The sequence below is a fragment of the Rhea pennata genome, chromosome 2 (genome assembly GCF_028389875.1).
Source record: "Rhea pennata isolate bPtePen1 chromosome 2, bPtePen1.pri, whole genome shotgun sequence".
Lineage (NCBI taxonomy): Eukaryota > Metazoa > Chordata > Aves > Rheiformes > Rheidae > Rhea > Rhea pennata.
This window is the reverse complement of record NC_084664.1, coordinates 122,908,497-123,029,050: the sequence shown is the minus strand read 5'-3', so window position 1 is coordinate 123,029,050 and position 120,554 is coordinate 122,908,497. Positions and strand designations below refer to the sequence as shown.

At 37.9% G+C, this 120,554-nt stretch overlaps 4 protein-coding genes across 5 annotated transcripts; 2 read left to right on the top strand and 2 right to left on the bottom strand.

Annotated features, from left to right (window-relative positions):
- Positions 1-16,066: 16,066 nt before the first annotated feature.
- Positions 16,067-49,192, bottom strand: UBE2W (ubiquitin conjugating enzyme E2 W). The gene is made up of 6 exons (XM_062570283.1): positions 49,109-49,192; positions 29,013-29,104; positions 25,712-25,814; positions 22,864-23,019; positions 21,579-21,654; positions 16,067-17,205 (listed from the first exon to the last, which is right to left on the bottom strand). Exons 1-6 carry the CDS (start codon positions 49,121-49,123, stop codon positions 17,192-17,194), a joined length of 456 nt encoding a protein of 151 aa, XP_062426267.1. The 5' UTR covers positions 49,124-49,192; the 3' UTR covers positions 16,067-17,191.
- A 7,736-nt stretch (positions 49,193-56,928) lies between these two features.
- Positions 56,929-73,189, bottom strand: ELOC (elongin C). 2 transcript variants are annotated; one of them, XM_062570271.1, is made up of 5 exons: positions 73,092-73,165; positions 72,546-72,608; positions 64,064-64,122; positions 61,706-61,849; positions 56,929-59,571 (listed from the first exon to the last, which is right to left on the bottom strand). In XM_062570271.1, the coding sequence occupies exons 3-5, from the start codon at positions 64,065-64,067 to the stop codon at positions 59,381-59,383; spliced, it is 339 nt and encodes a 112-aa protein (XP_062426255.1). In that variant the 5' UTR covers positions 64,068-64,122; positions 72,546-72,608; positions 73,092-73,165; the 3' UTR covers positions 56,929-59,380. The 2 variants fall into 2 exon arrangements, with proteins under 2 accessions (XP_062426255.1, XP_062426254.1); XM_062570270.1 differs by lacking the exon at positions 72,546-72,608 and having other exon boundaries at positions 73,092-73,189.
- A 1,146-nt stretch (positions 73,190-74,335) lies between these two features.
- Positions 74,336-77,188, top strand: TMEM70 (transmembrane protein 70). Its single transcript, XM_062568533.1, has 3 exons — positions 74,336-74,494; positions 75,013-75,124; positions 76,502-77,188. Exons 1-3 carry the CDS (start codon positions 74,336-74,338, stop codon positions 76,948-76,950), a joined length of 720 nt encoding a protein of 239 aa, XP_062424517.1. The 3' UTR covers positions 76,951-77,188.
- A 5,129-nt stretch (positions 77,189-82,317) lies between these two features.
- LY96 (lymphocyte antigen 96) lies at positions 82,318-94,843 on the top strand. Its single transcript, XM_062568180.1, has 6 exons — positions 82,318-82,333; positions 88,078-88,176; positions 89,976-90,065; positions 90,365-90,493; positions 91,708-91,760; positions 94,742-94,843. The coding sequence occupies exons 2-6, from the start codon at positions 88,083-88,085 to the stop codon at positions 94,841-94,843; spliced, it is 468 nt and encodes a 155-aa protein (XP_062424164.1). The 5' UTR covers positions 82,318-82,333; positions 88,078-88,082.
- Positions 94,844-120,554: the final 25,711 nt, after the last annotated feature.

Sequence of the window (120,554 nt, the reverse complement as noted above, 5' to 3'; positions counted from 1 at the left end):
CGCATCATACAAACAAACGTTACGCTGAAAAGCAAAAGTTAGAAGAACTTAGTGGGCAGTAGAGACTGTCTTGAACTTGTTGCATCTTACTGTTGCAGAAACCAGAACGTAGATATTAAATCCACAAGCAAGAATTAACATTCATAACCAAAGTGTCCTAAAGAATTTGGCTTTAGAGCAGTAAAGGAAATGAAAACATTCTAATTTTTTTTAGAGTTTTCACAATTAGTATTTTAGGAAGAATTGAAAAATGCTTTATAGATGTGGGACAAGAAACAGATGAAAAATAATGATTTGCTAGACCTAAAAAACATTATTAGATGGGCTTTGTCTTTTTAAAGCTATATTAAAAAGAAAACCTTGGCATAGTTAACACCTTCAGCAGCTCTCTAGTAAAAATGCTGTTTATCATGGATAGTGATTGAAGGCCTAAAATGTCTGAGAAATTGCCTCTAGCAAATCTAATAACAGAAGCTTAAGACAGACTATCTGATGTTAAGCTTGAAAAGGCAATCCATTTTTATATGTTATACATTTCACTGGTTTTAGTAAGTTTTACTTACTGGTTAATGCACCTGGGCTTTGTATTTAGTCAAAGCACCATGGAATCAAAGCACCATGAAAACATTTAAACAGTTTACATAAAAAGTATTTCTATTTTAGAGGTTTTGAAAGGGATTTACAAGGGTTGGATCCAAACCTTCTACTCCACCTCAATTTTACTATCTTTTTGAAAGACTCGAGTAAAGAAAGTTACTGCCTTCCTCAAAAAAAAAAAATTGAGCCAAGGCTATTGAGACGAGTGATTGCTGAGAAGTAAACATTTTGTTCCATGCAGAATTAGATAATTTGTTTGGTCAAATCATGTTTCTACAAGCTACATAAGGTGAAGAAGCAGCTAACTGCTCTGGTTGTTGGGCATTCCCCTGCAGCCACAGGAAGGGAGGTGATAACCAGGAGTACCATCTGCCTGGTCCAGTTCCGGAGGCTCAGGCTGGTCATTGGGGACCTCTTCACTCGGTGAGTGGCAGAGCGGCATGACAGGCCACAAAGGGAGGCTGTGGAGTCGCCCTCCATAGAGGCAGTCAAGACTTGGCTAGATAAATTCATGGCCAACTTGATCTGCTTTTGGACAGCTTTGTTTCGGGTGGGAAATTGGACTAGATGACCTCTAAAGTTCGCTTCTGACCAATATTGCTATGATTCTACAGTAACAAAACATTTACCTTGTCACCATCTTGCAAGTCTTTGCATATGTCACCTGCAGTAGGCAGATCTAGACAGAAGAAATAAAATGCAAAGCACTTTAGTAATGTAAGATCTGGCTATATACAGAATTGAGAGATTAAAGGCTAAATGATTTCTAGGAGAAAAAAATCTTCCTTTAAATTGGGAATAAATTAAATTGGGGAGCAGTAATTTCTGCACTAATTAAACCCTTTATACTTCAAAGCAAAAGCAGTAACCTTGAGGATAGTTGTCTGCATCATTTTAATACACAATTGTATTTTAATGATAGCTATGAGAGTTAGAACATTAGGTGTAGCAAATGTAATTTAAGACCAACATAGATATTTATTCAAGATCAGAATTAATTCAGAAATCATATATCCTTCAATATCCATTTATGCTATTCCATGAGAATGTTTTAAAGTGATAATTTTAAAACAAAGTGGTGGATTGCTATGACAGCTGAGAACAAGAAAGAACAAAACATAGCCCGTCAGGCTTTCCACATGCTGATGGTATCGTCACCTGGAATCTGATAGCACATACTCCCAGCTGTATTTTGGTAATAAACTTGTGTATATTAGAGGAAATAAATAATATGTCAACTACATGTAATTTCAGCTAGTAACAGGATTTTATTATGGATAGTTAAGTGATACGAAGGTTTTGTTCATACTAATAGAACTCCAATATGACATGTATAACTTGTTTGAATATACTTTGGGACATCAGCAGTACTAAGATGTGGTTGTACTTGTTTTTTTCAACTGGGGTAGCCTGACATCCTTCCCTTCTTATTCCTCCTTTGTTTAGTTTTGCTAAATCTGAGATTCCTGACCCTTTATTTCATCTAAAAACTGAGCTCAGAAGTACATCATATATAGAACAATTCCCTCTGTATTCTTCCGTTCTCTATCATGGCTAATAATGCAAATACTTTTCATAAGCCTCCTACAAGTTTTTATGTAGGTTAAGTTTCTTATGCTCTGGCTATAAAAATGTTTACTTATGGGCTGGATAGTAGCTTGATGTGCAACCTTATATTATAGCGTGGAGTAAAAATACATTCAGGGAATGTCAGCATCAGATTACAAGGAAAGTTTTCCCAAATTTCTATAATAGTCGGATAAAATTCCAACAAGTCTCTAAAAATCTGCAGTCTGTGCTCTTATATGAATATTTAAGATTTTCATAATTCTTAGTGCTGCTACTGCACAGCTAACTGCTTAGTTTAAAAATATATCTCTAAGATTACTTGAAATATTTTAACAGTTCAGAAAACTCAAATCTTAATTATATATCCTGTGTCAAAAATGGTATATATAGCTGAAAGAAAACTGGGAATACAAAAAGGTCTATGAATAATCAAGAGTCAATTTTATCCAGAAACTTACGATATAACTAGAGTTCTGTATTTAATATTATTCAGTGAAAAAAAAAGCAGAGGATCAAATATTTTATAACCATTATAAATTCCATGATTGTGTTTTGCTGTTTAATAAATTTCTGCTACATGTTTGGAGCTTTACATAGATGAACAACTAAGTCAAGTTACTAGCCATTGTTAGACATTCTTTAGATTTACTGTGTCTTCATTAAAGGTGTTCCCTCCCCCTACCCCTTACTGTTGAGATTTGAGATAAAGGTTAGTTAGTATATCCAATAAGGACAGCTTAATATAAACCAAAAAATGCCTTGGGAAGGGGCGGCGGGGAATGCTTGTTTTGTATATAAGCATCTGCTCCACTACATTACAGTGCAATGGGTACAGAGTTTTAGTAGATGATTTATTTTCAAACAGCATACTGAATTAATCACCCCTATTAATTGGAGAAAGACAAGCACACTAACAGAGTGCCTAATACCTATATAGATATAAGAGACAAGTATTCCATTTGTTCTATATATATGAGTGCAGGATACTTGAAAACACTTGGCCGTGTCATTACTAACCTCAGATTCAGGAAAAAAAAAATGGCACCTTCAAACTGTCTTCCAAAAGTCAAAGTATTTTACTTTTAACTGATAAAATTTATTAGAATTGAAAATGACTTTTAAAAAGCCCTCATGAAATGAGTTCCCACCTTTCAGTACGCTGGTACAACAAGCTGAAAAAGTGTACTCACTGATGTATGTAGCAACAAAGAGGAGAAGAGCAGCACCACAGAAACAGGAACCTATTTTTAATCAGTACATTAGAAACAGAAAAATCGGTTGGAAAGCACCTCTGAAAATCATCTGGTCAACCACCTTCTCTGCCCCCTCAAAGTAGGACCAACCTCAAAGTTGGGTCGGATGTGGGTTGCTGAGGGCCTTGTCCACGTGAGTTTTGAGCATCTCCAAAGACAGAGATTTTGCTACCTCTCCACGCCACCTGGTTCTGGGGTTTGATAAAAGTTTTTAGCCATGTTTTTAAAATGTATAGTAATAAATCTAGATTTTAATATTAAATTTGAAGCAATAATTAAACTAATACAATATGTTCATAATATAGCAATGGGAACTTATGTGCATTATTTACATTAGTCATAGTGGCTCAACTGACAATACTCTGAATCTTCTAATAGCTTAATACTAGTGAACGGGTCAGTTAAAATTTGTTAACAGTATTCTTCCTTCAACTAAGTACTACTGGAAAAGCAAAAGCCAGGAGCTTGGGACTGTATTTGGTTAAAGCTGAAATTATTAATCAACCTAAGTCTAATCAAGCTCCTGTTTTCCCCAGTTATAGGAGCAGTAGTGTAACTACGAAAACACATTTTTCATGACAATGCGTATTATATAAATAGCTAAAACAATTTATCATCCCATGCAATGTGTAAATAAGAAGCATTAACAAAACACAACTATATATCTTACAAGTAAATACTAGACCGTTTTCTCAGTTAATAGAAACCATTTATTCTTTATACTTCAGTAGAGAATAGTGCTAAACTTCAATAATTCATAAAATACATTTTTCATGATTATCTAAAATGCAAATTCCCTAAACCAGATGAATCACACAATCACTTTAAGAATCAAAACAGTGAAATGAATTAGAATTTGCATTTATTAGCATATATTCAACTTTCCCTTGTTTTTCCATCACTTAAAATTAATAGTGTTACTGAGCATGTTGTGCAAGTTCTAGGTCATCTCCTTTGGCTATCATCGCTATTCTAGAACACAACACAAAAGCAAATTCAACTAAAATGTTATGTTGATTTTGTGATCACAGTTTATATCTAGCTCCCTTATCATCAGAGTGTCAAATCCAGTTCTTCACTTATTGGCCCAAATTCAGATTGTTTGCAGGTTCAAATGTATATCCCTGTAATTATTTGCTCACATTGCTTTCGTATGTGTGTTGGAAACAATAAGGCCTTTTCTAAATAAAAGCTTTACTGTTTTAATTATGTTTGTGTAAATTAAAAACTATAGCGACAAATTATAATATATAGTATATAGTAGAGGTTGTACTTAAACATTCAAAAAACTTCACGTGGTTTGTTATCCTAGTTTATGCATACAAAACTGCATGAAAGTTAGACCTAAAATGTCTCCTTTCAGGGTACATTTAAAATTTATTTTGGGTTATAGAGATATGACTGGTCATATCTTTGCATCAGCTATTTCTGTCATCACAGATTTTCCAAATTTATTTTCTTCCTTAGGAACTAAAGAACTTTTATGTACATCATCCTGCCTTTTTACAACTAAGGAAAGTGTTATAATGGGTATTTATAGCTATATAGTAATTATGCATACTAACTCTATAAACTCATGTGTGTATATACAATTATTTAGTACACACACAAGTTCACCATTTAAATTGAATGCAGGGAACCTCTCTCATTTCCTATGTATTTTCCAGACTTAGGAAAAACTAGGTTTGAATTTTTCCTGTAAAATGAAAATTATAAAATTGGGGAAGGGGGGAGGAAGGTAACTGAGGTCAATGAGTGTTTGAAATCTCATGACTACAGGCAATGAAAACAAATTAACTACAGTTTGATGAAGCAGCAAGAATAATACCAAACCCACAAAGCTTAAGACCATGGCACATCAGTTTTCCATTACAGGCACACCGTCCAAATGTAGAAATGGTCCACTTCTGAACTCTTGGGTTTTGTTACTTCATGAACGATACACTAGCTGTCCTCAGGAGATAAATATGGGAAAGCCAAAGGTAACTACAGATCAAAGCAGCAATAGATTCTGTGAGATTAAATTCCTATTTACAAGGCTATTTTTTTTTGTGGGTGGGGAGGTGGGGGGGGAGAGTTTTTCTATTATTGATAGCATTGTGTCTATATAAAGAGGCTTTCAAACAAGTCCAGACATAATAGCATTCTCAATGGCAGAGTGGTGTAAGAGCATCACGTCCTTCTTGAAGAGCTTTGGATTCCAGTTCCGGTGTCTTTTACTGGAGACGCAGCCTGTAGCAGCCAACTGCAAATGCAAATGAAGTTACACCAGGAGCAGCATTGCTCTGTCTGTACACCAGCAACAATACTGAGTAGTACATTTACTAGCATAGTTGTGTTCATAGAAGATTGTACCTAGTCATACCTGTTGATACCGTTACCAGAAGTAGACAGTAACACAGACTAGGTCTTAGAGTAAATAGGAACTGGGCCTTTTGAATCATGAAGTAAGTTAAGGTCATGTGTGACAAATTCATGCCTAAACATATACTTGTATGACATAAGTTTAAAAATGACCAATATAGTTAAGCAGATGTAACAGGATAAAACTCGTACAGACAAAATAAAATTGGTAGAAAGGTGCTTTCCATACTGCATAGGTTGTTTATTTTTCCACCCAGCTCTGAAAGGTACACTACTACAGAAGTGCTGCACTACTAACCTTGTATTTCATACCACACCAAGGTAGTCAAAGCACACAAAATTTAACCATCCTAAAATATTATTTATTGCAGGACAATGAAGAACTCTACAACAAGTTGAAAGTGACTTGTTTTTGCAAGTGATACTAGACCACTGGAAGTGGAAGAATCATTTAAGACAATACAGTAAGATAAAATTATATTGTGAACTAAGCCTATTATTAAATTAGTAATTTTTAGAATGATTATTCTCCTGGAACAAGGAATATCTTAGTCATAAATGAAGTCATACAGAGGAGAAATTCTGTGTACACAGCAGTATTATGCAGACTCTGCACACAGGAAAAGTTTCTTTTTCTGGAGAAAAATTGTTTCACAAGCTAATAGTATTATAAACATGAACCAGTAACAAAAGAAGTGGTGCATCATAGTTGATATAAAAAATATTAATGCAATGTTATCAACTATACATGCTTATAAAGGTAATGATCATGATTGAAAACACCAAAAGCAAGGACTGCTGGCAGGATTGTAACTCAAATTCTGAATAGATGTTCTGTTTTCAGAGGATTACTGAAGCTTTCCATTTTTCATTAATAAATGAAAATGTTCTGTCAGTGTATGCGAACTCCACTCTGTTTGTCCAATATTTTAAATGATAGCTATCTCTTGGAGCAAGTAAATACATGCTGCTTTTAGCAATGACAGCAACATACAGCTTCAAAATACGACAGATATTGCTACCTGAGTAAACAGTAGCTATTGCATAAGTTAGAAATCTAGAATTTAGGCATTTACACCTAAGTCAAATAGAATTTTATTTAATGACTCAACTTCACCTACAAAATAGCCATTTCAAGATGAGCTTGAATATATTTTGAAAGATATTTTTGTTAGATGAAGTTGGTTAAAGCTGTTTGGCTTCAGAGGATTTCAAAGAGGCTTTCAAATCTGTCCCAATTAAGTCTCTAATCCTTAGTAAAGGCTTTTAAGAGCTAATAAAATTATAAATTACATATCCATGAACTCCACATCAAGTTTGTTGGTAGTAATGAAGCACAAATATTGTAATCCCTGTCATCTGACAAAATAGCTGGAATGAATTCTATTGCTGCATGAATGGCTAATTGACAGTATGTTTTGCAGCAGTTCAAACTTTAAAATTAGATTTTTAAAATGAATAGTTGAGGCAACATTTGGCCTTTAATAATTCTTATTCTGCATCACCAAAATATCAGTTTGCAACTATGTGCCAGCTATGTCAGGGGAAGGGAACTGTGGGGGATCTAGGATAGTTTTGAGAAATTGACACAAATGCATTAATTTTCTATTAAAATGTTGCTGTGTATTACTTAACTGTGCAAGACTGGAGGATTTCTTCCACTAAATAATTTGCTTACCAAAAGCATAGTTTTGTGGTGATGGAGCTAGAAATAAATAATAAGGTCCTTGATATGTATGGAGAAGTTAAATGTATCACATATGCTGAGATGGATATATATTAAAGTCAACATGGATTAATACATGGCCTAAGCAAGATTTATCAAGTATCTTTAGTATGTACCTACACATAAAACTGTTATGCAGATCAAAAACAAAAAATAAGTTCTATGTCGAAATGAAGCAGAGTTCTGGTGAAAACCACACAGCAAGATGTCTTTCCACACGCCAAATTCAGCGATAACACTTCAGAGAGATTAGTAAATAAAAATTATGTAGATGCTTTATATTGTGACAAACTACTAACAGTGATAGTGCCCTTTACTCAAAATCAAGCGAGGCATATAATGGCTTTCTAGGCATTTCCAGGCAGCTATCTCACAGCAAAGATTATACAAATACCTCAGAAATTTTTTTTAATTTAACTTTGATTTACTCCAAAGAGAACCCTAGGACATTAAATAGATGGTGCTCCAGACTGGACTGCTAATACTGGATAAAGAGTTCAGATGCATTTACATTTAAGTGTCTTTTAGAAAGAAGAAATCATTCAGGAAGACCTGCATGTGACAGAAACTATCATAAGGAAATTTACCTTCCAGATAAAATGACAACACATTATGAGAAGTTCACATTAACATCTCAATGGTCTTTAAAATGTTCACTTGCAAAGAGCATGTAGTTGCACAGAAATTAGATTAAAAAATTACAAGCTAGCTGATTGGGAAAGTATAAGAGTAGATGACACATCTAAACAGATGTAAGAAGTATTCAGAAAAATATTTGTGCAGTTTTTAATGAAAAAAAGGGGTCTATCTGCACCTACCTGCGCCAAATCACAAGCTGTTCGATGTAACATTCCCTAGACAGCATCTGGGAGACCAGGAAGACATGAATAATGTCCAGGTCCAATTTAGTCTATTCCTATAGGCCAAAGAAAGGAAGGAAGGAAATAACAGAACTTCTAGAACTACAAACAACATAGAGTGCCTAGACCTAGGCATTTTCATCTACAAGAATTCAGAATCTCTTTTCTGCCACAGAATGGATCAATGTGGAGAAATTACTGCAAAGACAAAAAGAAACCTATTATCTCAGAGTAGGTTTTCCATGTTCCAAGTTGCAAAGTTTGATTGGACCAGGGGGTTTTCTTAGTATAAAATATCCTGATCTACTCTGATGATAGCTGCATACAGGACTTGGCCAGAAGTAAAATCTCTCGCCTTCAGTTGCATCTTGTGATCACAGTTGTCTTGCATTTGCCTTCTTCCACTTCTGGAGAACTTCATGACATAAGAATTACAGCTTGGTGCAATTTTTATTATTATTTTTTAACACCACTGATTATAGAATCTTCATAAATCTCAAATAAATTAACTTTGCAGACTCTTTCATATCCCCTCTCATTCTCCAATTCTCACTTCCTGTCTTAAGTATAACTTGTCTCCGTTTGGCATCCCTATTCCTAGTCAGTCAACACAATTTGGAGGAGTGTTTGGAAGACTATTCTCAATACAAGACTGTCTGGACTATTACTTGTCTAAGAAGGCCAAAAAGTCATCTGTTACCACATCATAATGTCTAAATCAGGAATTATTGCTTGGGGGACATGGTAATGCACAGATAAATAAGAGATTAAAAGAAGTTATAGCTCAAAAAAGCTAACAGTGTGATATAAAGCACATTAATGCAAGGTGATGCTCTCCATTTATTTTTTTTCCCTTTAAACTTGAAACATGTTGCAAGTCAAGAGTAATTCAGACTACATATACTCTAAAACATCTGGAGATTGGATAATTTAGTCTTTGTGTCTTGTTTACCTAGTGACATGCTTCCTATACTGCTACTTTCTTACTACTACTAATTGCACTGTCTTCAATAAATTGCCTATATCCAATAGAGAAAAGTGTGTTCTATATTGTGAATGTGAAATATAGCCACCCACCAATGTTTTCTGAAGACATATGAGCAGTTTGGAGAATAAGAGAGATGCTGCTGCATCTGTGCAACAAATATGAGAGTCTGCAGCCAGAGCTGCTCACCCTTCTCTGCCAGTCAGAATGATGTCTGTAACACACTTTTTATTAACCCAGTAAAAATAATAAATTCTGAGTTCAAAACCATCAGATTTTCACATAAAACTAATCCCATTCATCTTTTGAATAATACCTTCAGAGGAAGGAGTGAAACAACGTGGTTTCGTCTTGGAAACCTCCTACCAAAGTGCAAAAGAGCATCCTGTTCTTCAAAATCTAAAATAAACCTGAGAGAGCTGTATCTAAGACTTGTATCTCAAGTCTCTTCTGTATTAGATGACAACTGTACCACATTTGGCTTTATATGTAACCTCAAGAACATTTGATTTGTATCATAATGAATTCCTGTTGGCAAATAACTGCTGTTCTTGAGCAGCTTCACTGAATCTGTAAACCAACACTCCATTAATTCTGGCAATCTTGGTCTGGTAAATACTTAATATAGAACTCCTGAACTTTCCAGCTTATTAAATGCTACAGTTTCTCCCTTCAAATACAGTACTTCCAACTAAATTTCCATTGAGAAAGGGACAGATCCTGTATCCTATCTATTATCAAAGACTATAGTCTTTGAAAGAATTTACTTCTCATTTATAGGTGTTGTAAGAGTCTGCAATTCCTTACCACCTAACTACACCAAAGAAAGTGTAAAAGCAGAATGGGATTTTAGCAGGAGTTTTCTGCTCCAAGTATCTCAGCTGCAATCCTGGTACATGCAAATTTTCTAACAGAGAAAAAAAAATCAGATGTTTGACAATTTTCTTTAAGAAACAAAGGCAGATAATTCTTTGGCTGTTTGTTTGTTTGGGGAGGAACTAGTTGCTTCATAATGTCCCTTAGCTAATGGTCCTCTGTACTTTTCTTCATCATCAATCACCAAATATTACAAAGTACTTATGGAAAATGATACACGAAATAAAGTATGAAACAACGACCCCTGTCAGCCTTGACAGACGTAGCACCCATAGTAAGAACAATTTCTTTCTTAAGCATAGTGTCAGAATTTGGACAGAGTTTGTCTCTGCATAAAATGGTCCAACTGTACCATAAGGATTCAACATACCAAGATATTACAAAAGGAACACCTGACAGGACTCACGCAGACAACCTCAAGAAAGACAGAAGATAGCAGATTCACTGAATTTTCTCCATCGTTGAACAGGGAATACTCAAAAATGCAGAATTCATTATTTGGATTTACCAGCGTTCTGAGGCTTAAACAAATCTGATGAGCTGCTAACAACGCCTCTTAGCATTTGGCACCTCAGCCTTATTGACGGATAATTCTAGCTAATCCAGTGAGCTAGAACTCTGAATTAGTGGATTCCAGAACAACATACAGAAACATCAAGAAACATCTGGCGAGTGCGCCACACTCAGCTTCAGAGGAAATTGCTTGCACCATTGGCGCAGAATCCCAACTGCAGTGTTGGCCAACTATGATCTCTAGTCCACAGAACTGTGCACCAAATTCCACTGGAATTACAGGAGTTTTCATACAAGAAGAACTAAACTACCGTGCTCAGAGCAACAGCTGCAGACCTGTCTTATGTCCTTTCACACTGCAATTTATTTGGCAGAATCACAAAAACAGCTTCAGAACTTGGTTCTGATGCCCTGACAGCACCTGAAAATGACAACGATGCACTTCCTTTCTAAAAGCCATATCTGAAATAAAAGCAAAAGTACAAATTATGAATCAAGAGATGAGACACCTACAAGCCCAAACATGAGCCCTCCTCAATGCTTGAATTCATCCATGTCAGTAGACTACTAAAGAAATTTTTAAAACAACACACTAATATATCTACAACACCTGTATATACAAATTATGCTAGCAGCCTTGCTATTTAGAAAACAAAATAGAAAACAGAAAAACAAAAATAAGAAATCTTGGGCATAAAAGACTAAGGCACCTGAGTGAAGAGATAACAGGTGACAAATCACTTTGGAACATCAGTGTGAAAAACAAAGAATGGATGGAAAAGGAATCCCCTGCCAAAACTGACATAGGCAGTCCAGACCCCCAGCTTTTAGGGTTCTCATAGATCATAACTCAGGTTGTGTGTTTCTGTGTTAAACAAGTTTTCTACTACTTTATATCATACAGAAAAGTCTAAAAATATGAATTAGGTTTCAGTTATCCCATCCCAGTCCTCAGCTGCACAATTCTCCTGATTTCCTCTAGCTCTGGATCACACAGCAAATTGATTGAACTTGCTAATTCAGAAAAAAAAGTTTTAATGTTTTTCTTGTGAATTCAGTTTCCTAGTGGTTTTTAACAAGCTGAATCATCTCGGTGCAGATGCCAACAGCAAAACTAGATGCAAGGTAGGAATGTGAATCATGAGGCTGGAAAGAAAGGAGGAGTCGTCCAATTTCCTCCTTTTCTTAGTGGCAACCTAAGACAAGACTCTGAATGGCAAGAACCCTGCTCCATTTATTTCTATGGATGTTATTGCCACGCTCTGGAGAACCGTATTAACGCCATCCAGATGATATTTTAGCCCTGGGAAGAGAGAAGGCCCAGAATGTTCATATAAACAGATTTAACACTGGCCCAGAAAGAGCTCCACAGTACTCCCAGCAGCATAGGTTCCTAGCTGCTGAAAACAGGACAGTTTCTTTAAGGTCTTATCACCAAAATTTTAAATACCAGAAGCAGGCCGAGCATAAGGAAGCAGCAATAGTCAGTGTTATAAGATTTCATATTGTTATAGGCATCTTTGTTAATAAGGCTAACATGATGATTTCCAGCACTTCACTGGATTCCTGCTCCAGAAAAGTGGAGTCTCTTATAAGCAGCTCTTCCACTAGCCAAAAGAAAAATGACACTGAAAAACGGCAATACTGTACTTGTGGATAATATGTATGTAAACTGAAGGGGTTTAAACACAGTTTAATCTACTATTGCTGCCCTCAAAAGGTAACATATACCTTAAGAGCTACAGAATTCCTCTAAGCTTTATGCTAAAAAGACTGTGGACTGAGACTTATACAAACATGATCTCTACTCCAGTAGTATCTTACATTCTACAATCCATCAGTTTTGCATTTATGATTTTTATGAAGGAATTATCTGAATGAAATCCATACGGGTTTCTAAGGAAGCCACTTTTGTGACAGTGATTATTTCTGAACTACAAAATTACTAAATCTGTTCTTGCTTTGTAACTTAAAAAACCTCTCACCTTTCATAGCTACAGAGGGGCTTTCTGAATTTTAATCAACGGCTAAGAAAAACCTCAAACACTAGCAAATGCCACTTTTAAAAGTATTTAAAATCTGGAGGGAAAACATGGCAAGTGAACAAAAATTTCCAGCATTGCTATTAGCATTAAAATTAAATAATAGCAATGGCTAAATATTTAGGAGTTTGTACTTCTGAATTAAACTTTAATTAGTAAAAGAAGGCTCACAATACTTTCACTCTTTCCATTTTGCTTAGGTTGAAGTGTTTGTAGAAGTCCGGAAAACAGTAGGCCAACAATTATCTGCATACAAACCAAGTCTGGTCTCTCTTCCCACCCTTCTATGTAGCTGCAGCTGGAGATGGAATATCACCAAGTCAGCCTAACTTCCATTATGCATCACAGCATTCTCAAAAGTCCCGAGACGACTGCTTTTTGAAAGCAAATCCAAGCTGGATAGACTGGTCTGGATTAAATACCTATTTTTTAAAAAAAGTTTGTTAACCTGATTTGTTAGAATGAGCAGGATTTATAGAGCTTTACTGTAAACGTGCAGCACAACATTACACTGAATTACTTTACTGCAGGAGACAAACTATACAAGCTTCCCCCCAAAGCTAGGTATTATGTAGCTGCACTATAATAAAGCTTTCAATACCAACAGGACGTGGTTTAAGAAACATGAGTTCCACAGGTTTTTTTGCTCTGTTTTTTAAACTTCAGTCATTTTAATAAACATTTACATACAACAAAAATCAGCAAAATCAGGACTGAGAGGTCTTATTGTTAATTATATCTACCTTTTTCCTGACAGCCATTTGTCTAATCTGTTCTTCAAAAATTACAGGCATAGGAATTTTATTCTCGTCTCAAATTTATAATCTTAGATATAAATTATGTTTTGCCAGACTTTCAAATGAAGTAATAACTAAAACTCAAACACCCAGAAAAAATGATCCATGAATTTAAAAACATGTTTTCACAAAAATATTTTTTTAGGTATCAAGAATGTGCCTTATTTTTTCTGAAACATAAATCATCATTTTCTGAAGAAAAATGTGCAAGACTGAAAGGAATTACTGATATGAGGCAGTAGAAATCTCATTTAACAATCCTGACATACGCTTACAAAGAATCTCTATTCCACCACTGTGAGCAAACAGAAAAGCCTGCATATAAAACTCCCATTCAGCATTTAAAGCACTTATCGTGATTCTTTGCCATTTGACGAGGAATTTATTCAAGCATCTATGAGATGAAAAGTAGTCTTACAGTGCTACTTGATGATTCAGTGGATCTTGTTGATGCTATAAGTTTAGTGATTTTTTATGGAACTATTTGCTTCAGCTGTTACAACAGATATCCTCTGGAGAAGAAAAGAGGAAACACCTCAGTATTGTGCAAATTCTTCCCTTGATATCCATCACATCATTTTGGAATTACTGATAGCTTTGTCTCAGAGTAGCTGAATGTAAAGAACAATGCTTCTGCACTCCACCATGAAAAGGTCCACACGTATTTCCATTCAAGGGTAATAATCTATTTTAAAACAAGAATTTATTGTGTATAGTATAAAGACACTAAACACAAAACAGTGCTTAACAACATGAGCATTGACACAAAAGAAAAGCAAGGATCATTTCAAGCCAATTTTGTAACCACTTCACATAAGAAACTTGAAGTGATGAAAGTTTCATACACAGGGTCACTCTAAGGGAAGGATGGCACCACCTTCATCTAATTTATTTATTTATTTAGGGACATCATAGTATTGTCAGAATAGTAGCATTATTTTGAGGTCTTGAGTGGTATATAGGTTTTGTCTTGACCCTCTACATAGGTGAACTTATCCGCAGAACTGCAAAAGAATCATGAAGTCATTCTGAGGACATTTCTGTTGTAAACTAAAGACCAGATGTACATTCTCTTCTAACCTACCTTGCATTTTTTGGATTTAAGTATATTATGGATGGGGGCAAACAGCAGCATAAATTCAGTTACTTAACTTCACTATAGGCCATATAAAGCTGTAAGTCAATAGAAGGTAGAATGCTTACCACTACATCACCTATCTTTGACAAGATACATACAGTATGTCATAAAACTTCTCTGAAACCACGTAGCGTAGTATGGCAATCCACCATATGAAAAGATACACGAATCTGAAAATGTAATGCAACTATCTCTTCAGAGACATCACCTTGTGTCACAATAGTGTCTCTTTACTATGGACTGTTTAATAAAACCTTTTATGTGAACCAACCGTGTGAAAATATATAAGATTTTCAAAGATGCGTTAATCCATTCAATCAATAACACAGAGCAGTTAACATGAATATACAGATTAAGTATTCAGATAGATTACTGCTCTTTCATATTAAACATTTGAAAAAATAGTTGATTTGATTAACTTATAATAATAAAATTTTACTAAACAAAAGTTAGAAGCACAACTATTTCCTTTGCTTAAAATGATTATTTTTGGCTCTTAAAATAAACCAACTTTTGTGTTTTAAAGGCTCATTGTGAAAGTATATATACACATCAAATTTATATCCACAGCTAGATTGTTACCATTGAGTTTTAAAGGCCAAGAAATTTTTCAATATAGTAGAAAAAAAGATAGCAGTTCCTGAAGTATATAGTAGCCTCACTTCACTGGTAATATCCATAATTCAGTTGCTGTACAAAACACTTCTCTGAAGCAAATCCATTTGAATTTTATCCACCCTGAGTTAAACATCTATACTTTAAAATATGTTTTAAACATTAATAGAGAAGTATGTACAAGACTACAAAATTTGTCAGTTACTATACAGCAGTAAAAAATTCTTCAATATTTTCAGCCAATTTTTTTTTTTTTTTTGTTATTGTAGTTATTCATTCTGGGTTGACTTTTTTTCTTTAATCAAGTAGTTACTTGATTTAAACATTCACGTTTTGACCACTTGATTTTGAGTGCAACAATAAGGCAACAGTTAATGAAAAAAAAAAAGAAAAAAAAAAAGCAATGTTATAGAAATTTTGCATATGCATAAAGGTATTAAGTTTATAAAAGTGCTTTCTAAAAAGACAACCTAATTGCAGTATCAAAATATTACAGAATGGTGAGAACAACTATCCATTATTTCAATAATTGTTGTTCCATAGAAAAATGGAAATCAGATTTTACGGGAGTTTTTTTTTTGTTGTTTTTTTTCTTTTTCTTTTTTTTTCCTTTTTGGTGAAGCCTGAAGAAAATTGGTATGGCTGCCAGGGACAAGCAAGTTAATAAAATATACTTTAGTCTAAACTTAAATAAAAAGGTCCACACTTTTTTGTCAAAACATTAAGCCTCTGTCAAAAATGTATTTTTTTTATATAGTACAGGATTAAAAGACAAGATGATGCTTACAAGGTAAAGAAATAATTTACATGAAAATATCTTCTGACAAAGCTTTTCAATCAAAATATTGTTTTGTAACATTCAAACATGACATACAACAACAAAAGAAACAGTGAATGCAAACAAAAAATGTTATATGGATTGCTTTCAAACACATAAATAAATGAAATATTGATGTAGGCAATAGGGCTCATGCTGATGGCTAGCAGGAAATAACAGTGTGCAATCTATTTGGAAAAAAAGCTCTAAAGTACAAATTACAAGCCCAATTGTGGACTGCAGCAAGTTCAGTTATATCACTGCCATCCTCTCTTATCTCCAAAATAAATTCTTGATTAAATCACTCATACCCTAAATTACTCATACCTTTGCTTCAGAGATATGAATAACTATATACAAAAAAGTAGTTTTATTTCACCATAGGGATAACATTGTACCTCTCTGCCACTGTCACTTGAAAACCTTCAATGTCAAAACAATTTGACAGCAGATAAACAATTTAATACATATGCAATGATCTTATTACAGTCCTTCAGCTAAGCATGTTTACTCATGCTGCTAGTTTTGTGATCACAGTGCATAGAATCCAAATATAAAAGAATGGGGTGGCTTTTAAGGTAATGGTGGATCCCTTGCTTATAATCCAAATATATCGGAAACTTTCCTAAGCTCTGTCATGCAATCTTTTTGTGGCAGGAGCAAAAATTTTCCCTGGTACAATGTCCATTGCCGGCAATGGATGCACCAAAACCGTCAAGGAGCTCAGTGTTATTGCACAATATATGAAGACCTGGAATTCTTCCAAAAGCTTAAAATAAAAATAATGGAATTATTCTGACATTTCTGGACACCTGCATTAATACTGTATGACTAATAAAAGCATGTCAGTTGCATGGACTGAACCAGCGATCAACATGCGCCCAGAATGCACACTAGTAAAAATGCAGTCAAAGGAAGTAGTCTTCATTGCCTATAGGTCACTTCCAGTCAAAGGTTAAAGTTCAAAGACTGAATGATCAAAGTGCTCATTTTTCTCAGTAGGACTATCTTCTGCTACGAGGATCACAAAATGGTGGCATCAACATGTGTCATCTTTAAAATAAAAAAAAGTATTTATGGAAAACATATAAACATTCTAAGCCCAAACTACTAAGGCGCTAAACAGTTTCTAGCATAGAGATTAGCATGCAGTGGAAACATACCAACTGAATAATGTTGGGGTTTTGTTCAATAACGACTCAGGAAAAAAAACAAACAAAACTTTCAAAATTTATATAAACGCACACCCCTAACATATCATTATTAGCAATTTTTCCATTAAAAGGACAATACTTTCACACTGCTTTTTAGAAAACCATTCTTTAGGAAAATGAAATCCCAAATATGCTTAACATTTTGTCCCATGAAGTAATGCATGTGCACATCAGTTTAAAGATTTTTCAAATTAATACATCCTTTTATAAGGGATATACAGCAATCGAAGATTTTGCAAAGTGGGCTTCTCACGTTTCCATTCTCAGCCCTTTATATACACTATGCACTTCAAGAATAAACACAAACTGCAGCTGACATTGTATTATGTAATATCTTGCTCTGGTAATCCTAAAATCTTAAATGTAAAAATAGTTTACATTCACTAAATTTTAGATACTATGACTGGATAGAACACATTATAGAAAAGACATTCTATGTCATTTTTTTGCATTATGCTTGATACTAAAGATATAAAAATATATAAGATATAAAAATATTAAAGAAATACATTTGTGAAAGCTTTCCCTTTTAAAGTTTCTTTTCCAAACATCAACCTACAGTGCAATTGTATCTGATAACAGCTTGTAAAGGGAAGAAAAATCCTCCAAACTTGCAGTGCAACTTTATTGCTTCAGTATAGTACAACTGTCCTTCAGTAAAAGTTAAGCTTGTTAACACAAAGCAAATTCACTGTCTATTTTTAATGCACTTACTTGTGACCTTGCACACCAGAGATGTAGCCTCATCAACAGATGGATTTCAAGTATATATTAAGAAGCAGAGAACAGTTCTACATTTTCACTGGAAACCATTACGTCCTCTGCACCATTACATGAAAAAGAGAGCTCATGAGGGGCTGAGGGGAAAAGCGAACTAGTGCCTCCTTCTTTCACAGAAATTATCACTTGACAGCACCACAAAGAACAAGCAACAATCTTATGGAACAAAGCTTCAGCCTGGATGCCCCCTTCAAGGGGAAAAATCCTCCTGCATCTTTGACAGGACTGACTCTGAGATTGGCAGTGTGAAATTTAATGTACAGTTAAAGCAGATGTTGGATAGGGGAGAGAATCTACAAATATTTCTAGCTGTTGAAGGCAGCATGAGTTAGAGAAAGCGTTTTGCAACAGGGTTTGAGAGGACAGCAATTTGTACCAAACAAGGCTTCATAATTCTTCTACTTATGGAATAAGTTGTTATGCTGGGCAAGGAGGAAGTAAGATATTAAAAGCTCTAATAAACTAAACAGAGAGAGGCACGTTTACATGTCAGAGTATCTCTAAGAGCCACTGTGTCCCTCTGTGTCTGTATTGGTTTGTTTGAACATCAATGCCCAATCATGCATTATTTGCTCCCAGTGAAGTAAGCTCCAGGCACCTCCTGGAAAAGAAAATATCCTTCAGAGGCACACGATAGAAACGATGACAATCTTCCTTCATTCTTTTCAAAATGAGAAACCACAAACTTCTTAACAGAATGTGAGGATAAAATTTCACATTACAGCTCAGGCAGTCCAAAGACTAGCTAACAGCAGAAGCAGCAGTACCACCCTGCCTCTTCCTCCACATATTCCTGTACCAGTATTGGCACCTAGTTCACTCTGTGGTTACCCCTGGTCCTTCTTTTTTCTTAGTTGATGTTTTGTTTTTCTCTTCCTAATTTATCTAGCTCTAAGTGGTTCGACCACACGGTTAGATGTGTGGCCCTCCAATGGAAAGAGCAGCAGGAAATTAAGATGACACAATCACCTTTTTCAAGGGCCTGTAAGTCCATTCAGGTATACCTAAAGGTTGAAGACTGTTGTTGTCCAGAAAGAGGGTGTTAAAATTAACAGTCAAGGTATATTTCCCATCTTGGTGCCGTTCAACATTTCTTCACACCAATTAGGAAAACTTTTGAAAATGTAAAGATCCTCCCTTGGCAGCTTTGTCACAGAGCCACAAAAGAGAAGCAAATTACTTGTAACTGAGAAAAGGAAAAAGGGTGCACAAAATTTGAGATAAAAACCTTTAAGCCTTATAAAAAGTTTTTCATCCAACTGATACCAAGGGGCTTTTTTTAATTTTTATTATTATTTTTTAAAAAGAATTTAATGAGGGAGAAGGGATAAAGAAGTGCGTTCAAATTTTAAAGGTGATCTATTTTGTAATTAGCAATTAAAAAGGAAGTTAAAAGACAGAAGTATTCTGGAGCAAAATAGTATGAGTTATTTAAATGAACCAACTTGTTTTTTCTTGTCAGAACGTTAAGTTGGCTTTGGGGGTATTCCATTTTCTGACCCTCATAAAACAGTCATTGTGTAATTATTTTGAAATAATTCAATCACTTGTGTCTGAAAAAATAATTGTTCAGACTATAAGAAGTTTGATTTATATAGCAACTTTCAGAGTAGAACCACATATCTTTTCATATTCATTTGGTGATTTGCTTGTTTAACTCTAATTGAATATCACAAATAAGAAATAAAAGCAATGTTGCAGACTGTTCTCCTTGACAGACTTCAATCCTGAATCAAAAGGAGACCTTCTATAGATTCAAAGTAAACAGAATATATTTGAATTGCAAGATAAAGCTAATAAATGAAACTTCAGCTGGTTCTCTTTAAAAATAACTAACAAGAGAAAATAAGAGAGTCAACCAAATTATCCAGAAGCTGCCAAAGAAGAGAAAGCAAGAGGAGAAATGGAGAAGCACCATACACATTACAAAAGGAAGCAGGAAAAAAAAAAAGAAAGCATTTACTACAGAATTTAATGAAGCTGAATAACCTAGACTATTAAGTCTTTTGGACAATAGCGTTGTTATTTTTTCAAAAAAAATTTGAAAACAACAAAATGTGTAGCCACATGATCAGCAGTCTTAAGATACTTCCCAATGCCATGATATAAGCACTCCGATGCTGTGATTAAAGTCAACTGTTTTTTGAGAGACTATTGTGATATTACACTATGATAAACAGTTCATTTTACTGCATTACCATCAATCAAAAAAGCCTCATAAAATGCCAATAAGTATTATGAAACTATCAAACTTTTAAGATAAAGCACCCACAGGCTTTTATGAACGTAAGGGTGAAGGCTTTGGCGTTTGCCTCTCCATTTGTGGACACCCACAATATCAAATATTTGATCTCATTTCACATGAAAGACAACCAGTCGTGGGGTGGGGAGGTAGGCAAAAAATAAATAAATAAATAAATAAACAAATAAATAAAGAGGACATCTATGATGAAGGCTTCAGTGAACAATATTTATGGAACCTGCTCCTTCTGCACTATCCTAGCACACAGTATTTCCTGCTCTAACCATCCCTTCCTGAAAGATCCAAGAGTCTCCTGTAACAACCATTTGTACAGTATTTTTCTAGGGAGAGCAAAGAAAGTATTGGCCAAAGACAAAAGACAGACAGAAAGCATAGTTCATCTCTACTCCTTTCCCTCCTCACTGCTGGACTGGATAAGCCAAGCACATACAGCCAAGCCTAGCTCTGGGAAGAGGACAACAAATGTTAAGGCAGAAGGGGGAAAAAACAAAAACAAAAAACAGTATAAAGTTGGACAGGAAGCACATGGCAAGAAAAAGCACTACACTGCAAAGACTGCAATACTACACTTAGTAATTTAGCATTTTATCATGTACATGTAGAATCAGATTGCTATACTATTGATTATTAGTTCCTAAGACCTTTAAGTTAGCTGATTGTCCCAGATTATAAGTTCTGTGGAATCGTTGAAATCTATTAAAAACATAGCTGTTTATAAATATATAGGGGTATTTTAATTGCAGTGTGAGCTCTTAAAGCATTGCCAACAATAAGAAAAAGAATCTGGTTTTAGAGTTACAATAAACTGGTCACAGAAATCTGGTTTCACTAAGTACTTTCCCCAGAACCAACTTTAAGACCTGTCAAGGACTGATAAAATTCACTGGAACTCCTATTCAAATCATGTCCTACAGTTTAAAACTCATATAACCTTATGCTGTTCAAATTTCACACAGCAATTAAAGTGATGTAAAAAAATCACCATAGCATATCTCAGAAATAGGGTGTTTTGTTTTGTTTTTTTGAAATTAACAGTTTAAGGCTTTGAAAACACTTATCCTATTACTTTATGTTTTAATTGTCTTCAGCCTAAAAAAAAAAAAAAAAAAAAAAAAAAAAGAGAGAGACAAAAAACACTCCAAAATTCCTGGTTCTAGTTAAATACTTACCATGATACCACCATTTTGTTTTCTTTGGATTCTTGTTACATGTTCTTACATAAAATGAATTATCTGGAGGTCGCCTCTGCAACAAAAAAAACACCTACAAATAATCAAACAATCCTCATATTGTAATACATGAACTATTCGAATAAGCTCATGAAAAGCTGTCACATGAAAGCAATGAAAGTAAGACAACAGACAGTGCTAGGCTTGGGTCAAGAAAGGATCTCTCAAGAATTCTGGTAACAAAATTTTTAGTTGAGATACTTCAAGCACAAATTCAGTAAAAATTCCAAGTGGAGGTTTGGCAGGGACAGAAGAGAAAAAGAAAAAAAAACAAAATAAAAAGGAACAACAGCTATTTTAAATGAACCAAATGAAATTCCTCTGCAGTTTGGCTCTAATATGATACAGTTAGACTGCAATTCACATTCATAAGTCTCCCATAGAGACCTTGGAGTACCTTAAAAAAAAAAAAGAACTGTGCTAATATAATCATCTACTATATCAAATATTTGTTTTCATAATAATTCTAAGGTACACTGTTATCATGGTGCAAAACCAAAGTCACAGGATACAGTACAAAGCAATTTCAGGCTATTTTCTATCACATAGACATGATTAGGATTGGGATGTGATATAAATAGGCATGTTTGGATAGCATGGATGTATGAGAGCTCTGACCAAATCTAGCTTCCAGTGTAATTTCACTCCAAAGGCAGCAGTAAAATGATAGAATCTTTACCCAAAAAAAAAAAAAAAAAAAAAAAAGTCTAAGGTACCAGTTCCACAAGTTTATGACTAAAAATACAGCTTAGCACAATTTACTTTCCTGCAATAAAAAGTGATAAAAATGAATGAAATAACTAACTGCTAGAGGTTCTGCAGTTGTACTAATTCCAATACAATACTCTAATACAGACAAGTATCTACACTATGCAAAATATACATTTCAATACAGTCATCTTGCACTGTCTTTACAGTCTGTATCAGTTTATAAGGAATTGTCCTAAGACACAATTTAACTTTGTAATTAGTACAATTAGAATGGTTCTATTCATGCCTCTTTTCCAGCAACAATATATAAGCAGATTACCATGAAAACAGTTATGAATTACTGCACTGTTCATTTTGCAGTTCTAGCTTAGTATTTTTTTCAGTGGTTGAAACATATATATAGTAGGTTGTCTATTTTGCAAAGTAAGGTTTTGTCTCTCAAATTTTAAAGTTAACTAGCTAACTTTATTTTACTTGGACAATTCTAAAATCAAAAACAAAAAAATACCCATACCTTTTCTTTGCAGCTGGAAAGCATGCTAATAATGCTAAGACAAACAGATTGCACTGAGAGCGCTGGAGACCAGTCTTCTGTTAGAATGGATAAACAGATATGACCATTGCTATAAACATGAGGATGAACAGGAATATTGTCACCAGTAAACATGACCTAAAAGAAAAATTAAATAAATGTAATTGTAATTTATTGTCAACATAAAGAAGATTGTAAAGGATTGTGAAAGAATTGTTCAATAAGCCTCTATTGCTTTTGAGCAAACAGTAAGATGAAAGTAGATTCTGCCTGTTTCACCACATTACATTCGTTTTTGCAAGAACGTAATTAAAATGTAAAATAAAAGAATGTAAGCCTAAACAACTGCTGTTGATAAAGTACAGTAAGTGGGTAAATGTAGTTCTTTTTAATGAACAGCAGTACAGCATAGAAAACTGCAAAGGTAAATTCACAATTATAATAGTAGTGTAAGGACATCAAACTAAATTTTTTAAATCTCACAGGCTCAGTCTTTTGTGTCCTTCAGAATAAAGCTGCCTACCTGAGATGCTGAATTTGAAAGACTTAATATGCCACACAATCGAATGATTTCATACACCAGGAAACAATGAAATCGACAAACAAATATTTCTATAGGCACAGACCCAACAGAAATGAAGGTCTATATGACCCATGCAGGTTCCAGCATGAAGACTTAAATGCACTAAACCTATTAACTATAGAATGCAGTACTTGAACAGCCACAGTATGATATCACATAGGAAATATTTTTAGATCATATATGAAATATGATGTTACTTGTCGTGGGGTAATACTAAAAGAACAGTGCTTAGAACTTTAACTCCTATTAAAAAGACAATACCACAGTCAAAATAAGGTTAGAAAAGTGATTCTGACAATTACTGCTCATACAACAAGTTGTTGTAAAACACATAGTTGACTCATGATCAGTGGAAACACAGTAAAAGAGAACCTCACAGCAGACATTAGCCTCCTGAGCTCCTTATCCAACATAACTACTGCCTTCTTTTATGCAATGACATAGTAAACCTCTACAACTCACTACCATCCAGCAGCATTTTAAGCAGCCTCCTATTTTTTGTGTGTGTGTGTGTTTGTGTGTGTAACAAAGACATACACGTGCACATACACTGACTAGAAGAGGGAAGCATCACCACAATCATATGGGGAACTGAGATGAAAGAGCCTAACTTACTTGCTAAATGGCACATACAGTCTGCCACGGCAGAGGAAGAATAGGATACAGAATGATCATCTATCATGTTACCTTGGACTTTAGAGGTCTTCTACTGGTATTTCTTAAGCACTGAAATATCTTACCTTCATAATCCAGTACTGTATTTCCATTCAAACTAATGTCTCCTCTTTACCAGAAAGCAAGAACTAGGCATACTAAATAAGCAAAAGCATGCACATTGTGACAGACAACATACATTTAAGGCAGAAAACAACCAAGTGATTAAGCAGTGGAAGTTTAAACTCTCAATTCACAGTAGGTAGCTTTGGGGAAGAGAGAATTATAATCCAGGAGTCGCAATAAGAAATTAACTCACTCCACAGCACCATTTTCACAATGGAAATTCTAATTATCTACAACAATCCAATATCCAGGATTAAATATTTAGCTGTTTTCTGTACTAAAAAAAAATAGTGCATATGTACTGGATCTAGTTTGCTGCTTTACAATAAATTGCACACAGACACACACACACACACACACACACACACACACACACAGGGTGAGGAGTACAAACAGTACCTACTTGGAACCAAATGAAAATGGCTACTCTCTTGTGGATCACCTTTGACTAGTTCACTGCAAATCTGATAGGTGTAGATACACACGTGCCAGTTTGTTTCTTACAAACCTAAGACTAAAAAGTCAGCATTCTAGTTTTTACCATGCTGCCTAAAGATACCGTATATTTATGGTTATATCTTTCATGGTCCTTTGCATGGGTTTCAACAGCAGTAAAAAAAAAGCATCATAGAGATGTCTAACTCTCCCTCTTGGAACTTTGAACTGAAAGGTAAAAAACAGACAGGAAAAAGACTTAAGCATCCTTGCTTTTCTTTTTCCCTTTTCAGTGGGGTGGATGAGTGATAGCTGAACACTATTTTTCCCTTACAAGAAATGTTTTGGAACATTCCCCTCAGGTAGATGGAAGGATGTGCAGAGCTCATTCTGCAGCCCAAGAGTAATGCTGCCCCTCAGCTCTTCTGATGTTGTCATTAAAACAACATAGCAGCTTTCACCTTAATTCTAACCACTAGAGTTGCAGGCCTCTCATAAGATGCCACACATTTCTGAGAATCCCTACTAGGGTCATAATATTTCCCCAGCTGTACTAACACAGCAGGTACAATGCAAGAGAGCCTTTAAAAAAAATAAAGCTGGAAGTAAAAAGAAGAGCAGACAAAGAAGCAGTTTATTGTTTACTCTGCTCCTATATCCCAGTAAAGGAGAACCTTCCTACCTTCCTACTTTCCTCTGTGTTGCTCTTTAATATGTGTGTGTGTGTGTGTGTGTGTGTGCGTGTGTATCTATATATAGATAGATAGATAGATACTCTGTGCCTCTCAAAAAGGGAAAAGAAACAACCCTCAAGTTACTCTGCTTTTTCTTCTCCTGTGAAACTAAGTGACTGCAGTAGTCACTCTATTACATAGAAGAGTCATTTTTAAAAGAAATTTCACTTGCACAATATGTTTAATACAAACCAAAGCTACTATGCCTTACATTAGGATATGTGTGGACAATGTTAACAGTTAGCATGTGTCATGCAGCTATAAACTAAAAGTAGGAAGGAAGTAAGCAAGCAGTTACCTGAGGTGAATCAAAAGGATACCGACTACTGAATTTAAATAGAAGCTGAAACTTCTCCCCTTCATAAAGTGTTCCTGGAGCACCTTCCATGTCTACAATCCACCTAAAGAAGAGGTGAACAACAGTGTTAGCACTGTAGACTACCAAACTGTAATTTTACTCCTGGAATCCAGGACTAATCAAATTAATTGCCAATTATAACAAAATCCACTAAATTCTCCATTACGATCTTAACTATCATTAAAGTGAATAAAATATCAAGCTTGTATTTGAAAGAAAACAGCTTGGTGTTTTACGTATAGTCATTGCTACAGCACTGAAAACTATACAAACAATTATAACTCAAACTAAAGTCAGACCTGTCATTTCCTAATAAAGTAACTGTATTAACAAGAGCAAAGCTAAAACACAAGGCTGGTTCCAAAGTTTATTCCTACAAGAAAACGGCCCAGGAAGGAAATAAAATAGCATGTATTCTCTTTCCAGTTTGTTTTTCTCTGCAAGAAAAATCATAAATACAGCTTATTAAAATAAACATCATCTGAAAGGTGAAGGGTGAATACTTCTCTCTTCCCCCTTATACTAAGAAAAAGTCAAAGATTAAATGCTATACAATCTAGGATGTCCGCACCCAAACTTGAAAAGTTAGCAGCATAAAAAGGAAAAGGTCAAAGCAGAAAAGGAAGGTAATGACTTGCATCAGACTTTCCTTTGTCCTTTATCTAACTCAACAGATAATTAGGATAACATCTCAATATACCACAGGATTCTTTTTCCTCTGCTTTTGCTCCTTCTATCATAATATGGAAGTGACTGATAGGTGGGTCCCTCCACCCCAATCCAGTCAAAAAGAGATGCTTTGAATAGTGTTCAAAACATACACCAGTATGCTGCTATCTAACTGCTCTGTCATTTTGGATTTCCACTGCTGATTGTTTAATATTATCCTCTGCGAGTGATCATCACTCCTACATTTTTCTGTCTTTCACCCTTGATTAAGCTTTATATATTTGAGGAATATGACTACAGTATAAGCATTCAGCAAGAGCCAACAGAATTGCCCAGATTAAAAGACTTGCATCAGTCTCACAGGTGAAGCAGCTGAGATTTCAGAACAGCAATGCATTCAGAAGGAAAAAACCAACCAATCAACCAACCAAACAAACAAAAAAAAACCCAAACTTCTCCTTCAGTTGGTAATCCTGATGAACCTGTTCCCAAATTCACCATCCTGCCTGTCACACATGCTGTCCCCTCGTATTTAAGCTGTAAATTTTTCAAATCTTTGCCTCTATTTCAAATCTTCCCTCTACTACATTAACTTTTGTAAAAAAAATTCCATTTCTGTTAAACCAATAACTGTCACACTCTTCAGGAGAAATACATTTTCTACAGTAGCAGCGCAACGCTGTGCTATCATTCCAATTTTGTGAAGACTCCTTTGATTTAAGCTAGCTGTGCTCAAAACAATTTATCCCGTTATGCCTTCTGCTTTTACATTTATACTCATGCTGAACCAACACTCCTCAGCTTTATTTGTCCTCGTTATCCAGGACGTCCCACCTCCACTTTTTTGAAACAATTTCGTTTACAAAGTAGAAGAGGATAGTTCTGTCTGGACATTCCTCTTTTTATGGTCAATCACTAGAACCAATCTTTTATGTGTGTTTTCAGTTTACACAATGATTAGGAGTTTTTTAAAAAGGGCTATTTAAAAGATGACTGCCTTATGTATTAAATGATGCAGTTACTTCAAAGGCTCTAATTATTTTACTCATTTTTTCAAACCCAAGCTAATACTTCCATACAAATCTACACTGCATCATCTCAAACTGTAGCTTGATTAATGCTCTCAGAACAGGTTACTTGGTGTTAATAACCTTCAAAGGGCAAAAACTAATGTTACTAGTAAAAAGAAACCTTCTAAATACTAAAAATTTGAAAAACTAGTATGATAGTAAGCAGGAGGTAATTTTATTTGCAGGCTGCTGAGAGGTAGAAGAATAGCACATCATAAAAAACAGTAAAGAAGTACTGAGGTAACTTAGAGATTTCCTAAGAAAAATGGAAAATGGTAGTGAAAAATATTTGCAATATTTGAGCCTTCTTTTTCAGAACAAAATACAAATTGTAATTTGGAAATTGTGCAGCAGTTTATTATTAATTGTAACTAATTCTGGAACTTGCTATTCCAATTTGATTCAGTTATATTTGTCTGCATCGAGTATCTCAAAAACCAGTAATATTTGAAAAAACAACAACAATATTTAACTCACTCAGGGCTCAAAGGCATTACCTAACACGATCACTGAGTGCCACCATCAAAAAAATCAGATGTGAAGTAATATCAGAAATCTCTATTATGTTTCTGAATTGGCATGCAGGAGGGTTTTCATAACTTACACTTTTAAGCTTGATGATAATAATAAAACAATCAATGAATAATGCAGAAGTCTAGAACATGCAACTTGAGATTCCCACTCATAAAAATGTATTTCTCTGCTAAGAGTTTTCTAATATTTCTCTAAAATAAAGCTAATAAAAATAGCTACAAAAGTCATCTAAAATGCTAATATAGCCTAGGAAAACTTTCTGAACTTCAGTCAGTTAAAGAGGAAGAAAAAAATTAGTTTAATTTAAAATCAGCAACTACACCTCTCCATTTCAATCACATATATGAAATATTTAACCATGTCTATATTTCAGTTATACTAATCACAGATAAAACCACAGCAGGGATGAAAATGCAAACAAATTTACTTTGATAACTTTGCTCTTTAAAGTTTTCTCCATTTGCTTTTAAGAAAGATGACCCTGGCAGTCAACAGCTACTGTTCAATATATTCAATGTATATAATATATTCAATGTATATACAATACACAAGTAATAAAGACAATCAAAACCAGTTAATGTATGACCTCCATAAATTTAGAGTGATTTCAGCGGTTAGTGCCTACGAGAGACATTGTTCTTCAATTATTTTATTCTAAAACGTGCAGATTTTAACCACTGACATTTTATTAGACAGTAAAATGCCTAATACAGATTTAATGCATGGGCTCTAATGTTCTGACTGCCCTCTGAAACTGAAAAGTAATAGCTTCATTAATCAGAATAGTGTTTCAGTCTCTATATTAGTATTTTAAGAATATACATATATAGATATACATATAAGAATGTTACTTGGAGTAAGTGGTGGAAGTGGCATGTAGGATTTTTCATTACATACTTATATACTTCCATTACAAACACTTGTTTTTAAGCTTGATGACAAAAATAAAAGTGTGTTTATATACTTACTGTGTGATTGAATTTTGTACACTCTTTTCATTTAGAGTCATTCCTGGAGGTGGATCATTTTGCAATGCCAAAAGTTCTTTTTGTAATCTTTTCTAGAAAGAAATTGCATAGAGCATTTGAAACATTATGTAAAGTTTAACAATAAACAAATTATTGTGCACTAAAGTACATTTTGTTAATTATTGAAGGTAAAAAGTTTATTTGAAAATTTAAATAAAATGCAAAATTGAAAGAGGAGAAAGAGGAAAGATCGCACTCCTAGAAATTAAACTGAAAGGAAAAATTCACAGACCTTAACTTAATATTTTTTCATTATAGTCTTTATAATATGTAATTCCACTTTTATTTGCAATGCTACTAAGTGAAAAACTATTGCATCAAGAAATACACAGGAGTATCTAGGATTTCATCATATTATAAAGATGTCAGTCACAGTTCCACGCTTAACAGTGAATACTTCATATTCCTCAGGTGGCATCAGATTTACAATTAATTCTCTGAAAACTTAAGAGCACAACTCTTCCTCTTCCCGTAATTTAGTAGATATTTCACCTGGTGTTTGTGCAAGTCTTTTCTTTGTTCTAAATAATTCCAGAGGACAGAAAACAAAACTAAAAGATCATGTGCAGAACACAAACTAGAAAGCACGGTTTATAGTTGCTGTATCTTAAAATCTATAGTTTTAATATTTAGAAATCTGCTGTACCAGAACCTCAGGTAATTCTTACTCATTTTGACATATTGATATAAATCAATAACCACAACCACTCCCTGTATATAACAACTGACAGAATTGTTTCAAATTCGATCGAGAGAAATGAAACCTATGTGAAACATTATCATTGGCCATGCTTTCAGAGTGTATTTTCTGCATGTAAAAGGTTATGCAATATGTTTTGTCATTTACAAGCCACTGAGAAAACAGAAAGTTCAAGGCCTTCTCATTTCTTACTCCCCTTTTTTCTACCAACACTTTTTATTATTCACCAACTACAAGTCCATTTCCTTCATCTTTTCTAGTCAAAATGATCTACAAGGGACTTAACTCATTCAAGGTGAATAAAAACCTGTTTTAGTATCTTGATTCAAACTACAACTTTAAAAAACATAGGTTTAACACACATTTGTAACTCTTAGTTTTCTGATGTTCAGTAGAACTTAAGCAAAAATACCCCACCACTGTGGGGTAGGGAGGAAAGGGAGAAATTCAACACAGAACTGATCCTCATTAATACCTTTTCTAAAAGACAACAATAAATTCAAACATGCAACTATTTAGTCACTCAGAAACATTTACAATTTATCTTTCAAAATAGTTTTCCATCTCTATTAAACTGCCCTAAGAACTTGCTTTGTACTTCTACTTTGAAAAACTCAGTCTCGGAACCCAGATACACAATCTGAAAATCTAAGTAACTTATTTGTAAATAGCTAAACAACTTCAAAATGAAGTGAAACATTATGCCATGAAACAATTTTAATTAAAAACTGTTATAATAGCATACAGAAAAACAAATAAAAAAATAATGCTAACACTTTCATAAGAAAGTTACATAATTTGCTCACACAGCAAGAATTAGATTAGATCTCAGGTTCAACATTTGTTCCCTCCCCCCTTTCTTTTTACACATCAGACATCAAAATCTCAGGGAACAACTGTATTTCAGTCTATCATAAATAAAGTTGCAATAGAACAACATGCCAAAATCTTTTTACAAATTCTTAATTTGAATGGAAAAGATGTTTTGAAGTCATTTCACTTTCTGATTCTTTCCAAGATCATCATCATCATAAAAATCAACGGTAGTCAACCTGTAAATTCAATCTATATGCTTTGTCATATAGATTACCATATAGAGAAATTTTTTTAAAAAGTTCAGATGAGAATCATTTATCATAAGGGCAATGAAAATTATTCCAGTAGGAGAGAAGAAATTTGAAAATGCTAGATAAAAACAACGAAGGAACAAACGTATACAAAACCAGAAAACAATTCAGTAGATCTCTTTACTTATACACGTAGACAGACTACATACTTCTTTGTCTTTGCAAAAGTTAAGTTTAAAACTCATTTTAAAATTAAATTAAAACATTAAGGTATTGGTATCTGATCAAATTTGAAGAAGTTTTGGTTGTTCTGTATGCTACTAAAAAACCTCCATGTTATTGTCACTTAAAGTAACTTCTCATTTAAAATTTAGACTTATGCTTCTTTTCTCCAACAACCTTATTTTCAGGCTAATACAGTATTGGTCATTTTTTCATGTGCCTCACCAGTGCAAAAACTCTCTCAAACTGCTTCACAGATTTTCAGTTCTCACATGTAACATTTATGACTCTTTCTAGAACACCAGTAATCCAAAAAAATTTTGTAGCTGTACAGCAGCCACTGAAATGCCCTGTTCCTCTCATTTTAAATATCTGTTGTCACCTTCATGAGCACCTGTCCATTGAATGCAAATAACATATATGCACAACACATCACTTCTAATCTGCTACAATACAAAAAATATATTAAGATCCAGGAAAAAAATCCAGGAAAAATGCATCCCAGAGAAATGTATGCTTTTGACTTAAAGTGTAAATAGTGTCACAGTAAACAAAATCATATTTTTAAAGAAAAAGGGAATTATTTTTTTCCAAGTTAGCTAGCCCAAAAAAGTATCTACAAAAGTTCATGCAGCTCCCATTGAAAAATTATCCACTTCATTCCCATATAAACTTATCAATGTGTACAAGTACCTGAAGGGAGGGTGTCAGGGGGACAGGGACAAACTCTTTTCAGCTGTCCCATGTGACAGGACAAGAGGCAATGGGCAGAAATTGAAGCACAGGAAGTTCTGCCTGACCATGAGGGGGAATTTCTTCCCTGTGAGAGTGACAGAGCACTGGACCAGGTTGCCCAGAGAGGTTGTGGAGTCTCCTTCTCTGGAGATACTCAAAACCTGCCTGGATGCAATCCTGTCTAACATGCTCTAGGTGACCCTGCTTGAGCAGGGGGGTGTTGGACTAGATGATCTCCAGAGGTCTCTTCCAACCTTACCCATTCTATGATTCTATGATAAAGCTGAAAAGAGCATATTCAACAGAAAACAGATGTGCATATCTGAATGTTTTCAAGCCAGACTCAATAATATTTAAGTCTCCAAAATAAGAAAGGCTACAATACAGACTATAGTATAGTATAGAGACTCAGTGTAGAGAAAATGAAAATAAATTTTAGCAAATACATTTAACACTTTGAAATATGAGAATTTACAAAGAAAATCTGACTGTGACTACCTATCACATAAACAAAACTCCAGTGCAAATCTGACTAAGAGTAGGTTCCTAGGCATGGTCCCTCTCTGGAAAGGTGAGAAGGGAATGTAAGAAACTCACACCTCCTCTGAACTTGCTCCATATCTCAAAAACATCCTAATCGGAAGCAAATATCAGTAAAAGGTGTTATTCCCTCCAACGTTAATGTTATTATCAATTTAATACTATGCCTAACTTGGATAACAGCAATGTTCTCCATTATACTACGCCCTGATGGATTTTGTATAACACTATATTGCTCACCTTGAAGTTAATGACAAGGACCACCCCCCCCACACACACACACACAATGTGCCACTATGATCTAGAGATGGAAGCAAGGCAAGGTCTTGGGGGTGGGGAGGGATGAAGAAAAGCTTTCATTGGAGTAACCGACACTTAAGATCCAATACTTATTGACATACAAGTCTTTATTTGCTTTTCCCAAATGGAATAATAAAAGACACCATCTATTTTACAACTCTACTATTACATTAACCATGCCACAGAAGTTAATTATATCTGACTAACATGCCTGGATATCTTTAATAGTACAAACTAAATGTCAAAAATTTCTGGTGAAAGTTCATCAAGCATTAACTCAGTTATTTCTGCATAGACTAATGAATAGTTACCTACAGAGCTTTTCCAGAAGATGTACAGGAACACTTTACAACAATAAGAACAAAACTGTTAGAGGGGAGCATGGCCTCCTAAACAGAGTTCAATCAACTACTGAAAAATTCTGTTAAGAAGAAAGGGTCTAACTACGGCTGAGAAATTTCTCATTTAGAGTATAAGAGTTCTATCTTTCTTCACTTCAGCAAAATTCTACTGAAACCATTCTGCATTATTGTACAAAGATATCCTGGATCCAAGAATCAGATTTATATGCTCAGAATATTTTGAAGTATCACAAATACTTTAAGATAAAAATTTTCATTAAAAAATAACTTAGTAAAAACAAATTATATTCTAGCCTTTGCAATCTCATTTTAACAAAACACAGTGTTACCTCATAACCCAAATGTCTCATCTAGGAAAGAAAATTTAGTTTTACGAAATCAATATGTGGGGGGGGGAAAAAAGGAAAGGTATAAAAAAACAAGATAGAAAACAGTATTTTAATTGCAAAATTAAAGCACTTGGATAAAGCTTTCAGCCAAAAGAGGACATTAACAAAGGTCAACCTTCATCTAAAAATTTATTAAGTTTAAAGCAACAAAGTTTCTCTAATGAATCCTATTTAATTCTCTAACCAATGAACCCAATTGATTTATAATCTTCAGAAGTCATCCGTCTAGTCAAGATGAGGCAGGTCCATTTACAGCAGTGCCTCATCCAGTCAAGTTTCAAATATTTCCACAAACGGATATTCTGCAGCCCCTCTAGATAACCCATTCCTGAGTTTGACCATCTTCACAGTACAAAATGTTTCCTTTCTATCTTACTGGAATTTCTCATGTTTCAAATTGTGTCTGTTGCCTCGTCTTTCTATTGTGTACCATTTTCTCTACACTGTCCCATTAGATTGTTATAAACAGTGGCAAGATCTTCACTTTGCCTTTTCTTCTTAAGGCTGAACAAATGCAGTGTTCTCGGCCTCTCCTTGCACATGATGTACTCCAGCCCCTAACCTGGTAGCACTCTATTGGACGCACTCCAGTAAGCACATCAGTGCCCTTCTTGTACTGGGGATCCCAAAACACGGTACTGCAGACGACATCTCAAAAGTACAGAATAGGGGGGAAGGATCACTTTCTTCAACCCGATGGCTACATTCCTGCCAAGACAGCCCAGTATGCAGCTGCAGAAATTCAGAAAATCATCCTGAAGATAACTGAACATATTATGAAAGTCTATTTTTTCCTCTTCTTCACAACTCAACACAATTTGTTTGCTTTGTGTCTCATTAATACACAACACTGCATTATCAAGAGTTAAAAAAAAAATTTGCTTAAATGTAGATCTCAAAGACTAGATTCATACAACTCAATTAGGAAATTTCAGCTCCTAGCAATTCAGAAAACAACCAAAGTTTAAATGCAACAACTTAAAATGAATTCCTCTTCAGTGTTAAAAATGTTTGTACTAGCTGACCAAACAAGTTACAGAGAGCATTAATTTTCTCATAGAAATGTTAAATCTAGAGACTACTACATCACACACACAATCAGAAATGCACAGTGGTAGCATCACTTTAAAGATAATTCATTGTTCAGATATCTATTTAAAAAAAGAGAAAGAAACATGACTGAAATACCAGGTCCACTCACATTTTATGTACAAAAAGGCACACTGCAACTGTAGGTTTCTGAAGTTAAGCATGTAAAATGGGACAGCTTCAGGGGACTTTCCTGTATTTCATAGGCATGAGCATAAAAACCGCTTTTCTGGCACAGAATTCTGTAAGTATTAGCAGGGGTATATATAGGAGGACAAAGCATAATGAATTTAGGATTTTCAGACAATCTTAACTATCTTATTTCTAGAACATTATAAATGTGGAAGAAACCTCACGGAAGTCACTTCTTCCTAACTGATCCAGCCTCATGGCTAGATCAAATATTCTTAAAATATCCTTTCTCTTAAAAGCCTTTAATGTTTTCCACAGCATACTATCTCTGCTTGTTGCCTGTTCCACTGCTTTTATAATTAGAAGGATTTTCTTCACAGCAGGAGATCTAGATGAATGACTTGTGTCAAATTACTTCTCTTACACTCATTGACAGACAAAAAATTCTTTTCCTTATTTCAACTTAGTATTGTTCTCCTTCCCCAACTTTCATTAAATAAATCTAATTCCTTCAACTTTCCCCCACACAAGTCTTGTTTACTAAGCATTTCATTTTTGCTGCTCTCCAGCTGACTCCTTAAAATATTTAGATATAGAAACATGATACTCAAAAGCACGCAAAGTATTGAAGCCTCACAGTGGCATGGTTGAGAAAAATGTCTTATCACAACACTTACGTGATTATACCTCAAGAGATTTGCTTTTTTTTTTTTTTTTTTTTTGTAATAGCACAATCCTATTGACTCATATTTAGTCTGAATTCGTAATCTAGAGCCCCTTCTGCATGTGTATTGCTTAGCCATGCACTTTTTTATATTTGTATGTTCTCTTCTCCCCTATGCTCTAATTACATACTTTCTTATGTCTTTACTGAATTGCATTTTGTTGATTTAAATGCTTCTTCAACAAAAGCTTTTTCATTTACTGTCACCTGTGCATTTTGTAAAAATACCTGTATTCAAATCATCCAAGCTGTTCTTAGAAAGCATGAAAAACAAAACGGATTGTCCTCAAAATACCTTTTGTTACATTCTGCCAGCCTAATGGAACAAAATGCCACTTCTCAAATATCTAACCTGAAACACAGTAATGACCAAACTATGACCAAATTAAACGTGTGATTCCTTGAGAAGTGGTCACTACAGTTAATAGGACAAAAAATTTAGAATCCACTGATTTAAATATTTTCCTTGTTTGCTTATTAAAATGTCACACTAATGCAAGTCAAAAATATTTGTATTATCAGAAGAAAGCAAATCTACTGCTTCTCTCTGATACAATTGTTAGCACACAATCAAGGGAGGAAATCATGTTAGTTCAATGTGATTTGTTCTTACAAAACCCACTGTGGATGCTTTTTACCTAGTACTTTCAAATTATACCTTCTAGAATCAGATAACATTCAGTCCAAGAGTGGTTTCCAGAAACCACCTTCTCACATGACAGATACTATGCTTATTCTTCTCCTATCATCTGTAAACATGCTCAAAGTAATTGCCAAAAACTCAGGATTGCTCCAGTTGCCTAAACATTTAACCCCCTCCCCCAATAAAGGAGCCCTCCACAAATAGTAGAATTCTACTGACTTTCATATATCCAATACCTAAAAACTACTGAATGTATCCTTTTTGTTAGGTGTGATTTACTGTCAAATTGTTCTTAAACTAAAGTATCTGTGCCATCTACTCTCTGCTTTATTTTTCCATTAATGGGCTCATCCTTTCCTTCGTCTTTCTTTTAAGAGATTTATAATATCTTTCTTAATGCTTTTCAAATCTGCTAATTTTAACACAATGCGCTATGACTGGTTTCACTCTTGCACGCTTGCCCTTTTATATTGAGCTTTAGCAGTAACTACTACTTTTTTTTTTTTGATGTTTTCAAGTCACTAAATTGCTACTCATGTAAGCATATTGACTTCTACTGTACTTCCTATGTTTTTCCTATGCTCAAGTAGCTTGCCACTGCAAACTTATATTTTCTTCTAGAAACTTGTATATCTTCAGCACTCACACATGAATTATTAGGATACCTTCAGTATTTCTGTATCTCCAATTCTGTTGAAACATGCATCTCTGTAGTCACTATCATTACTCTTATTCTTTTCCTTATCATGAATCAAGAACACCATTCGTCTTATCACATACTCCAGTTGTTTCCAGCCTTGCAACCAGCTCCTTTAAGTCAAAATATAATCTAGTGCAGCTATGCCCATCACTCACTAAAACAGGAATCTTCTACACACAGATGAACTCTTGGAATCTGTGCTTACTGTGTTGTTCTCATCAGACCACAAGACCATCCTTCTGATTTTTCTCCTAATTCATCATAAGATTCTGCTTAGAATTCCCCTCCTGCTTGTCAGTCTACAATCCAACATTTTATTCAAGATCACTGAGAAAGAAAACAGACTATAATCATGGAGCTATTTACACAAAGGGGGAAGGAAATAAGGTTACACAGGCAATCCTACTTTTTTTCTTTTTTAAACATAAAATCCTTTCTCTCAAAATTTAAACATTCTATTAATGCAAAGTCCAAGCAAACCGAAACTAGAAAGCACAGTCTAGTACAACATTCACTACCAAGAGGAAGAGTGAACAGCAGAGTAGGGAGATCAGAAACTAAGACTAGTTAACACCACAGTCCTCCAGATAAAGGAATAACAACTGCAAAAGACAGAGTTGCGACACAACTAGTAGTTTATGTAAGTATTTTTATAAACACAGAAGTCTTTGAAACCAAGATGACTTATTCTCCTATTTCTACAGGAGAGTGATTCAGTGATGAAGTCAAAGAACACAGCTTAACACTGATCCAACCATCTATTCCAAAATAAAGTTTATTCAAGTAGTTGACATGTCTGACATAGTAATGGCTTGTATTCTATTGCTAATTCTGTCAAGTGGGATTTTGTGCAACCTCCTCAGCTACCCTTCACAGATTTTCTGAAATGTCAAGCTCACAAGATTTCTCAAAGTACAGGCAGCAAAGAACACAAAATTAAGAGAGTGTTAGCAGAGTAAAATTTCTGCTGGCTTCTCAGACAGCTAACAAACTAAATCATTGTAAGTCAAAAAGATGGCAGCTACTACCTCTCACATTCCCAAGTTAAAAGCTATTGGCTTTGGAGTTTGTATTTATTTCCTTTGCCAGACAGAAATCCATACTCTCCTTTCTCCAAACTGGCACATCTTACTTTGCCAGCTCTGTAACAGGTGCAGTAAGATCTCAAATGCCACAGCTAAATTCATGAGAGATTTAAATTCTCCCTTGTGTCAATTTCTGGTGCATTTTCTTAAAGCTCTCAAGAACATAGGTAGTCCACCTAGTTCTAAATGCTCTGCTTTACTGCATTTAATTTATCCTTCTAGAGTAAAAATCCGTCAGAGTAGTGAGAAAGTTATGCTAGGGCAACACTTTCTTCAAACTGTGCTAGCTCAGCTCCTCACAGAATTATCTGTAAATTATAAGGATAGCCTTTTTTGCCTCTCAGGGCCAGTGGCAAGATTATTCAGTGGCCAGCTATCTTTTGAAACATAAAGTACTATTTATTCAGAGAAGCATCACACGGAGCCTCATCAGAAAGCGGTCAGGATATATGCCCATCTAAGTTGCCTGACAATGTACCAGCTTTGGTATAAGTACTAGCAAGATTACAGTACAATCAAGTCTGCACAGAGGATCTCCTTCTTGGTCACAAATCCATATTGGTTTTTGGATTCCTTATGCCAAGGAAATCACATCATTTAAATTATGCCTTTTGTCACCTAGGCTTCTTGAATCCAAAAATCAAAGTATTTTTTCCCCAAGAAACTTCAAACTTAAAAACCTTTGACTGTTGCAGCATTAGAGACTTCCTCAGCAGTCAACATATTCAGTTAAGAATTAGTGAATGCACAGTGTAAGACTGGCCAAACTAGAGCTCACAAGTCCAAAACAGCATTCACTGAGTTCTTAGCCCCCCATTTCTTACTAATGCCACTCTAGAGCAGGAGGCATAGTCATGTCAGCAATACATATATATATATAGTCATGTCAGACAGTTGGATGGAGTAGAGGTATATAAAAAAAGACAAAGGGTGAAAAAGGCTATACATAAATACACACAGAGTACAGATAGATACAGGGTATTTAGTACAGGAGAAGGTTTAGCTGTTGGTAACATGAGGATTTTAGACTATATCTCCTAAAATCAGAAAGTTTGGTTACTATGCCGTTGCGCTAGGTAGATCTTACAAACATTTATTAACAGAGAAAAAATCATGTCTCTGTCCTCTATCAACTGTCTTACATAGGAATAATCTATATTCCTACACCACATATGACCATACCACTACTACATTCCTCAAACCAGAGATCTTTTTTTCTGATTCTTCCACAAATAAGGATCAAACCCAAAGACACAGACTTTTCAGCCACAAATTTCCACAAAGTTACCTTCAAATGCAGTGCATTTTGCCTACCCCACCATGAAGACCTGTGTAATTTTTGTAGCTATACAAAAAGTACCTTTCTTAATATCTTTATACCTTTACAAAGGAGTATCACAATATCAGATGTCTATTTCCAGGCCTAAGCCCACTGGAGTCTAAGCCTTTTGACTGGAGTTAGAACTTTAATAAAACTATATGCAAACAAAAATATGCTTACAATGAAAATGCAAGGCACTCTTAGTTATAGAGTTCAATAAAATGTATTAATATGTATACGCAGTTGAAATCAATTAAGATCGTCAATGAGTATGGTTTTAGTTAATGAATTTTACTTCATAACTGGTCTGGGCAAAGCATATTTGCACTGCTTTGCTGACAAGCATAAAGTGTTAACATGCCATAATGCAATCAAGTTTAACTGCATGCCCATACTCCACGTTTATTATTTCCTCAGAGCTGAGTATATAAACCTTATAAAGGCAAATGAAACAAAGAAAATAAAACTGAAGAAAGCTCAATACATGTTCAAATGCCTGATCTTGCAATTCTTGAAACGTCAGAAATGGAATGATGAAGAGGTGTTGCATGAGGTGTGGAAGTTCTGAACGGGTAAGCTGGAAACTAAACGATGAGCTATCTTAAATAAATACCTTACCTGTGAACAACCCTTAAGACGGCTTGGAAGTTTAAGAGACAGAAAAGCTGAGCTGATTGACCCAAAAGGAGATTCAGTACAAGACAAGATGTATTAGGGACAGTGAGCCAAGAGTTTAGTATGAAACAGTCGGGGGGGGGACGACGACGACATTTCTCTCTGCCAGCAGAGCAGAAAACTTAAGTGGAAAATGGGTAAACAGCTTCAGTTTCTGCTGAAGCAGATATTCCATACCCACACCTTTTACCACCAAGACAAGCTGGGATGAGTGATTAAAAGCTGCAATGTGGTGGCCATTCCACCTACAACAGCAGAGACTGAACTAGACATGCTCAATTACAGAATATCATGATGAAATGAGGAATGTAAAAGGAGGAACAGTAGCTTTGAAATATTACAAACCAGGAAAGATGGGTGTCTAGAACATCTACACTTGAACTTTCTTAAAACCTTTCCATTTCCACACACCAGAATTTCCCTTTTGTTGTGATACCATAAGAAAGGAGTAGCCAATCCTAAAACCCTGCAAACTGTAGACTAAATCTTAATCTTGCTCAGATATCTAAGAGGAAGAAAAAACTCATGAAAAGGAGTTAAAAATTAATCCCATAAGAGCCAACTGTTCTATTTTATGTTGGAAAAGCAGCTGCATCCTAAGGACAGTATTTTCTCAGTAGCTACTAACAATTCTCTCCCACACCTGAAGATTTAGTTTACTCAGTAAACTCCATCTTAGCTCAGAACTATCATCAGTCCTATGAAATAATCTTGGAAGAAAAATTACACTTTACTTATGAGTTACAGGTCACCTCCTCCCCCATTCAAATTACCATATTCTTCCGTTCCCCCAAAACATCGTTTCTGATTTGAAAAATTTTTTGCATGCAAAAGACTGAATTCTTAAACTGCTTCCTCAAGGAATGGAGGTAAACAGTAACAGTGAACCACACAGTAACAACAATGTTGTTACAACACCCCCATGTTGTTTCATAAGCAAAGCTGTTACTGGCCTGCTACATACAACTACCAGTCAGAGAATACGGCTAGCAACAGCTCTTTAGTTCTGTATTTTGGTTCTTTAGTTCATGCTTTTCTCACTGAAAAATATCTCAAGTCAAGAATATGAAATTCTAAACAGTATACAAATAGCCCTGCTTTTCAAACAAGAGTCCTCTACAGAAAAGACATTTCAAACAGCGTAAGTATTTCTGGAATCATTTTCGTGTTATTCTCTAAATAGAAACTTAACTTCAAATGCCAAAAAGCTTTCAAATAGAATAAAGAAAAACAAGGTACAGATGAAAGATGGTGACATTTAAGAAAATTTTACCCGCTACAGCCTATTTACTACATAATCTATAGATAGGATGAAAACGATGTTCCCACAGGTCAAAAATCCTTTGATTCCTAATGAATAAGAAGGACACTCAAGGAAGTCGCTGTAGAGTATATCCTATTATTCAAGAGGAAGCATTTGGCCCAATCCCCCAATCTCACAAGCTATCCAGACACTTGACAATCATGATCCTGGGAGATTTTTTCATAATGAAGTTAACAGATTTTATACTAAGTTTTAATCAAGGCCCTTGTAGGAAAAAACGAGGTGGGGAAGAAAGATAAATTGAGTGTATGTGTCTGATTAAAGCTTCAGCAGAACATGTAACAAAACTGTTTCACAAAATATTATGGCCAGGAAAATTAATACCAGGATTTGAATTTGAAGAATTGTTTTTCAGTTTTATCTATTTTTGGCTGAGTATCAGGTTTTCAATCTGTACTCGGATTGCAGAGGCAGATTAGTCTCTTCTTTCTCATTTCTAATAAAACATGTTAACATCTGGCAACCTAGTTCTACAGTGTTACTTTCACAGACCAATCCGTAGTTCAAAGCCTGAATGCCAGGCACTTTGCATGTTTCTCTCTTTATAAGGGGACATAAAGGCTCTCTCCCTTAATGAGCTACTTAAAAGTTTCCACCAGTCTTTCGCTCTTTTGAATGATTTTGAAATGTCATTAGATTCTGGGGGGTCTTTTTTTTTTTTTTTTTTTTTATTGGGGGGTGGGGGATAGGGGTAGGAAAGAGAAGCAATGAGGGGTAAAAGTTGATGGCTTCCTAGTTCACTAAACAGGATACTATCCTCATGTTCTCCCAGATACTCTAAAACAAAGAGAAAAATACCGCAAGCTGTGAAATTCTCAATATTTGACTTGAAGGTCAAAGCAAGAGAGATGACAATGTTCAGGATAATGATTTTATATCATCATCTTCCAAAGGCAATGATGTGACTGACTTGAAACTCACTAAGAGATGAGATCAACCTAAAATCAGAACTATAGTATAATTAAACAGCTGTCATTGACAATGGTGCATGCATACACACACACACACACACAAAATCGTACTTTCTGTATTACCATCTACGAAAGTTTTTTTTTCCAAATAATCCCACATTAAACCTGTGAATTTAAAGCAAATACTAACTTTATAAAGTACCTTCTAGAAGCTCATACCAAGATAAAACATTGTATCCTGACAAAAATCCTTTTGGAAAAGAGCGATAAAAGCTGAAAGCAGCAAACTATAAAAGGATTTAAACAGTTAAAAAATATGACAGGGAGAGAATTTCTTTCTTCAGAAACTCAGTCCACGTAGTTTCCTTGTCCTGTCTCCTTAGTGGTCACCAACTTCTAATCAACAAGAAACAAATAAATCTATGTAAACCAGTAGCATAAAATTCCTTGAAATATTTTATTTCAGCAGACTTTTAGAAACAATGCTTACTATACTCTATTATTAATAACAATATTTATTAACATATATACAGGAATTTTTCCTAAGGCTGATCAAGCAGTATTTTTAAAAAAGTCTAATATAAAGATGACAAACGACTTGGATTTTGTAATTATTCAAAAAGAAACAGAATTGTTTTTTAAAAATTGCATATGAAAGAATGAGTGATTAGTATTCTCCATGAGATTATTAAAAAAAAAAAAAAACGAAAATAAGGAGTCTCAGCAATTCCTGCTCTGCCGCTGATGATTTCTGCCCTTTCTCATCTGACATATTAATACTGCTCCCAGGGAGGCAGATCAACCCTGGTGGCATCTGTGTTTTTTTTCCACTTCTTTCCCCCAGCTTATTACCTGCTTTTCCCTCCAATGACAGAGGTCTCTTCAAAGAAAAAGCTTTGAGAACTTTTAACAGTCAAAAGTGGACAGGCAGAAGACTGGTTACCTGACCTTCATCACAAAAGGTTGTTTATTGGTTCTTTTTTATTTTTTATCTTTTTTAACTAACATAGTTGTAACAGGTTTAATGAATGTGCAATATTCTCTCCTCCTCCTCTCAAAAAGCAAACAAAAAACAACCAATCCACAACTGGACAGTTCTATCAGTCCTTTGCTATTGCAAAACCATGTCAGATGCACAAAATTTTTGTCTCAAAGTACAGATTAAAAGAACTTTGCTTCCCTCCCCCCACAAGATTGGGAGCCTGCAAACTACTTTAAAAAGCTCTCTTTTCATCTTTTCATTGTAGATACAGACTACATACATAAGAGACATTATATCGAACAGGTTTGTGTTTACTGAATGCACCAACATAGGAGGAGTTCAATTTAAGTTGTGCCTTATTTCTTTCAGGGCAATTTGTTCACATCTTCTGTAAGGTATAGGCTGTATTGGTAAAAACTCTGTACTATATAGCGAAGAACTTACATAGTGAAGAGACTTGCATAGGTTTGCAAGTCTCAGCTTGATAAAAACTGAGCAAACAGTAAAGGAAGTTCTTGATCTATCAAGTTTTACACATTATTTGAACTAAGCTGCTTTAGTTTATTAATTATAAACCTACAGACCTTTCCAAGGTTACAGCTTAACAAGACAATATTCCCTGGCTTTGGCAAATCTATTGTTTTCTCTTTTCTCTTTCTCAGAACTTAAATAGCTCGGCCCAAAAGCAAGAACAAGATATTATCAAAGGTTGAGGAGAAAATATTTACAATCAACTGGAATGACCATATTCTATGCAATAAAAATCCACCGCTTTTACTTTCCTCATTCAAATCATACACATTTTCCTCATTTAAATCTTATACATATCAATGCTCAAAATGAGAGGTTTTCAATTTTCTAGCTATGTAGTTGGTGCAGTTATAAGGAAAATTTGCTGATATCCAGGGATATTTATTTAAACAAAAGTCTATTTCTTTTCCTTTCTGAAATTAACTTTTCCATTTAGCTGAAAAATTATGCACTTGCTACAGAGCACAGTATTTTCTAAAATCCTACTTTACATGGTCAGATGCAAAAACAAACAAGTGAGACTCCATAGGGCCCAAATCAAACCTTCTGTTTTATTTATCTTTACTGACTTACAGGTTACAAACTTTAAACTGCATCTGATTTTCAACTCACTTTAATATTGCTTTTTAAAACTATCTTGATAAAACAAATTTTGCATTTATCTTATTTTACTGTAGCATGGCTATAGGCCAAAATTAATATACTACATATCGGTATAGACAGATAACTGAAGGTTACATAAAGGACTAAACCACTTAGTGGACAGAAGTACTTTTACTTTCCACTCACTCTGGTCTCACTCATGCTATTAGCATTTCTGAGGGAATAAGGAATTAAGGAATGATTAAAGTTTTCATCTTCAACATTCTGTCACCAATGGCATCACTAAATATCTCAAGTAGTTTATAACTACCAATAATTTCATTGTGTTTATATCCCAGAATTGGTTATAAAAAACTAAGTAACTACTTTTTTATTTACTGTTCCTAATATTTTATTTGAAATAACATAAATAACTTCCTGTCTTATGACCCCCTAAAAGCAGGCTATATCAGTGCAACATCACTGCAATATTTTTATTCACTGAATAGTTTGTTGTTGTTGTTACATTAAAAATAGTTTAGAGCTTTTCTGGATAAAGTGGTCAACTCAGTAAAGAGGAAATGATTTCTAAATTACTAAATAAAAGTGTTGCAAATACTTAAGAAATATTAAGCAATAAACAGTTGGTCTGAGAGCAGTTGGAAATATAGAACTTCCTCTGAGAATGGAAGAGTAGGTAAAGAATAAAAACAAGGAAGGTCAGCTGAAAATATAGAAAAAAAAACTATACAAAGCATCACATTTTGAATTAACACCTTTCCCTAAACTCATAGATATCAACTGTCCACACCTTCAGCCTGAAACATGCACTTTATTCATAATGCTGACTTTTTAATTACTACTGACCCACCCTTCCCCTCCTTACATTTTTAATACTACGTTCCTTGAAAATCCAAATTCTGAACAGATACACTTGAATATAAACAAGTCTATGGAAACACTTTTAAGGGTGCACTTTATCACCAGAATAATTTGTGTTCTTTTCATTTAAATTAGGCACAAGGTTTGTACAAGAAGATATTCAAATCCGATTAAATACAGAGCTAATGTAATTAATGACATAAAAAGCTTTAATAAAGAGTGCAAAATGTTAGCCTTCACCACGTGTTTGGTTAGGACTTTATTTTTGCCCTTGAAAATTGCCTGGTTTATAGGCCACCATCAAAATAGAACATACTACTTTAGAAGTTTGTTCCAACAATAAGATTTGATTTTTTCATGCAAAGTATCTATCTAAAAAGGCACTTAATAAAATAAACATTCATGTGTTAGATGGCAAGGTAGAATTCATATCACAGTTAAAGACTGCCCAGGACTTTATCACAAAACACAAGCCACCGGCAAATACAAAAGCTTCCCACAAGTTTTTTCCCAATCTTTTCAAGCAGTGGGACAGGAGATGGGAAAAAATTATACAAGCCACTGAAACCTCATGAAAAAGTATCTTACATGATGCTCTGGGTACATTTTTATGTTATCTAGAGCTTTAAGGTTTAAAACTAGAAGTGCTATACCAACTTTTCTCACACAAATACATTCTAGTTGCACATTCTATATACCACTCTCAATTTTCCAAAATACTACTGTTTTTCATGAAGAAGTTGCACAAGTTTGGTCTTTTTTTCTGTAAATAATCTTCAAAAATATGCTTTTTCATCAAGTTTTTTGTTAAAAGAAAAAATAGCAATTGATTAAAATCAAGTAAAAAAATTAAATCAAGCCAGTAACGAACAGTAATGAACACTTTAGACAATGTAGTGGTTAGAAAACAAAACGTAAGATCTCACCAACACCAACTTTAATTTCTGGGAAAAAATAAACAAAACAAAAAACAAAGTAAGAGAAAATTACCACTGAAGAACCTTAATGCGGTTGAGGATCATAATAAATTTAAATTCTGCATGTTCTGCTCCAACATCCAAGCTTTATACATCATTATGCATCAACTGAACCACAGTAGCTATCAAGGTAGATGTCCATTGTCCTTAGCAAAAGGAGTTAATTTGATACTGTTTCAAAACTTTCCTTGTAGACTGACAAAAATCAGCTGATCAAGTATTTAAGCTCTAACTTAATCAAAGAAATTTCAGTGGGTCTGTGCAAGAATATAATTAACAGAGGGCACATACAATACTGTACAAACTATGGCACTTTAAAAAGTGATCTAAAATATATGTACCAATGTAACATTTTTAAAGAAAAAAATCAGTATAGTCTACTGTACATAGCTACCAAAACATCTGTCTGTCCCGCTTTAACCACAAATTTCAGAGTGCTTAAGAATCAATATCAGTAGATTCCTTGGAAAAAGTTGCCCAACAAAAATACTAGATGACTAGCACTTGCCCACTCAGTCTAACATTTAATATTTTATAATTAAAACTTGAAGATTAAAATTATAATATTAATTATCTTCAAGTCTCAGGCCAGACTGTTGTCAAAGGTTATGTACAAGTGATTTTTTTCAAATTATTTAGGGTTGTTAACTTTCACACTTTAAACTAAACTTTGGAGTCTTTTTTTAAAAAAAAAGAAAAAATATTGAGTCCCCAGTAAAATAATACAGTGGATGATGCTATGTGATATGTCAATCAATTTAATTGTAATAATCCTCTCAATTTCTCATCTCTTTTCTTGATGTCAGGTTCATTAACTCTCCAGATACAAACTGATTTTTTAAATGATTTTTAAAAAAATAAAAATATCACCTCAATTTATCAGACTAGCTATTTAAGCAGTTTAAGAAAACCTCTGCAAAGCCATACTTCCCATTTTATTGCTCATCTTTGTGATAATGGAAACAAGAATTCTCTCAGAAGGTTAGACTGTAAAGATACGAACAACAACAAAAAAAAAAACTCCATGATTTTCCTTGAATCTCTCATCAGAACACCACAGAAATCTTGCAACCAGTATTTCTAAAATGAAAGCAGTCACAATACTAGATTTACTAGTGCCATATTTTCAGGAAAAGAGTACTACTTCTCTAAACTTACTGTTATTTTCCTTTCAGACAGCATTTATCATTCATGTATTTTAAATATCCTTCCTTAATTTGCAATCACCAATTCCTTTTTACAAAGGGAGCAGCAGGAACGACGGCAAGCTGTACAAGGTCATTTAATAGGCCAGATATAGCAGCACAAAACAGGTTTAAAGCGTCCCAGGGAGCGTCTCCTTAAAAGTTTCACAACTGTCATTTCCCTAGGATTTTTACACAGTTCTGAACAAGATTCTGCTTAATAAATTATTGCTTCTATTTTGCAGCTTTGCTTGTAAAAGTTTGAATACTAAAAAAAAAAAAAAAGCATTACAAAATACATTTGCTAGATAGAGCTGATAAAAACAGATTAGTCTATCTTATCTAAACTGCTACTAAATCAAGAATGTTCTGTACAGTATGTTCATGTTCTTGATCCCATTTCATTTTAATAACTCAAAAAGACATGCAATGCTTTTTTATTCTTCCAAACTACATCAGCAAAAATTTTACCCTATAAGGTTCAACGTTTTGACATTTTACTTCTCATCATCAATGCCAAATCCAGCGTTGATCCCAGGCTAATCGGGAGACAAATCTACCTAATTTCATTCAGCTTGTACACTCCTTCTGCATTGTCCCATCAGTAGCAACAAAAAAAATATGTAAGCTATACTGGACCAAAATGAAAGGGAAAAGAAAAAAAAAAGCAGTAGCTTGAGGAAAAAGGAAGTATTAGATCATCCAGATCCAAATACAACATCGAAAATTATAACATTTTGCCAAAAAAAACCCAGCTCAGTTACAGGCGAAATAAAAACAAAGAGAGGCCATAGTCACAAAATCAAGTGATCTTTTGTCCTGCCCGCGTCCTAGGCGTGTCACAGAATAAATCACCACCCATTCAGAACAGCACACAGTGAAAGCGATCCATTCTTTCAGAGCAATTTCTACAGCTACTATTTAAAAATTCCTTCAGAGAAGGTATAAATAAATAATTCATGTGGAAATACCTGTCAAGCAGCAGGATGTTTCATGCTACCGTACCTACAGCAACCCCATTCAACCAAGCCAAACTGGACATTATCTGTCCGCAGGACTGAAACCATACTACGATCTCATTTTACACACGCGCACACACACACACACACACAGAGAGAGACAGACAGAGAGGGAGAGAGAGGGAAAGGACCTCACAGGCAACACTCGCACACTGCTTGGGATAAAACCCGTCTGTCGCAACCACCCTGTGCTCGAGGAGAATTAAAAGGGCCGTAACCTCCCAAACTCTGGGAAGGTGGAGTTGCTGGCGACATCCTTCAACACTGTCCTCACAACGACACCGGGGAGGCCACGCTGCCGCGCTGGGCAACCTCGTCGCCACAGAGGGAAGAGCCCGTCACCTGCCCAGGAGCCAACAACGCCCCAGCGCCCTCAAACCCCGCCCGGGCGACGGCTCTCTTTGCCCTTCCCTCGCCGCCAAGCCTCCCCCCGCAGGGCTACATCGCTGCCGGACCCCTCTTCGGGGCAAGTCGCCCTCGCTGCCCGCAGGCGCCCCGTCCTTTCCCCACAGGATCTCTGCCCTTCCCGCCTCCTCCCCCGCCGAGCGGGCCTGCCCCGCCCGCCCTCCTCCCCTTCGAAGCCTCGCCACAGCCGGGCCCGGCCTCGCCCTTCACAGCCTCCCCCAGCGGCTCGCGGCTCCCAGCTCCATCCCGCCGCCGCAGCCGGCTCTGCCCTACTTCCCTCGCGGTCCCGGCCCCAGCCCCGCCGAGCTGCAGGCGGCGTCCCCAACTCCGCGCCCGCCCCGCAGCCTCGCCGCAACCCACCATCCAACCGCTGCCCCAGCGGGGGCTCCCCCCCGCCCCGACGGCCCCACTCTCCCCGGCCTCCTCCTGCCCCCCATCACCGGGAGCGGCTCCTGCCGGCCTCGCGGCGCCGCTGCCCGAGCCTGGGCCCTGCCGCGGCGCGGCGCGCCGGCGCTCTCCCCCCGCTGCTGCCCTGCTCCGCCGCAGGCTCCTCACCTGCATAGACGCCATGATGGATCCACCCCCCGCCCCTCTGCGCCGCCGGCCGGACCCACAGAGACGCTGCGCCGCGCGCCCGTCTCCTCGCCGGTCACGTGGGAAGCGCGGCCTGCCGCCCGGCCGCGCATGCGCCGGAGGCGGCGCGGCCTCGTCCTTGGGGTCGCCGCCGCGGGCCGCCTCCGCCAGCTGCTGAGCTGAGCGGAGCGGAGCGCGGTTTCCCCGGGGGGGGATGTGGGGGACCGGCTGCGTCCGCCGGAGCCGGGCGCGCGCTGCTGCAGCGCCGCCCTGGAGCGTCAGCCGGGGCCGCCTCCGCTCGGCTTGCCCCGGGCGCGCTGCGGGAAGGAGCCTCGGGAACCCGGCCGCGGGCCGCGTCACGCGGCGCCGCAGCCGTCGGGGGCGCGCGGGAGCGGGCGGCCGTTGGGGGCGCGCGGGAGCGGGCGGCCGTTGGGGTTCGCGCGGCGCGGCGCGGCGCGGCGCGGCGCGGGGGGGAGGGGCGGCCCGCTCGCACCGTCGCCGCCCGGGCGGCCGCGCAGGCGGAGCAGCGCCGCGAAGGGCCGTTCTGCGTCCTCGCGCCTTAGCGAGGTCCGAGCGGTTCGGCAGTTGAAAGACGCAAACATTTCTCCCTGCCGAGGGACAGCGTTGCCTGGCTGGGGTTAGAACTGTTGTGCGAGCGGTGGCCTGTATAGTTTTAAAGGCTTTCAGAACTGCACATCCAGAATCCTTAAGGAATTTAACTAATGCCAGCTTTTTCCTTTTATGGGTTTCTGCAAGTTCATCCCATATTTGATTTGTTATTTCAGGAAAGTAGGATTAGAGATCCACAGCAGGCAGTGCTAAGGGTCTGCGTTTTGGACCAAGTACCCTGGGTCTGTTAGCTGGGTTGCTGCAGGAAAATGTCTGGCTGTAATTTGTAGTAATGACAACTGTCCTGGTGACAAGGGAGAAGTTTCTCTTTGCCTCCTGTGCTGCGCTGTCAGGGTTCTTCAGATAATCTCAGGTTTGGACTTTTTTCTCCACTAATGGCCTAGATTGCTTGAATGTATTTTAAGTAGGAGAATATTTTTGATTCTACATTTTCATTTCCTGGATTGGAATATTTTTTGCCCTTTATGTCAGACACTCTTGTAGTAAAACCCCATAGATGAAAATAAAGAAGCAGCACTCACTGAATTAACTCAAATACGATCAGTGAATCAAGCACTTTGGAGAAACACTTTTAATAAAACAGTTATTCCAACTATATTTTAGGCCTACCTGATCCTGCAAGGGAACCTACATAATATTTTGCCAAAGACAAACCTATAAAACCCATAATCCTAGTGGATACCCAAAACCAACTTAATAAAAATACTGCGTTTATAGCTCATTATAATCCCCTTGTCCCCACTAACCTCTCCATTTCAACACAGTAAACTACCTATCTCTTCCTTTTCCTTCACAATAGGAAGGATGTTTTTATAGAATCCCCTTGAATCACCCTTTTCCCCTTTCCAGCTTGCATCCTCTCTAGTCTGCAGGTAGCACCTTCCTTTTCTTTTGGAGCTGGCCGTACTGAAGTTTTGAATGGTGGTTCTCTATATTTAGCTTGGAAGTCTGCTGCTTCAGTCTGCTGCTTTTAGATCTAAAGAAGAGTTGTGCACCTGAAAGCTTGCCTATTTTCTGTAACCACCTTATTTGGTATGGTAGAATGTATTACTTCTACCTACAGGCTTTCCCTTCTTTTGTGTTCTTATCTATTGCCAACTTAGAAAACTGCTAACTGGAAAAAAAATAAATGCTGTACTTTTTGTCCTGTGACTTCAATCTAACCTAGCCATACTGAGTTTTTGTTAGCTTAGTCACATACCTATAGGTTCCTCGAGCAGTGTAAACAAGCATTGCTCTACTAGCTTAAATTAAACGTAAGTCATAAGAGTCTTCTGTCTATGTTTTTCCTGGAAGTCAGTGTTTGTGCTGTATTATGTTTCAACACAGTTTGGGTTGCAAAAGGTTTATTGTGTTAAATAAACACTTAGAACCAGTGAAATTTTCCTTTTTCCTGCAATCCTTCATGACTAACTTAGGCAGTCGCAATATTAAGTGCAATGTTGTTATTACTGTTTTACTAGAATTTGTTGTTTTACATGATTCAGACATATGTTTATCCTAAAATACATTTCTTAGTGCCATATGCCACACAGACAGCAAGAACATCAAGTTTAGGCAATGGACATGTGTTCAGCTATAAACATGGACATATTGACTGTTCATGTTGATGTAATCACAATGGGATAAAACTGATCTGAATTCATCATATTCAGTTTCTTAACTCTGCTACACGAATCCCTCTTCAAGGTCAGAAGATGTGAAAAGGAGTAAGTATATGGCTGCCTCTATGTTTCATAGACTGCAAAGTGGTTTTGCTCTTGTGCATTTACCAGATACCAGTAAATGAAATGATCAGCTTTGTAGTATTTGGGCAAACTGTAATCAATACAAATACGACTTTCACTCTAATAAAGAAAAAAATCTCTAGACACAAAGCTGCTTTAGCAAGGACACAGTATTTTACTATTCTTTTGTTTGTGAAGTCATCTCACATTTAGTCTTTTAATCTCTAAAACGGGCATCTGCCACATTCTGGAATAAAAAAACGCATCCATACTGCAAATCCCATTCCTAAGGTCAACAGGTGTGTAAAGTAAGGGATGGAATCTACCCTTCAAGTGAACTGTAAAGCATCAATGGATTACCACATACCCTGTCTTAACTGGATGTGTAAGAAACTGAACTGTGTTACTATGCAGCTGAAATCGGTGACCAGAATCCCTAGTCCTCTGTCCCTACCTTCATTTTGAGTAGACTGCCAAAGATATCTTTTATTAATGTTTTCACCTGTTCATTTTTTCATGTGTGATGCAGTGACCTAATACATTTGTAAACATTTTTAGCTCCTCTTGTCATGTTGAAATAGGGAAGCTCGAGAATTATCCTTGTGTTTTATTGTTTGCTCCTTCCCTGTGTCTCATATCAGTAACCTGGATTGCAGAATGCTTAAAAAAAAAAAAATCTGTTCTAAATCTGTTGCAGATAGCCAACGTAATAGTTGAAGATTTTTTATTATTTTTACTAAAGAATTATTTGGCCTGTACAATCTGATCCTGCATCTGTCAACCTGTGTTTTGCTGGAGCCTTAAAAGATTGGAATCCTAGGCCCAAACATTCCAAACTTTAGAGATAAAATGAATTTAATCTATCTTCATTATTTCAGGAGGTATCTTGCATTGGCAACTGTACCTCCTACCAAAAATGTTTCTGTAAATTTTCACGTACTTGACCAGAAGATTCACTTTTCTTCATAGTTTGCATTAGCTTAAGTTTACAGGAAAAAAATTAAAAATGCAATAAATGTTCAAAGTGCATTTATTAGATTATCTTCTCATGAGTTTAGCCAGTTTCACAAAGGCAAAATATGTCTCCTTATTTGGATCCTTGTAATTTTATATTACGCTTCTTCCACTATCTGTAAGATTTTCACAAACATTACCAAACTATTTTTTTCCTCTTCCGTCCCAATTTTCCTTTACATTTTTCTATATGCTGAGCTTCTATATACTGTCTGCTTTACAATTTCTGTCACTATAACACTCAAGCTTGCATTCGTCTGTCTGAATCCACTGTGCTTTTCTAGCTTTACATTTTATCTGCTTCTCATGCAGAACTGTACATTCACATTAATCTCCCTGTGTTACTCCAGTGACACGGCAAGTATACTCTGCAGTGCCAAGAGACCACATCTCTTGAGTGTCGAGGACCACCACATACCTTCCAGACCAACTGTGCCAACTTATACCTCTACTGCTGTTTGCCAGTTTAAAGGAAGACTAAAAGTCTATGAAACAGAGATCTGACAAATACAAACTTGACTCACCTGCAGAAAACACTGCATCTTACTAGCAAAAGCTTTAGAATCAAACCAAGACAATAGATATTGAGACTGCAGATGAAATAAATTGCATACATAGCTAAAAATGAAAAATGCCTTAAATTTTCATGATGATGTTCAATTGTTGAGATTTTTTTGTCATTTTATTCCTTCATGCGAATGTAGGTATTTCAGCATAGTTTATTTTACTGTATCTTACTTAGCTGTGAATAGTAATAGGCATATTATCACTTCCATCCTGGGAATTTCAAAGGAACGAATAGAGGCTAAGGAAAGGTTTCACCTGATGCCTGATCTGCTGCAACTGTAACATGCGCAGAAAAGGGTGATCTTGAGCTCTAGTATAATCATATGCTTCCATTTCTTCTCTTACAGAGGAGATTAAAAATTTGCAGCTGTAGGGTGATCTGTGGCTTTCAGGAAGACTAACCTGCCAAAATAATTTTCCATTAGATCAGAAGAATAATTTATTGAATTCTGTGGGCACACAGTTGATGCACGGGAAAAAGAGGGACCTGTGGTCAGGGAACTGAGTGTGACGGCCTGATTTAGTAATATCTTATGATTTGAAGTAATTTCAAGCCATGCTATACTGCTGTAACTCATGGTGTAAAGATAAATACCTGTAAAGATAAAAGCTATATAATACATTAAAATAATAAAGATTATATAAGACCCATACTCAAATATATGAATAGATTAAGAACTGTAATGTAATGTAATGTAATCATTGAAAGTTCCACATAAGAAATCATCCTTTTCCAGAGCCCATGTGATCAGGTTGATTACTGCATCTGTCAAATACAGGAGTTCAGATGCTATTAAGTGATAATACATAGAATCATAGAATCAGTAAGGTTGGAAGGGACCTCTGGAGATCATCTAGTGCAACCTCCCTGCTCAGCAGGGTCACCTAGAGCATGTTAGACAGGGTTGCATCCAGGCGGGCCTTGAATATCTCCAGAGAAGGAGACTCCACAACCTCTCTGGGCAACTTGTTCCAGTGCTCATGCCTTTAAGATTCCAATACAATACAGGTCTTTTTCTTTTATAAAGACTGTAAACTGAAATCTTTTGCATAAGCTCAAGACATACATGGTGATTTTGTTATCAGAAATACAGAGAAGTGACTCTTGCTATAATTAATGAAGAAGCTACTGATACAGAAATTTAGGATTAATGTATGGATGAGCAGTTACTTGATTGTTTCAGCTAAATATTTTCACATTAACACCACGTTTCCTTGCTGATTTTAAGTCATGACTATTTACTACAAATTATTTTTTTTTTAATGGTAATGTTCTATGTGAAGTCTGAAAGCAGCCTCAATGTTAGTGCAATATTGGTTTATGATTTACGAGTTTCAAGTAATTTACTAGAAATAATTCTTACTCAAATGGAGTGTTGCTTCTGGAAAGCATTATCTATCAATTTAATATGGTAATACAGAACATTTTTTCTCTGATGTAAAAAGATAAATAAATACAAATAGATCCTAGATAATGTTTAGGCTTAGTGATACCAAACAAAACAGAACTGTTTCTGTGAGAGATAATGAACTTGCTTGACAAATATTCCATTGTTTTACTAGTCAGAATAGCAAGAATGTATAGTAACCTAACACATGAATTCTGTTTTATTTACGGCTTTCTGTGGTGGTGATTTTAAAGATAAAGATTTTCTGTTAAGTGCAAAGTACAATATCAGTAGTATTTTTCTGTGGGGGAGGAAAAGCCTTCATTATGAATTCTTACCTGAAAGGCGGTTTTAAATTTGAATTAATATTGAAAGAATTCATAGTTTTTATGTTTTTAATTTCAGAGTAACTTCTGGTTGAACTATAATTAATTTTAAACTGGAAAGAAATAGGTAACAAATAAGTAAGGTCTAACATTAATCCATGTATATATTCCCCCCAAAATCATCTCAAGGAATGATCCTTAAAACCAGTAACTTTATACAGTAAGATTTTAAATTATCTAAAAAATTCTCAGGTTGTTACTTTCTCCAACCTAAAATACAATACATATTTCAGGTGTAGTTTTAATTTAATTTTCAAATTCTGCTCTCAACATCTGAGGCTACTAAATTGATTATATGATTAAGGTCTCAAAAAATGTCTGATATGTAAATTAAATAGAATTAAAAGCTCTGTCAAAAATTTGTCAAAAAAATAATCACGATCCTAAATCTTTGATATTCATCCCACATAGTATAGGAGGAAAATCCTGTATTCTGTACACATAAAACAGTAACATAGCAATGATAAAAGGATATCTTATTTTTTAATTTCGGTGACCATTCTTCCATATAGGACAGCTTGCACCATAACCTACATTAGTAGATGTAACATACTCGAAGCTTTATTTCATGACACAGAACACTAGTTAAAATATTTGTTTAAAATATTTATTGAATTGATAGTCAGTTCTCTTTTCTCTGTGCTGTCCTAGTGATGACACTTAAAAAAAAAATACTTCATAGGTGAATAATAATTGCACAAGCTACAAGGTACTCTTTCCTGGCTCTTTCAGTCTCATGCAACACATCAGTTTCACACTATTGGTATGTTCCCACACAACTACCACCTACTAAGCTACCCTTGAAAAGAAATCCAACTCCAATACAGTTTACTGTTTGTTAAAAAATCTTCAAATTTGAACTTTTTTCCATGGGAAAAAATACCAGATTACCATTTTTTTTGGCTAATTGCAAAGCTTTGGTCTGCCTGTCTTTAAAGAATATCATAATAGTGTCATTTCTAAATCCAGTCCGTCTTAAAGAGTTGTTCTTGTTTTTCTCTCATTCGGTTGTTGAAATTAGGTTAACACCACAGCATCCACCATTAGTTTCCAACTAAAAAAACCCTGCAATTTCTCCTTACTACCCTCAGAGTAACATTGTGCTTTTGTTAAGTCCTCAGTAGCTGTTGTTTTATTACAATTAGAATGCCACATTTGAGATCAAAAAAAAAAAAAAAAAAAAAAACCACAAACCAACACCTTTGTACTTTGAAGCACAAAACATGAAAAGTAAACTTTCCTGTCTCATTAAATACATGGGTGTTTGTCCAATTTATTTATTGTATAAGCTAACAGATTTAGGTGTTGGGAAACTCCTTTCAATAGGACAGTAGAAAGGGGAACAAACAGCCCCTGCTACAACTTATTACATGAAGTATGATATACACTGATAAAACGCAGACAGAAGCAACCCATTTTTCCACACTTACTAGCTATTCATTAATATATGCCTTTTAAAGTGTCCAACACAGCTGTTAAACACAATGGCCTGACAGATCATTCTCCTTTTTTTGCAACTCAAGACTAAAAAGGAATTTCATGTCATGTAGAAGAGTTCTGACTTTTTTTAATAGACTATTTTTGCTGGAGGCCATAAAAGACTTCTTTAGGAACCTGTAATCAAGCTAAGAAAAACAAATCATTTGCAAACAAGACCTTCCTCATTGCTTATACTTGGCAAAGATTTGCAACTTTTTATGGCGAAATCACTGGTTCAGTTTAAAATTTGAAGTATCAGATACAGCTTTCTAAACTAAAGGGAGTTCAGTATTATGTGACCTATGAAGTCTTCAGAATGTCCTGTTCTAGATTGTTTAGGAGCATCATCCGTTTTTAGTGGTTGGTTGCTTCTTTTATGAGAATTACAAGTACCTATAATCAGGAGGAACATGAAGAGACCTGAACAATTCCATGATACACTTCAGAATCATAAAAAGCATTCTTTTTTATTTTATAGATGCTGTTTTAGCTATCTATACTACCCAAATACCATTTTAATATTAGCAGTTTGCTCACCAAAATAGTCATGAAAACTATGATTCCACGTATTAATACTTGCTGTAACAAGTCACAAATCAACAGAAACACAGTTTTAAAAATTTTCAATTTTGAAATTTATTTAGAACTCGGGTTGTGTGGTAAGTTTCCAATTGTCTGTTAATAGCACGCCCATGTCACTATCAAGTAAATTGCACTAATTCCCTCTGCCCAGTTCCCCCTTAGATAGCTGCAGGTTAGTCTTCTTAACAGCCGGTGTTTTGCAAATAGTGCATTATAGGACACTACTGCATTTCCTGAGTGTTCAAAGCTACTGTATGATACATTAAACTGAAGGAAAAACATGAAATTATAATCCAAAAATAAAATAGCTATTTTACTGCTGAAATACGCAATCATAAAATGCAATGTATTTTGAACACATTTTCGGAATGTTCCCAACCCCCCCCCCCACAAAACCAGCCCACTTTTTTTTTTTTTTTTTCAAATTAAGCTCAACTTTTTACTTCCATTTCAAACTAAAGTTTTAGACTTCAAGTCACTAAGCTGAAGGCTGTTAAAAGATGGCTAAAGAACCCAAGAGTCTCTCAGTCTTAAATAAAGTTGGGACTAAAATATCCATGTTCATATTCCTTTATCTTTCAGGGTTTTTCCGGTGGCTTGAGTAAAAGCAGCATAACAGTGTATTTTTGTTTTGTGGGGTTTTTCATCTTTTTAGTGCTCTTGAAAATTAGTTACTAATAGCACTAATCAGAGTGCTTAAACATATGATTTTGCCTTTTCCCAACAGCCTTGCAATTTGCTTCAGCTTTAACGTGAAAAACCAATCTAGTCACAAACATCTCCACATTAAACACAACAAATTGTGCCAAAGTGTGTGCTGTGAATAAATGCCAACTAATCTACCAAATGTCAGCATGGCTATCAAGCACTCTTCAAGTCCAGCGTAAAAGTTCATTTGTCAGAACTCAACTCATCTGGGGCAGACTGCATAGGCTACGTAAGTTACCAGTTTTTGCCTAGACAACCTTTTCATAGGTTTTTGTATTTATGCTGGCAAACAGATTTAGACAAAATTTTTAACTATCCTCTACATTCACCATTATTTAGTTAACAAATCAATGAAGAAGTCCCACCACCTGTTAGTGGCATTTTCATAAGAGAACGCAATCAATTCTTAATATAACAGACCTGAAGTAGTGACAGCTGATGGAAGTGCTAACTACATTGTCCTTGCATCATTTTTCATGATACATTAAGATTTATCATTCTCATTTACAGATGATTTTGGCAGAAGAGTTCTTCAGGCTGTTGCTGAAAAAAAAGCAGTTTGTATCAGTTCAACTTTTTTTTTTTTTTGTTTTGTTTTCTTTTATGGAAATCTGTTTTGAACAAGGAATTGATAGTATGGGCAATTACCAGCAAGAATTACCAAGAGATAATGTATTCCACTCAAGTACTATGTCAGTGGCTTGCCAATCCTTTCTGCCTAAAATATTCGTAAAAACACTGGAAATAGCTAAGAATTTTATTAAAAAAAGCTCCTTAAACATCTGCTTAATGCCCCCTTCCTTCAAATACAAAAGGGCTCTGCATTTCAGAGGCTACACAAGAGGTAAAGGATGGGATAATAGCTACCTTTGAATGGCTATGTTAGAAAATTTAAATGACTACTACTACTCTAAAGGTTAAATACAGAGTTTACATAACCAATCACAGCAATGGAAAAAAAACATAGCCAACGTATAAAATCCATATCAGGTCAAGTGACAGTACATTAATAACCTTATATGTTATACAGAAGATAATATACACAAAGATTGTAACACTTAGATTTTCCCTTAAAAGCCACTGTCAGTAGGGTCACAGACTTAATATACAGGCAAGTGACTTGAGTATTTTTAATTGATAAAGGGAAAAAATTTAGGTTACAAAAGAAAAATTTATCAAGTACACTTTTTCACATGTCTATACCATGATTTTAAATAAAAGCCTTAAACATTCTCCTACATACTCCACTTTAAACCTAAATGGAATATTGCTGTCAGTATATAAACTCTAGAGAGGGCAGTTCTAATCTAGTTAGTTTAACTATGCTAAAGGACAGCTATCTTATAAAGGAGATTAAGTTCAGATGTTTAAAAACTGCAACAATAAAAGAAATTTAGAAAACTTAAACAGCTATTTGTATTTAGCTAGTTACCTTTTAGAGAGCATTAGCCTAAACTCCTGTATTTTATACAGTCACTATATTAAAAAAAAAGTTCTACCACACCTAAAGGATAAGGCATAGCCATCTACTAATTGGCATATTTGTTTATTTGTCTCAGTTTGTGAAAAGGTCCTTATTTGTGTAAGCAGCAAAACAAATTTCAACTGAATGATTGCTATATGCAAAAGAACTGAAGGCAATTGCCTCTGCAGTGAACTTTACAGTTCTCAACAGCACACACGCAACATGCTATCTGAAAAAAAAAGTAACTAACTGAACTACAGGTATTAAATACTGAAAAAAGTTTACATTTTTATTATAATTTATTTTATTTAACAATCTAAGAAGTTTGCGGCCATCAGAAGTTCCAGTGCAATTTCAGGTGCAATTGGGAATTCAGGAATCTCCGTAGAGCTGTTAGTATAGCGGACCTTGTAGGTGAAATACATGCATACTTTGGATAGGACATGGGATGGGATCTCTCTAAAATTCACCTCATTTGTTTCATTTTCTGCAAACTGTCCTGTAGGGAAGGAAAAAAAAAAAAGTCAGCACTTCAATTCACTGCAACATGAAACACTACCCACATTGTCTAATACAATGCACTTAAATAGACTTGCCTAAGTCCTATGCAGGTGGGTATTAGATTTTTCAATATAAAAGAGCATGTACCACAATCACAATCCTCAAGCATATTAAGATCCATTTGCATTATAAAGTGTTGTTCATTTTGGCTGCAGCCTATTAACAATATTCTGAACAATACACCAGAAATTAAACCTTAATTTTGATCCATTTGGCTTTGAAAGGTACTTTTTTACTGTAACATTCACAGTTCTTAAGTCCACAGTAACAATGTGTACCAAAAAGGTATCAATCCAAATTTTTAGCCTGCTTTCCATGGGAAATAAAACTTATATATGCTCCACCTTTATGTATGCACTCTTCGCTTCTGTGATCCTACTAATCTTGAATTTCTAGATCAGTTTCAGGCAGATTTGACAGAAGGTAGAAACCTCAGAGCTTAGGTAAGCTCTATGAAAACAGGCAGGCAGGAGGAAAGGGGAAACTAATTATAACATTACTAGAGGAAAGGTTCAGGATGAGTTTATCCAGGGATTTCATCCAGTATTATCCTCCAGGACAATGAAGAATTGAGAAATGAATTCTTGAATTCTTCAAAATCCTCTGGGATATTGAGGAATTGATCCAAAACCACAAATCTCAAACCAAAAGTATATTTGAAACTAGCCCTCTGTGGTCCCTCTAAGCATGAAATTAAATGCAAAATTATCCTGTAATTAGTCCCATAGCCTTCCTACTGTTATCTTTTCTTTTTTATTCCTCGTCTCTGTAGATTGTAAACTCATTACACTGAAAGACAAATATAAAAACTAATGCTAACTCAGTATTTATGAGAGAGCTAGCAGTGTGCAGTTTCTGCTATCCTTGCAGGAATCCCCTTCATATCAACTACAAAGCAGATTTTTTACACACAGAAAGCTGAACACGTATACTGAAGCCAGCCCAGCTTGAATTCTAGTTCAGGAACAGTAGGAAGCAATGTAGATATTAGCATACTGGTAACATTTACTGAAACAGAGAACACTAACATATCAATTAAATATTGATCTATTAAGCTAGACAGCAAGAGTACCCTTCCTTGTAAACCTATTTACTTACTAGTTTTTGTTTTGTTTTAAATACAAAACATGCTTAAATGCTGACTCCTCTACTGAGTCTAGTCCTCTGAGTAGAGTGCTTAGACTTTTATTTCTTCATATTGTCAGGAACTGTGGAACAAATTCAGAGCAGTCTTGTAACTACTCTCCCTCTTACATGTCTAGATGGTGATATGAATTAGATCAGATGCAATAGGTCTGCTACATATTTTCAAGTGCAACCATTACAATGACATTGAGTGGAACATTAAGCTGAGAATTCTAAGTGTTCTGCCTAACAATTACTGAAATTTTTCAAAGCATATTAAGAAAATAGCTATTCCAGCAACCTTGCCTCCCCAGAATCTGAAAGAGAATATAAGAATAACTGTATAGGGTCAGAACAGAGATCCACATACTCTACTGCCCACCACTCAAGTGGCCAAAGGTAAACATAAAAGATGAGAATACAGTTTTCCATCCTTTCAGACTTCCACAATAAGTAGTTAAGGCACTTCTTAAGCTAGAGGTGGTTTCAAATATTAAGTAATACTCAATGAGTTTTCCTTCTGTGAATTTATCTATTTCCCCCTCAATCTCGAGCAAGCTTTTAGTATTCATAAGATCCAATGGAAAAGAGTTCCTGAGTTTAATCAAAAGGAATTCCTGAGCTTAATCACAAAAGTTAACCATGAAGGGCTACCAGCTCTTGTTTGTTTGAACTTGACAGTGGCAAGCTTCATTTACAGCTTTTAAATTCTCATAATAGAGGAAATGAGTAGTAACACTAAAATTGTTAACAGTCTAGAAGCAGACAGAGTCCAGTTATATGGCTGGTAGCGCACCTCCACACAGGTGGATTGTTCCAACAGAAACAGTAACTAGTTGGGACTGGGAAAACTTACTACTTCAACTTTTACCTACTACATGATATAAATTCAAATTGCTCAATTAAGAAAAAGAACATCATGAAGGTATTGAATTTTTTGTACCTACCTGGTCCACTCAACATAGCTTTTATTGTTCCTGATGTTAATGCATGCTCTCTTTTTACAATGAACTCATGGCCATCAGAGGATATTAACTTCACATACATAGCATCTGGGCCCTCACACCCACCATATGTTTTCTCTTCTCCATCTATAATGGAAAACATATTAATAGTTTCAGAACAATGAACATCACTAAGAATACAAGCTGCAGTCTTGCGCACAACTACATTTGCAGACAGAAGATTTCAATACTACCAAAAAAAGACAAAAGTATTTTGCACATTTTGAAAGAGATCTCTGAAGAGTGCAGCACCTGTTTCCAAATAGGATTTTTTTTTAAAAAAAACTTTGTTGATTAAATTCCCTCCCTCCTCCCTCTTGTCTCCATCACCAAATGACTTCATGACATGACTTCAAAAATCTATACAGGGCTCAAATTTTCCTTTAGATAAATTCTCAAGTGTAAAGTATTTTTAAGAACATGCTACTTCTTCCTTCCACACTCATCTATGAAACTATTGCCATGTTTATTATGCTAATACTTAAACAGTTTACTAAAAGCTATCTAAATACCTAATGTTTAAAAAACATAGATTGCCAGCCAAAAAGACCTTTATGAAGCACAGATGAGAACAAAAGCAGCCAGAGCAGGGATTCCTGCACTGAAGCAGCATGAAATGGGATTAATTCTTCTCCTACTGTCCAGTCAGACTCAAAAATCACATAGGGTTAATGCGTCTGTGCCACCCATATTATGTCCTTTGGTGGAAAACAAGGAAAGTGAAAAATACTACAGTCAAGGAAACTTGGACATTCCTCTCACAGCAATTTTGATTGTGTTTTTTTCTATTTTGCTTCTCCTTTTTGTCTCACTATACACCTGCTCTCCACTCTGCTTTTCTATAGACCCTCCCACCCCCGCCTTTTATTTATTTTCTTCTACCATCTCACTACTCACTTTCTGCATTCTAACACTTTCCCCATCTTGCACCTGTCTTAGCTCTTTGGGCAGCAAGTTCACTGGGGTAGGAATTGCTGAATACTGTCTCCATAGAGCTAAGCACTATAGTGCTAAGCAGACCTATCTATAAGTGGTCTTTAAACATAGCAGTAAGGAGATCATATCTACAGTTGGCCACATGTAAGTAAAAAAAGACCACAGTAATTTTAAATCTTTTTTTAGAAGCATACATCTCCCACTATACACTCCCGTAAACAGACAATTTCTATCAAATTCAAGCTGTATTTTCTACAGGAGTACAGAACTGAGAGAGTAAATACTGCTGGAATTCCTTTAAGAATGCTTGAGTTCTATATTGGATATAGACTATTTTCAGAGAAGTAATAATCTTAACAGAAATGTAAAAATGAAAATACCAAAAGCTCTTGCAGCTTGGAAAAAATGCAACAGAAGAGGCCTGCATACAAACATGAAATATTAGCAATATATTCCTTTTCAGAAGGATACAGAAGTAGTAAAGATAGAACTGATATAGATTGCAAACTTGAATTTTGATTGTTAGTGTTGTTCCTCCATCTGACAAAACACAGAATAGAAGTACTAAGTGTTCTGGATTTTAGCTAGTGCTACAGTAAATAAAACATTCCCCCAGTAAATTATGTTGCTCTGTGAATTTGAAATTAAAATGGAATTACCCTATATTTATTGCTAATCTTAATAAAGTATTGCCAGTTCCAAAGATGCTAAAATATATTTAGAAAAAATATAAATAAAACCAGAATCTGTCCAATCTTGTTTGAAATTCACTCCATTAACTAGTTATTTGTATATAGAGACAAATACAGTTTTAGATGCTTAAAATCAATGCACACACACACACTGTAATTCAGAAGGAGTTCATACTTTTAACTATCTTTTAGCCAGAATTAAACAGGTTGACCACAGTAGGCAATTAAAAAATATTTAAGAGCATATAATGTAATTTGGTAGTCCACTGTCTAAGAAGCTCAGTGTTACGTAACCTAAATACAACCTATTTTAGCATGTACCTTTTTAATGTTATGCACTTTAAGTAAAATTAAATTTATTATAAAAATAGATGCATTTTGAATAAGTCTTTCAACAAACCAACATTCACTTGAGAAATTCCTCCTAAAAACTATTTAAAGGTTTCTATGGTTTATGAAATATTTTTTCCACATGATCAGTATTTGCTCTTCTAATATTGGTACTAAGTGTATTGTGGAATGTAATATTTGAACACTGCAGTAATTCTATAGTAATTTTGAAGCTACAAAGTAAAATAGTGACATGATCAACATTTAGAGCCTTACCTCTACCAATATAAGAGACCACAAGGTGTTCCACATTATAGTAAAAATTCTAAGAAAATCAACTTACCCATTATCTTATAAAATTTTTTTATTTCTTTGCAACAGCAGCTTTTGCAATAGGAGCGTCTGAAAAAAACACAAGTGGCAGAGCTTTCAGTCAGTAGTATGATGATTCATTAAGCTAGCTTCAGTTTTTAACCTTTACATTATCAAAAAAACTATTTAGGAAAAATATGATGATACACAACATGCAGTGTTGATGAATACTTAAACATCAGGTTTTGAAATTTATTTTCACTGTCCAGAGATCCTTACCAGCTTGCCATACTCTGATATTTCTAAACTCTATTTTTTAGCTTTCTTAGTAAAGAAATTGTTTCTTTAAGCTCTTTAAGGCTCTTGACTATAAAGCCAGAGTTATTCCGAGAGCCTTAAGATATTTATTACTACGGACATGCTAATGGGCTGGGGTAGGGATGATGCAGGATGACAAGTTTTGCCACAGTAAAACACATACAGCAAAAAGCACTTAAGAGACTATGCAGCTTGTTTAGAGAGGAAAAGAAGTCAGTCAAGTTTACGATGATGTGAATCGAGGAGTGGTCGATGCATCAGATGGTTCTGCTGCCTTTTCAGACGGACCATGACAGGCTGGAGAAATGGGCAAACAGGAGTCTCACAAAGCTCAAAGAGAAACACACAGTCCTGCACCTGGGGAAGGACTAACCCCACGCACCAGCAGAGGCTGGGAGGCAACTAGCTGGAAAGTATCTTTTTCCTAAAAAGACCCAAGGGTGCTGGTGGACAAGTTGAACATGAGCCACCAGTGTGTCCTTGTAGGGAAGGAGGCCAGTAGTATCCTGGGCCACATTAGGAAGAGCACTGCCAGCAGGATGAGGGAGGTGATCCTGCCTCTCAGCATTGCTGAGGCACGTGGAGTGCTGTGCTCCGTTCTGCACTCCCCAGCACAAGGAAAGACAGAGGAACACAAAGACAGTTAAGGGACTTATCTTTCATAAGAGGAGAGGCTGAGAGAACTCGGATTATTTAGCCAGAAGAAAAGGCAGCTCAGGGAGATCTTATCAACGTGTGTAAGTAACTGATGAGAGGGAGTAAAGATGACTGAGCCAGATTCTTTTCATTGGTATCCAGTGAAAGGACAAGATGCAATGGGCATGTATTGAAATACAAGACACTCCATTTAAAGAAAAAACACTTCTCCTATGAAAGTGACTGAACACTAAGGTTGATCAGAGAGGTTCTTTGGTGGTATCTAAAATCCAGCTGCACAAGATCTGAAGCTGATCCTGCTTTGGACAGGGGGTGGGGGTTGGACTACATCTCCAAGGGTCCCTCCCAGCCTCTTCTTTCTGTGATTCTACAGATTTACCATCCAGTTTGTATTAACTCCCCAGAGCAGACTTAGTCAGTATTGTTGCCCTTTGTAGCACTGACTTTCAAAGTACATCATTTAATATAAGAGACCAGGCATGCTAAAGGATGAACATGCAGATCTGATATGTTCATTACACATATGCACGAGTCTCCCTCTCAGTGAATATACACTCAAGGATTAGAAACACGTATCATAGAAACAAGGATAGCAAGTAGCAAATCTTTAAGAACCCACCATATGATAGAGTTAAGAGCCTTAATAACTGTAGACAAGCACTTGAGAGAGGTAGCAGTGCTGAACTCAATGGACTGTCAGTAAAAAATACTGCTTGCTGACAGATGATAGACAGCACTGTGCTTTCAGTGAAGCACACTTGCCAGCTCCCACCATCTGGCCTTTCAACTTGTCCTTTTCAAAAGATTGACAATTCCATGACATAGGCAAATAATTGTCACCTAAATAATCTACTTTACACATTCAACATAAATACTTACGGGGTAAATTAAGAGTTGCCACAGCTTATAAATTCACCAACAGTTTGCTACATACATACTTCCCCATGTAAATATATCCTAAGTATAGCAATGAAATGAAAGCACTTATCTGCAAAACATATCTGGTATGTTCAAATACAATATATATTTATTCACACTGAAACTGGCCTTCTGTTATGAAAAAGAAAACTTTGGAATAGAATTCTTTTTCATCTTAAGAGCAACTTTCCAATCATTGACCCAGTACAGATCAATGAAGTACTGTTGCGTGCTAACAGATTCAGGAAAACATCACCAGTGACTCTGGTTGGCTTCCTAGCTGACAACCAGGGCTGAGGGCAGCAAAGAAACTGGTAAGAATTCTGACAATTCACACCATTGCTTAGAAAAGTAATGAGCAACAGCAGAGGCATGAACCAGAATTACTCACTACAGAGAAGAACCGTGGTATGTGAATGCAAGAGGAAAAAAAACAGAACAAAGACCAATGTTTTTCCCCACCTCCCACATTTGTGGTAAAAGCCCAAAACGCAAGCAAGTTGTAGAGGGAGCTGAAAGACAAAGTTTTTCTTCCACCATTTGGAGGATAAGTTTTACAGATATCACTGAGAAAAATCAAATTCATCTCTTCAGAAGACATAGCTCTTTGCTCTTGTTGGTAGCTTTACTTTTCAACAGCAGTTTGGAGAAGGGTATGTTGACTTATTCCATCTTCTTTTTCAGGTTGATTTCATGTAAGCAAATATGAAATAGTTTGAATGCTTTTTTTTCCTCCCAAGCTTTCACAAGAACACACCTTACTCTGCATACTTAACCAAACTACATATGCATGACAAGAGATAAAACAGTCCTTAACTTTCTGAGGAGAAGAGAGTATCCTCTACCTACACTGGTTTTGTCTTTAAAGTTGTCTTCATCTTATAAAAGTCTTTTTATGAAAAAAATACTTTCCCACTTACATAGGGCAACTCTCCACCAGTACTTTTGCAGGTAAAAAGTTTCTTAACACAAAGCACATTCAAGAATGCTCTTTCAGAGTTAATTTGTGAAAACTGCCATAGAGATGCCCTAATACCAGATGTTAAATGCCATTGCCATTTTCATTAATTCCACAAACACCTCCAGGGGAATCACATTCAGTTGCTGCACATTTAGGTGCAGGAACAGTAGAAAACTGATGTGATCTTTTCTCCTGCTTCAACAGGTTTTGTAAATGGAAATCAAGCATCCTATGGGCAAATACTTGTTGCTCAGAAACTGAAGGACACCTTTATTACTACTTCTTCACAGAAGAGGATCGCTTGTGCTACCCCTTTCTATAGCCATAAGCCTCTTCCCTACACTCCAAAAGGGTAGTGAAACAGCTTATTTTTATAAATAGAAGAAAAGAACAGAAGAATTGATACCATTTTGTGACAGTTAACAGCAGCAAGATAAAATATGCCTCACTTTTCCATATAGATAGTACCACTGAACAGAGAAAGGAACAAAAACAGGCTAGCTAGTGGGAATGAGAATATATTAACACCTTCCAAGGTGAAGGTATAACTTGAAGGGATAATATGTTAAAGTTGGGGAACTGAAATAATTCCCGAACCAAAAGTTTAGAGTTGTCAAAAAATTGCAAATCCAATGAGCATTTTAATTAAATTGAAATGAATGTGCTATCATATGATTAGAGAGAAAAAAAAATGCAGCAGTTACACCTAAGGAAAAAAGAAACATGCTCGGGTTCAGTGGTCTAAATTCAAGCGTATGAAATATAAACAAAAATGGGATAAAAATGCCATAAAGGTTAGCAGAGTTACAATATGCTACACTAAACCAATACCTTAAAAAAAAAATATCAGTCATTTCCTTGATAATGGGCAAGGAAGTAAACTAGATGTAATCTGGATTCAGTAAACCATGTGAGGTTAAATTGAAGAAGAGAATCTTAAAAAAGAAACTTTCTAAAAGAATGCCATATAACACTGCAAAAATGAAACAATGGGGCTAGAAAACAGTAATTAGTGAAGTTATTCCAAAAATTAAACTTTTTTTTTTTAAAAAAAAAAAAACCAACAATGCTGCCAGGAAAAGAAGGCACGTTTAGATGGGACAAATGTGGAAAGCAACAAAAGCAGAACAGAGTATCATATAAATAACTGAAAAATATTGAAAAACGACATACTCGAAGCTAGATGAAATGAAATAATATGAAATGTCAGAGCTATGCATGTAGGGATTAATGAGTTTCTTTTATGTCATCAGGGCTTGGAAGTTTTAGCCATCCTATGGTCAACTATAAACTGATGCAGTTTGGGGGTGGGTGGGAAGCAAAGCAAATTAAGGACTTAGGGAAACATTAATGCTGTTTTACTACCTTTGGGTGACAATTCGTCTGGAATACCACCCACAATACTAGTTACCTGTCTTCAAGGATAAGAAGTTCAAATTCAAAAAACTACAGAAAGGAGCTACTGACATGACCAAAGAGCCTGTTGTATAAAAGAACCCTGCTTATTCAGCTTAGAAAAACAAAGCTGGACTGAATGTTAGCATAACAATTCATTATAAGGATAAATATCAAGGAAGAAGTATACCTCATTATTCCTCAGTTTAAGTCCAACAAGCAAACATACTAGAAAATAATAAATATTGCTATTCCAAAATCCAAGTTTTGTCTAGAAAGTAAAACAAAACTTTAACACTCCAATGCTAAAAACAAAAAATGCAGAAAATCTACCTACTTTTAAGAAAAAGCTTTATAGGGCTCTCTTGTGGTTTTATATTGAGAAGGAAAGGAAGAGAATAGGAAAGCTGGGCAAACTGAGAAACATAGAAAAGCAATAATAACCTGTTAGAATCTCTTTGTTCTTCTTCTGAATCAAGAAGTGTTGAATTGAAAAGATTAGCACATACTGCATTAGAAACCGTTATTTTGTGAAAAGCATCATCTTCCTAGCAGTTATACTCAAGTTGATTGAGACTGCACTAACATGATCCCACATAAGCCACAGCCTACTCTCTTCAGTCAACTATATTATTGGCTTATGAGTTTATAAAAAGGTAAGTAGAAAAATGACCCTGAAAAGCTGGTACAAAAACAAACATGCAGCTGCACATTTGATGTTTTTTTTCGTAGAAATCTGATTTGTTACTCAACATCTTAAGAGAAAAAAAAGCCACAGAGAAAATAAATTAGAACAGGAACAACAACAGATGAAGGATGAAGAGATACCTACCACACATAAGTTACAGGTATAAAAGGAGTGAGAAGGAATTCTTTCTGCACAAAAACACCACCCTACACACAACTTTTAAAAAGACTGACAATTAGATCCTCGTAAGTATCAAATAAGAGGTTAGAAACAGAAACTCAAGTCAAAGAGTGTGTCCTCTTACCAGAATTTTTTCTTGGGGCGTATTTTCTAATATTGCAAAACATCTCATTATAATTTCCTTCTGTATCATGAAAATGTGCAGAGGAAAATCTTTGTTAAAGCAATATGAAGAAAACACCTGGTGAGATTTATGACGGTACCCACCTATATTTTAAGTACTTTACTACATTTTATAGATGTTTGCCTGACTTCACTAAAATCACACTAATGCAAGAGACCAATTTAAGTTTTCTGAACACTAGAACCAGACCCATGCAAAGAAACACTAACTTTTTATTCAAAATATATTCTTTATTCCATTTCTCCTTCGAGAAGCTTATGTGGCATTATGAATTAGACAGCTCTGCTCCCTGCCTTCACTCTCAAAATGCACATACTAAGTATTCTTGTTTTCCTGTAATGCCTCCTTAATAAAAAAGAGAGAATTAAACATTAGCTAAAACTGCACTCATTAAGAAAGAGACTGCAAAAAAAAGGGGGATATACCACTTTCCATCAAAAAAATGGAAAGAGGGTAAGTACAATAAAATTTAAAACAGTATTTGGCACAGAAGAGAAATCTGTCTCCAAACTGTCTAAAACTTTTAGACAGTTCCCAAACTGTCTAAAAAGGAAGCTGCTGCTGCAGAAGACAAAAGTTAGAAATTAGAGAACCGAAATTTTTCAGACGTTGCTAGAGTATTTACATCCACAAAGTAAAATATAGCTACGTGTCATAAAAATTGATTAACCTACACAAGTCAAGCATTCTTCTTGTCAGCATACTCAAATGTTTTGTCTTCCTCCTCACAACCTTAGGAATAAATACTACAGTTCAGCGAGTGTACTGTGACTCCTTTCCGGCTTCTCTTGAAGCATCAATTGCAAGAGACAATGAAGCATGTCCATGACATTCCTACCTTACTCCCCACATTCAGTGCTTGTCTCCCAAGCCTACCCAAATTTTTAGCATGTCATTCCCTTGCAAAACTTGTATGTCTATAGTCTGGAATATATGTCACTTCAGAGACATGTGATAATTTAACCAAGCACATGCAACCGTTGTACAGATTCCAAAACTCCACTGCTTTATTTTAATTAAGTGCAAGCAGGTTAAATCTACACATTTGCAAGCAGATTCTCTGATCTCACAGAAAACTTAAGAGTTTTAGATTCTAGTCTAGGGCAACTCAAATGATTACCAATTCATTAACTTTGTAATACACCCATGGCTTTTGTACACTTCAGCTTGTGACATTTCTTTTGTCTTCTGCACTCATTTTTTTGGAAAAATGTGGGGCAAATAACTCAAATGCCTTCACAATTCCTCAGATAGTTTAAAAGTCAAATGTGAATTTTTCTGGATGCCGTTTGTATGTTAGTAAATGTTTATCAATGAGCAAAGGCTATTATGTGTTAAAACATTAGTCTCCTGTTTAGTCCCAGGTGGCTATGTCCTAGTCCTAGATGCTGTACACTGATTTGTTCAAAAATACAGCACTTCAATTTAGCGTTCTTTGCCCAGGACACACTAGAAAACACTGAAAATAAAGACTCTAGTATATTTTGTAAAATCATGAGGAAACTGCTAGAGCATGATTTCCAAATCAGTTGACCTGACATTCCATAAACATAAATGCTGAAGTTCAAACATTCAGGGCAAACTGAACTGTGAGGAGGTATACTATAGAGAAAGGTATGTATAAGATAAGAGGAAGGTATATTAAAGGTGAATGCTAGCTAAGACAAGCATGAGATGAGTTAGGATACTGTGCGTGGACTATCAAAGATTTCACTTCACTCAAGATTTTCTTTTTTCTAAGGAAGTTTTCAGTAACTCCTTTATTATTTTTCTTCCTAGCATATAACAAAAGCCAGGAATATAGCCTTTACTAAGCCTTGTATACTTCTTGCCACAGCAGAAAGAAAATGCTACTTATTCTACTGTATTTCCCCTCTCTCATTCTAAGTATTTATCAAAACCTACTGTTTTATAAATTATCCCATAATCAAGATAGTTAAATGGTGAACTTTAAAAAAACTTTATGGATGTAAAAAATTTTGTCAGAAACCCAATACCCGAACTCCTTTATTTTGACCTGACATTTTTTTTCCATAAAAGTATGTTTGTTAAGACTTTCTTGTGGTACACACAGAGAACTATAAAAACACAGTAAAACATCTGAAGCTACGTAAGCTCCCAGAAGGTGTTAAACTGTCCTCATACAAAGCATAAATGACATGAGCATGAATACAGAAGTACATCCTGGAAAGAAATCTGAAGGTGGGAACAAGAGGAAGGAAGAAGGTACTTGAGAATCAGCTGGATCTCCTTGCTGTCTTGTAAGACAGTAACCAACACTAAATCTTCATATGAAGTCTGCATGATGTTTCAAGAAACTAGCTACATCTTTTCATCACCTATTCCAGTACAAAGAAGCTCAAGTAACTTTTAGCTGATATATCAAGAAAAAAAGTGCTGAAAGCTTCTAAAAACATATCTGTCCTGAAGCCCCCATAGATGTTAACGCTAACGGCCATAAACACTAAAGGATTTGTTAGGGAAATTTTTATTTGCACATTATATCTTAAGATCAGCCTTCTAATAGTTTAAGCTATGTCATACATGTGCAAAAATAGTAGCTGCTGTATTACAAAGAATTAACACTTTCCCACTTTTAAATAACACCCTGGTTATTAAACAGTATTTCTCTACCAACATTACTGTTTTTTTCTTAGTATACTAACAGGGAAAAAATTGATTACAGGAAGAAATATTCAGAAATGTAGGTACAAAGCGGTGTTTAAGCAAACAGGTGAGAGACCTTTAAGATATGTGTATTTTTCTGTTTTCCTTCCAAAATGAATGTCTCCAAGTGATCCACTGCAAACTCAAGTAAACAAAAGTCCTACAACTTTCTAAGTTTCTCTACAGTACAAGGCTTATTTCAAATTTTGTAGTATTAAACACCTTTAGTACAGTTCAAAGTAAGAGAAATACCTGTAGATAATACTACACACTTACACAAAATAAAACTGGGCCTCGGAGGAAACTGCTAGCATCACATGTATCCTTTTCATACATATATCTCAAGACATCAATCATTTACCAATGCCTATGTTCATTTATATTTATATTAAATCTGTGAGGAACAGATTTTCCTGAAAAACTTGTTGTGTTTTTTTTTCCTAACTGCACATAAAACAGTGAGTGTACCACCCTTTTCCATCAACCTTGCTTTGTTTATATTGTTCGACTATTACAGCTAAAGCACTTTAACTAGCACTTCTCACCTTGGTATAACAACCCCAGGGGGTGCATCCTAAATTCTTTCGGCCTTAGTTTTTCCCCTCTCTCTAGGGCCAGGCGTGGAAAGAGGGTGGACGTCATTTGAGGCAGAAAAAGTTTAAGAGCGATATTTAATTAAAACACCGTTCTGGAAAGCCCCTTTCCCGACGGCGCGTGGATTTCCAGGCAACTGATTTACTCACGCACCAGAGGAGGGAAACGCGCCTCTCCCCCTCCCTCCGCTCCCCGGCCCTAGGCGAGAACCCCAGCCTAGCCCCACACGCGGGGCCCCGCTCGCCCAACGGCCCCGCGGCCCCTCCGCGCCTCTCCGCTCCGCGGCCTGACCCCGACCCGGCGCCCGCCTCCCGCAGCGGGGCCGACACAGCGCGGCGGGGCGGGCGAGGCCCGCTCCTCTCCCAGGGGCGGCCCCAGGAGCTCCCCCTCCTCACTTCCCGCCTCGGACGGCGGCGGCGCCCTGCGCGGCCCGGACTCCCTGCGCGGCGCGGACGCCCCCCCCCGCTCCGCGGCCGCTCACCCGTCGGCGCCCCTACCTCTGCCCTGCTCGCACGGCCCCTCTCTGTGTCGGGCCAGCTGCCTCGCGAACACTTCCGCCAGGTCACGACACACTTCCGGCCGCGACGCGCAGCCCCGCGGCCTGCCCTTGAGAGGTGCGCGGCGCCTGGCTCCCGCCATGCCGTGCGGCGGGAGCGAGGCATGCTGGGGCGGGTAGTTCCGGCCGGCCGGGGGTACAGGTGCGAGTCGACCATGTTAGAGGCGGCGCCGGCGGCGGCTCGGCCCGGCCCGGCCCGGCCGAGGTCCCGCGAGGGGAGCAGGCCTGCGGCGTCGGGGCAGCGCAGCAGCAGCGCCGCGTTTTAGCAAGCGGTTCCCCGTGCGGGGCTTCCTGCCTCGGAGGTCGCAGCAGCCAAAGCTTTCGTGAGGCTCCCCCGCAGCAGTAAAGCTAAAACTCGCGGTTTTGGGTGGAGAGTTGAGCCCCCCAGCCGCCCCCGGGCATCCGAGGCAGCCCCGCTGCGAGGTCCACCCCAAGCTGCTGGACTCGGACCCAAATTCTGCGGGTCAGCTGCGGGCCTCGGGGCGGGGGGGGGGGAGGGAGGAAGCGGTGACAAGAAAGCAATAACGGGGGCAAGCCCATTGGTAAAATTTCTGCAAATAAAAATCGAATGCTTCGTTTCTGTTCTACTAAAGGGAAATCGTCTAGACTGGCAGGGATTTCTGCCAGTAGTTTCACAGTATGCTGTAATTTTCAGCTGCATCTAAAAATTGTTTTCAAAAAAGTAATCATAAGTATTTGGGAAAACGGAACAGGTGCCTTTGCAAGTCAGACGCACTGAAACTTAGTTTTTCACAGGAAACTTTCTTTTATTACTCCAATTTTCGTGCGCTCATCGCCCACAACGTCATTTGCGTGCCTGACTCATTTCTGCAGTTTCCTTGGTTTTACCACCCTTACCTTTTACATGTTTTCTACCTCACGTGTGCCTGTGCACTCTCATCAGTGAAACAACAGCGGCTTCCTTGGTGGGGAAAGCCTGACAGCTCTACGCTCACGCTACCACCAGCACAAGGCTACGTGGACGCGCAGGGCCGAAGCCGCCCGCTGGCCAGCTGCACTCCGGCTGCCGATTTTACGCGGCGAGGCGCCGCAAGCCTGGGCCGGACCCTTTCCGGCGGCGGAACCAAAGCGCCGGGCTGCGGGGCAGCGGGGGCCGCCGGCGGTGGCGCCGCGCTCTTTCCCTTCCCCCCCCCCCCCCTTTCCCAGCCTCCCTCGCGGCCCGCGATGCTGCTGCTGGCTGCGGGCTGCCGCCGCGCCGCCGGCCCGGCCTTGGCCTCCGCCTCGGCCGCGGCCGCCGCCTGGCTGCGGGGCGCCGCTCGCCGCGGGGTCCCGGCCGCCTGCAGCCGCCGGGCGGCCCTGCCCGCGCCCGAGGGGGTTCAGCAGGTGCGGGGAGTGGGGGAGGCTCGTCCTCCCGGAGGAGCGGGGGAAGGAGGAGGCTGATTCCCTGTTCTCGATTTGCATTTCCCTCCGCGTAAAAATACCGACTTAAAGGGAAGTCCGGGGCTCCCGTGCGGGCTGCCCCCGCTGCTGACCTCGGCTGGGCACCAAATGAACTGGGGGGTCGAGGCGGAGCTAGGTGCCGACTAGTGTTTCAAGGGTTAAAGGCGATACGTGCCTCCCTGCCAAGCCGTATAAAAGCAGAATGATTGCAAGGTTAATATTTGCAAGCTGGTTTGCCAATATTTAAGGCTGTTTTAGGATAACTAAATAAAAGGTTGTTAAAACGATTAAGCAGAATGTTAGTTGGAACTTGCTTGTGGTGTGCCTTCTAATATAATTTAACTTTCGGCCTCCAAATTCAGGTGCTGAGAATGGGTTTACCAACAGGAGAAGCTTCTTTTTTATATTAAAAGTAGATTGATGCTGATGTTAGTTGGCCGTATGCTGCCCTTATTTTCTAGGTTACATCTTTCCAACGTCTGGCTGTTCGCAGTCTCAGCACACCCCCCCCTCAGGAACACTCAGAACATGGAAGACTAATTTATACTGGAAATCTCGCAAAGGCGGTGTTAGGTATGTGATTTGCATTGCCATTTTTAAAAACTATTTACAGACTATAAAATGTAACATTAAAAAGGGGAATGTTCTTTTTCCATTTGTGTTAAACCCCAGATTCTTTGTGCAACCAAAAATGTTTTGGCCCTTGATGTTTGCTTCCACTATTTGTGATGATTAATTTTAATATTCTTTCCATATTTCAACTGTTTTTTTTTTGGGGGGGGGGGGTGGTCTCTAGTGAATTCTGCAGCTATCATGCATCTCAAATCCCTCAGTCTGCTTCTGGAGTACATTATCCTACCTGGGAGCAAAGACTAACTGTAACTGCCATTTGCATTCTGCATACTTTCAGATATAACTTAAATGTTTCTGAAGTGGCCAGATAGTCTGATGAAACATGCTATCTACTAATAAGACTTCTGTTGATCTCTCTCTGACCAGCTAGATTTACAAAGACATAGTGAAAAGTAAACAATCAGATGTTTTTGATGTGTACCTTTAATGAGGAAGGAAATATGCCTTAACATAATTTTCACAGCAGCTTAGGCTGTTGGTTCTTATGGTGGCTGGGAACTGCAGGTGTTTGCAGTTGTGACCATCTTTTAAACTGCATGTAAAGATGACAGTGGAGTACTTGTCATTGTTGAATAAACTAGTTTTTAGGATTAACTGAAGTGGAGGACCAAGCACACTTCTCTTTGAAATGTGTACTGAATGGCTATGTTAGCTCTGGATAGAGAGTTAACCATGATTTACTTTACAGATGTCCATGACTGAAGTCAAATACGAGTTTCTTTTGAATTCAATTTCCTATTTGTTAGAGTAGCTTTACTACTGGCTTAGTTTAACTAGGGGCAATAGACTAGCTTAACTACTGACTTAGTTTAACTAGGAGCAAACAATTTGTGTATGTCTTATTTTTTCACTGCTGAGTTACTTGAGGGGGAAATCCTTCCTTTTCTGTGAAATATTTTCACCTGTTTTTCTTTTTTTCTCCAGCTGAATCTAACGTGATGGTTTCTTTTAGAAATGTACTGTGCCTGTGTAAGGAATACTTCACAGGTGTGCGTAATAGCTAATAGTATAATGGCTGTGTTCATCATAGAAATAGTCAGCTCTACTAGCATTAACAAAACCTAACATGAATATATAAACAAAGCATAATAGTGGTAGGAAGAAAGAGTTGAATTTTCTGGTTCCTAGCAATGGCTTCATGTGCTTCTGGGTGTAAAAGCAAACCAAAAATCAACATATTACTGAAAATTCAGTCTTTTTATTTATGCTAGCTGTTCGCCTAATGCGATGGATATTTAGGAACAGAATGTACATAATTATAGAGATCCACATGTATTAACTTCGATTTTCTTTTATTTTTTTTTTTGTTTTGTGCAGGTGTGAGATTTTTCTCTTATTCTACCAGCGTGTTCAACCTTTTCATGATGCCCTACATCATACTCAAAACTGGTATTGGATTTGAAAGTCTATTTGTACAAGCTGCTTTTTATGGCTTGATAGGGTTTTTTACATTTATAACACCAATAACCTTGCATATCCTTACAAAAGGCTATGTGATTCGACTCTATTATAAAGCTGACATGGACACATATACAGCCATTACATATAATGCAATCTTGGCAGAAAAAGCAACTGTCTTCCATCAGAATGATGTAAAGCTTCCAGACATCAGCAGGATGTTTACAACATTTTATGCTAAAACTAAATCAATGCTTGTTAATCCAATGCTTTTCCCAAATCCAGAGGATTATGAACATCTCATGGGCTATGACAAACCTTTTTATTTTGACTTGGAGGAGGAAAAAGAAGCCACTGAAAGCAAATAATTTGAAGATAATGAATGTCACTATCATTATTTGTGGTGCAATGCTACCTATGTGAAAGAATGTAAAATTCTGTAATTCTGTAACATTTTTTAAAGTCTCAGATACTGTTAGAGTTCTTCAGATGCATTTTGGAATGTATAAAAGACCAAAGTCATTTTTTTTAAATAACTTGTAAACAGTATGAGGGATTTCTTCATAGTTAATGACACAAAACACAGTAAAACAAATGCTTACATCTGTCCTGTGCTTGCTTGTTCTTGGCTTGATTTTTATTGTTAGCTGCCCAGGAGAACTGTAAAATGCACAGGCTGTTCAATCTGTGCTGCAAATTCACCAACTCCATTTTGAAAGGAGTCATTCATATTAAAAAAAAAAACTTCAATACTCATTACCCATCAAGTACACAGTTAAGTTTTTAAGACTTAAAGATTAATTGCACCTAATACAAAAAGGCCAGGATTTCTTCTTGTTGGTACTGCATAGATGGTACAAAAGCTGTGGAGATGGCGTTCGCTTTTCTCTGTAAGAACAAAAAAGGGCAAGAAGGAGGAGCCAGGAAACTGTAGGCCAGTCAGCCTCACCTCCATCCCTGGAAAGGAGAACAGCTCATTCTGGATGTCATCTCCAGACATATGGAGGAAAAGAAGGTGATCAGGAGTAGCCAGCATGGATTCACCAATGGGAAATCCTGCTTAACCAATCTGATAGCCTTCTAGGATGGAATGACTGGCTGGGTAGATGAGGGGAGAGCAGTGGATGTTGCGTACCTTGACTTCAGCAAGGCTTTTGACACTGTCTCCCATAACATCCTCCCAGATAAGCTCAGGAAGTGTGGGTTAGACGAGTGGACAGTGAGGTGGATCAAGAACTGGCTGAAAGGCAGAGCTCAGAGGGTCGTCATCAGTGGTGTGGAGTCTAGTTGGAGGTCTGTGGCTAGTGGCGTCCCCCAGGGCTCAGTACTGGGCCCCATCCTGTTCAACCTCTCCATCAATGACCTGGATGAGGGGACAGAGTGCGTCCTCAGCAAGTTTGCTGATGCTACCAAGCTGGGAGGAGTGGCTGACACACCTGAGGGCTGTGCTGCTGTTCAGAGAGACCTGGACAGGCTGGAGAGCTGGGCAAGAGGAACCTCCTGAGGTTCAGCAAGGGCAAGTGCAGAGTCCTGCACCTAGGGAGATATAACCCTAGGCATCAGTCCCCCAGCAGGGGGTTGACCTTCTGGAGAGCAGCTCTGCAGAGAAGGACCTGGGAGTGCTGGTGGGTGACAGATTGACCATGAGCCAGCAATGTGCCCTTGTGGCCAGGAAGGCCAATGTTATCCTGGGGTGCACTGGGAAGAGTGTTGGCAGCAGGTCGAGGGAGGTGATCCTGCCCCTCTACTCAGCCCTGGGGAGGCCTCATCTCGAGTCCTGTGTCCAGTTGTGGGCTCCACAGGACAACAGAGACATGGAGCTGCTGGAGAGAGTCCAGCGTAGTACATTCAATCTCCTTTCAAACTATATTACAAAGCCGGAATCTCTTGGCAGCTCCTGATGAATGTCTTAATGAGCAAAAAATATTAAATGTGAGAGAAAGTACTTGGGAAGTGAGAACTGTCATGGTACAGTGAGTTATGAATATTCACTGTCATTATGAATTGTGTATAATACAAGGATATATGGCATTGGAAGGAAGAGTACTAAGAATCTGGAATTTAAGAGTTTTATCATAAGATTATCAAATATTTAAATGGACTGACACTTGAGGTAGTGCAGCTATCACCCATTAAAAAAGAACTGTTTAACTACTTTACAGAGGGGTTTCTGTATTTTGTATGGTTCAGATTTTTTCTTCCTTCTGTCTTTAAACAGACTTGATACGTTACATGCATTTATTCCTTGCTGACAACATGCTTATTTACTAAGCAATTCAAGTAAAGAGAGAAAAAATATACTTTCCCATAATAACTTATTTTCAAGACAATTTAGCACAATGGAAAGCTTTTTCCTAACTACAGTTATAGAGACTAAGATATCATGTGTATCATTACCTCTCAGTAGTACTAACAGAAATCTGTACAGGTACTGTAAAAATGGAAAGCTCAACAACATAAGAAAACTGAGAAGTTGCTATTGTCAGGCAAAAATGGTTAGCTTGTTTTCATTCAAACATACGAATAATGGTATTTGAAGAATAGATCTTTCCTGCTGTTTGTATGAAGGAACATAAATATTAACTCCCCCCCTTTTTTATCATAAAAAAGTCAATGCTAATGTTGTCCAATCACTCATGGTATGACATGTGGGAAATATTAAACAAGCAACACGTGAGTATTGGAGTTAATTAGGTCCAGCAGGGAATAAGATATTTGAAGAAGATAACGTGAACACTGAGCATGAAAGCTATCTCAGACATAATAGCATTTGAAAACTTCACAATGATGTGTAAATCTAGTGTTTTCCTGCTGCTTATTTGGGACAACTGAAATTTAGTCAACATTCTGGTGTCTTCAAGTTACTTATCAAAGATAGTATCTTTTTTTTCAAATATATGCAAATAGTAGCCGGTACACTGGCTAGTATTCAAACATCACTTCCTCCAAGCTCAAGAGTGGTGAATCCCTATGAGTAAGAAGTCCAGCAAAAGGGGCAGGAGACCTGCATGGGTGAGCAAGGAGCTCATGGCCAAATTCAGGCAGAAGAAGAAAGTACACAGAATGTGGAAGAGGGGACAGGCTACTGGGGAGAATTATAGGAATGCAGTCAGAGTATGTAGAGATGCAGCGAGGAAAGCCAAGGCCCAGTTGGAATTGGGTCTTGCAAGGGATGTCAAGGACAATAGGAAGGGTTTCTTCAAATACATCAGCAGCAAGAGGAGGACTGGGGAAAATGTGGGCCCACTACTGAACGAGGCAGGGGCCCTGGTGACAAGGGATACAGAGAAGGCAGAATTACTGAATGGCTTCTTTGCTTCAGTCTTCAATGCTAAGGGCAGTGCCCATGAATCCCAGAGTCTGGACGTGAGGGAGAAAGTCTGGAGAAGGGAAGACTCCTTTGGTTGAGGAGGATAGGATTAGAGACCTTCAGGGCAGGCTAGACATCCACAAATCCATGGGCCCGGATGGGATGCACCCTTGAGTACCAAGGGAGCTGGTGGATGTTGTTGCCAGGCCGCTCTCCACTGTCTTTGAGGGGTCCTGGAGAACTGGAGAGGTGTCTGAGGACTGGAAGAAAGCCAATGTCACTCCAGTCTTCCAAAAGGGCAAGAAGGAGGAGCCAGGAAACTGTAGGCCAGTCAGCCTCACCTCCATCCCTGGAAAGGAGAACAGCTCATTCTGGATGTCATCTCCAGACATATGGAGGAAAAGAAGGTGATCAGGAGTAGCCAGCATGGATTCACCAATGGGAAATCCTGCTTAACCAATCTGATAGCCTTCTAGGATGGAATGACTGGCTGGGTAGATGAGGGGAGAGCAGTGGATGTTGCGTACCTTGACTTCAGCAAGGCTTTTGACACTGTCTCCCATAACATCCTCCCAGATAAGCTCAGGAAGTGTGGGTTAGACGAGTGGACAGTGAGGTGGATCAAGAACTGGCTGAAAGGCAGAGCTCAGAGGGTCGTCATCAGTGGTGTGGAGTCTAGTTGGAGGTCTGTGGCTAGTGGCGTCCCCCAGGGCTCAGTACTGGGCCCCATCCTGTTCAACCTCTCCATCAATGACCTGGATGAGGGGACAGAGTGCGTCCTCAGCAAGTTTGCTGATGCTACCAAGCTGGGAGGGCTGTGCTGCTGTTCAGAGAGACCTGGACAGGCTGGAGAGCTGGGCAAGAGGAACCTCCTGAGGTTCAGCAAGGGCAAGTGCAGAGTCCTGCACCTAGGGAGATATAACCCTAGGCACCAGTCCCCCAGCAGGGGGTTGACCTTCTGGAGAGCAGCTCTGCAGAGAAGGACCTGGGAGTGCTGGTGGGTGACAGATTGACCATGAGCCAGCAATGTGCCCTTGTGGCCAGGAAGGCCAATGTTATCCTGGGGTGCACTGGGAAGAGTGTTGCCAGCAGGTCGAGGGAGGTGATCCTGCCCCTCTACTCAGCCCTGGGGAGGCCTCATCTCGAGTCCTGTGTCCAGTTGTGGGCTCCACAGGACAACAGAGACATGGAGCTACTGGAGAGAGTCCAGTGTAGGGCTACAAAGATGATCAGAGGACTGGAGCACCTGCCCTATGAGGAACGGCTGTGAGAGCTGGGCCTCTTCAGCCTGGGGAAGAGAAGACTGAGGGGGGATCTTATCAATGTGTACAAGTACCTGAAGGGAGGGTGTTAGGGGGACAGGGACAAACTGTTTTCAGTTGTCCCGTGTGACAGGACAAGAGGCAATGGGCAGAAATGGAAGGAGAGGAAGTTCCGCCTGACCGTGAGGGGGAATTTCTTCCCTGTGAGAGTGACGGAGCACTGGCACAGGTTGCCCAGAGAGGTTGTGGAGTCTCCTTCTCTGGAGATCTTCAAGGCCTGCCTGGATGCAACCCTGTCTACCATGCTGTAGGTGACCCTGCTGAGCAGGGAGGTTGGACTAGATGATCTCCAGAGGTCCCTTCCAACCTTAATGATTCTATGATCCTATGATCAGTAGCCAGGAGGAGTCTTCAGAAAGCAGACAGTTGTTGTTGCTAATTCCTTTGCCTGCAGGCCTCTGGGGAGGATGGGAAGAATGGCTGAATCTTAGTAAACTCTAGCTATTCACATTTATTGCGTGACTTCTTAAGCGATAGGCCCACTCCAAAGCAGCTCTGTCCCCAGAGATGGAGATCTTTCTCTTACATGTATGTGGAGTGTGGGGGAAGCATTCTGGCATAACATCTGCTCTGTCAAAATGCTGTCTAAAGTGTGTGCTGTATTGACTTAAAGAAAATATTAGCAGATAGTGGTTAAAATGCATTTTTTTGGACAGAAAATGGAAACTTTTCTTTAAAATGGAAACCTTGCTGGGGAAGCGAAAAGTAATCTTCTCTAGAGTACTGTTCAGATTTTCTGCCTTTAAAAATACTTCTCTATCTATTTACTTAGCTCTTCAAAGAAAGCCACCTTTAGTTCAATTAAAAAGAGGATTAGACCTTGGGATCTTTTTGCCTGACTGGATTTGTTAGATTAGTTCTGCACTCTGAATATGAAATTGGATTTAAATGTTTTCAGCCCAAACAGAGTTTTGGAATGTAAAGTGATGGATGCTTGTTTTTAAATAATGAAAGGCCTAAATATTTTGAAGTTTAAAAAAATTCTGACTTTTGTGTTAGCAGTATAATTTGTAGTAAGTTTGATGCTTGCTACTAATGAAGTCATCTTGATGCTGCAGATAATAAAAAACAGTTATAACTATCTTTTCAGGTGCTTCCTAAATTCTGAGTGAAAAGAATGTATTTAAAAATCTAAATGGCTTCTAAGGCTATTAATGTCCTATCATAGGATAACACTGCAGATCATATTAAAATATCAGTATTTTTAAATACTGCTATTCTGACTATTGAAACTACTCTGGATGTGTTTGCTGAGTGATTTAAAAGCAAGTCAGCCCATCCAGATTTTTTTGAGATGCTTCTTTTGTGTTGGGATAGCTATAATCTTAGAAGCCTGATCCAGCCCCCATTAAGCCGGTAAACCTAGATAGGCGACCAATAATAAACAAGAAATGTATTTCATACATTACGCTGAAAACATGAGAGCAGTAACACACAATTCTGATCATCATTTTTTAGTACTTGTGCTTTTTGAAGATAATGTTTACATCTAATTAAAAATAATCTTTTAATTCTTTTCATGTCTGATGCCTTCACTCCCTTCTTTTTGTGCTTGTAGATGAAGTTAACATCTACATCTTTAAATGTCAAGTAGAGGGAGAACAAGAAACAGAGTTTGCATGAGAAGGTAAAGAGAAGACCCCAAAATTGTATTTACAAACCCATGTAGACAATAACAAAATCCTCAGCCTTTTCTTGGGAATGTAAAAAATTTTGAGATTTTTGCTAATTCAGACTTAAGCAATAATAGTAAGAGATTTCCATTTCAATGGCTATGTTTCTTAAAAAATATATGTAGAGAGAATTAAAACACTATTTGTTCTGCCTGTTTGTCTTCAAGCAGAGAAATGCAGATTAAGCTAGTAGATGTCGCAGTTCTTTGCTCCTTTTATCAGACCAGCCCATCCTTTCTCCTGATCCCAAAGTTCAGATGCATTGCATAGTGCACTGAGTGCATTTCTGAGTAGGAAACTGGATGCTTCCTGTCCTAGGTATTTGCTATGAAACGTATGTAGGGGAAAACAGGTCCTCTTGCTGCTAATGAATCCTGCAGTGAGTGTTTCAGTAAACAGAGATTCCTGTTAACTAACTCCCAAAGCTTGAATAAGTACTGATTTTTAATATCAGCTCCATATCCTTCACAATTCTATTATTATTGTAAACTATTTTTCTTGATTATTTTTCTTCTTTAGTTTCATACATTTGGTGAAAAACAGTTTTGATCACAGAATATTACAAGTTGCTAATGTTTCCCTTCTGGTAGTTCTGGACATTTTTTCTGGTGTGGGTAGGTTATGTGCAACATGGAAGAATCAGATAATTTATAAGACCTAGACAATGTGCTCATACTGCGATGGAGATTCTGAAGAAAATTATTGATTTAGAGGCCGAATCTTCTAAAATATGTGAACCACAAGCTATCTTATTGGCAAGACTGCACCTACCGTGGAAACTGCCAGCTTCTGCAACCTGCCCAGTACCAGCCAGTCACTTATCACTAGCAGCTGGGTCTCACATCTTAGTCACTCTAGTGCCTGTTCCCCTCAATCTGGTGTGAAGAGCAGGAACATATGAAATGACTCAAACTTCCTTTCTGGACTCATCTCCTATTCCCTTCCAGCCTTTAGAGGTTCCATAGAAGGTCATAGATGACTGTTGTTTCTCCCAGGAAGACAGATAGGATGTGTACTTACAGTTTTTTCTTTTCACTCTCTGATTACAAGTTTTCTTGGCAATGTTCCTTTCCCTTTTTCTTAAGTTTTTGGCTTTGTCCACAGTATTATTCATTAGTTCCTATCTGTTCATAATTATAAAGTACAATACTTCGTGTCATTCTTTAATTTTATTCTTTAAATTAAATTATCCCTCAGCTCTCAGACTTCTCTTGCAAATGTACAAATTTCTGATGAGAAAATTATCCTCTTAAGATACATTAAAGAGAGATCTTTAAAGCTCTGAGGTACTTCAGACTCTTAAACACAGTCTCTAGAATTAAAAGATACTTAGTTTCACTTGAACTTCTTTTATTACGAACCAGAGTCATTGCACTGGCAAAGATAAGAAAAGCTGTGCAAGTCTTTCACACTGTAGAGAATATAATTAAGGCAATGGAAACTTCAGGAAATTCTATTCGTGCTGTAAAAACTAAGAGTACGCAAATGAGTAGTTACAATTGCTCAGTGTATCTTAATAAGTGGAAACTTGGTAAGCTGCTGTAATTTGGTTTCCCTGGAGTTGTGTGCTTGTACCATGAAGTTCTTCATGACCCCTTGTACAGCACAGCCTGCTACAGCCCCACCAAGAAAGGGAACAAGTGTGCTAGCTAAGAGCTGGATCCACTGATAAAAATAAGATTATCTGACAGCTATACAGACCTAAGCTCAAAAGAGCAGCTATTTTATGCATGGAAAAAGAGAACAAGAGCACACAACCACAAAATGTGTCCAACCACCTCCATTCTTGGAATATGAGTGGCAAACTGTGCTGCTGTGGTATCCATTTTGGCTATCAGGCTCAGGTAGGACATAAGCCTTTCTTCTCTCTTTACGCTCTGCTTTCTCTTTTTCCTGCCAAGTTTAATGGTTTAATATACTATTTAGAGTTGTTAAACAACTTGCAGCATCTCAGTTGCAGAGGAAATAAAGAGTCATAGACACGAAGTTCTAAATTCTCTGGACTTTGATTTATTTTAGATACTGCTAAAACCTGATATGAGAGTCAGTCCCTATCAAATGCAGTTACAAAGGATTTCAAAACAAGTGAGGTAAATTATCACAAAACTCTAGTAAAATAACACTATTGTGTAGCTCCCCCCAATTCTTTCTCCTTTTCACCTTCCTCCTCAGAGTATAAAAGAAAAAGTATATAAGTAAAGAAAGACTACTTAGTAAAAATAAAATGTAAATAAGTTTATTTCCTTCCTTTCTGGTGCCCTTTTGTACTATTTTTGAAAGGGCCAGAGCGAACCCCTCACACCTACAGTGCGCTGGTTTAGGGCTTTTGTCAATGAGCATCACGGGTTCAATTATATGAATGCCATCGGTAAGGGCATCAGAAACCACATGCAACTAAACATGAATTAGCTGAAAAGATGTAAAATGACAGAGATTATTTTAATTTAAGAACAAATAATCTTGACTCATAAAGTAAAAAAATAAGGAATAGCAGAGAATACAAAGTTTTCCCTAGCTGTCTGTATGAGCCACCAGGGGGGACTCATTCCTCATCTATATCAGTTACTGAAGCAAGTGCCTGAAAAAGCACCTGTTCTAGATTCAAGTCTAGCAAGTCACAGGGTTCAGCTGAGAGCTTATCTTCATTTAAGCTGAGAGAGCTTTTATATAAAATCTCATAAATCTGCAGGGCTTTTTCTGATCTACCCTGGAGTTTATCAGTCATCCAACGCTCAGTGCAGCAGAGTGAGTACAGGTCTGACATTGGAGGGATGGACACGCTTCCAGCTGGCCGAGCGGTGCCGGGCACGTCAACGCGGTACAAGCAGCGTGCTCTCCTGCCTCCTTACCACCGACCGGTGACTTGCGCTAAAGCTGTTGGGCCAGCAGAAGACTCAGTGGAGGTCTTCTTCTGCCTTCTCGCTCATTGGACTCGCTCTGGATCAGTGGCTCTCAAATCGGTGGCCACAGCTCTGTGATTAATAAGAAATGTTTTTTGACATGGTGACTGCTTTATTCTAGTTTCATTGTATATTTTACTATTTTAAGCCAAATTTGGCCCTTTTGAATTGTGTCTCTATTGTTGCTATGATTACAAAGGGGTTTGTGTGCTTTATTACGTCCTGTTGAACAAGAGCTAAGATCTGTGTGTGATGTATGTGCTCTGGAGATCTGTCAAGAAAACTATGTAATTTTGTATTCAGACTTAAAAGCCAAATATTAGAACTTTTCTTTCAGTTTTGAACTCTATTAGGCAGTGCAAATTTTGTTGTCGTCTGTAGTAACATTTCAAAGTACCAAACAGAATTCTCTAACATTATTAAATTTTGAAAATTTATCATCCATTGTGAATTATTAAATTTATTAGCTCCTCAGTTGGCACTTGTAAGTACTTTTAATAGAATTCTCCTCATCTTCCTGAACTAGTCTGTGTACTCCCTTCTCCTTCTGGGTAGTCAGTTGTGTGTGCTGTGTATCTATATAAAAGTTATCTTTTGGTTAAATATGTTTGGGCTTCTGAAAGCCCATTTTTTAATCTGTTGCTACTTCACCTTTAATATGTCTAAAATATTTCCCTAACATACACATGAATTATGAGAATAAAAGCTACAACTGCTTTTAGACACTATGTCAGAAAAAGGGAATGTTATATTTGTTGCATGTAATTTTTATGGAATTTCTTGCATAGCACAACATTGAATACCTGTGTCTTGCATATCTTGCTACTTTTTCAATTTCAGCAAATACAGTTTCTGATCTATAAAGAGCCTGTGGGCATATGTATAAATCAACAAGGTAATTCATGAGGAAATAATTCAATTAATATAATTTTCTGCATTTTATTATATTCTGAAAAAAATCCTGTAATGTTATTTTCTCTCAGTTAGATAGTGATTGTACGTTCTTGAATGAGGTATTGAACTCTTTTATCTATTTCCGTAGTTGAGACTACCAATATTGCTGATTTTGTGGAGTAAGAGCTGACCCAGTTTAGTCCACAGAGCTTATATAGCAGAAAAATGCAAAATAGATTAAGTTATTTTTTGTGTATTGCACTGACAAACAAGGGATAAAAACAAGGGAGTCTAATTCCAAAAGTGCTTGCAAATTTTTTATTTTATTGTTGGAGACCTGGCTAGTAAAATCTGCAATTTAGACTATGTTTTTCAACATAGTCCTACCCTAAAAAAAAAAAAATCAGATTCTTAATCTATCTTTAGTTATAACAGGGAGATCATGCTTTCCTATGAAAACATCTCAGTCACAACTGGACAGCTCTTGTTATTAACTGTATCCTGTCCGGTATCCTTCTGGCTACGTGCCTGGGCACTGTACTGCCAAATTATTCAGTGTTTGGGCTGGGCTTGGTGTTCTTCAGCTAATTGTGTAGGACAATGTTCCCCCCAGCCATTCCTGGGCAAAGCATGGGAATAGGCCAAAGAGAGGGTGAGGGAGTGAGGAATCAGATTCATCAGTAGTAATTCTGTGGATTTACAAACTTCTTTTCATTAAGAAATATCACCATGCTAGCTTTGAAGACCACACCTAAGAGTACAGAACATTAGAGGTTCAAGTCAGTAACATGTCAGATGGTTGCATAAATTCCCATTCTTACCTACATTTGGAAATACATTGTCTAATTAGACTCCTCTGTAGTACCAGAATGTCCTTTAAGTATGGTGGGCTTGATATGACATTCATTCTGAAAACTTGTGAAAAGTATTGACTAACGTATATGAATAAGAGGGTGGACTTGTTTTCCATCATTTGAAAGTGGTTTTTCACTTCTTTATTTTACAGAGGAAACTTTGTGAGCCTTTGAAATTGTGTCTCAACAAATGTTACTCCTGATGAGTCAATTAAACTTGTCTTGTACATGTTTCTGGTAATCATATTTTTAGTTTTTCTCACTTCCCTATTTTATGCAGTTTTCTCTTTCATTTTTCACTCGTGACTTGAGCTATATCATCTGGACAAAGCGTAACAGCAAAGACAGAAATTATTTTACTTCACAAATTTACGATGATAAACATGGTAGTGCTACAGTAGGATTAATTAAGATTGTAGAGAATTTGACAGAATAGTTGAATATTCCCTGAAGCCACGTGACTGAAGATGACTATGCTTATTTTTTGTTCCTCTTTCGCCAAAACGAAGCGTTCTGTCAAATAATATAGTAACTAAAATAAGTAACTATGTTTCAACTTTTTTTTTTCATTTTGTTCACCCCTGGATTTAGTGAATTGCTTTGTACATCATCAGATCTAGAAATATCATATACCTTTTGTGGTAAGTAAAAGATGGCTTATTCTTTTCTTATATGGTGTTTACACAAGAGTTATTGTAGCCTAAAGAAATGTGACCTTTCTCATTTGTTTCTTTGATGAATACAGAAAAATAAAAATAAGAAGCTCAGCTACAGTGCATATCTGTTGTTAATTAGATTGTATTTCTGTTATTAATTACCATATTATAGGAAGTACACTTCATAGGCATAAATATTACCACCATGCCGGTTGCATTAGCTATGAGAAAAGAGAGGTTTTCTATGAAATAAAGCAGTTGTGTTTTGTTTTAGGAAAAAATTAACAGGTAAGAGATTCCAACTCAATCTGTGACTGATCTGTGATCAATACTATATTGTATAAATGATACATACGGATTTAACCAATGCATTCAAGTCCATAGGTTGAGTTATATGGGAAAAGAAAGGCCTCAGTGAGATTCCGTCCGGCTAGGGAAGGGGTTATGTTCTGGGACAACATAGTGTGTCTCCTCTTTACTTTCCATGTTTGTATTGTAGGCCAGTGGATCTATGTAGTTTCCTACTGTTTTTTCATGGATTTTGCAATAACTAAGCACTGATGTCAGGAGACCTCTCGAACAGACCCAGTGTGCCTGCCTGACCCCAACAGCACCCCAGCGCTGGGCTTTGGAGGAGATATTTCACAAGGAAAGGGCCATGTCTAATAAAAATCTGTGGGCATTACTAGTGTGTATCACTTGTAAAATAGCAGTATAAATTAAGGCACAAGAAGAAATGTTTATTTTATGTACTTTGCTTTTACATTAATACCCAATTTTAAATTTAACAAGTATAAAAGTTGCTATACTTAAGCTTGCAGATCAAGCCTTCAAGACTACAGTGAATTATTTTTCCCCTTTTTTCTGTCATATTTTTCTGTTATAATTTCCCACACAATTGTTTCTGTGCTAAGAAAATGGCTGCTGATTACTAATAGTCAGTTTGGGGGGAGAAGTCAGCACTTTTCATTGTAAATCATTGTGAAGACACTTTTGCTACCTCAGATGGTCAGCAGCTTAGTATGCAGTGACGCTCCTTCTACATGCAAACCTGCACATGTTTAACATGGACACACCTGGAAAGCCAGAAGATGTAATTTCTACAACTGAAATAAAAGTACTGAATGGAAGTCCTGCCAAAGGCTGTCACAGAATTATTTTTTTCTAAATTAAAATATCAGATAGCGGGCCCTGATTTTGATTAGATATGGAGCATATGATGCTTTGTCACACTGCATCTTACACTGAGATCTGTTCTGTGTATGCTGTACAACGTTAGGTGGATCAGTCATAAAGCAAATCTGCTCATTTACTTTATTCTGGAAAGGGTGCTGGTCCATTACAATCATGTTTCCCTGTTGTTAGAGGCCTTCTATAATTTCCATGATTAGCATAAGTAGGAATATTTTCATCAAAGGACCATGCTGACACAATGCTAATAAACGGCATGTGACTTCAAAACAGAAATAAAGGTACTTTAGCCTCTGCTTGTTTGTGTGCAAAATATCAACCTAATAATTGACTTTTCTTACTACTTAATCTCAACTTAATATGTTTTTACTTTTGACTTCTATGCATATGAATAATTAGAAATATCATTTAAAATACATATTTACTGTTTGCTATGGATATTTCATGTTATATAATTTCACAACTTATAGCTTATATTAAAATTTATTTAAAATATGTATGTTTATTATAACTGTGTATGTATGTTTGCTTCTGTTATTTTGCTGGAGAAGTCTATTCACTCTGACTACATGAAATATTTTTTTGTCCTGTAGATTCTATAGTTCACGCCTTTGTGTTTAATATAACACCTTGTACCATGATGCAGAAACCCATCTGGAATGTTGTTCTTACCTGGATTCCACGTAAGTCACTCCTTGCCAGAGAATTATATTCTATAAATGCAAAAAATACAACGCAAAAAGAAATTAAAGCAAAAGAAATTTGAATTTTTTCATTCGTATATTTTTGTAAGATTGATGATTTTTGTTTAAAAATAGTTTTTGTTGGTCTAGAAATAAATCATTTAGGTTATTTATTTTTGTTAGTTTCGGGAGCCTTTAAACACAAATATTTTAAAGAAAATTATTTTTAAATCTAAATACCATGTCTGTGTATATGTTTTTCCTCATTACCTTTTTTTTATTTGCAATGTCTTAAATAGGAAGTGACATCACCTTTTTGAAGGTAGTCTTTAGAGTCTGGTTTGATGGTGTCGTAGCGTTAGACTGGAAAGCAATTCTTTGTAGTGGAGCTGACGACGAATATACTGTTTGTGGAGCGTTGAAAGGAGGTCAGTGTAAATAATACGCAGTATCTTTGCCTTGCCTTGCCGAAAGCCTCCATAAAAGAGGCAACATCTGCCCACTTTTTAAATACTTACCACTAAGCAGATGTCTTAAGTGACTGTTTCATCAACCCACGGGGACAGATATTTCTCTCCGCATTCTAGACCAATTTGTGTAGCTTGGCAGGAAAACCTAGAAGAGTAAAGCTAGCCACACTACGCGTTTTGGCTGTTACAAAGCTGTCCTTCGCCCCTCTGCATCTGGTCCAGCTCAACTGCTGAACAAGGGAGACATATCTGGCTCCAAGAAGCAGCAGCTTAAGCTATTGAAAGACATCATGGTTCACCAAGCTAAGGGGGGCTTGGAGAACAAGGGGACTTGCCACAACTTAAGCTCAGATTGACTCTAACTTTAGTTACATCACATGGACCAGTTATTTGAACCCTGAGCTCCTGGCTTGGGCAACATAATTCAGAGCAAGCAGTTCTCCAGTGTCAGAACTTTGCTAAAATACAGAACCTCCAAATTCTGTGTTTTAATGTCTTTGTAGTGTGATTTCCACCTCTGTTAAGTAGGATTAATAATATTCTTTACCTCATTATCACAATTTTATTGTTAATATCTCTAAAATACCATGGAAATACTATAATTGACTGGGCTGCACACACAAACCTGAGAGGAGCCAGGGACATTACTAATCTCCAGAACACAGTTCATTTAAGTGTCTAGATTATGTTTTAAAGATATTCTCCACACAGGCATAAATTGCTTTTTCTTATTAGAGGAGAATAAATCCTGTCATAGGGACTAACCAACACTAACATAACACAAGTTCAGGCCCAGAGAATTCATGATATCAGACTACAAGCAAAAATGACCAGGACAGAGGTTACACAGTATGTGGTTATAGTATGCAGAATATCAACTCTGTGCAGTTATTCAGAACTACTATGACAAGTTAAGTTATTGGAGGTATCAGTTGACTAGATAGGAGATGTTGCAGTGGCTTTGTGCTTAATTTTTATTTCCTAATATGTGATTTAGACAAAGAGACGAAGCTCGGGGAGAGGAAATAACTGAAGGCTTTATCATTTGGCAGAGAAAACAGCTTTGCTGTTGCCGAGAGATATGGCACATTGCTTTGAAGTTATTTAGGAAGTTTGATTGATGGCTTTATGATTAAGTAACCATTTCTATGATGATGATCCCTATTTTACAGAAACAATTGCAACAACGTTTCTTATTAAAGGTTCAAGAACGACGTTTCCACAGGTACTTTCCAGCATTTTATGTAAAGAGATAACAATAGTAAAATAACATACTTACGTGTTCATCCAAATTGTAGAAAACAGCAAAAAGAAATGTAAGAAAACTTTCTCATGCTTGAAGTAATGACTCTAGAATGATAGTGATTCTGGAATAATAAATGCGCTCAGTTTATTTCTCTATGCATAGCTTTCTATAAACTTTATTTTGTAAAAGAATGCCCAAAGATATTAGTTAATGTCACAGTAATTATTCTGTTTATTTGGTAAATTATTGTGTTTACTTTACCTGTGGGGTAAATCCATCCATATTCTTTCTTCCTATTTGATTCATTCTCTTAGGTTCTCTTCACACTCTTGGCTGTTCCTCCAGAAGCCTTTTTCAAAGATTTGAAGAGGGATAACAACATTCGAAAATAAAAGCAGTGCTCCAGTCTTGAACCAGGAGCAGCATCAGTCCTCAAGTTAGCCCACTCTGATCCAATCAAGGACCAAGGGTTCATCACCCTGAACCTTCCCAAGACCTTGACACTAGCCTTAGCATCACTAACCCAGGCATTCCTATTAATTCCCACAAATGTTGCTAAGGAGCTCCTACTGGCACAAAATCTCCAGCATCCCCTTCCTAACCCATAATTTAAAGTTCATGGGCCTCTTCAGAATCCCTTCTAGCCCAGAGTTGTTAGTAGACAGGACCCCCCTTTGCCAAAGGTCCTCTGAGAGATCTGTGCTTGTCTGACAGTTCTTCATGGGACTCTGCCAGCCCTAGCCCTAAACTTAAATTATAGCCTTTGCTGTAACTGGAAGCTCTTGCAAGCCTTACAGTTTTTTTCATTAATCGTAAGAGCCCTTCTGGTCCCAGATGCTCATCCATAGCTTGTCATATCAGAAGAGGAAGGTGACAGGTGTCAAAGAGGTAGGGTGAGATCTGGGTTCAGTAGAGGCTAGCAAGCTAACTTTTGTGATGGTGCTTACGAGAGTCTCCTGTCTGTACGAGGATGTGGAGATAAAATAGGTGGCTGCAAAACAACTAAGTCTAGCGTTATGTTGCTTTACAGATGAAACTGCTGAATATAGATGAGCAAAATCCTGTGTTTGGAAGGAAAGCTGAGCTAACATGAGCGCTGGTGTTGATTTCTTTAGTGTCTGCTATGAGAAAGTGTGGCTGAGCTGGAGCTGGGCTTCTGGTTAAGATTGGGGTAAGCAGGATCTCACTTGTCAGGGAGCAGGATGAGGCAGCTACTCCGTAAGGGAGGGAGCTGGGAGCTGAGGGTGACAGCCAGGCTGGCAGGGCCATGCCCGCACCGACATGGCACCATCCCACTGTGCCCAGCGAGGAGAGCAGGACAGGGCTGTTGTCAGTGACTAGGGTCAGCCTCGGCTACAGACAAGTCTGTAGTCATGAGACAGGTCCAAGGCCAAACCAGAAAATCAGGCCAGGGTCACGAAAGCACAAGGCCAGGCATAGATACCTACGACATATTGTAGGCAAAGACCACGAGCGAGGGCTGGCTCCTGAGCAAGGTCGGGGAAGGCCTCTCACAGCTCCTTCTCCCATGTTTGATCCAAGGTCCCACGGCTGTGCCATGGCAGAGCTGTCCCTGGGCACAGCCAGCCAAAGCCCTAGGAAAGGCAAGAAGAAGTTGCAGACCCTGTGGGTGCGCTCATGGCCCTGAGACCATGATTTAGGCTGGGGGCCAAAATGGCAGCTTGTGACCTCATCCTGAGGAACAGTCCTGGTTATATTTTAAGCAAGGACTAGAAGAAATGACTAGAGCTAAAGGTCACATTAGAACTGAGGTTATGTATAGGCTCCAGACTTGATAAGAACAATCAATTGCTTCAAAGCCTGGATTTAGAAGGAAGTGGTAGGCTATACCAAGAACAGTTGGTGGCAACATCATCTTGTTTCATTATGTCAGGGACTAACAACACTCACTGAGCTAGGATCAAAGAGAGGGTTAGCTCTAGCATTAGGCTTAGAACACAGTCCCTTAGGGCAGCACGCAAATACCTGCACTCTGTCTAACTTTTCCCATTCTCTACCATAGATCTTTCTTCCCACTTTCCTCTCTCCAGTACACTTCTTCCTAATCCTGACATCATGTCTAGAATCAGGGTTTCTTTTTATTTTCTGCCAGTAATACTATGAGGTTGTTATAGCTTTTATCAATCAGATATTTGATGTACTCACATCACAAGCTCACTAAGTCAACTAGTTTCACAGGTCCTATAGAGGCTGAATGGAAATATCAAATATCCAGTACCTGATTATAGCTGAAAACAACAGAATAGACTGTCTAATATAACAAACTCTGTTACAGGACACTGATCAGAAGCTGTGCAGCATGTAGCCTGGAGGATTCTTGCAGGACTGACCATAAAATACAGGGGCTTTGCTTGCAACTACCTATGGCATATGTATTTTTGGGGAAGGAGGTAGCAGAAAGTCAGAAGTCAGCAGAAAGCAGAAAAAGTGTTGGTATATCTCAATCTCTGCTAGATGTAAACTATAAGGGCTAGTGAGATTATACTGCCTCACAGCAAGAAAAAAAAAGAAAAAAAGAAAGCTGCGCAGTTGCTCATTGCTACAGAACAGAGCCTGGTCTGTCAGCTCAGTTAATTCCTCTTTGTATGTCTATTTTGTCAGCTGGAGCAGCAATCGCAAGTCAGAACCATTAATCAAGAGGCCGGCTCTGGAAGGGGAGACCAGAGCCCTTGGGAGCACAGGACTCCTTGGTTTGGGAGGGAGCCCTAAGAAGTATAAGCTAGATCACAGCCTGTGTTTGTTAGTGCTGGGCTTGTGAAAAGGATGTTGTGCAATATTTTTTATGTGCATACGTATTTGAATATATTAATGGTAACAGTCACTGATGGGAATCTTTGTTTTTCCATCCTAACAGAAATAACACGAACCATGCTAACTCCTTGGCCAGAAATGGGTAGCATTATGCACTGACTTTGTTTTTTTTCTCTGCTTGCTTTTAGGGAAAATATACTGTTATTATGAAAGGATTCTCTGATGATTCTGAAAAGAATATGCTCATATGCCTAAATTTTACCATGACAGTAAAACAAGAAGCTTTCTGAATGTGGTAAATGTTACAAATAATTTCAGGACACAGAGATCTCTTCTGCAAGCAATCGGGATCTGATCCATGAAATAATAAGCACACTAATTATCCTGGGATAGAATACAGCATGTACTGTATGGAAGCTTACATGATGGATAGTCTTATCCATTTATAGCACTGCTGTAATCAGATGCTCTGCCAATGTGCACAAAATCTCTGGGAATCAGCCCTGCTGATTAATCCTGAGAGTCTTTCTGAATGGATGTCAGATTAATAACTGCATTTCAGTGCTGTGCCTTGAGTTATGAGAAAGCTGAGCACTTCCGACTGCATTGAACTAATGCAAGAATTTTTGAAGTCCTGAGCTGCAAGAATTAGGTATTTATCAGTACTTGGTTGAAAACATGACAGCATTTGAATCTAGAACCCTGTTTTTCCTATTAACAATAAAACTCGATTGTGTGACCAACTTGAGAAACGATTTTTATGCTCCTGTTATTTTCTGACGATCTTTAAGGGCTTCCTCATCTTCTCCTCTGCTTTCATCACAGTGAAAGAGAAAAGTAACAACTTGCTCCCTACTATTAGCTGATGATAATAAAATCCAAAACAAAACATGTTACCATATATGCTGCTGCAGTACCACTGAATTAAGCCATCCAGAGCTATAACTTCAACCACACAGGAGAGCGCTTTTAGCTCGGGCACCGGAGCTGGAGCTGCGATGGGGCCTGCGGCAGGCGAAACGCGTCCTTTCTTCGTGCCCAACTCTCCGTCAGGAGCTGCCTGGTGAAGTCGGACTTCATCTTCTGAATGGATGTACCCGCGGTGGAGTTTGGGCGCTGTGTCGGCCACTAGGGTGTGCTGTACCTAACAGTTTCCTGCAAAATCCCCCGGGGAGGGAAAAAAAACCCCCGAAAACCAGAAGAAACCAACCCTCTTTCAGGCTGTTAAATAAACTACCAACCATGCAAATTAGTCATAGTAAAATTTTACATTCACTTCAACAGAGGCATCCTTCAAATTGGGTACCAGGAAAAACAAAAGAAAAAAAAACAAAACACGACAGGATGTTCAGACATTTGATTTTAGGTATTCAGTTTAACAGCTAGCTTCACTATAATGATAATTTGGCAAAATCATCTGTATTCAATAAAAATATAAGAACTAGAATTGTGTTACAGTAGAAGACAAGAAGTCAAAATTACATCAAAGTAGCAATGGCAAAGTATCTGTGCTTACATTCAGCCCTCAGACCATTATGGTAGTGGTCTGTTATAGACTGTTACAGCAGCTCCTGTTTAATTTTCAGTCAAGCTATTAGATTTGTTAACATTTTCCTATGAATCTGAAGTATCAACCAAAAATTAGCCAGAAAGTCTACTAACTATTTTCTACTTTTCTCCTATTCTGCTCGTTTCAAATAGTACTATTGTGTACGATTACTATATATGATGTCCCCTTGTACCCATTTTGCAAGTGTCCAGCAGCCGCAAGCAGACTTCTCAAAGCAGTTTTTAGTGCCAAGTGTTCCGACATTTATGTTGTCCTGACACTTTCTGGAAGGTAGAAGAAACAATCAAAGATCATATTTTCATTAAGTAGCAAGTACTTACCTTAAGTAGCAAGAAGAAAAGCTAATAACAAGTGGCAATCTACTATATTCATATGATCTCTTTTTACACAGAATCACACATGGAATGATTGAAAAGGACCTCTAGAGATCATCTAGTCCACCTCCCCCTGGTCAGGCAGGGCCACCTAGAGCACGTTGCACAGGCTTGTGTCCAGATGACTTTTGAATATCTCCAAGGAAGGAGACTCCACCACTTCTCTGGGCGACTTGTTCCAGTGCTCTGTCATCCTCACAGTAGAGAAGTTTTTTCAGATGGAACTTCTTGTGTGCCACTTTGTGCCCATTGCCTCTTGGTGTCCTGTCACTGGACACCACTGAAAAGAGTCTGGTTCCATCCTCTTGACACTCCCCCTTAAGATATTTATATACGTTGATATGATCCCGCCCTCCCAAGTCTTCTCTTCTCCAGACTGAATAGGCCCAGCTTTCTTGACCTTTCCTCATATGAGAGATGCTCCAGTCCCTTCATCATCTTAGTACCCCTTTGCTGGACTTGCTCCAGTAGCTCCACATCTCTCTCGTATTAGAGAGCCCAGGACCAGGACTGCACTCCAATACTCCAGGTACAGCCTCACCAGCACCCACCAGGATAACCTCTAGCTCTAGAGGGGAAGGATAACCTCCCCTGACCTGCTCTCTAATGCACCCCAGGATACCATTGACTTTGGCCACAAGGGCACATTGCTGGTTCATGGTCAACTTGTTGTCCACCAGGACTTTCAGATCCTTCTCTCTAAAGTTACTTTCCAGCAAGTTAGCCCCCAACATATACTAGTGGGGTTACTCCTCCCCAGGTTAAGGACCCTGCACTTGACTTGGTTGAACTTCATGAGGTTTGTCTCTCCAGCCTGTCCAGGTCTCTCTGAATGGCAGCACAGCCCTCTGGTGTATCAGCCACTGCTCCCAGTCTGGTATTATCAGCAAACTTGCTGAGGAGGCACTCTGTTCCTTCATCCAGGTCACTGATGAATAAGTTGAACAAGACTGGCACCAGTACTGACCCCTGGGGGACACCACTAGCTACAGGCCTCCAACTAGACTGCACCACTAATCACAACCTTCTGAGCTCTGCCGTCCAGCCAATTCTCAATCCACCACATTGTTCACTCATCTACTCTGTGCTTCCTGAGCTTGCCTATGAGAATATTACAGGAGACAATGTCGAAAGCCTTGCAGAAGTCAATGCAGACAACGTCCACTGCTCTCCCCTCATCTGCTCAGCCAATCATTCTATCAGAGAAGGCTGTCAGTTCAGTTAAGTATGATTTCCCTTTTGTGAAGCCATGATAAATACTCCTGATCACCCTCTTATCCTTCACATGCTTAGAGATGGCATCCAAGATGAGCTGTTCCAACACCTTTCCAGGGATGAAGGTGGGGCTGACTGGCCTGTAGTTTCCCGGATCCTCCTTCTTGCCCTTTTTGAAGACTGGAGTGACATTTGCTTTCCTCTAGTCCTCAGGCACCTCTCCTGTTCTCCGTGTTCTTTCAAAGGTGATGGAGAATGGCCTAGGAATGACATCCGCCAGCTTCCTCAGCACTTGTGGGTGCATCCCATCTGGGCCCATGGACTTGTGGATGTTAAATTTTCCTCTTCAGCCAAGGAAAAGTCTTCCTTTCTCCAGACTTTCTCTGTGGTCTCTAGGGTCTGGGAGATTGAACAAGGATAGCTACAGGTATACGTATATATTTAATAACTCACATTATGGATTTTTATAAAGTAGAGCTTTAGCTGATGAGTTATGATTACACATATCAGCAGATGATAAGATCGCTAAGCTGAACCTAAGAGCCACAATTTTATAAAGCAAAGATCTTTCAAGGAACTCGAGCTTTCCCTACACATGATCACGGTTTTCCATTTATTGAGGCACTGGTGACTTTAATATATCCCCTCACATGCAAGCGAAGACATAAATTTTGTAAAAATGTAATATCATGCAAATGGATTACCTCAAAATTATCATGATACCATAGAGTGAGTGGTAGAGCTGAAGGTATAGTGTTGCTTTTGTCCCAGGACAGAGCTCTTTCAAAGCTTGTTTTTCTTCTACGTGGTTTGTAGTTGACAGAAGTTAAATATTAACTTGCTTCTTTTCCAAAGCTTTCAGAGCACAAACTTAGGGCTATACAACAAAGACAAATCTATTTAGGATGATGCCTGGACTCAATAAAGACTGATCAGATTTTTTCCCCCTTTTTCCAATTTATTGGGTCAGTAAGCTTTGATCTTTTTCTTCCTTCTTCGTTTGCTGGATCTGTCCTGGGACAGAATTTGAACGATGTTAATGCTGTGAGATAAACTATTCACTATGTATTTCTGGCTTAAAATAATGAGAACTACAGATTCCGAGATATCAGTATATTACCAAGAGTTCCTGTGAGCTGTGCAAATCCTCCTCCCCTATAAACTTAAGTAAATCAAGGGAGGAATAGTATACAACATATTTATCTGAATCTAATATCTAGAATCATCACAAATATCTCTCTCTTCCTCATTACTGCTGTTTTTAAGCAGAATTTGCTGCAGATGGGAAAATAGCTCTTCTTCACCCCCTCACCCTCTGTCACCAAATATGTAATTATCTGAAGAAGCAGTTCCTGTAAAATGTGTTTTTCAGTAAGCGTGCACACTTTTTGAATTGTGTATTAAGATTTCAATTGATAAAAACAGTGAAGCATAAGTAACTGAGTGTAAGAGAAGTCCTGCTGACCACAACACCATACACCTGCGCTGGCTTGAATTGTATCATCATATGGACTAGACACAAACAAAATTCCACATAATTGGGGTATTTTAATAGCATATCTTCTTACTAGGGATGTATCAGAAGATTTAAGCAATCACTTAGTCACCAGTCAACCTCACTAGTAACAACCACACAGGGAAATAAATTATATGTTATTATGTGGAATAACTTATATGGTTATTTTATATAACAAATTATATGGCAGCGAGAAGAAGTTGGACTCAGTGGTGCAAGGTGTGTTCCGGTCTGTGCTGCAGGAGCTGAAAGAGCAATGTGGCAACATCAAAACCTTCTGTGCAAGGTCACACGTCTTCCCTGCAGGACGTGTTAGTTATCACCTTTGAAGTTTCAGTCCGGGACGCCGCTCTGCGCCACGTAGCTTCACCTGCTTCACGTTCTACCTGTGCTCCTGCCGCACACCAACTTACAGGGCAGCAGATGGAGACAGCGGCATTTGCAACGCGAGGGGGCCACGGGAGGGCCACTCACATCGGGAGAGCGCAGGAAAGAGAGGATGGGAGAAAGGGATGTTGGAAACGCTCACTGTTTGCCTAGGAATGACTGGGAGCTGGAGACTCCAGAAAATGGGTCCTGGGCACGCACACTGCGGCTTGTGGATCCTAGACACACGGGCCTCGCTGTGTGTCTGCTGTAGATAGGTATGTCCATAACCAACTTTTTCAAGATATATACTATTCTGACAAAGAGAGACTTTCTATGTATATGACGTATGCATATGTGTGTGTGTGTATATATATATATATATATATATATATATATATATGCATATAAAGTATACATATATATTTTAGGCCACATACTTTATAGCAGTTTCCCCAAGCTTCTATCTGTAAATGAATGCTTTTTTTTTTTTTTTTTTTTTTTGTTCTCTTAGGCTTTTGCCTGTATGTCTGCATTAGCTAAAGTTTTTTTTTATTATTTTTATTTTTACTGATGTAACTATGACAGCAAAAATTTTAGCAGTAAACCCATCCCTTTGCTCACTAGACAGAAGACCCACTGAGTACTAAGGTCTGTCTGTGTTTTTCTCTATTTTCCCGTCCCACACAAAACTTTCACTTCTACAGGGTAGATAGTTTTTCTTAATTTATAACTTCTGTTAACCAGACTCATCCACTGTGGTTTTTGGTCTCCAGGAGGTTTGACAACTTTCCTGAATATCTCCATATTGATTATGTTGGATTAACTCTTACATGTATTGTGTTCATCCAGATTTTGTTTAGTCCTTTCGCTACATTACCCATATTTTTTTGTGTTTTAATAGATTAGTATAGTTTAACAATATCAGTAATGTAACTTAAAAAAATCTACAATAAGTAAAAATAAATACAAAAAAGGGAGCAAAAAATTTAACATTAAAATCCTCTGAAAGAAATAAAATTGAAAATCTGGCCTTCACTTTTGAGATGGATAAAAGAGCAAATAAGGAAGAATCAGCACACACAAACACACACAAGGATAAACTGTTGCTCGCCTTGACCCTAAATTAACACTGTTTTAGAAATGACCTAACTTTATTTCACATCTGACTATCAGCTGAACAGACTGGTAGTTATCTTTTATAATCATATATTGCACTGAAGAAATCTGCCCTACATCTATGGATGTTTCATGAAGTGGGATTTTGTTTATATTATTAAAGCACTAAAAGTTAGAAGAATAACAATGATTAATGAAAGTTTCACATATGATTGTCAGAAAAATAGGCTGTCAGCAGCAATGTGCCTTTCTGATTCCTCAGGCTACATATTGGTGACTCCAACTACTAGAGAAACAATTTTTCTATTCTGTAAAAGTTTTAGAGATTTTTAAATTCTAATTTTGGAGTTCCTTAAAAAATTCTAAAAAAAATTGCTTATCTAAGACAATCTAAAACACTAAAATAAAGAAAAAGTCTTCACAGTACATATTTACATATGTAAATAAATATGTAAATACATATTTATTGAATAATAAAAAAAAGATTGGATCAAATAAATTATTTTTATCACTTTACAATGGTGTGTATTTATTTTGACCAAAAAGCTTAAAAATAGTGGGATCCAAGTAGCTAAAATTTAAAGGGCAATGTTGCTTAGAAGACGGCAAACTTAAAAAAAAGTCAAAATTGGATGCTTCATCAGCTATATAATATTTTTCTTCATTTTTGTGTTGACAGATTGGCATTATTCAAGGAAAGACAATTGTGCCAAAAAACCCACAGTGATTCTGTTGATCACTTGAAAGTCAAGTTGTGATACTCTTACTCATATTAATACCTCCTTGAGAACATGAGTTTTCCTGTCGGGTACAGATGCACAGCCCAGTTCTAAATAATTTTCTTTGCCTTCTTCTGGAAGTAATATGCAAAGGATGACATTAAGACTTTGCAAACAGTACAGCAGGAAGCAAGGTGTCCATAGGAGAAGACTAATCCATATATTTTGACTTGGTAAATTACAATTTTCTTCTAGTACTTCTCTTTTTGGAAAAAGCAAATGTTATGACTTTTCTCTTGACAAATACAACTCCTCCTCATGCACTGTTAGCAGTATATGGTTAGGCTAATGAAAACTCAATCCTCCCATTGCCCACCAGCTTTGAGCGAGGAAGCTGAGCACCCCACAGGGTTTCCTCTGTGCCCTGGGCACAGACCCTCACTCCCACAGCAGCGAGGAAGAGCAACCTGCACAGGTCATGAGGCGAAACGCAGACCTGCCAAACTGAATATTGGTATAAGTCTGTAAGGAGAGATGTTCCAGATTCTGCGAATGAGTCACCTGAGCATAAAGATAAATAGCAATTCGCGTGCACTCAGGACTGGCAGCAGGATTTTAGTGAAATGAGCTGCTCACTTGGGATCTGATCTTGCCAACTTCTGATAAGGCCTGGGGGTGCTGAGTGTCTCCGAACTGGAGATACGCAGCAACATATACTTTCCTATATGGCAGTCTTCTCACAGTTATAATGCCAACAATTTCATTTAAATGTAGATGAGACATCTGTGGGAAAAAAAAAAAAAAAAAGAAAGAAAAAAGAAAGAAAACTACATTTCCTCCCAGGCTGGTATCAGTTCTGCCACAAATGTTTTATATAAAAGTGACTTGATTTGTGCTATATGTGCCTGGATTTCTGTGAGCGGGGAAGGGAAGCACCAGGAAGGAGCATCTTCTTTGACCCTTTGCAGAGAGGCAGAGCTTAGCAAAGCTCATGCAACGGTTGGAGTGGGAGTAGAAGCACAGCTGTGTGAAGCACTACCTGCTGCTCCACCAACGGGCACAGCCGGTCCTTGTGATATGCCACTTCCTTACCAAAAGGGCACCGTATTTCAAGGGAGAAAATATGGAATAGAATGATGAATATCCTTTTCAGTGTTGAAAATGTGCAAGAAAATAAGGGAACAAGTACAGGCAGGGTTAACAGTTGCATAAAATACATAATCAGAAACAGCAAGATGTTTAAAGTATTAAGAGGTAAAATGTGGCAATATCAGTGAGTCAGGCACCAATATTAGATTTATTTGAAAGGGGAGACTTTCTCCAAACATTCTGTCAATACAATAAGGATGACTAAGGCACCGCAGTTCTGTGAGAAGAGCTAAAATTTGCCATAAGCTCAAGGAATTCAGCAGTTACAATCATCGTGATCTGGATTTTTAATATTTGGATTTCAGTTGTGCCTTCTGTAAGTAGTTTGCAATCAGGATTGTTGCTTCCCTGCTGTGTACTGTATAAATATTTATGAAATCAGTGGAATATAATCTTAAATGTTCTTTGAAATGTGATTTATGGGCAGATTCAAAGCACGTACGTAAGCATCTAGCTCAAAAAAGTGACCCAGAAGCCCTAAATTCTGTAGTGGGCAATGGGATTGCTTGATATCTCCATAGGGCAACCAAAAATTCTACACAATGAGTTGGCAGCAGTTCTGTGCAGTATAAGACACTTTTCCATTTAGAATGGCAGACAGCCTGAATTAGTTCTTACTTTCCACTGAAATAAACTGTATATCAAAGCTTTAGCAGTCTAAGGAAAAATACAGCACAATACACTGAGATACATACCAGATTCTAAGCATGAGGATTTTGCTGGAGGATGAAGCTGGAAATGGAGCCAGATGCTTAACTGCGACGGGCCTTGATCATGTTCATTGTATTAATGCTTAAACTGGTGTTATATAGATTTGGCATCAAATTCATTCTTCTCTTTGCTGTGGACTTACATGCCATTGGCCACAGTTCCCTGCAAACTGAACTACCTTATTCTTCACCACCACAAACAATGTATGTGACTGCTTTTTAAAGATATTAATACAAGAAGAACATTGATGCAATCCTTGGACTAAATCACTGATTCTTTCTATGATTGCTTTCTCCATTCTTAGGATAGATGTTGAAGTTGAGAGATTCTTATTCAAGAAAAGAGTAACACATTTTAAGCTACATTGCCCTAAGGCGTTCACTGTGATCAGGTGGAAGCCCTTTGGATTGCTGCCTCTTGATGGGATTTGACGGCTTTTCCAGTTCTCCAGACATCATGCACAGGAGCCCCTGAAGACTAGTACACATGAGGACCAGCAGTGTCATTCCTCAGCTGGCTGGAGCAGCTACCATCAGCCAGTGCCCAGCACTTGCTCTGCAGGGTTGTGAGCCTTCACCACCGCACGCATCTGAAGCATTTTGTTCTTATAAACTAACCAGACTTCCCTGAACTCACAGTAATAAAAGAGAAATGATATTAGGCAATCTTTCTCCAAGTTGTTAGAGTGAAGGAAGTACTTGGAGGAAGTAGGAGACTGACAGTATTAGGAAGAAGTGGTATTTTCCTCATCCTTTTTTTTTTTTTTTTTTTTTTTTTTTTTTTTTTTTACTCAAAAACAATTTAAGGGTTAGACTTATGGATTATGTAACAAAGTACTGTTTGCATTTTGGCCAGGTATAAACTGTCAAAAGAAAGTGAGAGCACCAGCTCCTGAAGTATTGAATATCGGAAACAATAAAAATTGAAGTAATATATGTCCATGTCAGTCTCTTGTCATGTGCAGAATAACATGGAGAGATTCTAGGAGTGGCATGGTTGCCTCGACTTCCTATATATGTTGAGCTAACTTCTTCTACTAAGAAGGAATAGGTATCGAAGGATTGAAAAAATGAGCTGATTCTCATCTTACCAGGTTTTGAAATTTTGTGATGTGTATTTTTGCTCTTAAATTCCAAATATTGAGTTCTCAGTATTCCCATTCCTTACCTTCCCTTGCACTGTTTTAAGACTGAGGCAACTGCGCACTTAAAGTTGAAGTAAAGGACTCCCCACTGGGTGAGACTTTTGCCCAGTTACTGGGTGTGTGTTTTAGTTACTGTGGAACAGCAGGATTTTTCATGCGAGCCAGGAACTGCTATTTTATGTATCCATATATACTAAGTAATGGAACATTGTATTCTACAGGGTTCATCTCCATGTCAAGAGAGCCTTACTCCCTTCAGATCTTACTGGAAATGAAAGCAAAAGGTACAATGTTGATTGCATACATTATATTGTTCTTATCCTATTCGCTCCTGTTAAAAAAAAAGACGTAATATTTTACTACTTAAACAGGCAAGGCAGATACTAAAATGTTCAGGAAAGAAAAGGGTTTGCTCTGTTTAGGCTTTAAATTCCTGATAACTCTTCCAAAGTTGGTACGAAGGCTGAATACAAGGAGGAGGTTGGCTGTGAGTTAGTGCCTCACTTTGTAAAATCAACAACGGCTATGTGATTTACAGGGCTAGGAGAGCTCCTCACTGATGATTGACAGGCTATTATCTCGTTGAATAAAAAATGAGCAATCAAACATGAAAGGAAGCTCTGTACTTAGAACCAAACTCTACACATCCTTAAGCATGACACAGACTTGCTTAAATCAATGAGGCCATTTTTTAGAAGGGTTTGTAAGCCTTGGCCCTTGATAAGATAAGTGCCTATACATAATATGCACTTGTCACTTTGCTCCTGAATGATTCAGAAGACTGGTAACATGGCAGAAAGCCTTTCACCTGCAGACTGTCAGTCTGAATCTGCCAAGCAACCAAAAGTCACTGCTGTAAGAAATTTTATGCAAAAATTCCAAAGAGTGCTAGAAGAATATTAAGGCTGCATAGTTATACACTCAGATCAGGAAGGGTTGTCACTCAATTTTAATGTGCCCCCTTCTGCTAAAGCCTTACAATTCAGTCTTTAATAACACAATCACATACCACCCTTCAAGCAGTGCACTTCAGGCATTTTCCCCAAATCTGCAGAAATCTTCGCTTTGATGCACAGAAATCTTTATTCAGTCTTTGAGCACCCTGTACGTTTCTCACAGTGTAAGTGAAGGAACCCATAAATAAGCACACATTTGGATGGCACTGCACATCGCAATCACTTTCATCATCAAAGTTTAACTGTACTGATACTATCTTTACTGAAAATTGATTGAGTTGAAATATCAAACCTGAAAGGAGAAAAGCTCATTTGAACTATGGATAAATCAGTCTTTCATATAATCAGGAATAAGGATGTTAGTGACTGCTAGTTATAGATCAAATAGTTTTGGCCTCCTAGGGTTTCCATTTGCTATCATCAAATAAAATGTGGGAGACTAAATACTCCTCTAGTCTTTTCACAGGCAAATGTGACTCCTTTCAGCTTTACATACTAAGCTCAGAAGAACAAGAACGTGTCCCAAAGATAAGTTTATTGCTTTGATTTTTACAAAAAGCTGCCCGTTAGAAGGTCTGTTTCCTGAAGATGTCTGCCTGCATTAGCAGGCTTCTCCACCTCCCCTTAGCACAAGACTGATCCCACGAAAACTCACAACATGCAGGTTTCTTTCTTCCTCCTGGCTCAGAAGCACTCAACTCCAGTATGGGCCAAAGATTTGAAGAAGATTTTGCAGCAACATTGCCCACCAACCTGAATCATCACCATGAAAGGAAAATTGAAAGAAGATGGTAATTTCTATCATGGTCACACATGTTTCTTCTGCTGCAAGAGGCAGCGTTTTGCTCTGTAGTGTTGTATAGTGAAACTGCCTGCAATGCTACACTGTATACTTCGAAGAAAAAATGGACTGAGCCCTGAATAAGTCTGTGAGTACACCGTGCTGGAAAGTCTTGGTAATTCTGCCTGCTGGTCAGCACTGAGAAGGAATTCACTGTCAGGTCACATTTTTCAGAGGTTTTCTTTAGGCTGGAGGCAAAGCTCAGATTTAGTTTTATAGAGCTGAAATTAAAAGAACTATTTTCCTGTTTAAAATGTATGTTAATTGTTTGACTAATTGGAACCGGGCTAATTAACTCAGAGTAATAGAGGTGAGGCAAGCCAGGTTGTGAGAGAAGTCATCGGAAGGGATGCCGAGCTGCTGGGAAAGCATGAGGCCGGACACAGCCCCAAAGCCCCCGTTCACAGACAGGTGACTTGATTTGCGAGCAAGCTGTGACAAAAACCTGTCTGTGACAGCTCAGCCACCTCTGCAGGTCTCTGGGGAGCTGGCTAAGTTGGCAGCGGGAAGAGTGTGTGTGCGCCGGCGGCGTCTTGCCGGCGGTGAGGAAGCCTCCAGCGCGGCGTGCCCCGCTCAGCGCGCCGCGGGCTCACCCCAGCTCGCTCCGCAGACACCGGCGTGCGGCTGGACTCGCTCGTTTTTCCTTTCCTCCTGCATCTCTCTGTCCTTTCCCCTGCTCCCTGTTTGCGCTGAATAAGGGAGCAGAGGCTCTCTCAGCAGCAGGCCTGGAAATGGGGAGTCATCTGGATCCAGCAACAACGATGAAGATGTCTCAGGGGCTGAAGATGAGCAGCTCTGCCTGTAATTCAGCATCAACTTGAAAGTAAGGCTGGAAAATATTATTATTCACCAGAAAGGAAGTGAACAGCTTCTGTTGCCTTGGAGCTATTATTTCTCTCTCTGGCAAGGCTGCTTTGAATATTAAAGAAACTAATAGCGATTCATATTAAAAACTGTGATTAACAGTGTGTAGCAGTGTAGCGTGCCTATGCTGCAAGAAAGTGGAGATAAACGACAGCTATCCAAATCCTTTCTTCAAAGGTGAAAGGCAGTTCAGGAAGTTTTATAGTGGCTGCTGTAATAATGTTATTTTATAGCGCAGAATGACTCCTGTGTTGACATTTGTCATAAAGCTACTGTTCTGGTGGAAGCAGAAAACACATAAACTGTAAGGAAGCACTTAAAAAAATCTTTTCTTCTTGCCTGGAACAGTGCTGTGAATATATCCTGCAATGGTAGGTCCATGGAATTTATTTTAGATGTAGCTTGGCATTCTCTTTTACAGGCTTAGTATTAATTTTAAACATTTTTGTCTTGCTTCTGTTATTATCTTCTGTTACTACCCCATACCAGCCAGATGTCCCTGCACATTCTTCTATTTTTTGCTTTTCAATACAAGCTCCACTTAAGCTATTTACATGTCTTTCTCTTCAAATTGCTAAACTATTTTTTCTTCTGTGTATAACTTTTAGATATGATACATACAGCTAAAAATTATTTTTCTCTTCATGCACATATACTAAAAATACTTATTCATAAAGAAAAAAGGAAAAAAGATAAAGGAAAAAGTTAATTAAAAAATCTTGTGTGTGTGTGTGTATATATATATATATATAAATATAGAGACATATATATAACAAAGGCACTTGAGCTAGCGGATGCAGCAGGTGGAGTTCAAGCCTCTGCATTGCGTGATGCAGTCACCTGGTTGCATAGGTTCCCTCTGCTCTCCATATTTGGATTAGGGCTGTGTGCATGCTTAAAGCATGAATATGTTAAGTATGTTAAGGTAGAAGCCATTTCTGTGAAAAGAGTTCATTAGATCTTTACATTTCCCTCCTATGCACGTATGGATCTCCTCCAAAAAGAGAAAAGGTCACCCAAATCTTTTCTAAATTTCATAAGTAACAGACAAAAAACTTCTAACCTGGGGAAAATTGGCACCATTTTATTTCTCTTTGCAGGCTGTATCTTGTATTAAGAGGTGTTAAGTAGCCACAGCTTAGAGTATTATAACATTTAGAGTACTGAAAAATCTGGTGATAATATGAAACCAATTCATTTGAACAAGCGCTTTAGGGGTTTTCAGAAGTGGCTCATGCATTTGGTCTTATTGGTCACAGTCCACTCAAAACTGAAACAAACACACCCTTTTCAGTTGTTTTACAACTGTTGGACAAACTCCATGGGGTGGCGGTTGATACAAACCCATTAACGTTGTTTAGAGCCATAAAGTCATTGCAACTGTTCTAATTAGGCTATTTGACACAATACAGTTCAGATATAGGATATTTTTTTCTCCAGAGAAATGTTCACAATGAGTCTAAACTTGCGCTGCTGCAAAAAAAGTATTCCCGTAGAAGTCCTACAGCAACAGGACTTTTCATGTCGCAGCTTTGAAAAATGACGCTTACCTACTTGCTAGTAGGCTATGTAATCCCTAACAGGTAGGTAGGGGACTTTGAGGATATTTGTTTTAGAACTGTATGGTACCTGTATTTCCCCACAAAATAAGAAGGAACCATCCCCGTATTTTTTGCGGAAGTTCTAAGAATAGCTAAATGTTTATTAAAATAATCTGAATATAAGAAGATGGGTGAAAGTGTGAATTTCCCAAGGTGAATTTCTTTAGCCTCAGGATGACAGCTTTCTGCTGTCATTCTGTCCATTACTGCTGAGCTGGTCCTTCAGATTTGCTTATGAAGGGCACCCCTTGCTACTGCTGAGTTGCAGGAAGCCAGCTGCCAAGAGTAAGCCTGCTTTTACACGCGGCACAAAGCAAAAAAGGGTGATGGGGTGACTCTCCTGCTAAGAAGTAAAGGGTCTACAAAAGAGAAATTTTTGATTTAGATCTCTTTTCTTGTTTTCTCGTCATGTTGGCATTAGAAACCTTACTACCTAACAAGCCCTACGAGGAGGGCTGTGGAGAGTGGGGGCACTGATTTCATTTCACGGAGTGGCTGAACTGGGGAGTCACAGATTTCAAGCAAGGATGTCAGACAAGAAATGCCTGCCTGGGAGAGCGCTCTGATCACACTGCGCTACGAACAGAAACTAAACTCCATCCCCACCCGGCTGGCTAAAAGTGTATGTAGTTGAGTGTCCTCATAACGGCAGGCCAGAAAATAACCCTACAGGATTGGGTATTTTTTAAATGCAGTGACTTGGTGCCTTGTAGTCTTGCTGGACTTATATGTGTTTCTTGGCTAAAAAAATTCCTGAGCAGTTTTCTTTTTAACTGAGGTTCTCCTCATCCACGGGTCGGTATCATAACTGAATGCAACATTTATTCTGTACCGAGAAGTATTTGTGTACCAAGAAATGAAGAATTAGAGGCTTGTGAGATGCATTTGGAGACTGTTCAGCAAACAGGGAATCCTTACTCTGCAGGTTTTCAGATAGCCCTTTTCCTGGTTCCAGAAAACACTGCACAGCAGTGTTAGTGACAAAAAGTGAAGTGTTTAAAGATGAAGGTGTTGATGTTGGCAAAATGTGATGAAGCTGGGAGGTACTCCACTAGCCTTCTCAGGTTAGCACTTTGTTTACAGAACATCGTGCTGCCTATTTAATAGCTACCAGGGATGAGACTCTTCATTCTGTACTTTATTAAAATGCCTTGCTTTTCCTAGCTACCCAGTGGAGGGTGGATTTAAGTTCAGCGCAAAGAAAGAGGTTCCACACACTAATATTCTGCCATCATTTAAGGATAAGAAGTTTCACTTAGATTTATATGTAAGTGAGAGAAGAAAAATGTTTTGACTTAAGTAGTGTATTTGGTGATTTATGTGCACTTAAGGAAAAAGGAGGATGAAGTGAATCTACAGCCCTAGGGTGGGCTTAAGCCTAGACTTCTCTACTTGGCAATTAACTGCTAGAGTAGCCATGCAGGTGACTCTGGAGAGACTAGGGTACTTCTGTAGGAAAGGACATAGGTTCTTCATTTGTTTTGGACATTGCTTGCGGTGTGAACAGGCTTGTACCTCTTACCTCTTCTTACTATGATTTTTCATATTTTTACTGTGAGTGTCTGCACTAACACCATCACACTTGATAGCAGCTTGGGCAGTCCTTGATTCTCTTACTGCACACCAAGTGCTCATCGCTTTTGCAGAGGCAACAGTATTGTTTCAGATATGCTTTTATGCCATTCTTCTCTCAGAGTACTTCTGTCTCCAGAATGTTGCACTGGTGCTAGAACCACTTTTATGGCCTCCACATCTGGTCTGATGTCCCAAAGTGTTTCAGCTTCTGCTCTCTGAACTCAAAGGGAGTGCTCATTAAAGGTGTCTTCATTTCAATGCAAGGTATGATAAGGAAACTTATTTATTTTTAATCATCTAACCCATCATGTGCACACAGACTCTTTCTCCTGTGGTTTCTCTGTCACTTTTTGCCCACCATCTTAACAGACTTCTACCCTTTCAAGGCAGCATCCTCCTTGTTGTGCTCTTCATATGTGTTTTGGATAGAAACACATTTTTGGCTTTCCATAGCTATCCCAAATATGCTGATCTCACCAGTCATAACAAACCTACGCCACTTTGGTTATGAATACATACCTGTGTATATACACACATCTTAACATCATTTAGACTTTAGAATCACCGTTAATTTGAGATCAATAGGAAAAATCTACAGAGTTTGGAGCTGTTGCTTCACTGTATTAGCTTATTGACGGAAAAGCTTCTTAAATTTTTGTTTGAAATCACTGGGATTGGAGACTGTGACCTGGTCCAGCAATATCATGAACTATTTTACTGTGAGTTTGAGTAGTGAGGGGAAATAAAAAGAATTATTTCTAGTCTAATCAATTAAACAGCTTAAAATTGCTTCTGTTTCGTTCATTTTTGCCACTAGCTGTCAGTGAGCTGCCAGAGCAGGGCTTCTTTGCAAGGGAAGGGGAGCCAGGAGCCGAGCAGAGCCGCAGCCCAGGCAGCGCCTTCCCTGAGCAGAGTGCATGTAATATATATTATATATATTATATACTATATATATAAAATATATAACTATACACATAACTATACACACACACACACTTATAGATTTAAGAGGGAAAGCACTGTTCTGGCTTTTCCAGATCAGAAGAAATCTTTGCCGAATCATCTAAGCCTTTCAGATGAGAATTAAAATTTCTTGCTTTTTTTATATGTCTCTATTTTTGTAATCGTTACCAGATCTGCCCCAAGGCATGCCTAGGTCAAGAAAGACCAGATAAGGTAGAGTTGTTTGCATTGGTTGTTTGCTCCCCCACTTATGGGGTTTTACTTTAGACAACTTCCTCAAATTTAGATGTGTAAATTTTTGCTCTTTTTCGTGTTTTAGCTTAAGAGAATTACTCTTATCCATAAAAGATAAGATTCTGAACAAACCTCGCAGCTTTCTCTCTTCTCCAGAACGTCTGTGGCCACAGATTTTTTTCAATCAGTTCTTCCCTCTCTTCCCTGCTGTTGTCCTTATCTAGGGAACGCTCCTCTGCCAAAGGAGACTACAAAGCTCACAGCATACCACACATATCTTACATACTGTCCTGGGAGTCAGCTGCAGAGTCACCATTTCTGTCTGTTGTCCAGTCAATGAAAATAGACTCTCAATCCTACAATTATGAATCATAACACAGTGCCTGGCTGTGTCAACTTACTTTGCTTGCTTTATATGAGCAAAAGGAAAATGGAAGGGGCAAGTCTTTTTTTAAAAAAGGCTATGTCACTTAGCTACAGTTACTGAGCCAAATAAACTAATTCCAAATCCATGCAGTAGATTTAAGTGGAAAACTACTGTTCCCTTCTAAAAAGAACCCAAACTCTGCAATCCTTTGGTGTTTGGCAAGAAAGCTGTTTGGCTGGAGGCATCCTAGAAAAGCTGCTTCCCAGCTTCACATAGGAAATCATTTGAACTTTAATGAGTATCTTTATCTAGAACTTATTCCTCAGTAATTTCTCAAATATAGTCTGTCAGTGGCTTTGAGGACTGGGATTTTGGGAAGCAAGTGACAAACTTTACTCTCCACCTGATGCTACTGAGAAAACTGGTGATTACCAAAACATTATGTCTTGCTGTTTAAGCCTCTTGGCTTCTGTGTAGTATTATCTAGCATTTTTGTCAGCTTAAGGTCAATTGTCACTCTTTGAACGCAGACTTATTCACCTTGGCGTTTCTGGATGTGCAGGCATTCACATTGACCTGTCGCTATTGTGTCTGTATCGGAACTACAACAGCAATGAGTTAAAGTGTAGGTGGGGAGAGACTCGAGGAACTTGGACTGCTAAAAGGATTAATAGTCTGGTTATGCAAATATGGAAGTTTACTTTAAACACATGACCAGCCCAACACTTATTTTATATCTAGTGTATTGCTCACAAAACATAGATATTGAGAATAAGTGAATGCACAACTCACCTGCATTTTCCTCTTACATTTTTACTAGCATCATTGCTACCTGCTCTTTTGAACTGCAATAATTATTTGCCAGACAGCCTGATAGTGAGAACAAGGACCGTATCCTGAACGTTTGGTCACAATATTCAGTCTCTTTGCTCAGAGTAAACAGTATATGTAACAAGAAGCAATCCATATTCCAGTGAGAAAACGATAATTTTAATAGTTAGGCAATGAAGTAAGATGAGCTGTTCTGCAGGCCTGAGAGGTGACAAAGGAATAGCAGCAAAACTTGCAGTGAGGAGGTCTAGCAAAGCCTGTCTGCTGGAGACCTGATGGCCCTCTGAGCCTCACAACGCCAGGTTGGCACGGCAGTGGCTGAGATGGGGGCGCATCTCCCTTTTGCTGACTCTGCCGTGGGACGGTTATCTTTGACAGCGGGACAGAGCCAGCAGCTGAGGTTAGAAATCCTGGAATGGCTCGAGGAGACTTGCCAGGTCTCATCTGTCAGCACGCTTGCTTTTCCATTGCATGGGCCCGCTGTTTTCAGCAAGTGGCTAATGAAGGACTTCAAGTTGTGACGAGGGAAAATGGATGCATGGATGCAGTTATTTTCAGCTGTTTGCAAAAAAGAAATGGGGAAATACTCTTTGGTGAGGAGTATCAACTATTGTAGGGAGAATCTGTTTGGACACCTGGTTCATGTTGTTGCCAGCCTTTGCTGCACATCCTTTCCCTGCATATTGAGGTGACCTGAGGGTATTCAGAGCTATAGTTTTGCTTTGTCCCCAGTGAGATCTTTTAAGTGACAGTTCATTTAGGTTTTGTTGTCTGTCCTGTTGCTAGTGTCACAAATAGTTTATATAATGGTCTTCATTGAGCAAGTGGTAGGTACAAAAGTGCAATTCATTACCCTCAGGAAAGATGGGCTAATGGCTAAAGCACCTTCCCAGACCTCAGGAAAAGCAGATTCAATTAATCTGCTCTACCCAGAGCTCCTACAATTGTAGGTCAATCTGGGCTGCTTTATACACAGAAGTCAAAAGGCCATTGCAATTATTGAGTATTACTGCCCATCTCACGTATATAGCACCCTAGACCTGTCTGGCAGCCTGAGGACAGCCGATCTTGTTCATTCCACGTGTTGCAGACATGTGGGATGAACAATCCTGCAACACAGTCTGTTGCACAGAGGTCATTTGTCCACTGCTTCTGGGTACCACACACCTTGGGCAGAAGAAGGCCTCTGGACACACAGACAAATGTGATGGTTTGGGAAAGGAGAGAAAGCATGTGGAACCGAGCATTAAGTGGCCTTGGGACACTCTGATTTTTGTTGTCTTCAGGACAAAAAGACTTTGTGCTGTCTTCTTGAAGAGGAGACCACACCAATAAAACAGCAGAATCCATCATCAGCCTGAACAAAGCAAACTGCAAAATCCTGAATTTTTGTAATTTAAGTGAAAATTTAGCAATAAGCAAGAACTAACCATCTGCAGTTAGTGATGATGTAAGCCCTAGAGATTTAAGAACTCCTCTGAACAAGTCAGAGAGGACAGCTAACCAGCTTGCCTGCAATGGATTGAGCATTGGGAATGTCTGGGATTGAAGTCGCAGAACATGTATGAATAACATCTTAACTGAGTACACAGTGTTGATATTCAGCAAGTTATTGTTTGAACATTTAACTGCCAGTAAAAGTCTTCAAATAATTCTTACACAGAGTAACTAAGCAGAATGAATAATTCACAGTACATGAAATTTGTTGTGAATTTAGCTGCTTATTAGGGCCATGAGCTTTTCATAAATAAGGGTGCTACTTTCTGAAAATTATCTTTTATTCAGTTTGAACTGAGTAGAACCTTATCTTAGGAACAAACTAAAATCATGATGCTAAATCTGCAAGGCAGAATCTGACTCTGCATTAATCTTTATATTCTATTCTCCTCCAAGAGATTGAATTATAAATAGATCCAGAGGAGCACTGAGTACTGGGTGTATATAACTGCATATAATAGATGTATGCTGTGTTTTGGTACAGGGTACAGCTGGTAGGTGCCTAGAATTCTGGCTGTCAGACAGAGGCTCAAATACTCACTTGTGGCTTATAATTTTTTCAAGAGGAAAGGAACACACTAGGGAGAGAAGGCAGACAGTAAAATTTATGCGTTTCAGGAAATGTTAAATGTGGTTTTTGGGACTAAGGAGAACTTGCACCAAGTGTTATTCCTAAGTAAAATTATAAGAAGCACTAACTGGTTTCAGTTTCTGTCATATTAATATAGTTTTAATTGTGAAATATTTCATGATATTGCTGCTGGATGAATTACATTTCTGCTATGCTGGGATGCTGTTGATACCTTCTGAAACTTCTGTCTCTGCTTTGTAGAAAAAAATCTAAGTCATTAGAGCACAAATTTCATTGATTTTCCAAGAGTACTAATGGAAGGTATGTGTCCTAGGTGCAGTCAGGATTCACTGGCTATCGCAACATGCAAGGTGTTTCCCTGGGGCTCATGTATTCCTTCTACCTGAGCATCTCAAAGGCTTTATTTTTATTTTTTTGTCAAACAGACAAACTTACATGATATTGCAGTGATGTAACAGGTTGTGCCCCCCCCTCCAAAAAATCAGAAGTATTGATGCAAAGTTGTGCTTGAGCTGTTACATTAAAGGGAAATCTGCTTCCGGACTCTTGTCATGCAGCTAGCTTAAGCATTTGCTTTGCATTTGCCATTGCTTCTGTTTCCAGGCCTAGAGGGGGCCTAGGGAAAATGAGATGCTTCTTTATCCTTCCTGGAATAGACTTACCGAAAGTGATCTCCCTAGGGTTCATGGCACCAAACCGGAGTGAACCTCAGTCTCCCTGCTAGCACCCTCAACATTTTCTGCATAGGAAAAGAGAGAAAGCAAGGAATGACAATTGCATGTTCTGGTTTCAAGGCTTGTCTTGGAGCCTCCTGGTCACAAATGGAACATCTGCATGGCTTGCAAAAAGATGCCAGGTAGCAGAAAGCTGAGGCCTTTTTCTTTGGCCTTCCCAAGTGGGAATGTAGAGTTGAATCATGCGCTTAAACCCTTCTTCTCCTGGAGGCATCGCAGCAGTGTTTGTCACACTTTAGGGTAGCTGAGTGACTTGTTTATCTGCCGTAATGAACCCTGCTGATTCTTCACTGGAGTGGAATTACATTCTGGATGGAGACTTGGGCTGTAGCCACGTTACTGAACATTTGCTAAAATTTCCCTAGGTTGTTGCCCTCAATTTAATAGTAACAATGTTGGGAGCAGCAATACAGAAAAATCTACGGAAGCTGTTGGCATTTTAACTGCTGTGTCATTTTGCTCGCTTCAGCTGGATGACACAGCACTGTAAGTGTTCCCTCTTCAGCTGTGCTCATGTCACTCTGCCTGTTGGTTTTCCTAGTACAGCTTGGGTTAATTCTTATTGCAAGTGTGAGTAGGATTGCAAAGCCTTTCTACTGCCATATAGCAGCAGACACTGTCATCTATTTAAAGTTTATCATAAAAAAGAGACCAAACATGAAGTCTGTATTCCTTCCTGTTTTCAGTGTTAGGCTTCAGGAGATGGGGAGGAACAAGTCAATATTATCATTTTTGTCCTCTTTGTGTCAGGCTCTGGAGAAATGTGCCCTTCTTTGTGAAGTGCTGGAATGTTTTCAGACATAGCTCTAACCAGAGTGACTCAGATGCCAGGGCAGGCAGTTCTGAAGAGCGTTTATAGAAAATGGTTACTGCAGAAGAGAGGGGCTGCTTACATGCAGCTAAGGATGCAGTGGATTTTAAGTTGTTTTTATAACAAAAATTTGAAATTTTATGTTTAGCCAGGTTTCGGGGCACAGAGTTGGATGCATTACCATAAATGAAATAATAACCTGGCATGTCTTCTCTGTGCTGCTCCCGTGATCTTCGGCAGATTACACAGTCTGATGTCTTGCCATTCATGCCATGTATGATTTATGTTATCAAGGGAATTGTTTGGACAGAGGAAAAGATTTTAATTAGGAGGACAAAATTCCTTAGGGGTAAAAAAAGGTCTATATATTAGTGTCAAGCTTTCTCTTCTCAACACTTCAAAGGAACAATGTGGATTGAATATTTAATTTGAAGGAGTGGAGATTATTAAGCCATGCAGAAATAGATGTATTTCTATTGATACTTCTAAGTCAGTTCCTTACCGGGGATCTGTGAACCCACATCTCTCTCTCACTTGTGAGAGCCCCTTGCAAGCCCTGCAGCTTGCAAGCATGGACCCTGGAAGTGGGCATGCCAGGTGAGGATAATTCATTTCAGTCACTAGCCTACTGTATGACAACTGCAGTGGACAGTCACTAAACCTTCTTCATTGCACTATGGCCCTGGATTCTTTAAAACAAGTGCTAAAAAAAGACACGAGGGTGGAATAGGGAATCTGATCCTGTATACCATCCATTCCCTTGGAGATGGCAAGAGGGACTCAGGGGAACTAAAACATAAATAGAGATTTTTTGCAATCGTCACTGCTAATGCATCTGTATGATAAAAGAAGATGTGAAAAAGGGGGAAGGAGGTATGCAACGCTGATGCTGATGGAAACCCTATTTCTTAGGCAGTATTATTCAAGAACAATTTATTTATGAGAAAATATGACACTTGTAATGTAGCCAAAGCCTTTGCAAGCTGTAGAGCCAGCTGCATAGACTTGCCTGAGGCACTGAATATGCCATCTGAGCAAGTCACAAGGAAATCTCTATGTAAATAAGAAGAAAAAAAAAAACAGTTCATGGATATTAGGTACTTTGTGTCCTGTCAGAATGTTCTCTTTCTATATCAAGGGTCTGATTCTTCAGAAGACGCACTTTTTGTCCTCCTTCAGACTGCTGACCAATTCTTTAGAGAGATAGCATGAGAAGGAAAAATCATACTCATCTATGAAGTATCTCTGAAATAAGGCTTTCTGGATTGTCCTGTATTTCAAAGACTCATTCATGGCAAAATTGGGTTTGATGCAGCAGCAGGCAGCATGAGATTCCTCTTGCTAAACTGCAGACATCTGCAAGGACTGTATCTGAGCAAGCAGTCAATTTAGCCTATAATAATCAATAGAGCGAAATAAGAAGTTACCAGGATCACTACTTCTGAAGTATTTTGGGTGTAAATGCAAGATTTGTGCCTGAAAAGTGCCTCTTTCTTTCCATTGACAATAGAAACATCCTTAGATGAGCAGAATAAAGATAGGAGTAATGAATTCCACTGTGAATGACTGCATAGTTTTATAAAGGTTAACTCAGGTAGCTGGGATCACCATAAGACATCTAAATTCCATCTTTTCATGTTTTCTCCTTTTCATTCTCTGTGACAGTTTCTCAGTTTTCCAGTGTATTCCCTCCTTTTCATCAGGAGACAATCATCTTTCCAGATGTTTTTTTCTCTCCCAGTATCTGCAAAATGTAGTTCATTAGGCTGCTTTAACCCTGCAGCACAGTAGTCCTATACCTGGCTTCTGGCTCTCAGCAGCCTCCTTGATTGCACCCTACTTAACATTGTGGCAGCCTCTTAAATTAGACTGGCCTACTTCAAAGGTGTCTTATTTACCATGAGGTGAGCTCTGCTGTGATAACTTAGTGTGTTGTGCATTGATAAATTGGGCTGACAGTACAGCTGGTCAGGATTTTTTTGATGAAAATTTTTTGTTAGAAAATGACAGTTCATCGAAGCAAAAAGGACTGGTAGGAGCATACCGTTTCCAAATAATTTTTCCTAGTGAAGTTTTCTGTGTAATCCTATGAGATATACACAGTCCACATCTGATGATTAGAAATATGATAAGAAACAAGCTCCGTTCATTAAAAGTACTTGATACTTTCTAATGCAAGAGACATGAGCAGTGAAACTTTAGATTTAACTTAATGTGAACTAACTAATACCTTCTAAAAAGTTCATTTTATTAATAAAAAAAATCATGATGGGGTCCAAATAAATTCAGCTCTAGGTGAAATATAGTTTGCACCATTACTTCTCCTGCTGCAACAAACCCATGTTGCTGAGTTATTTTTCTGAATATCTTCATGAATGTGAGCAAAATGATGCCAGGAAGGTAAAAGAGAGATTCTGAAATAATTTCAAAGCTATTTTATTTTTCAAGGTGGGAACCTGAGCTGTGTCTAACGTACACTAACCCTTGCAGTGAGTTCCTATTTAGCTGGAGATATATACAAAGGCTGGTGATGCTCCCTGTTGCTAGAAATATGCCCGAGTTTAGCTGGCAGGAACAACTGAGTTTGTAATTAAAACACTGTCTTGCCCGAAACAATCCTAGTGCTGTAAATTGACTTTGGAAGACGTGGTAAAATATGTTTTTGGGGGCTTGTCTCTCTTTATTTTCTTTTTTGAACATGCTGATGACCTTATTATGTGTGGTAGGTACCCAATAGCCACTTCAGTCAGCATTCAACGCTATAACTAGCTATAAAGAGCTTTGACAGAATCAATAATTCACCCATTGATCTTTTGCATCCATTATTTTGTAGCCTCGTGTCTGGAATTAACTAGCAAATTAGTAAGACAGTGTCCTCTGACACCACTGGCTACTTCCTAAAACGTGAGGGAACATGACATCTGTCATGTAGATTTGAGGTGAGTCACTTCTCACCCAAAGGCCTGTGGTAGGCAGGACGCAGCAGCAGGGAAATGCATTTGAACCTTGTCACTATTGATTGCAGCCGACACTGCGCTCTCTTTAGGAACCCACTGAGCTGCATAAATCTCCAGTGTTGACCTATACTGTTCTCTGCTTAAAGGCTTTTGGCAAGATTACATATGTGTTTCTGAAAGCTTTGTCTGCTGGACGGTGCAGAAGAGCTGAGGGTGTAGGGTCAGAGCATCTGCAGCCCCGTGTGCGTGAATAATCCCAATGAAGGATGAAAGGCAGGTGACAGATTAGGGCACGGACTTTTTTCTGTGGGAACAGTAGCCAGTTCCCTGTGTGTCCAAGTAGTAGTGCCATAGCAAATCATTGGGAATTTGTACATACACCCCCTCAAACACTCTCCCAGGTGAGCACTCACTCACAGTGTGCCTGCAGTTTTGCAGGGTATTCACACCGTTTCTCACAGCCTTATCTCTAACATGGTCATTGCCATTACATATATAAATACCTGACAAAAGGTTTGCCCAAGATGCTACACAACAAAAACATAGTGGGTTCACGGGGTAGTTCAGGTGCAGCAGGGGCAAGAGGGAGCATGGTGTGTGTGCTGGCCGTACAGAAGTGTGGTTGGGCTGCAGCACCAACTGACCTGCAACACACAGCCTGCCCCAAGTTGCTGGCGGCTCCACATCGGTGGCTGTCTAAGGGCATCCCATCCTAATCTATATTTTACTTTCCTTGTTGCATGCTTGCTGAAAGAAAGCAGCTTCCACTACAGTATCTCCATACTCATTCAAACAATATACTATTTTTTGCCATCAAAGGAACACAGTCATATTCTTCTGCACCACCCTTTGCTAACTTGGAAAATCCTTTTTTCCCTAGTCCCCTTCCTTCTTCAAGATTGAACCATGAAATTAGTTATTAAGAAAAATAAATATTAAGGTAGGAAATAAGTTAAGTAAAGGAAAAACAACTAAAAAGTAGCTAAACTCCAACTGTAGTGTGTCTGCATTTCTTTGCCCCTGCTTCCTTCCAAACATGACTGTTTAATGCGAGCTGGATTTGTATTTCAGGGTAGGTGTACAAACTACTACTATGCTATAAATAAGCATCTGCTGTAAGAGGACCACAGGCTGAGTTCATCCAACTTCTCTGAACCCTGTTATGCTTTTTGCCTTTGGATTTCTATTGCTCAAGTCAACCAGAAGCCTGACCAAAGCAAAACTTCCTGTGTCTCAAAGACAGCAAAATTGAGACTCAGTCTACTTGCAATATTTCTGTTGTTTAAACAACGCTG

Bases quoted from the DNA above. Each gene is read 5' to 3' on its own strand.
- TMEM70 (XM_062568533.1), top strand. From the start codon at position 74,336: ATGCTGCTGCTGGCTGCGGGCTGCCGCCGCGCCGCCGGCCCGGCCTTG. The intron at 74,495-75,012 runs GTGCGGGGAGTG...CTTATTTTCTAG, and splicing joins CGCCCGAGGGGGTTCAGCAG to GTTACATCTTTCCAACGTCT. The intron at 75,125-76,501 runs GTATGTGATTTG...TGTTTTGTGCAG, and splicing joins TCTCGCAAAGGCGGTGTTAG to GTGTGAGATTTTTCTCTTAT.
- UBE2W (XM_062570283.1), bottom strand. The intron at 23,020-25,711 runs GTAACTGCTTGC...TTTTTCTTTTAG, and splicing joins ATCCTTTTGATTCACCTCAG to GTCATGTTTACTGGTGACAA. The intron at 21,655-22,863 runs GTATGGGTATTT...TTTTTGTTGCAG, and splicing joins TTTCCAGCTGCAAAGAAAAG to AGGCGACCTCCAGATAATTC.
- LY96 (XM_062568180.1), top strand. From the start codon at position 88,083: ATGTTTCAACTTTTTTTTTTCATTTTGTTCACCCCTGGATTTAGTGAA. The intron at 88,177-89,975 runs GTAAGTAAAAGA...TTTGTCCTGTAG, and splicing joins AATATCATATACCTTTTGTG to ATTCTATAGTTCACGCCTTT. The intron at 90,066-90,364 runs GTAAGTCACTCC...TGTCTTAAATAG, and splicing joins TGTTCTTACCTGGATTCCAC to GAAGTGACATCACCTTTTTG.
- ELOC (XM_062570270.1), bottom strand. The intron at 59,572-61,705 runs GTAGGTACAAAA...CCTTCCCTACAG, and splicing joins AGCTATGTTGAGTGGACCAG to GACAGTTTGCAGAAAATGAA.